This window comes from Pelophylax lessonae, assembly GCF_965119305.1.
Source record: "Pelophylax lessonae genome assembly, chromosome: 4".
In the NCBI taxonomy this organism is placed as follows: Eukaryota; Metazoa; Chordata; class Amphibia; order Anura; family Ranidae; genus Pelophylax; species Pelophylax lessonae.
Window position 1 is genome coordinate 507782495 of NC_138771.1, and position 115704 is coordinate 507898198.

Consider the following 115704-nt stretch of genomic DNA (forward strand, 5'->3'; position numbering starts at 1 on the left):
ACCATGAGAGACTAAACAGATGCTAAAGACTCAGCTTTGGTATACTGGGGGATGTGTATTGACAGTTCTAATAAGGTGTGTTGAAATTGGAGACGGGCTGTCTGAGAGCCTATGTCTCCTGCTTTCATCTGTTTAGAGGTTAAGTGTGTTCACACTTCTAGGAATGTGTATTCGGCTATGTTTTGGGTTTGTGGTTTGTTGAATTAATTATGGTAATGTTGCAGTCTCATTCACCTGTGTCTGTCCAGATGGCCAGGTATGTTAATTATGTTCTGTATCAAATACATTTGCATGATGTAATCAAGTTCCTAAAACTGGATATATATTGCAATTTGAGTTGGCGAATAAAGTGTCATTTGTTTTAAACCTTCATCAAGCTGGAGGCTGATGTTTGGGGGGAATTGAGGGGCCAGGACTGCATCACTGGAGATTCTGGGGACCTAAGACAGAAATACTTGGTCCAAGTATTGGGGATCTGTTACACCGCTGATTCGTGGCTCCATTTTTAGGGTATGGCCCTCCTGGAATCCTCCCTAAAAATTTATATTAGATGTACCTCCTTGGTGCAGGAACCCAAGGTGTTGTTTTCACCTAATCAACCTTTATGGTGTAATCCCAGTCTTCCTCACTTTTGTGATTCCCAGGATGCTACTGCATGGGCAGGTAGGGGTCTTAAATATGCCCACCAGTTGTTCTCAGATGGAGTCTTCAAAACATTCTGGCAGTTTCAGCTGGACTTTCAGGCGCCTGGCTCTTGGCACGTCCGATAGTTGCAATTACGACACGCGGCTGCGGCCCAGTTTGGTGCAGCCCCGGTGTCTCTTGCTAATTCCTTGCTGGAAAAAGAATTGTTGTGTGATGTCCACACTAAACACTAAACTGATCAGCTCGTATTATAGAATTCTGATCCGTGGTGTGCCCTCACGACTGGAGGCCATTAGAGCCGGGTGGGTGAAAGATATTCCGGATTTATCGGAGGATGATTGGGAAGAACTGCTTAATACGTATTTCACAATGGTTATTTCCGCTAGAGACAGATTGATACAGTTACAGATCTTTCATTGAACATATTATACCCCCCATAGACTGTTCCTCATGAAGCACAGGTCCACTCCAGACTGTCATAAGTGGGGCACAGTGACGGGCGATTTTCTTCATATGTTGTGGGGCTGTGATACAATCAGGCCCTTCTGGTCTCAGGTTACTCATTTTGTATCCACACACTTTGATCTCCCTAATGTGTGCAACCCCAAATGGTGCCTCCTTGGTTTCTTGGAAGATATAGGCCTGCGTTCTAGTCAGAAACAATTTTTGAGGTTTTTACTGTTTTATGCCAGGAAAGCAATTGGGATGCAGTGGATCGGCACTACCAGCATATCTTTGAATTTCTGGAAAAATATGATAATCAGGTTCTTCCATTGTATAAATTGACGTATGAAGCCAGGGGTTGCCCGGATACGTTTCAAAAAATTTGGGGTAACTGGGTTGATATGGTTGACACTTGTGCTACTGAGGAGCCTTAGCTCTCCCATATTGTATAAACGAAGGGGCGTGTGAGCATGCAGGACCTATCCCTGGCGCCGTATACCACATCCGAGACCTCCTTGATATGATGGCTGCTTTCTCAATGATTACTCATGGGTAATGTTTACAATTTGACAATGTCTCTGTGTTTTTTTTTGGGCCAATTATCTGACTCCTTTTTGGTTTACTTCCCCCTGTTGTTTGCTCCTTTTCCTATGATGTCATTATGCATTGAGATGTGCTCATTTAACACTCATTTTCCTTGCTTCTGATTATTGAGTTTCACTAGTATTATATCTCTAGACTGTGTCTGTGAAGCTATCTAATACGAGTGTTCTGTTTTGCTTTTGTATGACCTGTTCATTAAATAAAGTTGAAGTTTAAAAAAAAAATGTATACTGCTACATTTCTTTGGTTAAAAAAAAAATAAACAAATCAGTGTATATTATTTATTCTGTATGAAAGAGTTCACGAACTATGGTGTGTATACTGTATATCTGAAAATGGATTAATCCTAATGTATGGACCCAGGAGCGTAACTACAGGGGTTGCAATTGCAACTGGGCCCCATGCTCCAGGGGGCCTGTGCGGCTCCCCTGTACACCTGGATAGGAGGGGTGGCGGGGGCAGCATGTAGAGAAATCACTGTCCTCCTTTTTCCTCCTTTAGCTGCAGGAGGAAAATGGAGGAGATCGGTTCCTCTGTATGCTGCTCCCGCCACTCAGCCTATCCTGTTCACTTGTGTTCTTCTGTCTCTGGGCCCCTGTGTGCTCCCCTGGTCCCCCCCTACTATGCTGTCGCCGTCGCCGCCCCCCCCCACTGTGCTCCCTTCACAATAGAGGACCAGGAAGGGGTCAGTAAACATGTACAGTGGGTACGGAAAGTATTCAGACCCCCTTAAATTTTTCACTCTTTGTTATATTGCAGCCATTTGCTAAAATCCATTTGAAAGACTGCTGCGCAAATATGGTGTGATAAAAAATATTGCAACGATCTCCATTTTATTCTCTAGGGTCTCTGCTAAAAAAAATTATATAATGTTGGGGGGTTCTAAGTAGTTTTCTAGCAAAAAAAATGATTTTAACTTGTAAACACCAAGTGTCAAAAATAGGCCCAGTCTTAAAGTGGATAAATGGACAACTTTGTGTAAAGTGCTACTTGGATGTTAGGCCTCTGTATGTGTAAAAGTGTTACACATGTGGTATCGCCATACTCAGGAGGAATAGCAGAATGTATTTCGGGGTGCAATTTTTGCTATGTACATGCTATGTGTTAGAAATATTGCATAAATGGACAGCTTTGTGTAAAAAAAAAATGCGTTTTCATTTTCTTTTCACATTTTCCAAAAACCTGTGGAAAAAAAAGACATATTCAAAAGACTCATTATGCCTCAAAAATTATACGTTGGGCTGTTTGCTTTCCAAAATGGGGTTATTTTATGGGGGTTTCCATTGTCCTGGTGCTCCAGGGCCTTCAAAAGTGCGATAGGTTGTCAGGAAATTATATGTGAAATGTATGCTCCTGGAATGCCGGACGGTGCTACTTGGATGTTAGGCCTCTGTATGTGGCTAGGCTGTGAAAAAGTCTCACACTTGTGGTATCGCTATACTCAGGAGGAGTAGTAGAATGTGTTTTGGGGTGTAGTTGCAAGTATATATATGCTGTGTGAAAGAAATAACCTGTTAATACGTCAATTTGTAAAAAAAAAAAAAAAAAATCTTCATTTTGCAAAGAATTGTGGGAAAAAATTACAACTTCAAAAAACTCACCATGCCCCTTATTAAATACCTTGGAATGTCTACTTTCCAAAAATGGGTCATTTGGGGGGTATTTGTACTTTCCTGACTTTTTAGTGTCTCAACAAGTGAGATAGGCCTTCAGTACATCAGGTGTGGTCAAGTGTGATCAATTTTCAATGATTAGCACCATAACTTGTGGACTCTATAACTTTCACAAAGACCAAATAATATACACTTATTTGGGTTATTTTTACCAAAGATAAGTAGCAATATAAATTTTGGCCAAAATTTGTGAAGAAAAATTACTAATTTGCAAAATTTTATGACAGAAACAAAGAAAAATGTGTTTTTTCACAATATTTTCAGTCTTTTTTTATTTATAGCACAAAAAATAAAAGACCCAGTAGTGATTAAATACCATCAAAAGAAAGTTCTATTTGTGTGAAGAAAAGAACACAAATTTTTTATGGGTACAGTGTTGCATGACTGAGTAATTGTCATTCAAAGTGTGAGAGCGCTGAAAGCTGAAAATCGGTCTGGGCAGGAAGGGGGTGAAAGTGCACTGTAGGCAAGTGGTTAAAAAACCTGAAAAAGAATTGGATCATTTATATTTTTTATGTTTTTAATGAAAATAAACTTACCTTCCTTCCTCTTCCTCCTTGTGCGGCCACAGCCCCCGACGTCACTTCCTCCTTTGCATTGCGTCCTGGGAGATGAGCGTCATCAATCCCAGGATGCAATGGGAACGGCCGGCCGCTACTCTGATTGCCGATCGCAATCTACCGCGCATGCGGGAGATTGCGATCGGCATTCTGGGTAGCCAAGAACCAGGAAGAGGGACGCAGCGGGGGACACCACAGCTTCAGATGCCCACACCAGAGATGGCCGCGCTCTGCAATCAATTTTAAAGGTAAGAATTTATCTTTATTCTATAACTGTAATGTACTGTAATGTGGGGTTAGTGTTAGGGTAATTGGGGATATGTTAGGATTAGAGGGGTATTGTTTGCTTAAAAGTGTATTTTTGCCCGGGAACTCCCCTTTAAAATCCTTTTTTTATTGATCTTATGCAATATTCTTATTTTTTTTGAGATGCTAAATTTTGGGTTTTCACTAGCTATAAGCCGTATTCATCAAAATTAAAAGAAAGAAATGCTTGAAAGATATCACTCTGTGTTCAACGCATCTATATAAAATATTTGAGTTTCACTTTTTGAATTGAATTACTGAAATAAATGAACTTTTTGATGATATTCTAATCTTATGAGATGCACCTGAATATGATAAGGGTATATTGAGAATTTTTCTTGAAGAGAAACTTTCATCTTGTAGCATTGAGTTCAAAAGTCGAGACCTTAGCAAAGTGTACTTCCTATGTTAATTAATACTATATAATCCTTGAGTTATCTCATACTCTGCTGACTTTGCATATACGTGACTGCCTTGAAGGGCAGTATGTGATAAGATCTTATTTAGAATTGTTCTAGAAGAAAAGCCTTAAGGTCACATGATTCAGGAATTGCCATGTAATGATGACACTGCTGTCTCCAAGTTTACATTAACCACTTAACGCATATCCACATATCCCTACGTCGGCTGCATTTAAGTGGTTGTACCGGGGTGATGCTTCTAGCTAGAGGCATCATCCTGGTACTGTTTTTTAGAGTTGGTGGTCGGCTTTCCGGCGGTAACAACCGATGCGGCTCGGGAGCCGCTCGATTGTTACCCCAGCGCGAGTGGGAGGGGAAGCCCCCCCACCTCCTTCCGCGGCTCTGCCCGGGTCTCCCGGTGTGAGAAACCAGCCGGCACGTCCGCCGGCTGGATGGAGTCCCGTTGAAAGCTGGATGAGGCTTCAATTGGGTCTCCGATGACGTAACCGGGTTACTTGGCTGCTAAAGGTGCCGAATTTGAAAAATGAGTGTATTCAAAAATGCAGTTTTCGGCGTTTTGACTACATGGAAGTGCAGTGGATGGGTCTACGGTCTTTTAGACCCCCGATCCCTCCATAAAGAGTACCTGTCACTGCCTATTGCTGGGTATTTTTTCTTTTTGGGACCATTCTCTGTAAACCCTTGAGATGGTTGTGCATGAAAATCCCAAAAGATCAGCAGTTTTTGAAATACTCAACAATCATGCCATGTTCAAAGTCACTTAAATCCCCTTTCTTCTCCATTCTGATATTCGGTTTCAACATCAGCAAGTTGTCTTCGCCATGTCTAGAAGCCTACATGCATTGAGTTGCTGCCATGTGATTGGCTGATTAGCAATTTGTGTTACCAAGCAATTAAATTGTTGAAGAAATAGTTGGGGCAGTTGGAATGTATAGCACAGTTCTCCTGTGCTGCCAAGCAATGGTGCCCATTTGCTAGCCCCCCCCCCCCCACACACACACCTACATTAGGCTGTTCAGCCAAACATTTCTAGCACACTTCTACCATAAAAGTCAAAGGGCAGGCCCATGCACTAGGCAAATTTCAATGGATTCATCAGGCCGAGCCAAATTTTTCTCAGTTCATGGCCACTGGCCAGTTTAGTCTGGACAGAATACACACAAAAGGCAAAGGACCGCAACCTGGCATGAAGAAATAAATGGGTTTATTCACAGCTTAAAGTTCCACAAATGACTTCAGACATCACGTACAGAGACCAAAATGGTTGATGCGTTTCACAAAATTATATTAGCTTAATATTAACCATGATTGTTTGGGTTATGAAAGTTATGGAACTTTAAGCTGTGAATAAACCCATTTATTTCTTCATGCCGGAGTGCGGTCCTTTGCCTTTTATGTGTAACATGTTGCTGAGATTACAGATCTGACACGCACCCGACCCTGATTGGGATTACCTCCACCTGAGCAGTTAACCTTCTCTGTATTTTAGTCTGGACAGACCGTTGAGGGCCTTGAACATGTCAGGTTCAGTGGGCCCCTCATAAACAGGAATTACATAGTTACATAGTTTGTGAGGTTGAAAAAAGACATCAGACCATCCAGTTCAACCTATGATGTGTGTGAGTTTGCTGTTAAACTTACATTGTATACCCCTTTATGTTCTGGTCTTTAAGGTGCCCATCTTTTTTGAAACTATTGATGCTCCCTGCTGATACCACTGCTTGTGGAAGAGAATTCCACATCCTTACTGCTCTGACAGTGAAGAACCCCCTACGTATTTTAAGGTTAAATCGTTTTTTCCTCTAGTTTTAGTGAATGGCCACGTGTCTTATTGTATTCCCTTTCTCTGAAAAGTTTGTTCCTTATGCTATACTGCGGCAGGTCGGCTCCGTCCCGTGAAACAACGTAACTGTATGTCGCTTTGCGGGACCGCACGCGCTCATTCGCCACAGGGGAAGCTGATCTGCGGGGACGGCAGCTGCGATTGCCGCCAGGCACCCGCGATGGCTCTCCATTTAGACAGAACAGCGGTCTGCTGTTGTCACAGGGCTCCTGTGTTTCTCCTATTTAGGAAGACAGGTCCCTGTGTTCATTCCATAGGTCCATCCCCCACACAGTTAGAAACCATCTCCTAGGGACACATTTAACTCTTTGATCGCCCCTTGTGTTAACCCCTTCCCTGCCAGTGTCATTAGTACAGCAACAGTGCATATTTTTAGCACTGATTACTGTAGTAATGTCACTGGTCCTCCCAAAAGTGTTAAAAATGTCAGTTGGGTGTCCGATCTGTCCGCCGCAATGTCGCAGCCCCACTAAAAAATCGCTGATCGCTGCCATTACTAGTAAAAATATAAAATAAATAAAAATTACATAAATCTTTCCCCTAGAGTGTAGACGTGATAACTTTTGCGCAAACCAATCAATATACACTTACTGTGATTTTGTTAACCAAAAATGTGTAGCAGAATACAAATTGGCCTAAAATTATGAAAACCTTTGATTTTTTACATTTTTTTATTGGGAATGTTATATAGCAGAAAGTGAAAAATATTGTGTTTTTATTCCAGAATTGTCGCTCTTTTTTTGTTTATAGCGCAAAAAATTAAAATCACAGAGGTGATCAAACACCACCAAAAGAAAGCTCTATTTGCTGGAAAAAAGGGCATCAATTTTATTTGGGTACAGTGTTGCACGACCGTGCAATTGTCAGTTAAAGTAACGCAGTGCCGAATCGCAAAAAATGGCCTGGTCATTAAGGAGGAAAACCTTCCGGTCCAGAAGTGCTTAAACAATAGCAAAGCCAATAGTTTTCATCCTTCATGAGGAGCTAAAAGGTACTCCAAAGCTTTTAGGACTTGTCAACAAGGTGAAGAACTGTCCAGAACCTTTCAAAGGCCTTAGAATAGGCTCGCATATTTTAAAAAAAATATTATAGGATTATGTTTAACTGGATAATGAACATATAATAATCTTTATTATTGGGATTTTTATTATTTAGAGCCCTGCTCCAGTTTTAGTAAACTCGGCTTTTTACACCATTCTGGCTCAGGTGAAGACAGCGCTTGGATCCTTAGATTGGTAAGTGTCTCTTTATAAAAAGTCAGCATCTACAGCATTAAAGACTGAAGTTCCTTTTTAAGCTTGTGTGAAACTGTAATGGGTAAAGCTGACCATAGACAGATCAAAAATCGGCCAGTAGTTGTCCTGAAACCTAAACTGCAAGTGTAAATAAAAAGTATCACGCACACACTACATCTTTGTGTTTTTAAAAGTGTGCTAACACCAGTGCTGGATTTATAAGGGGACAAAAGGGTCATTTGCCCCGGGCCCCCTGCCAGAAGGAGCCCCCTCTATCTAAAATACAAAAATGAAACATTTGTTTGTTTTATTAATATTTATATGAGTAAGCAATATTTTGGCTACAATAATCTGTAACAGTATTTACAGTATATAGCAGCATAGCCATCGTCATCTATAATGTCATTGTATTCTACCTTATTTTAAAATCTATTTGGAGTTTTGCTGACATGTATATAGATGTATTTATGTATTTACTTCCGATATATAACTCATGTAACCTTTCTTTGTATGTATAACTTGCCAATTCCAATCACATGCAATAAACAGCCTGTAACGCTCCTGCGTTTTTTATAGTTAGCTGGATTTGCAGCTGCAGAATCTCCACTCAGTAGTCATGTAGAGATGTGTTGGAATACCAGATCCAACTCTCCAGACTCATCACTGTGGGCCTGTCTGCTTCAGCATACAGATATACACACACTCAATAAGATGTTCCTGGAGTGATAGGATGTATATGATAGTATGGAGGTGATGTGCTGAAGGGACAGGTGTGAGCAGTGACAGTAATGGTAAGCACTTGATAGTAATGTTCAGGAGAGTAGCAGATGGTAATAGGTAGAATGCAGATAGGTTAGTAATCATGTATGGTAACAGGTGGTAAGGACAGCAGATGACATATACAGGATAGACTAACCCAGTGCAAGGATAGATGGTAGTAGACTCAAGAGCTAGCAATCTATGTAACAGTGCAGATGATAGAATTGGTATGCATAGATAGTAACAGTCCTTAATGTGCAGAGGTAGATAGTGTAAGTTAGTTATGGAGGATTCCCCTGTGGGGTACTTATCACTTAGTAAGGTTAGTAAGTAGAGGGGTCCAGTAGTGAGGGAGTGATCCGGTAGCGAGATACGGGATCAGTAGCGAGGTTCCGGTCTGTTCCAGGTAAAGGCAAATAGCTGGAGGCTCCGGCAGCAAGACAAGGCTTGTGAGCATGTAGGCACATTGAACGAACAACGTGAGAGAGAAAGCCGGCGATTGAAATAGCCGCTCAGCGGCGCTCAGCGATGACGTCATCCGACTTAAAGGTATATGCGTTCCACCTAACTAAAAAGGTGGGACGCAATATTAAAAGGAAAATGGCAAATAAGGGTACCAAAGGTACCAGAATATTACAGTGCCCCCCCTTAAGGCCGGCTCCGGAAGGCCTATAGCACTGGTTTCTCCGGGTATTTCGAGTGAAACCTTCGTATAAGCCTAGGTGCGTGAACATCAGAAGTATCCAACCAGGTGTCGTCTTGGGGTCCATAGTTCTTCCATCTTATGAGATATTGGAGTCTTCCTCTGTGGATACGAGAATCCAAAATCTCCTTAATCTCATATTCTTCTCCGCCTTCAACTTGTACTGGAGGTGGAGGCAAGATGGTAGGCCTTATTCCTTGGTTAGGAACATGTGGTTTCAGTAGCGACACATGAAAGATGGGATGTATTTTGAGATCTGCCGGTAAGGTGAGTTGCACTGCAGCTTTTCCAATGAGTTTCTTAATTGGGAAGGGTCCCAGAAATAAAGGTCCAAGTTTTTTGCTAGGGATCTTTAACCTTAAATTTTTTGTCGATAGCCAAACGAGGTCCCCAATAGCATATTGCGGAGAAGGTCTTCTACGAAGGTCGTAGTACCTTTTTTGTTGACTATGAGCGTGTGAGATAGTGGTATTAAGTAAACCCAGAGAGTCTTTTATTTGGGTAAGATAATCCGAGGCTACTGGGTTACTTGATGGTAGGATGCGTGGTGGAAGAAGTGTGGGATGAAACCCATAGTTCAAGTAGAACGGACTTTGCTTAGTAGTACTGTGGGTTGCGTTGTTATAAGCAAATTCCGCCAGAGGGAGGAGGTCCACCCAATCATCCTGTAGGTATGATGTGTAGCAACGCAGATATTGTTCTATACACTGGTTGACTCTTTCAGTCTGTCCGTTGGTCTGAGGGTGGTAAGGAGAAGTGAGCTTTCACTCAATCCGTAGTATTTGACATAGAGCTTGCCAAAACTTGGAGATGAATTGTGAACCACGGTCGGATAAAAGAGTCTTTGGAATTCCATGTAATTTGAACACATGTTTCATTAGTAGTTCCGCTGTTTGTTTAGATGAAGGTAGTCTGCGAATAGCAATGAAATGTGCCATCTTTGTCAAATGATCCACTGACACTAGAATGGTATTAAATCCTTTGGAAGGTGGTAGTTCTACTATAAAGTCTAAGGACACAACTTCCCATGGAACCTGGGGTATTGGTAGACTGCAGAGTAGACCAGATGGTTTTGTAGTGTCAATTTTGGACCTTGCACAGATGTCAAATGAAGAAACAAATTTTTGTACAGACGTCTTCATATCAGGCCACCAAAACTGCCTGGTAAGCAAATTAAGGGTTTTCGTCATACCCATATGTCCTGCCATAGGCACATCATGTGATAATTCCAAGATCTTGGTGCGCATAGTAGGGGGTATGTAGAGTTTGTCGTTGTAATAGAGGAAGCCTTCTGCATCAGTACTTAGTTGTGGTGGAGGTGAATCCAATCCTATACTGTGCAAAATCTCTTCCTTCAGGGAACGAACAACACCAATAATACGTTCATAGGGTATTATAGGAATAGAAGGGATTTCGGCGCAGTTATCTTCGGTTTATCGTGATAGCGCATCCGCTTTTTTATTTTTGTCTGCAGGCGTGTAGGTCACTAGGAAGTTGAATCTTAGGAAGAATAATGACCATCGTACCTGCCGGTGGGAAAGAGTTTTGTTAGTCTGGAGGTATTGAAGGTTTTTATGATCTGTATATATGAGTATTGGTAATCGGGTACCTTCAAGTAGATGTCGCCAATTCTCCAGTGCCAGTTTTATGGCAAGCAACTCCTTTTCACCCACTGGGTTATTCACCTCTGGGCTGCTTAGTGATTTAGAGAAGAAAGCAACTGGGTGGAGTGGTGAAGTATTTGTTGGTCGTTGGGAGAGAACTGCTCCTACTGCCATGTTTGACGCATCTACCTCCAGAATATATTGGAGGGATGGGTCTGGATGGCGTAGTATGGGAGCAGAAGTAAAGCTTGATTTTAACAAGCGGAAAGCTTCATTTGCTTCTTCTGACCATTTGAATGGCTTCTTTATACTTGTCAGTTGTGTGAGAGGTCTCACAATAGCAGAGAAGTTCTTGATGAACTTCCTATAGAAGTTTGAAAATCCAAGGAATCGCTATAATGCCTTACGAGTTGTTGGTATAGGCCAATCCAGAATACAGGATATCTTGCTCATATCCATCTTGATTCCGGTTTTGGATATGATGTATCCTAGGAATAATATTTCTTCTTTATGAAATAGGCATTTTTTTAATTTCACGTATAGATTATGTGTGAGTAATCTGGATAACACAAGTCTTACATGTTTTATATGTTCAGACAAAGATCGAGAATAGATAAGTATATCGTCCAGATATACCACAACACAGACATCAAGTAAGTCTCTAAAGATGTCGTTTATGAACCGTTGAAAAGCTGCGGGAGCATTACACAACCCGAATGGCATCACAAGATATTCGAATAATCCGTATCTGGTTCTGAATGCTGTCTTCCACTCATCTCCGTCACGGATTCAGATTAGGTTGTATGCCCCTTTTAGGTCCAGTTTAGAGAAGTAGGTAGCCCCACGCATTTGTTCAATGAGTTCAGGGATGAGCAGTAAAGGATAGCGATCCTTTATCGTAATGGTATTTAATTGCCTATAATCGATAATAGGCCTAAGACTTGAATCCTTATTGCGGACAAAGAAAAGTCCTGCAGCTGTGGAAGAAGTAGAGGGTCTGATGAACCCTTTTGTCAAATTCTCATCCAAGTATTCCTTGAGATGAGAAAGTTCATCCTGTGAAAGAGGATAAACATGACCGAAAGGCAATTTGCTGTTAGGGAGTAGATCGATAGTGCAATCATAATCACTATGGGGAGGCAACACTTGAGCATTTTTCTCAAGGAAGACTTCGGACAGATCCTGATAGCATAGTGGTGCAATCTCATCTGACACTACAGACAGGATTTTTCCATAAGATGGGAGGTTACACGTAATCTCGCAATAGTGAGAAGGGAAAGTTAGAGTCCGTCTTTTCCAATCTATGATTGGTTGGTGTGTGTGTAACCAGGGAAGTCCTAAAATAATGGAAAAATGGGGTGAAGATAGTATATCAAAAGTGGTGGTCTCCATATGAGACTCGTTAGCAGTGACAAGGAGTGCTTGTGTCTGATTGGTGATTGGACCAGAAGATAACGGAATACCGTTAATGAAACTAACAGAGACAGGTTTAGGTTTTGAAATAATAGGTATTTTATTTAAAGTAACCAAACGTGTATCGATATAGTTCCCACAAGATCCTGTGTCGATCATAGCCTTGGTGGTAATCCTAGTCTGGTCCCACTGTAATGTTAAATGAATAAAGAGATAGGGATTAGAAAAGGAAGTCGTTAATCCCCCTAGCAAGACATGTGAACACTCACCCTCTTTTTTGCGGACAAGGGGACAGACGCTTATCAAATGATCCGGGGATGCGCAGTACATGCAGAGGTTTCTGGATCTTCTCCTGGCTCGTTCAGTAGTTGATAAAAGGTGGGCGTATGGTTCCTACTTCCATAGGAGTAGGGTCAACGGCCGAAATCCGAGAAGGACTAGACAATGGCATTCCCATTTTCTCAGCCTTTCTTTCTCGCAGTCGCCTGTCAATGTTGATACTGAGTTGTATTAAGGCATCCAAAGTGCCAGGTAAATCCGCTCGGGCGAGCTCGTCTTTAACGGCTTCTGACAACCCGAGTCTGAACCGAGTTCGCAGAGATGTATCATTCCACCCTGAATCAAGGGTCCATCTTTTGAACTCTGCTACAAAGTCTTCTACAGGTCTCCTTCCTTGTTTTAAAGCCCTCAATTGGATATCAGCAGTACTCTGCCTATTGGGATCTTCATATAAACTAGCGAGTTCCGCTAGGAATAAAGGATAGGAGTTGAGAAGCTGATCATTTTTCTCAAAGAGAGAGTCTGCCCAGGCCCGTGGATCACCCGTTAGGTATGATATAACGGTACAGACTTTAATTTGATCAGTAGGGTAAGTACGAGGTTTTAGCAAAAAAAAGCAATTGACATGCGTTTTTGAATTCACGAAATTTTTTCCGATCACCTGTAAACACTAGAGGAGGGTTTATTTTAGGTTCAGGGGGCTGAGCAGCAGTAAGCTGTGAAAGACGGGTTACCTGCTGTCTCAGAGTCTGATTTTCTTCTTTTACTTCAGTAAGAGCAAGTATTAATGCATTTACTTGTTGTGTTAATTGTGTCACTTGAGTGGGTAATTCTGCTGAATCCATTTTTTAGGTTCGTTCAATCTGTAACGCTCCTGCGTTTTTTATAGTTAGCTGGATTTGCAGCTGCAGAATCTCCACTCAGTAGTCATGTAGAGATGTGTTGGAATACCAGATCCAACTCTCCAGACTCATCACTGTGGGCCTGTCTGCTTCAGCATACAGATATACACACACTCAATAAGATGTTCCTGGAGTGATAGGATGTATATGATAGTATGGAGGTGATGTGCTGAAGGGACAGGTGTGAGCAGTGACAGTAATGGTAAGCACTTGATAGTAATGTTCAGGAGAGTAGCAGATGGTAATAGGTAGAATGCAGATAGGTTAGTAATCATGTATGGTAACAGGTGGTAAGGACAGCAGATGACATATACAGGATAAACTAACACAGTGCAAGGATAGATGGTAGTAGACTCAAGAGCTAGCAATCTATGTAACAGTGCAGATGATAGAATTGGTATGCATAGATAGTAACAGTCCTTAATGTGCAGAGGTAGATAGTGTAAGTTAGTTATGGAGGATTCCCCTGTGGGGTACTTATCACTTAGTAAGGTTAGTAAGTAGAGGGGTCCAGTAGTGAGGGAGTGATCCGGTAGCGAGATATGGGATCAGTAGCGAGGTTCCGGTCTGTTCCAGGTAAAGGCAAATAGCTGGAGGCTCCGGCAGCAAGACAAGGCTTGTGAGCATGTAGGCACATTGAACGAACAACGTGAGAGAGAAAGCCGGCGATTGAAATAGCCGCTCAGCGGCGCTCAGCGATGACGTCATCCGACTTAAAGGTATATGCGTTCCACCTAACTAAAAAGGTGGGACGCAATATTAAAAGGAAAATGGCAAACAAGGGTACCAAAGGTACCAGAATCTTACACAGCCATGGATGTGTATATGTGATGATTTGGTATTTCTGGGCACCAGTCCTAAGGAAGGATGTGCTAAAACTGGAGAGAGTACAGAGAAGGGCAACAAAAATAATTAGAGGAATGGAGGACATCAACTATGAGGAAAGACTACAAGCATTGAATTTATTCTCTCTGGAGAAGAGACGATTGAGAGGGGATATGATATCAATGTACAAATACTGTACATGTGATGACCCTAGCATAAGGAACATACTTTTCAGAGAAAGGGAATACAATAAGACACGTGGCCACTCACTAAAACTAGAGGAAAAACGGTTTAATCTTAAAAAAACGTAAGGGGTTCTTTACTGTCAGAGCAGTAAGGATGTGGAACCCTCTTCCACAAGCAGTGCTATCAGCAGGGAGCATTGATAGTTTCAAAAAACTATTAGATGGGCACCTTAAAGACCACAATATAAAGGGGTATACAATGTACGGTTAACAGCAAACACACACACACATCATAGGCAGGGCCGTCTTTAATATTGATTGGACCATGGGCAAACATTTTCTTGGTTCCTCCTGAATCCACTTATCAACTATTTGTGGGCAGTGTGGGCTCAAGGGGCAGCTTCTTTGGGCCCCACACCAATGACTTGGCCCTGGGCAGCTTCCCCTTTTGCCCTGTGTTAAAGACAGCCCTGATCATAGGTTGAACTGGATGGACTGATGTCTTTTTTCAACCTCACAAACTATGTAACTATGTAATTCCTGTTTATGAGGGGCCCACTGAACCTGACATGTTCCAGGCCCTCAAAGGTCTGTCCAGACTAAAATACAGAGAAGGTTAGCTGCTCAGGTGGAGGTAATCCCAATCAGGGTCGGGTGCGTGTCAGATCCGTAATCTCAGCAACATGTTACACACAAAAGGCAAAGGACCGCACTTCGGCATGAAGAAATAAATGGGTTTATTCACAGCCTAAAGTTCCATAACTTTCATAACCCTAACAATCATGGTTAATATTAAGCGAATATAATTTTGTGAAACTCGTCAACCATTTTGGTCTCTGTCCGTGATGTCTCAAGTCTTTTTTTATGGAACTTTAAGCTATGAATAAACCCATTTATTTCTTCATGCCAGGGTGCGGTCCTTTTCCTTTTATGTGTACTCTGTCTAGACTAAAGCTGGCCAGTGGCCATATACTGAGAATATTTGGGCTGGGCCTGATGATTCCATTGAAATTCGCTCACTGCATGGGCCTGCCCTTTGACTTTTGTGGTAGAAGCGTGCTGGAAATGTTTGGCTGAACAGCCTAATGTAGGTGGGGGGCTAGCAAATGGGCACCATTGCTTGGCAGCACGGGGGAACTGTGCTATATATGCCAACTGTCCCACTATATTAAGGAGTATATAAGTTAACACCCACAGATAACCATTTGTTCAACAATTTAATTGCTTGGTAACACAAATTGCTAATCAGCCAATCACATGGCAGCAACTCAATGCATTTAGGCTTCTAGACATGGCAAAGACAACTTGCTGAAGTTCAAACCGAATATCAGAATGGAGAAGAAAGGGGATTTAAGTGACTTTGAACATGGCATGATTGTTGAGTTTTTCAAAAACTGCTGATCTATTGGGATTTGCACACACAACCATCTCTGGGGTTTACAGAGATTGGTCCTAAAAAGAGAAAATATCCAGTGAGTAGATATGTGGATGAAAATTCCTTGTTGATGTCAGAGGAAAATGGTCAGACTGGTTTGAGATGATAGAAAGGGAACTGGAACTCAAATAAACCACTCATTACAACCAAGGTATGCAGAATACCATCTCTGAATGCACAACATATTGAACCTTGAAGCAGATGGGCTACAGAAGCAGAAGACCACACTGGGTGTCACTCCTGTCATCTAAGAACAGGAAACTGAGGCTACAATTCGCACAGGCTCACCAAAATTGGACAATAGAAGATTGGACAAATGTTGCCTAGTCTGATGAGTCAGATTTTAGCTGTGACATTCAGATGGTAGGGTCAGAATTTGGCGTAAACAACATTAAAGCATGGATCCATCCTGCCTTGTATCAAAGGTTCAGTGCTGGTGGTGTAATGGTGTAAGGCATGGGTGTCCAACCTTTTGGCTTCTCTGGGCCACATTGAGTGTAGAGAAATTTTCTCGGGCCGCATATAAAATATATACTATAGTTAAGGCATATAAGTAATAAAACGCCGCCGCACCGCCCCCTCGCACTAATTTAACACAACTAGAGGATAATCAAATGAAATGAAATCAGTATACAGAGGTTTACTTCTTCTGAGAAATATTAAAGGAACACTCACATGCAGCCTCACCAGTGCCTATCAATGTAGCCGCACCAGTGCCCATCAATGTAGCCTCACCAGTGCCCATCAATGTAGCCTCACCAGTGCCCATCAATGTAGCCGCACCAGTGCCTATCAATGCAGCCGCACCAGTGCCCATCACTGTGGGTCCTGCTGGCCTGTAGGTTCTGCTGGGTGCTGGCCATGGCCTTTGGGTCCTGCTGGCTGCTGGCCTGTAGGTTCTGCTGGGAGTTGGCCATAACCTGTGGGCCACAGGCCATGACCAGCTCCTAGCAGGACCCCACAGGCCGTGGCCAGCAGGACCCCACAGGCCGTGGCCAGCAGGACCCACAGTGTTGAGGGCTATTTTGAGGTTGCTGGGTGCTGGCCTGTAGGTTCTGCTGGGAGGTGGCCATGGCTTGTGGGTCCTGCTGGCCGCTGGTCTGTAGGTTCTGCTGGGTGCTGGCCATGGCCTTTGGGTCCTGCTGGCTGCTGGCCTGTAGGTTCTGCTGGGAGTTGGCCATAACCTGTGGGCCACAGGCCATGACCAGCTCCTTGCAGGACCCACAGGCCGTAGCCAGCAGGACCCCACAGGTCGTGGCCAGCAGGACCCCACAGGCCGTGGCCAGCAGGACCCCACAGGCCGTGGCCAGCAGGACCCCACAGGCCATGACCAGCTCCTAGCAGGACCCACAGGCCATGGTCAGCAGGACCCGCAGGCCGTGGCCAGCAGGACCCCACAGTCCATGGCCAGCAGGACCCCACAGGCTGTGGCCAGCAGGACCCCGCAGGCCGTGGCCAGCAGAATCCACAGGCCGTGGCCAGCAGAATCCACAGTGTTGAGGGCTATTTTGAGGTTGCTGGGTGGGCTGTGGGCTATTTTGAGGTTGCTGGGTGGGCACTGGGGCAGGATAAACAGGGGTTATATAGATCGGATGTGGGGGTCATATGGGGGTGTCAGGGTCTCACCTCAGAAATGGCAGCTGCCAACTCAGCAAGTCCCTGCATGGCCTCCTCCAGTCCTGGGGGTGGTGGATGCTCCTGTCCTGGGGTTAAGTAAAATTGCCAGTGCTCCGCCCCACAGCCTCAATCAATTCAAATGTGTCCTCCGTAGCACGCCCTGCCTCTGCCTGCCTCAAAGATCTGGGAGTTGTAGTTTCCTGTCTGGCTGCGCTGCTCTCAAGTCTCCACCCACCGGGAGATTGAGCACGGCCGTGGACTACAACTCCCAGAAAGCATCCGCCTTGTCAGCTAGTTAGCGGCCGGACGCCGCGGCCGGCTGCTGCAGAAGCCCCAAGAAGAAAAAAAAATCGTGAAGGCAGGAGACTGTCCGCGGCCAGTGGGCCTTATTGCCTGAGACTCCGGGCCGCAGGTTGGACATGCCTGGTGTAAGGGATATTTTCTTGACACACATTGGGCCCATTAGTATCAATTGAGCATTGTTTAAAATTGTTTAAATATCATCTCAAACAGTTTTTTTGAACATGACAATGAGGTCACTGTACTCCAATGGCCTCCACAGTCCTCAGATCTGATCCAATAGAGCACCGTTGGGATGTGGTGGAACGGGAGATTCTCACCTTGGATGTGCAGCTGACAAATCTTAATGCATTCTATGCACTAAGGTGAAAAACCTTCTATGCTGCAGCAGCCCCCCAAGACCCCCCCCCTTTTCTTACCTGAGCCCATCCACTCCAGCGATGTGCATGAGCGCAGCGGTTCCAGACACCGTCGCTCTCCTTATTGGACAGTTGACTCCCACTGCGTCTCAATCAAAAGCTGTGACATGGGAGTGGGAGTTGGGGCCAAGTCCTGCTGTCTGTGTCAATGGACACAGCAGAGGGACTCGAGAGTGAGCCCGCATGGGTGCTCCCATGGAAAACGGCTTTCCATGGTGGCACACGATGATGAGGAGGGGCCTGGAGCACCAGGGGGGGGGGGGGGGCAGAAGAAGAGGATCGGGGCTGCTGTGTGCAAAACCATTGCACAGAGCAGGTAAGTATAACATGTTTGTTATTTGAATAAAAAAAAAACAAAACAAAAAAAAAAAACAAAGTTTACATTAAGGCTCCTTTCACACTACCGCGACTTGTCAGGTGACTTGTCAGCCTGTCGCGGTCCATTGAATAGTACAGGACCCTTTCTAATAGGAGCAACACAAGTCGCTCCGACTTAGAAAAAGGGTGTACTGTACTACTTCGGGGCGACCTCGGAGCGACTTGCATAGACATTCATTATATGAAGTCCGTGCAAGTCGCGCTGAAGTCGCGGTGCACAGCGGTGCACGCGACTTCACAGGTCGCCCCCCGAAGTCGTGCCGCTTCAGTGTGAACCGGCACTTACTTTACCACCGACCAACAAATTTCTGCATCAAATCAGATGTGGCAGCTGTTTGGGTATTCTGAATGCAGGCTAAATGAAATAAATCTAACAGTGTATGGCCAGCTTAATACATTTTGATAATATATGAAATGGCCCCTGCTGCTGTCTTTAAGCCAATGAGGAGGAAAGAGCCTGGAGAGCATCTGAATGGAAATTGGGCTCAGGTAAGTATTGGGGTGGCTGGAGGGGGGAGCTGAAAACTGGTAAAAAAAGCATCCATTCCTTTGATTGAGATTTGTATGTTAATGTTTTACCTGAATGTAGTATATTAGAACCAGCTGGATTCAATATTTCTGTTATTTGTTTGTAAATTTCAATAAAAATTCTTTAATAATAATAATAATAATAATAATAATAATAAAAAAGGATGATAAAACTGGTAAAAAAAAACCTTCAGCCTTTAGAACTACTTTAAGGTTCTTTCCCTCTGTTTGCTCTACAGTCTTGGACAGGGTTCAACTTGTTAGTTGTAACCACGCCTTTGTGTTATCTAATAATGTATGAAGCGATGGCTATATAGGAAGGCGAAGAGACGCAACCTTTCACACTCCCTGGCAAAGCAACATGACTCTCACCAAGGACACCCGTCTTCCCCTTAATGATGGCAACGCCATACCGATCCTAGGACTGGGCACTTATGCCTCTCCTGATGTAAGTAGTAAAATATATTGTTAACTTTTATTATTATAATACTTAGATTATTTGTGCAAGTGAAAACCTTTGTAAAATATATTGTTAACTTTTATTATTATAATACTTAGATTATTTGTGCAAGTGAAAACCTTTGTAAAGTGCATAAGACACCTGACTTCTAATATATGACATAATTCTCAACTGTGTCTTTTAGAGGGACAATCCCTCTTTTTGGAGCCAAAGCACCCTTTAGATTTGTATAAACAAATGTACTTCCCATTGACTAGAAGTGCTTATATTGCTTTTCACCCTGTAAGCCCTTTGTGCCCATCTGTGACCCACGGGTCTTTTGCACTTAATATGCTGACCTAATGGGCCCCTGTAGCCAGTAGTCTGTGTTTTTCTCACCTAGATGCTTACTAAGTAAAAGAAAATGATACTTTAGTCTGGATTTTAGTAGGTAACTGACTTGGTTTATTTAATTTTTTCCCCATTAACTTATTTTCTTACTGTGCTTGCCGTTTTTTTTTAATGTTTTTCGGACTTTTAAATATGGACCTGGCTGGCATAAACATGGATAGTATTTCCAAATGTCTGAAACAAATCCGGCGATGCTGCAGCCCATCATCTTGTAGCTTTCTGCAAATTTACAAGGTTGTGGTCTGGGGAGAGGAGACTGAGAAAATGCTTCCTCCTGCCTGCAGGGGATGGATCAGTGGTGTATTTAGGTTTTGTGTTGCCCTAGGCTGGACTAAACTGGTGCACCCCCTAATTTAAATATGACACACCTCTTCCTGTAAAGGCCACACCTCTTCCTGTTTATGACCCGCCCTGTCATCTGTAAACCACAGACCACAACCATAGTCTATCAGTGCCCATCAGTGTAGTCTCATCAGTTCCCATAAGGTCAGCCTCAGCAGTGCCCATCATCATACCATCATATCATACCAGGAGGTAGCAGCATGACCGCTTTATGGGGTTGTCAGACTGATTTGACCCTGCCCTCCAGTCCAATTCGCACTATAAGACTGGCACTATACTAAAAGTGTGTAGCGCAAGCCAGTAGGGACCCTTTTTAGTGGGCGAGCCGGGAGGAGGCTGTTTTTTTTCTCGTGCGTGGTGCAGCTTTTTTGCTGCCCCCCTGCAAAGTGCTGCCCTAGGCCTAAGCCTTGTTGGCCTAGGCCAAGATACAGCACTGGGATGGATGACATAATTTCATCAGATCAATCAAGTAAAAAAACTGCAAAAGATACAATTTAAAGCAAAACCAAAAATGTAAAATATAGCAGCTAAGCAATTATCAGATGTGGTGTCTGCATACGTTTTCTTTTTTAGGAGTTTCTAACCTGGTGATCTGGCCAGTAAGACACCTCATGTATTAGAATGTCCCCACTCTGGATGAAGGACAACAGCAGCATTGACAGTCTGGGGGAGGGGAGTGTTAGATGTACTAGCAGATTTAGATACATTTACAAATTGAAGCCATACTCCAGCTAACACTTTATAAGCAGTTACAGCAACAATTTTGTTCCTTTTGGGAAAAGGTTTTGCATTTATAATAAAAACAGATCATTGCAAGCACCCCTGTCAGTGTGAAATGGTTTGTCTCATCCTTGTAACTGCAAGGGAGCTTAGTCTTTAAAGAAAAAACTAGACTTAAGATGGCCATACATTATACAATTTCCTTGTTCAATTTCCTTTAGATTTACCTTCAACTATGTAGTATAAGGGCCTGCCTTATTGCATACAAATTGAAAGTGTTTAGGTCTGACCTCATGTTATATGGTTTTGGTAAATCTATGGGAAAATTGTATAATGTATGGCCAGCTTTACTGGCCAGATCAACAGATGAAAATACGTGGTAGAAGAAAGAAAATAAATGAAGTTATCACATCTAAGAAATTGTAAGATGAAATATAATAAATGCTCTCTTTTGGGGTTATTACTTCTTTAAAAAAAAACAGTTTTTGTATATACCATATTACCAAAAGTATTGGGACTCCTGCCTTTTCACGCACATTAACTTTAATGGCATCCCGGTCTTAGTCTGTAGGGTTCAATATTGAGTTGGCCCACCCTTTGCTGCTATAACATCTTTAACTCTTCTGGGAAGGCTGTTCACAACATTTAGGAGTGTGTCTATGGGAATGTTTGACCATTCCTCCAGAAGCACATCTGAGGTCAGGCGCTGTTGTTGGAGAGAAGGCCTGGCTCACAGTCTCCACTCTAATTCATCCCAAAGGTGTTCTGTCGGGTTGAGGTCAGGACTCTGAACAATGTTAGTCTACTACCAGACTCAGGGATTCCTCCTCTCAGTCTCCAGGCATGTGCTCTTGTTTAGTTTAGGTCCTCAGACAGGAAAAGGAATTACTGTGATGTCTCTCTTTTAATCCTGCTGAGACAGTCCCTCTTTTCCTTCCTTACAAGTAGTGGGGGTGCTCTCTAGTGCAGTCTGATGTCATCAGGTATCCAAATCACATGTAACACCCTCCCTGAGAGAATGTTCCTGGTCTCTCAGGCAAGGTCTTTCTCACGATTGTAGTCAGCAATGGCAGGGCTCCATTCAGCCAGCAGCCCAGTCTTTTTTTTCTGACCCCCGGCTAGCTTTAAGCCTGTCCTCTCTTTTCTCTCTCAGCCTGCAGACACCCTTCCCCTTGCTTTGTCACATCAGAATATCACCTCCAGGATTGAATCAGGCCCAGCCAAGATGGCTGCCCCATGCACTGAAGACATTCTATAGATGAGTGTTGCAAAGTGGTTTCTTTAAAGATGGCTACTGCAATTCTGCATTAATGAATATTCAGTTTAACCTTTTTCATGCTGCAGAAAGATAATACAGCAGCAATAAAGAAAGAAGTTCTACAGTAGTTGTCAGCTACAGTCCAGGTTACACTGACAAGGAGTTCTAGGCTTCCCCTATTCTACAATAAAAAAATGTTTTTATATTGCTGCCTGTGTCCTTGTAACATCATATTTAGATGCCCTGCAAAACTGTAATAACAGTGTAGATATAACTATGAAGACCAAAGCTGTTAGTACAAAGTCTAACTGACTGTATATCTATTTTTCTGACTTCAACTGGGCTCTAACAATGCCTTTCAAGATAAGGTAGACCGTATGCAGCAGGTCAAATGAAGGATGAATACATGAGACACGTGCATGTTCTTTCCCACGAGTAAAGCAAGAAAAAGACACCTTGTTTGCGACAAATAGCTTAATCACAATTGTAAAACCTTAAAAGCATTGTTCTATTAAATATTGTACATACAAAACAGATGCATCAGGTAATATAATCTGTTTTCAAACAGCTGCAGTGACCACTGGCCTTTTACCGTTCAAGCATTTACTTTAGATACAATGGGGTTGAGCTACTAAAACTGGAGAGTGCAATATTTAGAGCATCTGTGCATGGTGGCCAATCAGCTTTCTAATTAAGCGTTGACAAAAAAACCTAGAAGCTGATTGGTGTCTATTAGGGATCGACTGATTATCGTCAAAGCCGATATATATCGAGGGCCGATCTGCACTTTCCCCGATATATCGGAATCGGCCCCTGAGGTTACCGATATTGCCGATATTTTGTGAAAGTGCTGTACCGGAGTGATGCCTGCAGCTAGAGGCATCACCCTGGTACCGGCGTCCATAGCCGACAGTCGGCTGTCTTGTAATGACAACCGGTGCAGCTGAGAAGCCGCTCGGGTGTCATTACAAGGAGCGGTAGGGGACGTCCCCCCCTCCGGCCACCTTCCATGGAGACCTGGGCATCCTACCTGCACGGCCGCCGAAGAGAAGACCCGATCAAAGCTACATTCGGCTCTGATCGGGTCTCCATGTAAAAACCCGGAAGTGATGTCATGACATCACTTCTGGGTACTCGGCGCCAAATTAAAAAAAATGAAAGCATTCAAAACACCCAAACTTGGCGTTTTGAATGCTTTTAAGTGCAGAGGAAGGGTTTGGCGGTCTTTTAGACCCCCAGATCCCTCTACAACAGTACCTGTAAAAAAAAAAAAACAATATGCGATGACCAAAATATCGATATCGGCATTAAAAAAACTATATTGGTCGATCACTAGTTTCTATGCAGAGCTGTGCCTGCTTTTGCTCCCCCCAGTTTAAGTAAATCAACCCCACTGTTGTGTAAGGCACCCCTGTGGTGCTCCTGCCAGCAGCCAGTGCAGGCACTTATCCTCTCTGGCTTATTAAGAATTTTCTTGCTTTTGCCTTTTAGGTGCCTAAGAGCGTTGGCGAGGAAGCCACAAAAGTTGCCATTGAACTTGGCTACCGACACATCGACTGTGCCTACATCTATGGCAACGAGGTCCAGATTGGAAGCGCCATTCGTGCAAAGATTGCTGATGGTACAGTCAAGAGGGAGGACATCTTCTACACAGGAAAGGTTTGCATTCTTATGAAAATGATGTTGCATTTTTTCTTCAGCCACGTGGCTTTGGGGTTTATTTACTGATAGGCAAATAGGCTGTTCACTTTGCAAGGGAATTTTTCCTGAGCTTAGTGAATGTGGTAAATATTCACTTTGCAAGAAATACCCAGTCACGTGAAAGAAAAAGAAAATAAACAGTATTTTTGCGTGCATGTGATTGGATGATGGATGTCAGCACAGCTTCCCCACATTCACTAAGCTAAGACAAAGTGCCCTTGCAAAAGTGCAATTTCCTTAGAAAATTAAACAGACTATTTACCTTTAGTAAATCATACCCTACTGTATGTGTGCACAGGAATATACTAATTAAAGATTAGTAAAATTTTGGTACAAAACAAGGACAATTAGCTAAAGGTTTGCCACTGGCGCTCTTTGCTCTTCTGCTTCTACAAGTGCCCCCTAAGACGGTACTCATGCGGGAGCACTTCTGAGCTGGGCTGTGTGTGCCCATAGACACACACAGTGCAGCTTGACTACACCCCCCACTCCCTACTCACAGAATTTGACTGACAGCAGTCGGAGCTTATGGCTCCCCCTGCTCTCAGTGAGTCCTGTGAGAATAGAAATAGACGGCAGCACTGCTGCAGACAGGATAGTACTGGATCAAGAAAGAACTCAGGTAAATGTTTAGGGATGGGACATTTTTTCCCTTAATGCAGGGAATGCATGACATTGGAACCACTTTTAGTTTTTTTTTAAAGGAGCAAGTACAGTAGGTTTTTAATGACTCATGTAACCTTTCCTGTTGTTTTTTTTTTGTTATGTTTTGTTCTAAACACTATTAAACCTAGAACTAACCATAATTACCATGGGGTTGCCATGTCAAAACAATTATATGACTTTATTTTATCACAAATACAAAAAGGGTAATGGTCTGGTTTCTGCCAGAGCACTCCTCCATCCCAAAATATGTATACAAAACAAGAGAAATGGCCCGTGGGACTTTATATGAGGTGCGTGCTCAGTGGCTGAAAATAATGACATGCACAATATATGAATAAAACCACATAACATTTTATTACATTGTAAACAAACATGGCAATGTATATGCTCAAAAACACATAAAATAGCTCAAAGGCTCAAATATGAATGGCATATGACATGAATGATATGTAAACAAATTTTGATATGCATCTTGGTGTATCCTCTTGATGATAAATACCATAATTGATACTATGAGATAGTATAATGTACATTGTGGGCTGACGCGTTTCGGGAGCAACATCTCCCTTCCTCAGAGACCAATGCGTTCAAGGTATCTCTATAGAAAATAATCATATATTAGAGTCTGCAGTAGGGATAGAATTTGAATGAAAGAATTCAACCAAAACATGGGAGCTCAAGGGAGTACTGTATACTCACAAGTCAACGGAGCTCAAATAGTAAAAATGCACTCTTGCATGGCAGCGGTGCGTCTCGTCTAACCCGGGAGCTGAATGATTCTTTCATTCAAATTCTATCCCTACTGCAGGCTCTAATATATGATTATTTTCTATAGAGATACCTTGAACGCATTGGTCTCTGAGGAAGGGAGATGTTGCTCCCGAAACGCGTCAGCCCACAATGTACATTATACTATCTCATAGTATCAATTATGGTATTTATCATCAAGAGGATACACCAAGATGCATATCAAAATTTGTTTACATATCATTCATGTCATATGCCATTCATATTTGAGCCTTTGAGCTATTTTATGTGTTTTTGAGCATATACATTGCCATGTTTGTTTACAATGTAATAAAATGTTATGTGGTTTTATTCATATATTGTGCATGTCATTATTTTCAGCCACTGAGCACGCACCTCATATAAAGTCCCACGGGCCATTTCTCTTGTTTTGTATACTTATTTTATCACAAAAGCCACATCAAAATTACCTCCCTGCTAATTGGATAGTGGTGATGATGTTGATTTGAGGTAGCACAGGGAGCTGATTCTTCTTTAATACTTGACCAACCATCAAACATCTCTTTGCTTAAGTCATAAATGAACCTCCAACCTTCAATTTGTCTTAGATAATTAACTATGTAATTTTTCCTTCCAAGCTCTGGCCCATATTCTTTTCCCCCAAACTTGTACGTAAAGGTCTGGAGAAGTCACTGAGTGATGTTGGATTGGAATATCTGGATCTCTTCATTATGCACTGGCCTTTCTCCCTCAAGGTAGGTGGAATTTACAGATGCTCATATTTTTCCACATACATGTTTTCACATTGCTTTGTCCTGTGTAGGTCAGATTTCCCTTTGTACAACTAGATTTGGATAGAGTATGAAAGGACTAAAACACTTGCCAGGTTATTTTTTGTTGTCTGTGTTTAGTTTCTTCACTTTATGTCCCAGAGATGCAACAGTGTGTAGGAGAAAATCTCTACAAAGTAATTCCCATTTTCTGTCGCCAAAACAGGTGTCCCTGCTGAAGGATTGCCCTTTATATCTTCTGGTGACAACTCTAAATTTTAGGGTCTAAAACCATGGATTTACCATCATTTTCTATTTCAGTGACAATGGTCACCGGGACAAATAGAGAGGGTGGACCTCCCCAGCAGGCACACATGCAGCAATAAACACAGTTGCATAGCTTTTACAATATTAAATTAATGTCAGTGACTTGGAGTTAAAAAGAAACTTTAATGAGAAGAGTTGGCATTTCCCAACAACCAACAAATAAACTAAAATGTTATATTCGAACTGACATTTGGCATCTGAAGGTTTGAACCAATCTAAAACCTGTGAACCATACACTTTTTAGAACAGAACTTTTGACACAAATATGAATTTGCAGTATGGAGTCAGCGAGTGACGTTTTTACTTCTTTTGTAGCCTGCAGGAGCAGAGCAACCCGCCAACTCCGACAAACCATTTGCCTATGATGATGTGGACTTTTGCTCTACGTGGGAGGTAAGTGACACATTTCTGAAAAGTACTGACATATTCATTGAGAGGCAAGCTACACAAACCATAAGGAGTTTAGCCAATTGCACTGCTTGCTGTGAACTTAAGGCAGGAGACCTTTTTTCCGATAAGACACAATCATATTTATAGCGTGAGAGGCAATGGGATTAGAAAGACAAGATTACCCGTAAGAAATTTCTGCATATTAAAATAGAACAGCATGCCCCATGATCCTTCAGTTATCCCAGGTAAGCTGTTAGAAATGTTCCTCTTCCAGGCTAAATACAGATGCTGCTTGACAATAAATTTTTTTTACTTCCTTCTACCCCATAGTTAGTATGCTGTAACTTGGAATAAACTTGTTCTGCCTTCTCCCAATTTTTTTTTAATCTGCTCTCACAGGTTGCAGTGCATAAATTGTCAGGCAGAGTTGCAATCACCCACTTGCCTGTTCTCTGCTCTGTTATTTCAACTTTCTAACGAGTACTTCTATTACTGTTTTTGCCCAAAAAGTAGAAAGTCATGTTAATTTACTTATATAATGAAGCAGCGCAAAGAGCGGTGGTGTAGGGGCGGGGGTTAATCTGCTCTTTCTTTGATCAGAGAAAACTCAGAAGGCTGGAATGTGGTAAGATTTTTGGACCATCAGAGTATCCATACATTGAAAACTGTAGATTATTGTGGGATAGGGACATCTCCTATGTCTGAAATAGGGTATATCCCAAAATTCAGATGGTTTTAGATCATATTTCATTAATCTAAAAGTCCTAAGCCAAATTAGAATTTTTGAGTTTTTTTTATAGCGGTTCCAATTCCCAAAAGGCTTCTGAGACTAAGAAACCAACGGCTCTTTTAACCTTATATCTCCACCTTCTTAGCATCCTTAGCAAAATTACTAGTGCCACCAGGTCCCACCCTACTATCTTAGAATACCTGGCAGAAAATATAAAGGAAGTATGTTTTTTTTAGTCCCATTAACTCCTCAGCCAGAACTACCAGGAGCTTCCCAAACCATTCTACACCATAGTGCATCATACACACTCTGCGACCAGTTTATGATACTGTTGAAGGATTTTGTCTCTGAATGGGGTAATTAAGTGGCAGGTCCCCCATATATGTATCATAGTACCCCGGGCTCTCATGCACCTCCAGTACACATTTGGTATAGAGACATCAATGTTATGAAGGACCAAAGGGCATCGATACCATCTGCATAACGTTTTATAATTATGCTCCTGAGCTCTGGTAGATATGGAGGCTTTGAGAGTAAACACTGGTATCTTATCCCAGTCTATGGCATCTTCCGTAAGAGCAAGGTTCTCTTGCCACTTAGAGAAAAAGCGTGGGTTCGACAGATGTGTTTTTTTCAGGAGGAAGTGAAGCTTTTAAAAAGGAGTGTGCTAATACCTAACAATAACTAATAAACTAAAAAAAATAAATAAATAATGGTTAGGTTTCACCTGTTTCAATAGTCAGTTGGAAGCAGCCAAAATTCACAGCTGTACAGATTAGGTAAATTATCAATAATACATTCTATCATTATTAATATCATTACTTATTTTTAATGCAGTCTTTTTTATGTTATTATGTTAAAATTGTTTTTGTACATGCAGTACCAGGGCCATTGAGTAGTCTGGGAAAAATGCCAGGCTCATGATGTTAAAAAACAAAAAAAAAAAAAACAAAGCTATTACTATTTGCTACGAAGTCACATTTCCTCCAGCAGGATATGAGAAATACAGCATAACTGAGAGAACAAAGGTTATTTGTTCCAACAAAGTCAGTGGATGTGATCCATTTTTTAAATAGAATTATTGGGTGAGAGAAGAGCCATAGATACTAAGATATATGAATGTAAAAGAAAGAGATAAAGTCAATGTATGAATAAAAATGCCTAAAAAAAGAGGCTTGTGTTCCCCATAGTGACTATTTCTTTCTGCCATTCTGTCTTTATTATGCACCAAATGGAGGGATTTGACTAGTTACTGCAAGTAACAATAGTCCTTCTTTCTGGTGCTTTGATACTTGAGACTTACTTGAGGGTATTCTTTATGAAAGACTAATGAAGAATGACAGAATAGCTTCAATTCATGCTAAGCAGCTGTTTTATGAAAGTGACTCTGAGCATAATGGTCATAGGCGTGCGCACGGGGTGTGCCGGGTGTGCCTGGGCACACCCTAATCACCCTGTGTCTGTTAGTGTTGGGCTGGCTTCTCCATCTCTGCCACTGAGGGTAGTGAGATACTTGGTGGAGAGGCGGCTGTGCTGTTGGCTCCAGCAGATAGTGAGGCTTGTCAGAGCCGCTCAGTGTGTGTGTGACACTGTTAGGTAATGTTAATGCTTGCAGGGAGAAAGACGAGCTGTCAAAACTCAGGGGTGATGTCGGGGGTGGGCGGGACCGAACAGCTATCAAACACCAGCCAATAGGATGGGGTCTGGGCGGCCGCTTCGTTTATGTGGCTCCGCCCCTTTCTTAAGCAGCCCAATCATTGGCTGGTGTTTGACAGCTGCTTGATCCCGCCCACCCCCGACATCACCGCTTTTTTTTACAGCTGGGCTTTCTCCCTGAAAGCAGCTACATTACATGACAGTGTCATACACACAGTGGGGTACCAATGTGGGGTGTCAGCCGGCGTTCTCTGAGATCCCACATCGCAGGGTGAAGGCAGCTGCAGTGGCAGCTCCTTCAGTCCGTGCTGCTAGCGGGGGGCGGAGCCGGGATGGGAAGAAGGGGGCGGAGCCTCGCGGGGAGGGGCGGAGCCTCGGCGGGAAGAAGGGGGCGGAGCCTCGGCGGGAAGAAGGTGAGTGCGTTCCCATTGCTCAAGTGTGTGTGCTGGATAGGAGGGGGGTGGGGAAGCTGCATATAGAGGGATTCATCTTTCCCTATTCTTTCTGCAGCTGCTGAATAACTGATTCTCCTCCTCTCCCTCCTGCAGGAAGAATAGGGAAAGATCAATTCATCTATATGCAGCTGCCCCATCCCCCTCCTATACAACTTCTTTTGCTAGCCCCCCGGTGCTCGTAATCCCCCCCTCTGCTCTTAGCCCCCCCCAAAGGCACTAGACCCCCCTGTTCTTTAGCACCCCCCATGCTCTTCAGCCCCCCACAGTGCTTTTCATCTCCCTCCCCCCAAGTGCTCCCTGTCCCCCCCAGTGCTCTCCACCCCCTGGTTTTCCCTGCCCGCCCCCCAAGTGCTCGCTGTCCCTCCCAGTGCTCTCCACCCTCCTGGTTTTCCGTGCTCGCCCCCCCCCCCCGCGCCTTCCAACCCCCCTACAATGCTTTCCAAATCCCCTCTTTATTCTCTCCAGCCCCCCCCCCCCCCCGTGCCCTTCAGCTCCTCCAGTGCTCTCTGCTTGCCCTGTGCTCTCCGGCCCCCCTAGTGCTCTTCTATCTTCTATCATGTCCTCAGTCTCCGAGCATCTCTTGTATCATGTCCTCAGTCTCTGACCATCTCCTGTATCATGTCTGCAGTCTCTGACCATCTCCTGTACCATGTCTACAGTCTCTGACCATCTCCTGTATCACATCTGCAGTCTCTGACCATCTCCTGTACCATGTCTACAGTCTCTGACCATCTCCTGTATCACGTCTGCAGTCTCTGACCATCTCTTCTACCATGTCTACAGTCTCTGACCATCTCCTGTATCACATCTGCAGTCTCTGACCATCTCCTGTATCATGTCTACAGTCTCTGACCATCTCATGTATCATGTCTGCAGTCTCTGACCATCTCCTGTACCATGTCTACAGTCTCTGACCATCTCATGTATCATGTTTGCAGTCTCTGACCATCTCCTGTATCACGTCTGCAGTCTCTGACCATCTCCTTTATCATGTCTGTAGTCTCTGACCATCTCCTGTATCACGTCTGCAGTCTCTGACCATCTACTGTATCATGTCTGCAGTCTCTGACCATCTACTGTATCCTGTCTGCAGTCTCTGACCATCTCCTTTATCATGTCTGTAGTCTCTGACCATCTCCTGTATCACGTTTGCAGTCTCTGACCATCTCCTTTATCATGTCTGTAGTCTCTGACCATCTCCTGTAAACACATTGCTAATAATATTAGCTATCTATTTATGCTGAAGGTAGGACTGTGCAGGGGAGGCAGAGAGTGCAAAAGGGGGAACTGTGATTAGAGAGACAGGGGGCAGACTGCAAGGGGCACTGTGATTGGGGGGGGGGGGGCTGTGAATTTTGTGCAATAAATATTCCTGAAAACATTACAAATTTTTGTGGGTGCTTACATTTTAAAGTTGGGGGGGGGGGTGCCAGATATAGGATCCGCCCCGGGTGCCAAATTCTCTAGGTACGCCACTGCACACACACTGAGCAGCTCTTGCAAGTCTCACTGTCTGCTGAATGTGAAACTCCCCCTCTCCCCTGTTAGTGTCCATAAGTGGTGTCCAGTAGTGCCACCTATCAGTGCCCAGTAGTGCCACCTATCAGTGCCCACCAGTGCCACCTATCAGTGCCCACCAGTGCCACTTCATCAGTGCCCATCAGTGTCACCTAATAGTGCCTATCAGTGCCCAGCAGTGCCGCCTCATCAGTGCCACCTATCAGTGCCCACCAGTGCCGCCTCATCAGTGCCCATCAGACACATCTAACAGTGCCTATCAGTGCTTCCTATCAGTGCCACCAATCAGTGCCCACCAATGCCGCCTATCAGTGATGCCTATTAGTGCCCATCAGTGCTGCCAATAAGTGCTGCCTATCAGTGCCACCTATCAGTACCCATCAGTGCAGCCTCATCAGTGCCAGTCAGTGCTGAGAACAAGCGCCTATTAGTGCTGCCTATCAGTCCATATCAGTGCCTCACATGTAATTTCACCTGTAATACACATCAAAAGGAAAATAAGGCATACATCTTTTTCAAAACTTAGCAGTGATGGTGGAACCCCTCTACAGATATTTGCCATACAATTTAACTTAAGTGCAAAAACCTTTTAGTGTCCCAATACTTTTGACAAGTGTTTATGTGTGTGTGTGTGTGTGTATATATATATATATATATATATATATATATATATATATATATATATATATATATATATATATATATAGTGTGTGTATGTGTGTGTATATATATATATATATATATATATATATATATATACACATGCATGTGTGTTTGAGCTTTGGGGTGCACACCCTAATGCAATAGGCTGCGCACGCCTATGATAATGGTGTGCTTGGAGCTGTCCTCTTTTCGCACAAGGAAGTTCGAAGTTTTGAATTCTATGGAAAACAGGCCCTTTAAGACACTATCCATTCTGCGTCCACTGTGACCTTTGTTCCTAGAGCATACATCTAGCTATATGTTGATAAATTTGGTCTGACACTGTGTTTTTCTCATTTTTAGGCTCTAGAGGCATGCAAAGATGCTGGTTTGGTGAAATCCATTGGAGTATCAAACTTTAACCGCAGGCAGCTGGAGCGTCTCCTGAACAAACCAGGACTGAAGTATAAGCCAGTCTGCAACCAGGTACTAAGCAGAAGCAGATTTAGAAAGATATACCCAATAAAATTCATGTGAGTGAACACTGTAGGGCCTCCCTGTTTGCCACTAGACTCCCACTGTTATGTTAAGTAGTCCTTAAAGTGAATTATTGACCAGGCTATGAAGATTCAAGTATATAGATATATTTACAGTATATCAAGCAGTAAATATGAATTTAAACAGGCCTTCGCTGACCTCTGTAGATGTGGACCTCTTAGACACAGCAGTTAAGCCTCCCCTGCTCTATCCTTCCAGCAGTGACTCAGAAGCTGAGATATCCCTGCTTTCCCTCCAACAAGTGTCTCAACAGTTCATATTTCCCTTTTTCTGCCTCCCAGCAGGGACTCAGTAGCTCTCCTTGCTCCCTCCTCCAAGCAGTCACTCAACAGTCCAGCTCCCTTTCTTACCTCTTCCCAACAATGCCTTAGCAGCTCAGCTCTCCCAGCCCCCTCTCTCCCAGCAGTGCCTAAGCAGCTCAGCTCACCATGTTCCCCCCTTCCTTCAATTACTTGGTTGCTCAGCTCACCTTGCTCCCCTCTCCCAAATCTCATGCTCTGTGGTTACATTAGAGATTAGAAGGCTGCTATGTTCTTAGATGTTGTTCTTCACTATTAGTAACCACAATAATTACAATTATTATTACTATACAAACCAGTTTGTAACGTACATAAAGTGTATGGTCTGGCTTTTTAGCAATAATATTATTCAGCACATAATCATGTAACCTGCCACACAGGTATTGATTTATTTATCAACATTACGCAATAGGTACCATAACAATATAAGCATTTACAGTATATACAGCTACAGTATGCCACATACCTGTCATTTACTGCTGTTTGCACTTATGTTGGGGTTAATGAAATAAACTAGCTCTGTATCTAGAGTCCGGTTTAATAATTAACACCTCAATATATATATAATGTGTTTGGAATGAAATACTTTGGTGCTAAGAGAAAATCCCTTAGTCATCTTAAAGCGACCTGCCAACTAATAAGAGTTGTTGGCCAAAAATGTTAAGTGTATGTCTGTGCAAAATAAAATAAAAAAAAAAGATGCAATAAATGTACATTTCCCCATTTTTTTTTTTTTTATAAAGTTTTATTAAATTTTTTCAACATAGTAAATATAGAATAATTTTCCAATTTTTTACCAAAAGGAAAATAAAAATTACCTTTTGATCCTTCCAGAAATATAGTTTGGTCCAAATGTCTTGATCGGCTGATACGCAGTGCCTCTGTTGCACTGAAATCCCAACCAGCCTTGTCAGCCCTGCTGGCTGGAGTTCAGCCTATCCCCACCCTCCCCACATTACTCCAGGGGGAATTAACAAAGACTGGCACATGTGTAAAAGTCCATCAATTTCTGAAATTAATATAAGAAAAGGACTTCAGATTAATAAACCTATTATAGGTAGCGTGTCAATTTGTAATAATAAATAAATAACTATCTTGCACCCAAATATGTTTTTGTGAGTCAAACAGTGGTGTTAAAATAACATTTTGTCATGAAAGATGACATCCAACAAATATGGGATATATAGCGGGCACTACTTAATGTTGTAGATATTTGTCATATGTGTCACAGGTTTACAATATTGATCCCATGAAGGTTAAAAATATAAATGCTCCCAAAATATATGAGCATTTTTGAGTGAAAGATGGTAAGTGTGAGGAAAAACCTGGATCATTACCCTACAACTCAAATCGGCTGTTATGTGGCAAAAATGTATATACAACCCTAATTCCAAAAACGTTGGGATGCTGTGTACAATCTACATAAAAGCAAAATCTCATAAACCCATATTTTATTCACAATAGAAAATATAAAACATATACTTCTTAACTGAGAAAATGTACCATTTTAACAAAAAAAATAAGGTAATTTTCTAAATTGATAGAAGCAACACGTTGGGACAGGGCCATATTTACCACAGTGTAGCATCCCCTCTTCTTTTAATAACTCTCTGTAAATGACTGAGAACTGAAGAGACCTGGAGTTTTGGGAAAAGAATATTGTCCCATTCTTGCCTGATTTAGGATTCTAACTGCTCAACAGTCCTGGGTCTTCTTTGGCCTGTTTTTCATTGCAATATGCGCCGAATATTTTTAATTTGTGAAAGGTCTGTGCTGCAGGCAGGCCAGTTAAGCCCCTTGGCTCTTCTGCAATAAAGCCATGCTGTTGTCATGGCTGCAGTGTGCAGTTCAGCATTGTCCTGCTGAAATATGCAAATATATAATTTTTCTTTTGAACAGTCAGTTTTTTCAAAATGAAAATCCCAAACATCTGTCAATATACAGTAAAACTCTTAGACAAAACAGTATACCTTTACAAGTATTGCATGCTTATATCATGTTTATATCAGATGACACTGGTTCTCATCTGGCATACTATTTATAAACCCTTTCTAGTATAGAAATGATGTGAAGTGAATTAATTTTGCTAACTTGTGCAAAAAACACAACACTTTAAGAAATTGGGGCACTAGTAAAACTACTTAATCTGGTGTACTAGGTACGCCAATTCACTCAATTAGGCTTATTGGCTTAGTAAAGATAATTTAGGGCTCCACTTTGATTCAAGTGTTACATTTTCCTATACCATGCAGGTAGAGTGTCACATATATTTGGGCCAAAGCAAACTTCAAGCCTACTGCAAATCCAAGGACATCATTTTGGTGGCATACAGCGTCCTGGGTTCACATAGAGACAAGGACTGGTAAGTAAGATTTAGGTCATGTGACCTTCACAAGTATCCAGTAAATTTAATTATTTTCAACTTTTGTAAGTTGGCTATTCTCTGTGTCGTCAATGCAATGGAGCTCGGTTTCAGCCATTACTGCTCAGACCTACAATACTTGAACTACTGTTGCAGCAAAACATTTAGAATTGATTGCTGAAGGGGTAATGATAATAGAGTAAGGCCTCTTGCACACTGCAGCTTGAAAAAGCTCAGTGCAGCTAAAATGTAGCCAATTATTTACATAGTGCCCGTGCAAACAGGCACGTAAACAAGCATAGAGCATAAATATGAATAAATGTTTCCCTAGGAAGGTATTGTGGGTGAATTTGTGAAAAATAAACACCTAAAATTACGTCCAAAAAAGGAGAAGCTCCAGCATCAATACCGTGTGGAAAAGGACCTAAGGAAAAGTTTAAATTTGTGTGTGTTAATGCAGAGATTTTCCCTTAATTTCTGTCCTTCTGATTCCCATGCAATTAATGGAGAGAACAGTTGTCACAAGAATGCAGAGATAGTGATAAAAACATTCCCACTGTAAAAATGTTTTCTCACTCAACTAAACATGTGTTTTTGTATTTTTCTTAGACAGACACCACTGGAAATATTTCCTATCACTTCCTGCCCTGACAAGAAGTGAGGGGACATTTCCCCAATGGGTAGACAGAAATAAAAATCCAACAACTCTAACCCTCCCTATCTGTATCTAAATCAATAATAATAAAAAATAAAAATAGGAAGTGACATAGATACATAGAAAAGTGACAGCAGAAAAACACAAAGTGGTTCATCAAATTTTTTTTTGTTTGTTGTACTTTTTTGTCTGAGTATAGATTTATGTTTTTCCCAAACATGTTTGAAGCCACTTATTGTTGAATGACTCACTACCTCTGCTGGAAGTCTATTACAAATACAAACATCAACTACCATTTCAGTAAAATATTACTTTTTTCGTGTTTTCTAAGATTATTTTGATCTTTGCTTCAGTTAGTTTGCGGTCATGTCCCCATATCTTGATCTTGGTTTTATATTGAAAATCCGGCCCTCTTTAACCTTATTTACCCCCTTGATGTATTGATGTATGGGACCAAGAGATAGATTGACTACAAATATATACAGACCAGAAATAAAAAGACATGCTTCTCTCACAGAACTACTGGAAAAAGAATGGCATGGATTGTATTTTTATTTTCTGGTTTCCAGGCTCTGTAAAGGAGTCCACAGCTAGGCCTTAGTACCCTTTTCAGCTCTATGTTCAGTGAAATATGTTCATGCAATTCGTATAATTCCAACATGATATAATATGCACGTCATATTGATGTCTCCTCTAGGGTGGACCTCAGCTTGCCAGTCCTGCTTGAAGATCCAGTCTTGAGTGAAGTTGCTGCTAAGTACAATCGCACCCCTGCAGAGGTTGCAATGCGCTTTGTTTTACAGAAGGAAATTGTGGTCTTGGCAAAAAGCTTCAGCGCTGCACGTCTTAAGCAAAACCTTGGGGTGAATATAACTTCTTATTATATCTTCTTAAATTTATGACATACTGTATATTCTGATGCAAAAATGTATGAAAAATCAGAGAGGAAGGTAAAGCTAAAACTCACACTCCACATGTGATCCAAGGATCTTGTGCTGCTAGTTTCTATTCACTTTACCTGTTTCCTGGGCACTGTTCTGCAGCAGCTTGTTGTCAGGAAGTCAGGAAATCTCCACAAACTTTTATGGCTTTGACTAATCCAATATGTATGTCGCACTCAGGGAATAGAAGAGATAAGTGTAACTAACAGCTCTACACTTAAGCCGGTTACACACAATGAGATTATCGGACAAACCTATCATTTTATGGATGCAACTTTGTCCACAGAATGCTCTCCTTCATACTCTCAACACACACAGGTGCTGCATCGACAAACACCCTTTTCTTCAGTTATGCCATGAAAACAAATTAAAGTGTTTTTTAAGCCAAAAGGTTTTTTGTAATCCTAATGCAATATGCAATCTATGCATTAAGATAAAAAAAAAACCTTCTGTGTGCAGCAGCCCCCTCAGCCCCCTTATATTTATCTGAGCCCATCTTGATCCAGCAATGTTGCACAAGAGGCTCGGTTGTATGGGACTCTCCTTGCTTATTGGCTGGGACAGCAGTGGGAGCCAATGAAAATCAAAGTCAATGAGCCAATGAGGAGAGATAGGGGCGGAGTCGGGCAGTGGCTCCATGTCTGAATGGACACACAGAGCAGCAGCTTGGTTCCAGTGACCCCCATAGCAAGCTGCTTGCTGTGGGGAATTCGGCAGGGGGGAGGAGCCAGAAGCGCCGGTAAGGGACTCGAGAAGAGGAGGATCCAGGCTGCTCTGTGCAAAACCACTGCACAGAGCCGGTAATTATAACATGTTTGTTATTTGAAAAAAAAAAAAAACAAGACTTTAGTATCACTTCAAATAAAGTCTTCTGGAACCTGTATAGGGACATGGGAATAAGTTGTCAGGAATGTAAGCTTGGCTTTTCAGTCCATATCCTTATAAACAATTCTAATATTTGTTTGCAGGTCTTTGACTTTGAACTAAAACCTGACGACGTGAAAACACTTGAGAGCTTAGACAAAAATCTGCATTACGGTCCTTTCAAAGAGTAAGTCATAGTTTCTATATTCTGTATGACTAGTATATAGGAAAGGGATGGCAGTACTTTTCTTGTACACAATACATTATTAAACGATTATCTTGCACCTTTTATATACAAGATTGCATTCAAGCAGCAGAGCAATAAAATACTTTTCCAAAAACATCCACAATCAATCCATGTGATATTAAAAGATTTAAATCAGTATACACACGCTTTATATTGTCTCTCATATATATAATTTCAGAAAAATTATAATCAGTGAAGAATGTCATATGTAGCTAAAGTTAACCCATATACATCAATGCCATGGATCATCATGCATTATCAAATACAGTAATAATGCATAAATTAGCAATGAAGACTCACCATGCAAGCAACAAGCTTAGATAATGCTACTGTACAAAAAGGTCTTCTTTATTCCTCTTAGCATGGTCTGTAATTCATTCTGACTTTGCGTTTCATGTTACTTATCTATCTCTCTATATATCATTCCATACCTTAATATTGAACTCTAACATTGTATTATCTATTTAATGTACCTTAGCATGATATATGCTTGTTGCTTGAATGACATGTCTTCATTGGTAATATGCTAAAAAAAACAGTTTGCCTATCGTTTGACGATGCTATGTCCTGTATGCTAGATGGTTTAAATGTAAATAATTATATTTGAGTGCATAGAGAAGGCTTGTCTGGACAGGAGAGGAAATTAGAAGGCACCTTTAGCTTAAAGAGCACCTGTCACCATCTTTAAACATGCAGATAAAAGTTCATATTTAAAATGCTTAATTGCAGTGTGTTCCTTTCTGTAAGCTATTTTTTATTCACTTACTAGAAAACTTGCTAAACTTTACTATTTAAGGAAGAGTAAATTCTCTAGCACAGCCCCTCCCTCTTAGCCCTCTCCTTTTCTGAAAGTATCTATTTGCTGATTGTGCTGGCCCAGCTCCTCCACCCCTTACCTCCCTACCTAACCTTTTTTGTAGCCTCTGGGCAAGAAGCAAAGGGGAATACTATAGAATGTCCATTGATTAACAGCTCTAAATTAGCTGGGGCTGCTGACATTGCATTCAAAATGGTGGCAGCCAGCAGCAGTCACTGGCCTTTTTGGTGTCTACATAAGCAATGCTTTTACAGGTAAATACCATGCATAAAAAAATTAAATGTACATATAATCTTATGGGAAGGTTTTTGTTAAAATGACTGATCTAGCAACAGGGTTTCTTTAATTTAACCAAAACTTCCTTTAATGATAGAATTCTCCTGAAGGACTACAGGTTCATTTTTACATTTTAATGTCATTGCCTTCTCTAGGATGAAAGAGCACCCAGAATACCCCTTCCACGATGAGTACTGAAGATGGGTCTAGCACTAAACCAGTCTCCAAGAAGATTGTATTTGTTGCATTCTGTTACTGCAAAGAAAATATTTTGTACACTGTCAGTATTTAAAAAGCATTATTGATTGAATGGGAAAATTATGTTGTGTGCAATCTCGCCTGAAGCATATCAGCCAATAAATGTAATGCTGAGTATCAATAAATGGTCATGGAAGTTTGTAAATATGTCAGTTTCTGGACTTAAAGTGGTTTTTGTAACATTTAGGTTGACGTTTAAGTTCACTTTTAATGATTATAAAGATGAGAACTGTGTCTAGGATGCATTGGGTCAGTCTGCTGCACGTAGAAGGAAGCCTTTCCCCAGTCTGCTTCCTCTCAGTGATCATATTGCAATTATGGGACCTTTGTAGCAACTCGTGAGGCAAAAGGCTGCTGCAAGGCTGATCTGTGTGAGCTGAATTGTTGTGTCACCTGCTGTGTACAAGTGTGGTGGACTATGATCTATAAGCACGTGCCTCTTTGTAAAACGGCATTAGGGGATGTGCTAGGCCTTGCTACCCTTTAACGAATGGGGAAGTCCGGCTGACAACAGAGGGTGCACCAGCCTAGTGCATTATCCCAAGGATACTTTATTTATAAATAAATAAAATAAAACATACTTACAAACAATAAAGGTATACAACATGTCAAGCCAACCCTCGTGACACAGTGGTTAGTAGGACCCAGAATAGTCCAACACCAAGGAGATGCTGCCTAGGATCCAAAACTGGCTTACACAATTTGAGGGTAAACCCTCTTCTTCAGATCTCTGTTGTTTGTTTTTGCAGCTTATCTGTGTCAGTGTTGCCAACCTACCAGATTGAAATTTTCTGACACAACACCAAAAATGTACTCGCACAGTCACGTTTTTACTGACATTTCCAAAAAGTTACAGTTCTAAGCAGGGTTCAAGTCCTGGGAAAAAAAGTGTGGGAACTCACCCAGGATCCCCCCTCGACATTGCAAAAAAAGTACCTAAAATGCCAGAATTCTGTGGTAAACCGTGCAAATATCAATATTTTAAATTATAAACTTTACAAGAAGGCCAGATTAATATACCCAGCCAGAAAAGAACATCAGAATCTGCAAGATCCCCCCTTGTAATGCAAGGGAACTCTGACATAAAGGGGAATTCTGCAGATCGTGCTCTAAAAGGGAACTGTGATATAAGGGGGGGGGGGGGGCTCTGGTGACCAGAGACCACCTTATATCAGAATCCACTGTGTTCCCCTTTACATCAGAGTTCCCACTTACATCAGGGTCTGCAGCATTGCCCTTTACATCAGAGCTCCCCTTCACATCAGCATCCACAGAGTTCCCCCTTGCACTGTAAGGGGGAATCCTGCAGACTGATGTAAAGGGGAATACCGGGAACTCTGATGTAGGGGGGACTCTGGTGAACAGTGACCACCTTCCGCAGAGTGAATGCACTAAGGAAGGGGGTGGGTCCTGATATAAGGAGGAACCTTTGTAGGTGGTACAGGTTTTTAAGGATTAAATTAGATGGTGAGGAGGCATCATAATGCTTCCTTGCCACCTAGCAAACACCCTCTGAAAAGTGATCCATTGTGGTTCACTCTTCAGAGAGCAACTCTAGTGTACCCTAATTTACAGCAATGCCCCTCAGATGTGTCACTCCAAATGTGCTTGGTATTAGTCCCAGTTCACATATATGCGATGCGGGAACCCTGCAAATCTACTGTGGGATCCCGCATCGCATTCAACTCGCAGGCAGTTCACACTGCCATATACAAATTGCTGGGGCTGTCAATACCAAGTTATCCACACCCCCAGATCAGTTCGTATATCGTAGTGCGAACTGTCAGTTCCAACATGAATCATATTGCATGGGTGTGAACACCCATGCGATCCAATCCTGGTGCGGACCCAAAAAAGGGTCCCATGCGAGTTGTGTCCCAATGCGATGCGAATTCAGCCATACAATCTGTATGGCTGAATTCGTATCGCACACACATCACATGTGATTTGCAAAGCAGTGTGCTGCACGGCGGGCAGGGGCGGGCAGGGAAAACCAGGGGGATGGAGAGCATTGGGGGAGGGGGCCAACTGGAGAGCACTGGAGGAGGGGGCGACTGGAAATCACTGAGGGGGGAGCTAGGGAGCACAGGGGGGTGGAGAGTACAGGGGGAGCCAGAGAGTGTGGGGGGGAGATGAAAAGCACTGTGGGGAGCTGAAGAGCACTAGGGGGGCTAGAGAGCACTGGGGGGCTAAGACACTGGGGGGGATTAAGTGCACTGGGGGTTTAAGAGCACGGGGGGTTAGGAGCATTGGGGGGCTAAGACACTGGGGGGGGTTAAGAGCACTGGGGGTTAAGAGCACGGGGGGGTTAGGAGCATTGGGGGGTTAAGAGCACTGAGGGGGGCTAAGAATCTGGGGGGGTTAAAAGCACGGGGGGGGCTAAAGAGCATTGGGAGGAGGGGCTGGAGAGCCCTGGGGGGCCAGCAAAATAAGTTGTATAGGAGGGGGATGGGGCAGCTGCATAAAGAGGAATTGATCTTTCCATATTCCTCCTGCAGCCACCGAATGCCTGCAAAAGGGATAAGAGGAGAATCAGGCATTCGGCGCGGCTGCAGGAGGAATATGGAAAGATCAATTCCTCTTTATTCAGCTGCCCCATCCCCCTCCTATCCAGCACACACATGAGGCTGCACAGCATGACATCAGGCACTTACCTTCTTTCTGCCGCCGCACCCCCCGCGAGCAGTGTGTACTGAAGGAGCTGTCACAATGCCACTGCAGCTTCCTTCACACAGAGAGGCAGCCCGGCAGCACCATGCAGGACACCGGCCTGACACCCCCCGGTGGTACGCCCGTGCCCTGGACTGCCCACAGCGCCGGCCGGGGACCCCTGTGTTCCATGGGAGCGGGAACAGTCAGTGGACTATTTTATCAGTTTCGGGTAGGCAGATTAATCCGCCACAGTGTTCCCAGCCTGTCACCATCTATTCACATTGAAGAGGCAGGTGACCAGGCTGGAGTTGAATAGCACGCTGCGGCGGATTAATCCGCATACCCGAAACTGATAAAATAGTCCACTGACTGTTCCCACTCCCATGGAATGCAGGCGGCCCAGAGACATTTTTTTTTTACACAGCTGCACCGCGGGGGATTGTGGTTCCCCCTTGACAGCGGCCCTGCCTGCCGAACGCGGCTGGCAATGGGAACAGCTTTCCTGCTGAAAAAAGTACGGGGACGCCATTCCCATGCGTTCCTGCAGGACTCGAGCCCTGGTTCTAAGTGCAACTTTCAGTATTTAGGTTACAAGCAAGTACAATATGCAATTAGCAATGTGATTTAGTTCTGGTTCACACTGGGGCAATGCGGGAACCCTGCAAATCCACTGCGGGTTCCCGCATCGCACCCAACTCGCAGGCAGTTCACACTGCCACATGCAAACTGCTGGGAGTGTCAATACAAAGTTAATGACACCCCCAGATGAGTTTGCATATCGCAGTGCAATCTGTCCATACAGATTGTATGGTTGAATTTGCATCGCATTCAGACCAAACTCGTGTAGGACCCTTTTTTTTTGGTCCGCACCAGAATTCACACCTATGCGTTCTGATTCTGGTGCGAACGAAAAAAAAAAAAAAGGTCCTGCATGAGATTGGTCTGAATGCGATGCAAATTCAGCCATACAATCTGTATGGCTGAATTTGCATTGCACAGACATCACATGTGATTTGCACAGCAGTGCGGTACGAATCACATGCAATGTCTGACATCGCTATAGTGTGAAACGCCACCTAAGGCAGATATTAAGGTAAAAAACATTTCTTATTTTATTTTCGATATAGTAAGTAAGTAGCCCAGGGCCAGGACTCTCTTTATTAGAATGGGCAGCGCACACACACAGATGAAATGGATGCTCACAGTGACAGCAGTACAGAGGATGGTGACACGTCCCCTCCTGAGTCACAGTGACTGTATCTCCCCATGCCAGGTGACTCTTCAGTCTACTCTGGCCCAAGTAGCACTGACAGTCCCCTTACCGGCTTGCCTTTCTCCCATCCCACAGACGAGGCTCCGTCTGCCCTGCTCAGCTTCCTTGCACTATAACATCACACAACACGCTCAGGCGCCTCCTATGTCAGACAACACAACACACTGTAGCAGGCCTCCTCCAGCTCCAGACCGAAACTGCGCATGCTGAGCATCACAGCCATATTTTTTCACTGGCAACCTTTTTCTGTCACTGGCATTTATTGGCAGGAGAAAAGTGCCTGTTTTTTACTGGCTGCCAGTAAAATTACTGACGGTTGGCAACACTGATCCATGTGAGCCATTTGCAAACACAGTCAAGAGCTGCACGCATACCAGGATTTAAATAATCTCAGTCTAGGTAGTGGATGGTGACCACCATAGATTACTCTGTCCTTCTGAATTCAAACTAAAGCATTTACAAGGGAAGTACTATAATAAATATCTGTAAGAGGTACACATATTACTTAGCATGCATGTATTTAACGTGCATTTAAACCCCAAAACAAAAATGTGATATATTTAACTTTGTACTAGTCCATAGATGTAGGTAGCAGCATTAGTGTTCTTTTTAGGTATTTTCCCTTTTGTTTTCACCTGGTTTTCTTGTAAATAACACACTTCCTTTCTTAGAGTGGTTGTACTCAGTAATCCATGTCTATGAAGGGAATCATGGCCGCCATCACATTGGCTTAAAATTCAATATGTCATCTTCCTTTCATCTATATTACGCAGGGGGCATGGGCAATAGTAGATTACAGAAGAAAGATAACATTGTTTAAGAATTCAGTTCAGCTCCCAGGAAGTGGCAAGAACAAGAAACAGTTGTTTTCTCTATATTGATAAAAATGTTCTTAGTCTGACAACTGAAAACGAATGCAGGCACCACATCTATTAAATTGATAAATTGCAATTTATTACATTTTTGTAAAGGGTTTAAGACATTCTTTACCATGTAAACATTTATTGAAAGATAGTTCCACTTAAAGAAAATGTGAGTAGGCAGCTTTTAATTGCAGAAGAGATACGATATGTCTCTTCAGCAATAGAACAATTACCTGCGTGTTCGCAATCTGATAATGAATATAAACTGAGCTGTGTATGTGCAGTTCAGCATACATTCTAGGCACTCTGCCTGTTTGCCAAGATGAATGACTCCTGTGCGCAGGTTCGGGAACTGCATCATCCCCTTTGGCCAATCAAGAGGGTGGAGTTCAGTGGCAGCTGGTGCATATGGGGTGCAGGGGCACCGCCCCCCCTATCCATGCGTTCGTCCCCCTAATGTACATGTGGGGCGCCAGACGCATGGACTTCAGTGGGGCTTTTCTTTTTTTAGCCATGTGATTAGAGCCAGAGCTTCTAATAGGCTAAAAAAAAGGGTGGGCTTGGGGCGCAGAGCACTGCGCCCCAAGCCCACCCAGTTGTGTGACAATAGCAAATGAAAATTCGCTGTTGTCAGACGGATCCTCCTCCTGGCCAATCAGGAAGCAGGTTCTAAGACCTTTTTCCCGATTGGCCGAAAGGAGAAGCCATGCCAATGGGCATGGAGGAGGAGGGAGGAGGAGACACAGAAGACGGGGAAGAAGCTGCTTTTCGCTGCCGTCCGCCTGTGCAGATGAGTGAGTGACCAGGGGGAGGGGGGTGGGGTGCTGTACTGTACTGTACTGTCATGCTATGCTGTGGGTCCTGTACTGTAATGCTGTGTGTACTGTGTGCGGCCTTGTGTGATCCGGGGGGGGGGGTGTATGGTGCAGTCCGTCTGTCGCCCCCCCGACCCCCCCCCGACCCATGGAGCACTGGCTGCCACTGGCGGAGTTGTTTGATACTGTACAATATGTCTTTTAAACAGACAAAAGTTTAGGGGTAAAATAAAATGACAGTCAGTTTTTGAAGACAATTATTAATATTTTATTTTTCATAATAAGTAGCAGGATTGACTATATTCACATTATCCTCTGTCTAATAGAAAAACTTTGCTATTCAAATAGAAACACAATGTCTGAGTTCTTTGGTCAATGCAAGGGTCTTGATGCTTCAATATTCATCACGGAAGGGATACTCTGGATGGTTGATCCACCTGAAAGAAAAGACAGTTTAGCACAAAAATATTGAAGCTGAGCTCCAGCTTTCCTTTCATTCCTGTACAGTTGTACAGGGGTAATGTAATATAGGTTTTCAATAGTTATCGATTTACAAGAAGCTTAGTAATACTTGAAATGTTATTATTTATAGTAGTTTATAGGTAATCACTTCTGTGTATATAGTATCTATATATCTATAGCTGTGACTCTCTGACCTTACCACATGCGTTATTCCATTCCTTTTAGAAATCACCTTTGTTTGGTGAAAACTTATTTTATTTAGTTTTCAAGTAAAGGACCCTGCAATAAGATAGGTATATATATTGGCAGAAAACAACGATTAGTTGAGTTCCCCCCAGGTTGAGAACAGAGCACCTGGGAAAAGAGGACTGTCACTCACAAGAATTTCAAAATAAATGATGGGTTCCCCTGGACTTAAGTGATGCTGTATTTATGGATTTTATCATCTGTAATACATCTTTAAACCAAGCTAAGTACATTTTTTATTAGTGCTATCTAACACTGAGTATTGGTAATGGGAATGCAGAACTTTATTTGCCTACAAGATGGCACTGTATTGTTTGGCCATAGCTCTAATACAGATGCCCGAAGTATTCTGGGTAATGTAGTCTCGAAGGAGGCCCCTACACACAGCTAAGCTAGGGATGCAACTACAAGACCCAAAACTATCAGCAAAGGGGAGGGAAGTGAGGGAGAGTAAATGAAATTCCCGGAAAGGAGTAGGGCAGTTGGAGAGAGGCGTGCCAACTGGAGAGGTGATAAGAGAGCTGTGCTGTACTCTGTGGGACTAGGCCATTTTGGAGTTAAAGGATGGAATGTCAAGCTGAATGCCAAGCCACTGAGAGGATCCAAAGTCAAGCAGTTGTTTCCCGGAACTGCCACCACTGCTGTGTCACCAACTAAGGGGGCTCCCACCATGAAGACAGTGCTCCAGCACTTAGAGACTGCCATATAAAGATCTAGTGAGAGGTTATTGGACCCATCTAACAACTTTTATTAACAAGTGACTCCCCTTGCAATTAAGACTCAGTTGGTATGATCTCCTTCCACTCAATTAACTCCCCCCCCCCCCCTAAGAGAGAGAGCAAAGCATTCTATTAGTGCCATTCCCCATTGAAAGCAGCAAGCATCAAGGCCAAAGACAGTTACCATAGCTGCTATTACCCCAGACTGTTAAATTTGTCTAAATACTTTTTGACACTGAAATTTGATGCACAATACCCTACAGTTAAAGTGATACTTAGGCTCCGTTCACATCTAGGCGTTTTGGGGCGTTTTTGGGGCGTTTTTCTGCTCTAGGATCAGCTCTCAAAACGCCCAACAAGACAAATCCTATTCATTTCAATGGCCCCTGTTCACATCTGAGCGTTTTGACGCTGTATACAAAACGCCCAACGCTCAAAAAAGTACATGAGCTTCTTTTTGGGCAGATTACAGGCGTTTTCCATTGATCTCTATTCAATCTAAAAACGCCTGCACAAAAATCGCGGTAAAAATCGCAGTAAAATCGCGGTAAAAAACGCCGCAAAAATCGCGGTAAAATCGCGGTAAAAAACGCGCGAAAAACGCTACGCTCAGGTGTGAATGTAGCCTAAAGGCTTAATTCAAAACAAAAATAAAAAACAAATAAACATGTTATACTTACCTGCTTTGCACAAGGGTTTTACACAGAGCAGCCCCAATTCTCTTCTTCTCGTGTCCCCCTCTGGCATTTTGGACTCCTCCCCCCTGCCCAGTGCCTCCATAAAAAGCCGCGTATTATGGGGGCACTCATGTGTGCTCACTTCCAAGCACTGCCCTGTCCTTAAGACACACAGAACTGGGTATGACCCCAACCTCCACTTCCTCCTCACTGGCTGTGATTGACACCAGCAGGAATCAATGACTCCGGCTGCTGTCTCTGAGCCAACGAGGAGACAGAGAGCTGGGATCCGCCTCCGGTAAGTATTAAGGGGGCTGCGGGGGTAACTGCATACTGAAGGTTTTTAACCTTCATGCATATAATTACAACCACTTAAATTCCTCGAAATCTTCTGTTCCCAGTGCTCTCCCATCTCCTTGCAGGTGCTTGCCCTGCCCTGCCACTCTTAAAGGGACACACCTACTGAGGATTATGTGTTATTTATTTGTTTCCTTGAACATCACAGTTTATGCATGCCATTGTTAAAGGGCCCCACCTGAGCCAGAAGACGCTAACTTGCAAAAATGCCCCAAGTTCGTGGCCTACCTGGGGGCATAGTTGGGTTGTGGGCAAGTGTGTCAAACTCTCAGGCCTAAGCCTAGCCCCTCTTGTCTGAATGGGGTGTTTTTCTAAGTGAGTTATCATTTACACTTTGGTACTGTAGTACTCACAGAGTTGCCTCTTAGAGGTATTTGGCTAATTTGCATTGAAACAGTTATTTTGCTGCTTTCATATGTATTAATGTTAAATTACTGATATAGTGTGTTATCTTGTTACTTTGGTTTGAAAATACAAATTATTTGCCTCTTGATAACCAGGGTGTACCATTCTTGTGTGACCACTGAGGGTTCCCAGTTGAGGTATTCTGGTGGCGCCAGTAAGGGTGAGGTTCTGGCTAGGGCAAAAGAGGGCAAAAGAGAACAAACAAAGAACCCAATAATACCAGCAGCTCCTTCAGGGGTAGCGATACAACTATACTACCTTTGGGTGGTTAAAATTATTGCACCACATATTTGAAAGGTTAAACAGGAACATGTTAACAAACAAATAATGTTAATAAAGTGTAGCAAGGTTTCCAGGCCTATGGCCTGATGTGGATCTGCCATTAGTACTGGAATCCTCTCCAGCCCATGTGAGCTGAGTCCCCAGGTGTGACAACTGAAGCAGCGACAACTCCGGCATCTTTGTTTGTGTTTTTTTATTGGAATTAGGGGATGGGAGAAGGGAATGTGTGGGATACTCCTTGAGGCTTAACTATTTACAATTGGGACTTTACTTCTGAAATGCCTGTTGGCGCTTCCTTGACGCCAGCCAGCGCCAGCCAACGCTCACTGACTCTGAGAATACTCTGTAGAACAAAAGAAGTGCTGAATCCTCGACTTATAGTCTAGAAGATCCTGAGACTGAGAACTGTAGAACTCCTGACACTGTTGTACTGTGAGAGTCACTGAATACTTTCCCCCCGCCTGACACAGCTTGAGGTAGTATGTTGTAGAACTCTGTACAGCTGTCACTTTAACTGGCACGCTCTATACCATTCAGGGCCCAAACTGCAGGTGCCCCTTTTGTCCTTGAACTCTTCAGGGTCCACTAACTATGTACCCCCTCTGTAGCTTCAGGGTCCTCAACCTAGGTACCCCCTTTACAGCTAGCTGACACTGAATCCCATAACCTCTTCCGGAGTGGTCTCCTCTAACTTCAGGCAGACCCCCAGGGGCAATCCCCAGTACTCACAACCTGTGTAGGCTTTCCTGGGACTGGACCCCTCTCTCTCTCCGCAGACTCTCGGCACACCGGATCCCCTCAGCTCAACTCAGCACGCTCTGTATTCTCAGGAGACACCCTGAGACATCCACCTTCCTCAGACAGGAGGAGAGACAGCCGCACTCTCCTTCCTAGGACTCTGCTCCTGCCAAAGACGCAGAGTCATGCACTCCCCTCAGACTTATACCCACTCCCAGAATCCTTTTCGGCAGAATCTGCCTTCTAGGGTAGTTACAAGCCTGAATGTGTCCCTGATTGGGTTTCCTTCACTGCCCAATGAGACGCCTCTCACAGGGCCGGCGAGGAGACTCCCCTCACAGCAGACACACTTGGTAGCCATGACAACCTACCTCACAAAAGAAGACATGGCTCTGCTGTTAGGCAGACAAAGCCCACTATATTTTACCTAGCATCTACCTGTAGGGTGCTACAAAAGTTTAACCCTTTATTTCAACAGGCTCCTCTCCTCTATTGAAATTGCTTACTCTAATTTTATTGCACACTCTAAGCGTCTCACAATGTGCATTAGAAACTGCAGCAACTCAGAGACAGCACACCTCATTTTCTAAATAAAAACCAACAAATCCGCGCTTAGGATAAAAACTATAAAACCAAACATTGGCTGCAGCCCACTTAAAAGATACAACCCAAAAAAGATGTATCGAATAAATGTGCAAAAGAAAATAAGTGATTGGCGCTGTCAAACGTAGGGTCTTTAACAAATAAAATGGGTTAACTAGTGGTGATTGATCAATAACTGTTATAGTGCATGAGGTAGATTGTGATGGTGTAGTACAAAATAAAACAAATGTATATTACTAAAAATTATATAAAAGTGGGGGACTCTATGGTGTATTACAGCAGTGCAAAAATAACTAAATATATAAATGTTTCTGAAAAAAATTGTGCAATGTGTCAAAAGAAATGAGGAGGTGTGCTCCCTCAAAATATAAGACCACAAAGTGCTATATCTAACAGGTGTAGTAACAAAAGTGCAAATCCAAGAATATGCTTTTAAATCCTTTATTTCATATATAAAAAGACAAGTACTCACATTAGCAATTGCCGAATAGTGTATCTGTATGGCATAGGAGCCGCAACTTCCTCTCTAGCGGTGCGCGCCTGGAATCAGCGTGCGTACCACCCGCCGGATGTGTGTCCCAAGCCTCTGGATCAGTAGACGGAAGTGATGTGGTCACGCTCTCAAGCGTGACCACAATGTGAGTACTTGTCTTTTTATATATGAAATAAAGGATTTAAAAGCAATCCTTCACTATTGGAAGCATTTTTCTCTTATACATGCCCCGGGATTATTCTGGTTATTTCCAACTGATTGGGATATCAAAGTTATAAACCACTTTTTCACTGAGCTGGAGTGCGATTGAGGAGACCAGGCGGAACCAGGGACCAGATCACCGTTGTGAGGGAGCGATCCCCAATATCGACCCCTGTAGGGGTACCTGAGTCTGGTAAGCGTGGGACCTAAGGAGAGGGGGAGCACCTTATCTTTTTTGCCCACTCACTGCACTCCGGGCCACTGCAACAAGAGCACTTTTTTATTATTTTCTATAGACTTTGCACTCTTATAGGAATATTGGAGAAATTTTTCCAAACTTGTGTTTATACTTTTTTGTGGACTTTTATATATATTCATTGCAGGTTGTATTGCTATCATGATTTTTATCAGGGAAGCATATGCCCTTTTTTAATCTTCAATATAACACGTATTTATTAATTCTCCAATATAACACGTATTTATTAATTCTCCAATATAACACATATTTATTAATATATGGTATTGTATAGGACATCTATTGTCAAATCACTGGCTCTGCACCTTGGTAACTACATTTGTCAGATATAGCGCTTTCTGACCCTATACGTTGAGGGAACACACCTCCTCATTTTTTGACACATTGCATTTTTTTTAGGAACATTTATATATTTAGACATTTTGCATATTCTTGGATTTGCACTTTTGTTACTACACCTGTTAAATATAGCACTTTGTGGTCTTATATGTTGAGGGAGCACACCTCCTCATTTCTTTTAACACATTGCACAATTTTTTTCAGAAACATTTATATATTTAGTTATATTTGCACTGCTGTAATACACCATAGAGTCCCCCACTTTTATATAATTTTTAGTAATATACATTTGTTTTATTTTGTACTACACCATCACAATCTACCTCATGCACTATAACAGTTATTGATCAATCACCACTAGTTAACCCATTTTATTTGTTAAAGACGCTACGTTTGACAGCGCCAATCACTTATTTTCTTTTGCACACCTCATTTTCTGGCTGGAGGAGGTCCAGCATCACCTAGCTCATTCTCCCTCAGGATAAAGCTAGATTATGCTTTCAATCATGGAGGTTCAGCATCCTATGTGGATGTTATCTAGGGCAGTCTGCATGAAAATTTAGTTAGTCTTCCAACGCCCACTCTTCCAGGTTGACATCCAACTATTAATGCTTTTTGATATTTGCATTACTCCTTCCAAGAGTAAACCCCCTGCTTGCATCAGGGCTGAGGGCTCTTGAGAGAAGTACTGCTGGGATGTTTTCAGGAAGTTATGTACAGCATCCTGCTAGCCCCTCCCACCAGCCATAATCTTCCTGTCTTGGATAGAGAAACATAGAATCCCAGTATTGCCATCAATTGGTCTAAATGAAGGTGTTATTTAAAAACATCATGAGCATGTTGCTGACAGGAGTAAGGCAAAATATAAGCAGATTAAAGTTCACCTTTAAGGTAAAACATCAACCTTGCAACACTTAGGGCTCTTTCACACGGTCCGCCTCCGTAGGCGGATCCGTGTTGCTCAGCGGGGATCGATCCGCGATCCCCGCTGAGCCGGGCGGATGACAGCTCCGTCTCCGCTTGCAGTGCGGAGAGGGAGGTGTCTCAGCCCCCGCTGCCCTCTATGGGGGATCGGAGGAGAGCGGACCGCTTGTCCGCTCTCATCAGATCCGCTCCGCTCCGATTACTGAACGGATGGAAAAATAGGGTTTCCATCCGTCCAGATTTCAGCACAGGATCGGATGCGGATGGCAGTGGGTGTCAGCGGAGGTGTCTCCGCTGACACCCGCTGCCCCATAGAGCTGCATGGAGGATCCGATCAGATCCGCTTAAAAAACTGACAGGCGGATCTGATCGGACCGCCCGTGTGAAAGAGCCCTTGGTCAGACTATAAAGAATTCATAATAAAGTAAGTAATAAAAATTGCTGCGCTAACTGAAATTCAAAGCTTCAAACATACAAACTTCAGAAGTTGGTAATAAAATCCAAATAGAAAAGCTGCTACACAGAATCTGGAATAAAAAACAGATCTAAAAGCAATATAAGAACAATGTAGCGCTAATCATCAGTAAAAAGTTCTCAGAAAGATTAAAAAGTCCATGTAAAGTCCCAATATGATCAGATGAAAAATGTAGCGAATCCGTGATACCACCACCAGACACCCAGTTCACACTGACCCTTACCACATAACGATGATCCCCATGACAGAGATCCCAAATGCCAAAAATAGACTCAGTAGGACTCGATATGTATCCTGGATAATATGCGTCCTTCTCTGGAAGTCTCAGGTCAGTAGTCACAGGTATGTAGGGAATGAAGCACAAAGCAGTATCATAGCGCAGACCATTTATTAACCGTCTTCAAGGGGCGCGGTCCGGCTCAGCTCAGCTGTGACGACTGCCGGACCGCGCCCCTTGAAGACGTTCAGTGTAACGAAACGTACGTCGGGCGGTCACAGTGGACACGCTCGCCCACAGTGAGGAGACGTGGCGGCCATCATTTTGGTGGAATGCCGTGGCGGAACATGCATGGAAACAATTTGGACTGCTTTACATGCTCGTTATGATTGGATCCTTGTAAGTGTTTTTAATCTATTATTTTGATCTGGTTAATAAATGGTCTGCGCTATGATACTGCTTTGTGCTTCATTCCCTACATACCTGTGACTACTGACCTGAGACTTCCAGAGAAGGACGCATATTATCCAGGATACATATCGAGTCCTACTGAGTCTATTTTTGGCATTTGGGATCTCTGTCATGGGGATCATCGTTATGTGGTAAGGGTCAGTGTGAACTGGGTGTCTGGTGGTGGTATCACGGATTCGCTACATTTTTCATCTGATCATATTGGAACTCTACATGGACTTTTTAATCTTTCTGAGAACTTTTTACTGATAATTAGCGCTACATTGTTCTTATATTGCCTATAAAGAATTCATATTAAGGCCTGATTCACATCTATGCAGTTTCCAGCAGCTGTGTTTGTTCGGGCGCAGCAGCCTGTCCAAAAGAAACCCCCCCCCCCCCCCTGAAAACACAGGGAAAAGGCCCTTGCACCTTTTCCAAAAACGCAGCCGCAGTGAAACGGCATAGTGCAGTGCAGTTCCCATTACGGGAAATCAAACTGTGGTTTCCAAAGTGTGGGGGTGCCATTAGGATTACTGGTACCACCAAAGATTTCTTAAGCATCAGCACATTTTTCTCGCTCCCGCTCACATGTGAACCTAGCCTTAATAAATATTTGTTCATTCATGTGTAGATACAAGTCTGGTAAACATAAGCAAACAAACAGAAAATACAAAAACATACAAATCCTCCAACCCAAAATCACTCATCCATGTCTTTATGTTCCTTGCTGTGTGCGCTAGTCCAAATCATTTGGTAGAGGTGGGATTATGGTGTGGGGTTGTTTTTCAGGGGTTGGGCTTAGCTCCTTAGTTCCAGTGAAGGGATCTCTTAAGGCATCAGCATACCAAGACAATTTGGACAATTTCATGCTCCCAACTTTGTGGGAACAGTTTGGGGATGGTCCTTTCCTGTTCCAACATGAAGGCGCACCAGTGCACTAAGCAAGGTCCATAAAGACATGGATGAGCAAGTTTGGGGTAGAAGAAATTGACTGGCCTACACAGAGTCCTGACCTCAACATGATAGAACACCTTTGGGATGATTTAGAGCAGAGACTGCAAGCCAGGCCTTTTCATCCAACATCAGTGCCTGACATCACAAATGTGCTTCTGGAAGAATGGTCAAACATTCCCAGAGACACACTCCTAAATCTTGTGGACAGCCTTCCCAGGAGAGTCAAAGCTGTTATGGCTGTAAAGGATGGGCCAACTCAATATTGAACCCTACGGACTAAGACTGGGATACCATTATAGCGAATGTGCGTGTAAAGGCCGTCATCCCAATACTTTTGACAATATAATGTATATACTCACAAAACTGTATGTTTACAAACATAAATGAATCAGAGAACTGGGTCTGTTGTCACCACCAAGGCTTGGATAACCAATATAGAAGACCTTTGCAATAATATACTGCACAAAGCAAGTGTTTTTTTTTTTTTTTTTTTTAGGGAGGGCTATGATGTGAAGGGGGAATGAGGATGTTGATGTCAAAGAGTGGACAATGATTTAAAGGAGGGGTTATCTGAATGGGGGTCTGAGATGTAATGGGGGAACTGAGGGCACTGAAGTAAAGGGAAGACTGTGATGTAAAGGGGGGGGGCTGTGATGTAAAGGGGGGGCTGTGGTGTGAAGGGGGACTGAGTGCACTGATGTAATGGAGGGGACTGTGATGTAAAGGGGGGCTGTGATGTAAAGGGGGACTAAGGACACAGATGTAAAGCGGGGCTGTGATGTGAAAGGGGACTGAGGACACTGACGTAAAGTGGGGGGCTGTGATGTGAAGGGGAACTGAGAACACTGATGTAAAGGGGGGGCTGTTATTTGAAGAGGGACTGAGGATACTGATGTAAAAGGGGGGCTGTGATGTGAAAGGAGGGGGGGGGACTGTGATGTGAATGGGAATTGAGGACACTGATGTAAGGGGGGGGGGACTGTGATGTGAATGGGAATTGAGGACACTGATGTAAAGGGGGGGGGGACTGTGATGTGAAGGGGAATTGAGGACACTGATGTAAAGGGGGGGGGACTGTGATGTGAAGGGGAATTGAGGACACTGATGTAAAGGGGGGGGGGCTGTTTTGTGAAGGGGGACTGAGGACACTGATGTAAAGGGGGGGGACTGTGATGTGAAGGGGAATTGAGGACACTGATGTAAAGGGGGGGGGGAGACTGTGATGTGAAGGGGGACTGAGGACACTGATGTAAAGGGGGGGGACTTTGATGTGAAGGGGGACTGAGGACACTGATGTAAAGGGGGGACTGTGATGTGAAGGGGGACTGAGAACACTGATGTAAAGGGGGGGGGGAACTGTGATGTGAAAAGGGGGGTAGACTTGAGGACATGATGTAAAGGGGGACGTGATGTAAAGGGGGTGTGTGAGGTGAAGAGGGACTAAGAATGTGGATGCAAAGGAGCGGACAGAGGACAGTGATGTAAAGGGGGGGGCTGTGATGTGAAGGGGGACTGAGAACACTGATGTAAAGGGGGGGGAATGTGATGTGAAGGGGGACTGAGGACACTGATGTAAAGGGGGGGAATGTTATGTGAAGGGGGACTGAGGACACTGACGTAAAGGGGGGGGGGGGCTGTGGTGTAAAGAGGGAGTCTGTGATGTGACGGGAAAGGGGCAAGTGTTCTAACAAGGAATATACCCTCTTAATGAGAAGCACACTTTCTGTCTTAGGATGACAATGCTCACTTTCCTGTATCAGGACAGCATTAACAATATCTTGACTAAAGAACCCCACTCCTCTCCTGTAACAGGCAATGTCTGAACAAGGAATATTCAGTTATACTCACTGTCTAGCTTCCACATAGCGGTAATTTCTGTTGAGAGCTTCAAGTTCCTTCATGTCTTCTGAAGGCAAATTGAAGTCAAACACCTGTAAAAATTACACATTATTATAATTTGCTAATAAAAACTAGTAAGAAGATACGTGACATAAGCACATGTCATTCCTGCATAGATGAGAATTGAAGAAATGGAATGGGGTATGTGTCAAAAAAAAAAAAAAAAACTGTTCCTCGTAAAGGGGTGGGGAGGAAAAATAGTGGCACTTTCACTTTTGAGCGAAGGCCCGCTTTAAGGTTTTTTTTAGATGGACAGCAAACTGGGTACCTACCAGTGTAGCATTCCACTAGCCGCCTATACCAGGGCACCCCAACTTTTACTGACCATTAATACAAGAGGCATGCCTTCTCCCCCTCACCGCTAATGCTGAAGCATTCTTCCCACTAACAATTTAAGGAACATTCTACTCTCAGTGACACCAATGTAAGTGGCATTCTTTATCCCACTTATCAGCAAAGCAAGGTGTATTCTTTATTCACTGACAGCAATTTAAGAGCATATTCTTCTTACCACTGACCACCAATGTAAGGGGCATTCTTCCTGCCAATGACCACTTATGTAAGGGCATTCAAACTGACACCAATGTAAAGACAGACATTCTTTGTCCCACTAACCACCAATATAATGGGACATTCTTCTTCCCACTAATCACTAATGTAGGGGGCATTATTCCTCCAACTGACCAACAATATAACAGGGATTCTTCCCTCAATGACACCAATGTAAGATGACATCCTTCCTTCTACTGACCACCATTATAAGGGACATTCTTCCTGCCACTGACCAGTAACCACTAGTGTAAGGAACATTCCTAAAACTGACAACATGGTAAGAGGCATTCTTCCTCCCACTGACCACCAATGTAATGGCAAATTCATCCTTCCACTGACCACCAATGTATTGGGCCTTTTCCTCCCACCAATGCAAGAGCCATTCTTGTTCCCACTGACCACCAATATAAGGGAAATTCTTTCCTTATTGACACCATATAAAGGGCATCTTCATCTCAGTGGCTACCAATATAAAGGGCATTCCCCCAACTGACACATTGTAAAGGGCATTATTCCTCCCACTGACCACCAATGTAAAGGATATTTATCCTGCCAATGACCATCCATTTTTAAGGGCATTCGTCATCCTACAGACCACGAATGTAAGGGACATTCTTCCATTGACACCAATGTAAGGAGCATTCTTTCTCCCACTGACCACCAATGCAGCGGGCATTCTACTTCCCACTGACCAGCATTATAAGGGGACATTTTGACCCCCACTGACACAAATCTAAGGGGCATTCTTCCTCTTTTCTCCTACTTATTACCAAATTAGGAATGGTAAATTAAAACCTTCATGCTGAGCCTTTTACACTAAATACACTTGCTTTATTCCTCAACTAACCTGAAAGTTTTCTTTGATTCTTGTGGGATTAAAGCTTTTTGCCAGGACAACAACTCCAAGCTGAAGAAGGAACCTTAGGGCCACCTGAGCTGGTGACTTGTTGTGTTTCTTGGCTATGGTTGCTAAAACCGGATCCGCCAGGACAACCGGAGCATTCTGATCAATCCTAAAGAAAAGATATATTTATATTAACATGAGTCTCATTTCTTCATCCCTGATAGCAGGTCATATACAACTGCAAATGGATTAACAGCTCAGTCAGTACAAAGAAGACATCCTATAAGGGGTTAGCCTGCCTAAATTAAATATTTGGGTACTTAACCACTTGACCTCCAGAAGGTTTTTTTTGCTATTCAGAACTGTGCTACTTTAACTGGCAATTGTTCAATCATGCAACACTGTCCCCAAATGAAATAATTAAATATATATAAATATTTTCACACAAATAGAGCTTTCTTTTTGTAGTATTTAATCACCACTGGGTTTTTCATTTTTTGCTACATAAACTGAAAAAAAAAAAAAAAAAATGTGAAAAAAACCTCTATGTTTTTCTTAGTTTCTGTTATAAGATTTTGCAAACCTATAATCTTGCTTCGTAAATTTAGGACAAAATGTAGTCTGCTACATTAATTTGGTAAAAATACCCCAAATCCATTTAATATTTTTTAGTCTAAGTGAAAGTTAGTGTCTAAAAACTATGGTATATACAGTGTATTTGAAAATTGATTAATCCTGATGTACTGTCTGTCTATCTCAATTTTTGAGGCAATAAAATGCCAGGGCAGTGCAACTACCCCCCAAATGACCCTTTTTTGGAAAGTAGACAGCCCAAAGTATTTAAAAGAGGCATGGCAATTTTTTTGAAGTTGTATTGTTTTCTCACTATTTTTTTGAAAAGTTAAGAAAACGGAAAATTCCTATCATACTTACCGTAATTTTCCTTTCCTGATAGTCTCCATGGCAGCCTACGTGTGGGTTAACCCCGCCTCCACTCCAAGGGTATAGGACCCCCCTCCCATAAATTTCAGCTCTCAGGTACAGCAGGTGTTCCATATCTTAGCCGAATCCAAGACGAGAGGGTGGGTACTCCGGCTGCCATGGAGACTATCAGGAAAGGAAAATTACGGTAAGTATGATAGGAATTTTCCGTTTTCCTGTCTGTCTCCATGGCAGCCTACGTGTGGGAAATAACTAGCTCACTCCACACGGGTGGGAATGCTTTAGCAAAGAAAATTTTAATTCATGCTATTTGCAGACAAAACAGTCAAACCAAAATTAACTGAGGACAGAGAAGCAGGCTCTACACAATAGTGGGTCATAAAAGTATTGACTGATGACCACGAAGCCGCTCTGCAAATCACATCTGGAGCCACGTGCCGCGAAGCCGCCCAGGAAGTAGAGATACTCCTTGTAGAGTGCGCCGTCACCGCCTCCGGAGGAGCCAGCCCCTCAGCTCTATAGGCCTGTTGGATAGCTGCCACTATCCATGAAGCGATAGTCCTAGATGAAGCAGGTTTACCTCTGTTCTTTCCCCAGAACAGGACAAAGAGGTTGTCAGACTGCCTGAATGGTGCAGTTGCTTGAAGATAGGCTTTTAGGGATTCTCCTACATCCAACGGATGAGGATTGGACTCATTAGATGAACGGAAAGTAGGCAGGACAATCTCCTGATTCTGGTGAAACACTGAGGTGACTTTCGGATTTGAATTCAGCCTGGGTATCAGTACTACCCGATCCGGAAAAAAAGTCAAGAATGGTTCTTTACATCCGAGAGAACTTAATTCAGAGACCCTTTTAGCCGAAGTAATGGCTACCAGGAAGACAGTTCGGATGGTCAGGTCCTTGATAGAAGAAGAGGAATCTATGCCCGATTTGGAGAGGGCATTTAGGACAAGAGGTAGATCCCATTTCGGGAACCTAGGTCTTCTCTGAGGATTGAGCCTGATTGCTCCTTTGAAAAATTGTTGGATTAGTGGGTGTTGGGCCCACATGACCCCGGAGAAGGCCGATAGGGCCGAAACTTGAACTCTAAAAGTTGCCACTGAAAGGGGCATATCCAGACCAGCCTGAAGAAAACTTAGTATTTCTTGAATCCCAGGGACTGAGGAAGACATAACTTCAGGATATGCAGACTCCATGAATCTTGCCCAGATTCTACAGTATACTTTATTAGTACTTGGTCGTCTAGCATTCATCAAGGTGGAAATGGCTGTAGATGGGCAGCCGAGCGATTCCAACCTTTCCCTCTCAAGAACCAGACCGTCAACCGGAGAATTGCAGGACAGGGGTGCACTGATGTTCCCTGAAGAAGCAAGTCTGGTCTGAGGGGAAGAGGGACCGGGTCCCGGTAACTCAGTTGTAGGAGTAGCGGAAACCATGGCCTGTTCGGCCAGAAAGGCGCCACCATCACTATCTCCACATCTTCCACTTGAAGTCTTTGCAGGAATTTGAGAATGATGGGTACTGGAGGAAAGGCGTAAGCCCCGCTGAACTCCCACCTGTCGGTTAGTGCATCTGTCCCGTAAGCTTGAGGACACTTGCCTCTCGTGACATACTTCTCTAACTTGTGGTTGCAAGGGGAGGCGAACAGATCGACTTCGGGAGATACTCCCAACGACAGAATCCATTTGAACGACTCCACATGGAGCGACCATTCGTTGTGGTTCAACTGGACCCTGGACAGAAAATCCGCTTGAACATTCTGTGAACCTGGGATGTAAACTGCCGAGATGTTTACTAGGTGAGTCTGGGCCCAGGACATGATCGGGTCTAATTCTCGTAGCAGAGAGAGACTCCGTGTCCCACCTTGTCTCTTCACATAAGACACTGCCGTGGTGTTGTCCATCCGAATCACAACAGATTTCCCCTCTAGCAGGTGTTGGAAAGATCGAAGACCCTGGTAGGCTGCTCGGAGTTCCAGTATATTGGAGACTGGAGTGTGTCTCTGAAAAGACCATCTCCCCTGTGTCAACTCTGTCAGACAATGAGCCCCCCAACCTGAGTTGCTGGCGTCTGTTGTGATTATAGTCCATGAGACTGGAACCAGAGAATGACAGTTGAGCAGATTCCTGCGTTGCAGCCACCAAAGAAGACTGTATCTCATGCTGGAGGAGATATGGATGTACTGATCTTTCTCTTCTGTGTTCCATTGTTGTAGGAACCCTTTTTGGAAGGGCCTCATCTGCCAGAGAGCCCATTTGACCATTGGAGCCGTGGACACCATGGTGCCAATGATTTTGAGGCACTGAGAGGCTTTCAGCCGAGGAGAGGAAAGAGCCGGAAGGATTCTCTCCCTCACTACCGGTATCTTCTCTAATGGGAGAGAGATTGAATTCTCGACGGTGTCGAATTGCGCCCCAAGATAGACTAGGCGCTGAGTAGGCTCCAGCTGACTCTTTTGTAGGTTTAGCAGCCAGCCAAACTCTTTGAGGGTCGATATGACCTGATCTCTGTGTGCCAATAACTGATCCTTTTCTTGAGACAGAAGCAGAAGATCGTCTAAGTAATGATGTAGACGTATACCTTTCAATCTTATGAAGGCTACCACTGCTAGAAGAACTTTGGTGAATACTCTGGGTGAGGTAGACAGGCCGAAGGGTAGGCAAATGAATTGCAGATGCTGATTCCGAACACAGAAGCGAAGATATTTGTGGAAGTCGGTTGCCACAGGTACATGAAAATACGCATCCTTTAAATCTATTGAGGCGAGCCAATCTCCCGGCAGTACTGCCCTTTGAATAGTTGAGAGTGTTTCCATCTTGAATTTTTCGTTCTTTATGAACTTGTTCAGGTATGTGAGATCTATAACAGGTCTCCAGGCCCCGTTCTTCTTCTGGACTAAGAAGAGGGGTGAGTAAACCCCTTGAAATTTTTCTTGTTCCGGAACCGGAGCTACCGCTCCTTGAGCCACCAAAGCGTCTACATAGGCGAGCAAGACTTCTCTTCTCTCTTCTAGACAGGGTAAATGAGTTGAGATGAATCTTGGAACTGGATCTGCCAGAAATGACCATCTGTGGCCTGTAGAGACCGTCCTGACGGTCCAAAAGTCCGTGATTGAGGCCGCCCAGACATGCTGAAAATGGAGAAGACGTGCCCCCACCTGACATGCCTGGACGGGCCCAATCTCAAAAAGATTTAGTGGAATCTTGTCCAGCAGGCGCTGGATTTTTTGATGACCTCCGAGTAGAGGATTGACCACCTCTCCAGTTTCTTCGGAAATCTCTATTAGGCTTAAGAGCGTGCATCTCTTGATCTCTCCGTGTATTGCCTCCTAGGTTGAGGCTTCTTCTGACCAAATAGTCGTCTGTCTTGCGGGAGGAAACCTGACTTTCCGCCAGTAGCCTTGGCAATGGCGCTGTCTAGTTTGTTTCCAAAAAGGGAAGTACCCTCAAAAGGGATCTTACACCATGCCTGTTTAGAAGCTGGATCTGCAATCCACGGGCGAAGCCACAAGGCCCTCTTTGCTGTTACTGAGGATAGCATCGATCTGGACAGAAGACGCAGAACATCAATAGATGCTTCTCCTAAAAACACTGAAGCCAGCTTGAGTTCGTGAATAGGGGAACTTTCTACGGCTTCTTCCGAGAGACTTCCAAGTTTGGATTCTATATCGGAAACCCAGACTTCCATGGCTTTAGACATTGTTGCTAATGCCATCACAGGTTTGCAGGCCGCGCCGGCCGTCACAAAGATCCTCTTTAGGTCCAGATCTATCTTCCTATCCAAAGGGTCTTTGAAAGAGACCGCGTCATCTAGTGGCAAAGTGACATGCTTTGCTAATCTTGTAACTGCCGCAAGAGGAGCAGATTCCAGACGGGCGACATCTTCAGGTTTAAAGGGATATAATTTCCCAAGTTTGGAGGATAAGGAAGACTTACTATCCCCTTTACTCCATTCTTCAGTAATCACCTCTTGTAATTCAGAGAGGGAAGGGAAGTTGATACGCTCCTTACCAAGGTGCTTGAAGAACTTCCGCTGCTTTTTCTGAGGAGACACAGGATCCTCCCATCTGAGAGCTTCTTTAATGGCTCTGATCAGGGGTGAAACTAGGGTGAACTCAAAGCCGCCTACAGCCCCTTCTTCTTCCGAATCACTGTCAGAAGTAATACTCGGTTGAGCGGGGCCTTGATCTTCCTGCACTTCCCCTGGAGAACTGGATGTGGTGGGACCAAGTGGTGGGACTGTACCCCATTCTTTCAGGGACTGTTGTACTATTCTCTTCACTAGAGATTCCAATCTTTGATCCTTTTGCCCCCTCTCACAGGCTGCATGAGCAAAACATGGCTCACATAGGGACTTGTCCTCCGGGACATGCGCCCCACAACCCCAACAGGCTCTCTGGTGTGTGCGGTGACTCTGGTATCGTGTATGGTGTCTGGGGGAGGAAATGGAGCGTCTCCCTTGCTGCCTACTCCCTGATGGAGATTCACGGCGTTTAGATCTGGAGGATGAACTCCCACGAGGTCTGACAGGGTCTCTTTCTTGTGGTAAATCAGGCCTGGGAGAGCTGATGGAAAAAAGAGAAAATCGGGGAGACACTGGATTTAGCCATGACCTAGGGACCAGTAAGCCCTCCCCGCCCTCCCCTCTGAAAAATGCCAGCACCCACCTGTTGTGAGAGGGCTGGCCACAGGAGGGCGGTGACGCAGGATCCATACTTCAGGCCAAACAACCAGACTGATAAAGAAAGGTAATACATATCAGACACCATGTCAGTGATACATTGTGAGGTGACAACCCTCCGCCCCCCCCCCCCCCCCTCTGCAGTCAAGTCTCCATTGCACATACCTGTAGCAAGGAATCCAGAGACACTGGGAAGCTGCCGCAACGCCCACAGTACATTCCCAAAGTACAGGGGAATCGTCAGCTGTTTAAATCTCCCGCCGGTATGACGTCAGCGGTGATGCGGCCGCGATCGCTAATGCGCATGTGCGAACCAAGCCTCGACTTCGCTCGCGGCGCACTGCGCATGCGCGGGACCACGAAGCGTCTACCGATTGGACGCTAGAAGCAGAGGAGGAAGAGGAAGGGTTTGTTGGAACGCAGGAAGGGTTTGCTGGAACGCAGGAAGCGTTCCAGCGCCATTGGGCCAAACAAACAAATTGTACAGTGATAGAAAAGAGACAAACAAAGTGTACATAAATAACAAATACCGCTGCCATGAAGGGAAGCAATGCGAATCTTCAGACCCATGTCAGAGAATGCCAATCAAGCTTCAGTCAACCGCAGAGAGCAGGGGATTTTAAATGTCACTCACCCGCCCGTGGCTGGGCTCTGGACATGCAGACACCATCCAAAGTATCCTAAGGTAAGCTGGACGTAGTAAGACATCAGAAGTGTAGGTCCTTGGAGGAGGACAAAAAATGAACACCTGCTGTACCTGAGAGCTGAAATTTATGGGAGGGGGGTCCTATACCCTTGGAGTGGAGGCGGGGTTAACCCACACGTAGGCTGCCATGGAGACAGACAGGAAATTAATTTTTTTTTTCAATTTTTGTTTTACATACTTTTACTATATATTTATAGTGTATATAATTGTGACACAAATCATATTGTAATTGAATATTATTAAAAATTACCTTTCTTTTTCAATCTGCAGCCGCTGTACTTTTCTGTAGACTGTGTACAGAAAGCACCCCAGATATGTCATTTCCTGCTTGTGTGATTGGTTTACTGATTTTCCCAGAAGTCTGCACTAAGATACAAGCCAGAATTCAGGCATCCCCTGCCACAAAAATGTAATTTTTGGTGAGATACTCCCAAAAGGAAATTATGTCTAAAGGGATGCAGGTTCTGCAACTTTCCTAATTAGATCCCTGCATGTGCAGCAGCTAGTTGGACACTATGAAACAACTCCCATTAGACTCACTTCTGCACATGGGCACAGAGAAACACAAAGGGATTTCTTCATGATAACAAAACGTAGGAATCTGCAACAAAGTTTATTAAAATCCTTTTACTGCACATCGATCACGCAGAGGGAATGTTTTTTTTTTTTTCTCAACAAATGTGGAGTTCCTCTTTAATGGGGGGGGGGGGGAATCCAAAGGCTGACATTTAAAGGGATACAATAAAATACAAAGCGGCGCAAGCTAATAGCACTAAACTAAAAGGTAGTCCATGGGGTAGCCATATAGGCTATCATAAAAGTATTTTATATTGAAACAGGAAACAGTCCATGTGCTCAGGGCCAGCCTAATGGGGAGCGGAAGCAATCTCCAAACATGAAAAGAAACAAAGAGAGAAAACAGGCGCCTCTGAGTAAAGACTGTAGTATTTAATTGGCAAGATACATTAAAAACTTACATCAGGGGGGTAAGTAAATGTAGGTAAAGTGGGTCCTTCCGGCATCCATTTACGGCATGGGGTCACCACTGGGGGTCTGTGTTCCTCGCAGCCCTTCCTGTTCCTGTCCGGCAGGAAGTGGTGTCACTGGCATGGAACTGAGGCTTCACAGACCACCAGTGGTGACCCCATGCCGTAAATGGATGCCGGAAGGACCCACCTTACCTACATTTACTTACCCTGATGTAAGTTTTTAATGTATCTTGCCAATTAAATACTACAGTCTTTACTCAGAGGCGCCTGTTTTCTCTCTTTGACATTTAAAGGGAACAGGGATCACCATTTGTTAAACATATGACACTGTTGACACACCGAAGAAAAAGCTGTTTGACTTCCCTCTAATAGTCAATATCATCTAGTAAGTGCGACGTGTATTTTTAGTTTAAAGGCATGGAGAAAAGTATCGCACTGAAATTGGGCCCAACGCATGTTTTTTTTTACTTGGATTGATGGTTTGTTCACCTGAGCACTTATTTTAATGTTAATGTAAATACAATACAGTTTTTACTGAAGTCACATTAAAATTACTGCACTTTATGCAATTCCTTCCCTATTTTACCTTAATGGTTACATTGCGTGGTGACGCAGAGGGGTTGATTTATGAAAGGGAAATAAACTGTGCACTCTGTAAAGTGCAGTTGCACTCTGGAAGTGCAATTGCTCCAGAGTTTAGTAAATGAGGAGGAGCTCTGCTGACCTCCATCATCCAATCACATGCAAAAATGCTGTTTTTTTTTTCTTGCATGTGATTGGCTATTCTTTGCAAAGTGAAGACTTACCTCATTTACTGAGATCTGGAGCAACTGCACTTGCAGAGTACAACTGCAGTGTGCAAAGTGCACAGTCAATTTGCCTTTAGTAAATCATCCCCTGAGTATCCTTAACCGCTTGCCGACCGCCCACCGCAGTTGTACAGCGGCAGGTCGGTGCTCCAAGGCAAAGTGCCGTACATGTTCTTGTCAGTGCGTGTGCGTGTGACCGGCGGCTCTGATGGTCGCCGGCCACTCACAATCTCCCGCCGCAGTGAGAGAAGGACAGACGGCTGATGTAAACACTGTCTGTCATTCTCACTAAAGTAATCATAGAGGCTATGTGATCCTGCTATGTAGGATTGCATGTCTCCATGATTACATCACAAGCTACTCCCCTTCACAGTTAGAATCATGTCCCTAGGGACACACTTAACCCCTTGATCACCAGTAAAGTTAACCCCTTCCCTGCCAGTGTCATTTTTACAGTAACAGTGCATATTTATAGCACTGATTACTGTAGTAATGTCACTGGTACTCCCAAAAGTGTCAAAAATGTCAGTCAGGGGTCCGATCTGTCCACCGCAATGTCACAGTCCCACAAAAAAAATTGCAGATCGCCGCCATTACTAGTTAAAAAAAAAAAAAAACAATAAAAATGACATAAATCTTTCCCGTAGTTAGTAAATGCAATAACTTTTGCACAAACGAATCAAAATATGCTTATTGCGATTTTTTTTACCAAAAATATGTAGCAAAAAACAAATTGTCCTAAAATGTTAAAAAATTTTGATTTTTACATTTTTCTTTGAGAATTTCATATAAAAAAAAATGAAAAATATTGTTATTTTTTCAAAATTGTCACTATTTTTTTGTTTATAGCGCAAAAAATAAAAATTGCACAGGTGATCAAATACCACCAAAAGAAAGCTCTGTTTGTGGGTAAAAAAGTACATTTTATTTAGTTTGGGCACAGCGTCGCATGACTGCGCAATTGTCTGTTAAAGTCACACAGTGCCGAATCGCAAAATAGGGCCTGGTCTTTGAGCAGCCAAATCTTCCAGGGCTAAAGTGGTTAAAGTAATGGAGTTATTGTAAAGACCTTAAAAGAGAGGAACTCAGTGGCTGATGCCTAAAGGGACTGCATGACACATTGACACATTGATGAAAAACCACTAGTTGACGTATTTTAACTTAGAAGTCAACCACATTTGGTGAGTGCAATGCGTTTTATTTTAAAGACACGAAGGAAAAAAAACTTTGATTAGCCACAATGCATGTTTCATTACTGAGACTGATGGTTGAGCACTTTGAATAATATGTGGATTTGTGCTGATATGGAAGCGCTGTCTTCACCTTAAAGGAACTTTATTCATACCATCCACCCAAATATATAACAATATTGCTACAGCATGAGATAACACTTTATTAGTGGACAGCCATGTTTATGAGCCTCACCATTTCTCATCTCTGCTGGACCCAAGGACGCTGTACCCAACCAGAACAATGTCATGAGATTTGCAGAATTCCAGAAGCTTTCTCTGGTTCAGGTAGATGTGACATTCCACCTGTAGAGGGCACCAGTAACCAAAAAGAAAATAAAAAACATTTTTCTAATTGTACACAGAAAAAATATTTTCTACTCATTTCGCAGCGACAAGCAGGATTATTTAAATTAGACAGGCCACTGTGCCTTACATTTCAGCTTTACTAAATTGTCACAAGGGATTATTTTTTTTTTCCCCTGAAGTCCTGGGCAATGATATTTAAAGAGAACCTGTCACCAGAGCATTGATTTCAAGCACAATCTTCCCATCATTTGTTTGTACTTTTAATGTATTTTAGTCATGTTAGTAACTTGGAAAATCCTTCCCTGTGTAGACATCCGAAAGCCTTGAGAAGGGTCGGAGATAAGGGGGTAGCACCAGTCTTCCTGTATGGAGCCCAGGCCAGCAGGGGGGCCCAGGCAGTAGAGTGAATCGGATGTGGGCAGGGAGGGTGATCGGTGTGACAGGAGGGCAATTACTGGAACCAATACCCCATATGGCTCTCCCTGTAGCAGCTGAAAGTTGGCTTCTTTCCTCTCCCACACATTGGCCTTCTGCTGCTGCAAAGAGAGCCATACAAAAGACTGGTTCCAGTAATTTCCCCCCCATCCCCCATAACCTCCCTGTGCACCATACGTTTCCCCCTGTTGCCCTCTTACCCATCCCCCCCCCCTCAGTGCTGCTGGCTTCCCTCCTCTTCTTCCCACCAGCAGCTAAAAGCACACAATAGGATCCTTCAAGATTGAGAGTGGGAGGGAGAATTAGGAAAATATGTCATATTTCCCAGCCCCTTCCTTTCCTGAATAAACACAATGAGTGATCGGTACTGTAGCATTGGCTTTATGGGCCCCATGTCAGGTTGTCTGTATGGGGCACCACGTCAGGTTGTCTGTATGCGGCCCCATGTCAGGTTATCTGTATGGGGCCCCATGTCAGGGGGGGTTGGAGCGAGGTGAAGCCAGCAGCTGCAGGCATCACCCTGGTACAACCGCTTGAGGCAGAAGGCCACATATTTAACTTACGTCAGTGTGAAGGCAGGGCTGGTGCAAGGATTTTTGACACCCTAGGCGAAACTTCATTTTGCCCCCCCCCCCCCGGCTTAATGGCAGCGGCGGTGGTGGGACGGGATCAGTGGCAGCTGTGGTGGGTGGATGGGATGAGTGGAAGCTGTAGTGGGGGGATGGTATTAATGGTAGAAGTGGTGGGGGAGGGGGGAATTGGATCAGTGGCAGCGGTGGTGGGGGGATGGTATTAATGGCAGAAGTGGTGGGGGAGGGGGGAATTGGATCAGTGGTGGGCGTTGGGATTTGATGAGTGGCAGCAATGGTGGGATGGGTGGCAGCGGTGGTGGGGGAAGGGATGGGTGGCAGCGGTGATGGGATGAATGGCAGAGGTGGGGGGGAGGGGATGGGATGAGTGGTAGCGGTGGTGGGATGGGATGGGTAGCAGTGGGGGTGGAGGATAGGAGGCAGTAGTGGTGGGGGATGGGATGGGTGGCAGCAGTGGTGGGGGATGGGATGAGTGGCAGCGGAGGTGGGGGATGAGATGAGTGGCAGCAGAGGTGGGGGATAAGATGGGTGGCAGCGGTGGTGGGGGATGAGTGGCAGCGGTGCTGGGATGGATGAGTGGCAGCGGAGGTGGGGGATGAGATGGCTGGCAGTGGTGGTGGGATGGGAGGGGATGAGTGGCAAAGGTGGTGGGGGATGGGATGAGTGGCAGCGGTGGTGGGATGGGTGGCAGCAGTGGTGGGATGGGATGGGATGGGTGGCAGCGGTGATGGGGGATGGGATGAGTGGCAGAGGTGGTGGGGAATGGGATGAGTGGCAGTGGTGGTGGGGAATGGGATGAGTGGCAGCGGTGGTGGGATGGGGTGGGATGAGTGGCAGAAGGGATGGGATGAGTGGCAGCAGGGATGGGATGAGTAGCAGCGATGGTGGGATGATTGGCAGCAGGGATGGGATTAGTGGCAACAGGGATGGGATGGGATGAGTGACATCGGTGATGGGATGGGATGAGTGGCAGCAGGGATGGGATGGAATGAGTGGCAGCAGGGATGGGATAGGATGCGTGGCAGAGGGGATGGGATGAGTGGCAGCGGGGATGGGATGGGTGGCAGCAGGGATGGGATGGGATAAGTGGTAGAGGTGGTGGGATGGAATGAGCAGCAAGGATAGTGGGATGAGTGGCATCAATGATGGGATGGCGTGGGATGAGTGGCAGCCATGATGAGATGGGATGAGTGGCACCAGAGATGGGATGGGTGGCAGCAGGGATGGGATGGGATCAGTGGCAGCAGAGATGGGATGAGTGGCAGCAGGGATGGGATGGGATGAGTGGCAGCAGGGATGGGATGGGGTGAGATGAGCGGCAGCAGGGATGGGATGGGATGGGTGGCAGCGAAGATGGGATGGGATGAGTGGCAGCGAAGATGGGATGGGTGGCAGCAGGGATGGGATGGGATGAGTGGTAGCAGGGATTGGATGGGATGAGCAGCAGCAGGGATGGGATGAGCGGCAGCAGGCATGGGATGGGATGGGTGGCAGCAGGGATGGGATGAGCGACAGCAGGGATGGGATGGGTGGCAGCAGGCATGGGATGGGCGGCAGCAAGGATGGGATGGGATGAGTGGCAGCAGGGATAGGATGAGATGGGTGGAAGCAGGGATGGGATGAGTGGCAGCAGGGATGGGATGGGATGAGTGGCAGCAGGGATGGGATGGGATGGGATGAGATGAGTGGCAACAGGGATGGGATGGGATGAGGTGGGATTAGTGGCAGCAGGGATGGGATGGGATGAGTGGCAGCAGGGATGAGATGTGGTGGGATGAGCAGCAGCAGGGATGGGATGGGTGGCAGCAGGGATGGGATGGGATGAGTGGCAGCAGGGATGGGATGGGATGAATGGCAGCAGGGATGGGATAGGATGAGTGGCAGCAGGGATGGGATGAGCGGCAGCAGGGATGGGATGGGATGAGTGGAAGCAGGCATGGAGGGGGGGGATGAGCAGCAGCAGGGATGGGATGGGTGGCAGCAGGGATGGGATGGGATGAGTGGCAGCAGGGATGGGATGGAATCGGATGAATGGCAGCAGGGATGGGATAGGATGAGTGGCAGCAGGGATGGGATGGGATGGGTGGCAGCAGGGATGGGATGGGATAAGTGGTAGAGGTGGTGGGATGTAATGAGCAGCAAGGATGGTGGGATGAGTGGCATCAATGATGGGATGGCATGGGATGAGTGGCAGCCATGATGAGATGGGATGAGTGGCACCAGGGATGGGATGGGTTGCAGCAGGGATGGGATCAGTGGCAGCAGAGATGGGATGAGTGGCAGCAGGGATGGGATGGGATGAGTGGCAGCAGGGACTGGATGGGGTGAGATGAGCGGCAGCAGGGATGGGATGGGATGGGTGGCAGCGGGGATGGGATGGGATCAGTGGCAGCAGAGATGGGATGAGTGGCAGCAGGGATGGGATGGGATGAGTGGCAGCAGGGATGGGATGGGGTGAGATGAGCGGCAGCAGGGATGGGATGGGATGGGTGGCAGCGAAGATGGGATGGGATGAGTGGCAGCGAAGATGGGATGGGTGGCAGCAGGGATGGGATGGGATGAGTGGTAGCAGGGATTGGATGGGATGAGCAGCAGCAGGGATGGGATGAGCGGCAGCAGGCATGGGATGGGATGGGTGGCAGCAGGGATGGGATGAGCGACAGCAGGGATGGGATGGGTGGCAGCAGATGGGATGGGATGAGTGGCAGCGAAGATGGGATGGGTGGCAGCAGGGATGGGATGAGTGGTAGCAGGGATAGGATGGGATGAGCGGCAGCAGGGATGGGATGAGCGGCAGCAGGCATGGGATGGGATGGGTGGCAGCAGGGATGGGATGAGCGACAGCAGGGATGGGATGGGTGGCAGCAGGCATGGGATGGGCGGCAGCAAGGATGGGATGGGATGAGTGGCAGCAGGGATGGGATGAGTGGCAGCAGTGATGGGATGAGTGGCAGCAGGGATGGGATGGGATGAGTGGCAGCAGGGATGGGATGGGATGAGATGAGTGGCAACAGGGATGGGATGGGATGAGTGGCAGCAGGGATGGGATGGGTGGGATTAGTGGCAGCAGGGATGGGATGGGATGAGTGGCAGCAGGGATGAGATGTGGTGGGATGAGCAGGAGCAGGGATGGGATGGGTGGCAGCAGGGATGGGATGGGATGAGTGGCAGCAGGGAAGGGATGGAATGGGATGAATGGCAGCAGGGATGGGATAGGATGAGTGGCAGCAGGGATGGGATGGGATGAGCGGCAGCAGGGATGGGATGGGATGAGTGGAAGCAGGCATGGAGGGGGGGATAGGAATGAGATCAGTGGCAGTGCCATCCCCCACCACAGGTCTCATCCCTATCCCCCCCCCCATCACCTCTATGGCAGGGGGGATAGGGATGAGACATGTGGTGGAGGGCCTGGTGATTACTCACTATGTCAGCTGATGGATTCCTCATCCATCTCTTCCTGTGCCTCCAATACTGGCTCTGATAACATGGGACTCCATGCAGAGCTCCTCCCCCTTACCGCTATTAGTTGTCAGCTAGTCAGCTGACTTTGTCCTTCAGTTTCCTCCTCCGTACAGGCTACACGACTTCTCTTTGGAGAGAATGGACAGTGACAGTGCTCCGCCTCCCCAGCAGCGAGTAAGCAGGCGGCGAGCCCTATCCCACAGTGGCAGAACGGACAGCAGGCGGCTCCCCCCCCCCCACATTTGCAGAATGGGCGAGCGACTGCCTGCCCTCTAGTTTCAGCCCTGGCAGCGCCCCTGACTGGTGTGCACTCTAGGCTGGCGCCTACCTCGCCTATAGGTGGCGCCGGCCCTATGTGAAGGGTTTAATAAAGCTATGTAATATGAGGAAATACCTAAACTTTCCAATCAATCTGAATCCAACCAGACAGGCTATTGCACAACGTACTTGGTAGATCTAAATTAGATTGAACAATCAGATTATAATGTGTTTGCTGAGCTTTAGATGTGCAATCAGGGGGGCTCTGCTAGGAATAAACACTTTCAGGAGTGGTATTTCCCTAGCAAATTTAGAGGCAAATTGTAAGTAAATAACAATTGTTTAGGGGAAGGAAAACACTCCAAGTAAGGATTTCACATACTCCATTTTTCTATGGTTTTACCTGCAATTTTTGTTAAACTGGTGACAGGACAATAGCAGTCAGATGACTAGATTGCAGGCACGCCTTGCTGTTCTATGGCGTCCTGCCATTACTATTCAAGAAGGTTGTGTGTGTGTGTCTGTCAACACTACCACGCATTCTAAACCCATGTTTAGCATTGACAGTAAATAACAAGACGCAGGGCAGCCTAAAGAGGATGTAAACCTCCAAAAAAAAATTTAAAAATAAAAATGTGAAAGACAAAGGCATAATGAGCTAGTAGCATCACATACTAGCTCATTATGAAATACTTACCTTAGAACGCAGCCCCCCACAGCGGCGCCTGCTCAACGCTGAGATGGCCGACATGTTCCCCCGTCTTCCTTCCGGATTCGCGTCCTCCGGCCATCCGATTGGCCAGTGCCACGATGACTCTTGCGTGCGGGAGTCACCGTTCATGGCACAGGGCTCAGAAGGAATGGCCTGGGCTGCCGTTCCTTCAGAGCGAATGCGCCAGTGATGTCACAGGCTGGCTTAACTGCAAATATCTTGTAAACAGTGCAAGTTTAGGAGATATTTACAGTACCTATAGGTAAGCCTTATCATAGGCTGCTGCTTACCTATAGGTACAGGTTACAGAGGAAACTTTACTTCCTCTTTAAAGGAGGCTGGTCAAGATCACCAGACATTCAGTGCCCTGCACAAAATGTATAAAATAATGAATTATAAAGGTTAGCACATACTTTGGAACTGACTTAAAGCGTTTGTTACCCCAAAACTTCATATTCCTGTTATGGAATTCCTGTTATGAGCCTGCTGTAACATGTACTTGTATAAGAAAGTATCCTGTTCTCTTTATATTGCTTCTTTATGGGAAATCTCTGATGTTCCTACCAGTCCCTCTGCTTTCCTCTTATAAAGTAACCACACTAAGCAGGAGAACACACCGTGATCAGTTCTCTAGCTATGCTGAGAACTCAGTGTGCTCTCCTCTAATCAGCAGACTTGTCCTGACACACCCACACTGCACAGCCATTCACTGGCAAGCACAGTATGCTGCTGCTTCTCCTCCCCCAGCTCTTATGCAGCTGAGAACAGAGGGAATGTGATCACTAATGAAAAAAGGGAAAAGGGTATTTATAATGTATTTTTATATCTATACAAAAATGTTTCCATTTCTTTTCTATTTTAAACAGAATGGGTTGTTTTGCAAGGTGATGGTTTATAATTACTAAAGTTGTATTTTCGGTTTACATACTCTTAAAAGTAAGTCAATGGTTCCAGCTTTGCTGATTGGAGAGCTCTAGCTCTGACTCAGCAGGGGCATCTCAGACTTTTGCAGAAAGGCCACTTCAAAGAGAGCAAGGGTCCTTCTCTGCAACATGCTGGCAGGGGATAGGGCTTTTCTACTCAGGCTGTGGCTACTTTATAAAGAAAATGAACTGTATAACTTTGCATACCTTTTTGTTTTGATGCACTTTGAATATATTTAGCTAATTTAAAAGAAATATTCAGTTGGAATTTAAGACAGATAGATATCTATGATACCTGGTTACACACTGGCTTGTACTTGAGTCCTGCTTTGTTAAGAATCAGTTCAAGCTGTCTTCGGTTAAAATTGGAGACTCCGATAGACTTCACTAGACCTGCATCCACACATTTCTCCATAGCCTAGAAAATATAAAATGAAAGGAGTGGTGGCATAGCAGAAAGGAAGGACAGGAACAGAGCAGAGGAAAGGAAAAAGTTTAGGGGAGGGAAGGTAAGGAGAGAACTGGAGGGGAGAGCAGAGGAAAAGAAAAGTAAAGAAAGGAAAGGATCTAGGAAAGGAAAGGAGACAAGGGGAAATGACAGGACAGAAAAGGAGAGAAATGGGGTGGGTAGATGAATGGATAATGTAGGCAGGTTTCCTACAATGTACTGCACTAGTAAGGTTGTTGGCTCACCCAGGCTGGGGAAAGGTTACCTTTCAGTACCTCAGTAACTCAGGCTTTTTGTCTTGGGCTGGCCTTCTACTCTGTGTGATACATAAATAGGGGGTAGGTCCGGTTAAGTGGGCCTTTGGGGAGGCTGCAGGAGCTTGAGAATGGGGGGAACACACCAGTACATGGAACCTGGGAGCCCAAGAATAAGCACAAGATGCGAGTGTTCTGGTGGAAACTACCTGTCATTGAAGATCACCAGTTAGGGACTAGCACCTACAAAAGGTATGCCTGGGGAGTCACCACCAGTTTAGTGTCTTGACTACGTTATGCCTGTTGTCTGTTCTGCCAATAAAAGTTGCAGTAAAGTTTTCATACAGTTTTAGGCCTGGTCTGAAATCAGTGTCCTCCACCCCTCTCTGCCAATCCCTTCACTGGCATCCCATTGCCCAGTGAATAAAATTTAAAACAATAACGTACAAAGCCCTTTACAACTCTGCCCCGAGCTACATTACCAATTTTGTCTCCAAATATCACCCAAACCGTCCTCCCCGCTCCTCCCTAGACCTGGTCTCTAGCTCCCTTGTCGCCTCCTTCCATGCTTCTCTACAGGACTTCTCCAGAGCCTCTCTCATCCTCTGGAACTCACTACCTCAATCTGTCTGGTTATCTCTTACTCTGTCCACTTTTAGGCGATCCCTGAGTGACCCATCTCTTCAGAAAAGGCATATCCTGCCTTCAGCTAACAACTGAATCTTTTACTTCCCTTATCAATTCATCCCTCACAGTTACTACCTTTTGTTACCCAGCCCCTCCCTATTAGATTGTAAACTTGCAGGAGCAGGGCCCTCCTAATCCTCTTGCATTACAGTGTATTGTTGCTGTATTGTCTCCCTTTATATTGTAATGCGCTTTGCAAACTGTTGGAGCTTTAGAAATAGTTTACGTTAAAAATAATAATAAAGATGGCACAGGTGCATTTTTCTGTGTAACTCTTGCCAAAAAATTTTGTTTTACATTTTTTGAATAGCACAGGAAAGATTTCACCTCTTTCTGGCACTGTGACAACTGGATTTTGAAAATTTGTGATGATCAAATACCACCAAAAGAAAGCTCTATTATCCTTCCGGTCTTAAAGTGGTTAAACATTCCCATAGATACACTGCTAAACCTTGTGGACAGCCTTCCCAAAAGAGTTGAAACTGTTTTAGCTGCAAAGGGTGGCCAACTCAATATTGAGCCCTATGGATTAAGACTGGATGCCATTAAAGTTCATGTGCATGTAAAGCAGTGTTAATTTAGTCGAATAAAATGTTTTTGTTGACTAAATTAACACAATTTTAGTCGACTAAAATACGACTAAAACTAAAACAATTCAGATGACTAAAATACGACTAAAACTAAAATGGCATTTTAGTCATAAGACTAGATTCGACTAAAACTAAAATGGCATTTTAGTCATAAGACTAAAACTAAAACTAAATTAAAAATTTACATCATCAAAATTAACCCTACTCTGCTGGCGATTTCTAAATCGGCAACGCAATTCCATCCAGAGCCTGTAATAATAGCACATTAAAGTTTAAACATGTATTGCACAACCGCATAAGTATAAGTAAGGGGCATCTACTAAGCTGCTGAAAACTAAAAAAATTAAGAAAAAGGCTTTTCTTATATTTTTCGCTAATATTTAATGTTGGTAATATATTAAAAAAAAAAAAAAGGATAGTGTAACCACGCTAATGTGTATCAATAAATAAATAGCTGCAACTTCAAGTGTGACAACACCCCAAAAACAAATAACAAATACAAATCGCGCTAAGTGATGAAGCAAGATATAAATATGAATATAACCAAAGTCCACAAAAATAAGTTCATAAATCCTTAAGTGCAAAGTAAATAAATCAAGTGATTAGGTGCAGGAATCCACATCTGATGAATGTTCTGCTTACCAGAAATAGATGAATAAATGGCATAAATATTAATCTCCACCGCATATGATGAATAAATGAAGAATCAGGATGTCGCAGAGAAATCCAATATATACAATGTGATGATGGCGTCAAAATCACTCAGATGGAAGTGTTTCAATCATATTGGATGATGAACATGGAATGATAAAAAAGACGCCATAACATAAAACCCCAAAAAATTATGGGAAGCTAGTAAACTCCAAAATGGTGTGGGATAAGAAAATATATAATGAGACCTCCCCACCAAGTGAAAAATGAAAAAAAACGTAAAAAACAATAAATAAAAAATAAAAAATATGCATTCAGTCTAGGGAAAGGAACAACTTTTTCTTCCCAACAAAAGTTCATTGGTCCGTATGTGCCATATCTGTTAGGAGTGACTCCCTGTGACCGCTGGGTTCCTTTGATTCACCTATCAACTGGTTATTGATTTGGAGTTCATGCGATTTCCTTACTAGTATCTGGTAAGGGGTTAATTTATCGGGTGTGGCTAAAAGTGGGGGTGAGTGTCCCTTCTTTCTCTTTTCTCACCGGATGAGGTTTCTTACTTTTTGTCCTTCACCTTCCTTACCTGCTGGAGGCTGCTTTATGCACACTCCTTCCTATATCTGGTAAGGAGTATTTATTTAGATCTACACACAACACCGTGCTGATCATTTTTTATTTTTTCATTTTTCTTTATTATTTTTTACTTTTTTTCATTTTTCACTTGGTGGGGAGGTCTCATTACATATTTTCTTATCCCACACCATTTTGGAGTGTACTAGCTTCCCATAAATTTTTGGGGTTTTATGTTATGGCGTCTTATTTATCATTCCATGTTCATTATCCAATATGATTGAAACACTTCCATCTGAGTGATTTTGACGCCATCATCACATTGTATATATTGGATTTCTCTGCGACATCCTGATTCTTCATTTATTCATCATATGCAGTGGAGATTAATACTTATGCCATTTATTCATCTATTTCTGGTAAGCAGAACATTCATCAGATGTGGATTCCTGCACCTAATCACTTGATTGATTTACTTTGCACTTAAAGCGGAGTTCCAGCCATTTGACTCACCTGTCCAACGGTCCAGCGATGCGGCCGCCCGAAGCCTCGATCCTCTCTCTCGGCGCCGGCATCACTGCTGTGGGCACCCGGCTGTGACAGTTTGCGGCTTCACAGCCGGGTACCCACTGCGCATGCGCGAGTCGCGCTGCGCGCCGTGATTGGCCGGCAATCTTCTGGGACCTCTGACATGTCCCAGAAGATTGCAGGGAGGGAGGGGGAGAGGAGAACTTCCGCTCAGGGCGCCGCGGCGCTCCGAGCGGAAGTGGGAGCGGGTACCTGTCAAAACTAGGTACCCGCTCCCCCCCCAAAAAAATGACATGCCAAATGTGGCATGTCAGGGGGGTAGGACCACCTAAAGCGGAAGTTCCACTTTTGGGTGGAACTCCGCTTTAAGGATTTATGAACTTATTTTTGTGGACTTTAATTTCATTATTGGTTATATTCACATTTATATCTTGCTTTATCACTTAGTGCGACTTGTATTTGTTATTTGGTAATATATTCAGGTAAAATGTGCAATGACATTACAGCCAATGGAGTTTACAGTTTTTTTTTTTATTTTAAAGTTGCACTTCGGTTTGTCAAAAAGCAATATTTCTGTTTGTTTATGAAACGTATGGTTTCATAAGTTGGCTATATGGTTATGTATCACAATGGCTAAATCTGTGTCTGTAGTACATGTCCAAACCTTTTAATAACAAATTATTTGATTTTTATTCCAGGACTCAGTATACAATTCGTTTGGAAATGCTAGAGAAATGTTTAAATAATGCATTACAATTTACCTAAACCTATTTGATTTGTAGTTGACTAAAATGTATGAGATTTTAGTCGACTAAAATGTACTGGAGATTTTAGTCGACTAAAATATGACTAAAACTAAAACAATTCAGATGACTAAAATACGACTAAAACTAAAATCGCATTTCAGTCAAAAGACTAAAATAAGACTACAACTAAAATGGCATTTTAGTCAAAAGACTATAACTAAAACGAAATCGAAATTTGCTGCCAAAATTAACACTGGTGTAAAGGCAGGTGTCCCAATACTTTTGACAATATAGTGTATGTAACTCGGCTAGTGGACTGCCTGTAAAACAAAATACAAAAAAAGGGTAGAGGAAGAGAGGAATATAGAGAAGAAGAGAGGGAAGAAGAGCGGGCAGATCGGAACGGGAGAAGAAAATGAGGGGAGGAAAAGAAAGAAAGGAGAAGTGGAAAAGAAGGGAAGCATTCTAGGCATTGTGTCTATCACAGTATTACATACATATACATTGTCATCTAAAATGTACCTCCCATGTATCTCGTAAATCAGTATTGTGGAAAATGATTTGTCCATTTTCATCTACAGGAAAAGGATCATCACCTGGCTACAAAGGACATACTGAGCAGAAAACACAGACAAATACAGTAAATGAAGAACTACTTTAGGCAGAAAGACAAAAACCCAGAGCACCAATGGCATTAGAGCCAGAGCTGAATATATTTAATCATTTTCCTTTTCCTAGAAAAATGCAAACAGATGTAGTTGTATAAAAATTATATTTTTATTACCATTGAAACCTAAAATCACATTAAACATTTAGAGATTAAGCGTTGGTTCACACTACGGCGATCCGACTTAGGGGGCGACCTGTGAAGTCGCGTGCCCTGCGACTTCGGCACGACTTGCGCGGACTTCATAAAATTAATGTCTATGCAAGTCGCTCCAGGTTGCCCCGAAGTAGTACAGGACCCTTTTTCTAAGTCGGAGCGACTTGTGTCGCTCCTATTAGAACCGGTCCTGTACTACACAATGGGAGCGTGACGGACCGCGACTTGTCAGGCTGACAAGTCGCGGTCCAAGTCGGATCAGTGTGAATGCGGTCTTACAGTAACTTTGACAGCTTGAGGTAATTGTTACATTTATCAAAACATACCTTTTATATGAAAATAGTGATAATCTTTGAAAACAATTGCAGATAGAACAAAATTCTATGCAAAAACAGTTTTGAACATGCTTTTTTCAAACATTGCAAACATAAACCATGCATTCTTTAACATGTTAGTTAGGCCTCTTGCACACGATACTCCTGTTTGAGCATCTCCTTTTTCAGCCATAATTTTTGTCTTATTGAAAAGCGCGCATTTGCGAGTATTTTTGCGCATTTTCGCGCATATGCGTTCGCGCAAATTTGCGTAAATTCATGCCTCTGAAAATGCAAATTTTTTTTTCAGATCAACAGTATTATATCGTGTGCGTTCATTTGATCGCATTTGCGCGTATTTGTGCATATTTGCGTGCAAATGCGTGCATTAGGCTTAAATTACTGTCCAAAAATGCAGATTTTTCTATTTTGTTCTTACTGAAGAATACGCGGCGCTCATTTATGCGCCTGTGTGCATAGGCACATTAGAATGAATGGGCTCTATTTTAGCTCATAAAAAAAAAAAAAAGCTGTACTGAGCATTTTTAAGCTGCAGTGTGCAAGGGGCCTTAATCTTTTTTTTTTTTTCATGAAATTAGCTCACATTGGATGTTAAATGCATTTAGTGTATCCAATCGGTGAATGGTACCCTAACACATGAAGTTTATGAGCACTTACCTTCATCTCCAGAGGCATGTGGATAATAAACAGGTCCATGTAATCTAGTTGCAGTTGCTTTAGTGACCTCTCTAGAGCAGGCTGGACAAGTTCTGGGGTATGAAATGTACTCCAGAGCTGTTAGGATAGAAATCATAATTGTCTTTAAGATGTGTACAAAATAGCATGATTAAATTGGTACTTCAGACAAAACCTTTTTCCTATGATTTTTTTCTTTGGGGTAGAGTTAGGAAGGGCTAGAACTTAAAATTTTATAATGGACCCCCTTTTTAGAGTGCGTTCCCACTGATTCGTAGGCGGGAGGACATTTTGAGAATGTATCTTGAATTCAGCATCTTTATTAACCTACTGTGCCCGTCCACCCCTTGCAAAGCTTTGTAGGTAAGTTACAGAGCAGGGAGACTTTTTAAAGATGCAGACCCAGTGCTTAATAATGTGAAATGAGGCCACATGACCAATCATGTGCATGTGGGAGCACCATTGCTCTTGGCATGCTGTGGGGCACTGCTGATCATTAAATAATGAGTCCAAAGTACTGAGACTTTTTTTATCAAATTATCAAATTCCTCTGACCCCAGGCTGTCATTTTCTTTCACCAGCCTGTGACTGGATGGTGAAAGAAAGGCAGCACACTGATAAAATCATCCCTCAATACGTCTGTGAAAACGCCCACTGGGAGGGGTGAAACGCGTCAACGCAATTTTCGGCTGATGGCATTACCAACAAAGTCACTTCCAGGTACCGGGTGGAACGCAAACAGGGAAGTGTGAACCCCAAGCTGCCACACGTGTTCTGGATGCCTCTGCATTTCAGTTATACTACTAGCGATCTTGCAGCTACAAATTTGTAAGTGTTGTTCTGCATTTATAATAAAATTTCAAAATGGTATCACGCTATGGAGATCTCTTTCTTCCATTGCCTTTGAATACATGTCCACTGGGAATACCCATATTCATCCTAAAAATCCATCTACCGCCGGGGTACCAACCAGGATGCAAAGCATTCACCAGGATACTAAGTGCCTAACCTTACCGGTCCCAAACTTGAGTGACCCACATGCAATACTGCTAAGGGGTCCACATAGTCTGGTAAGTGCATTATACATTGGGAGTGCACCTTCAACTATTGCACGTTATTCCACGGATTGGCATTATTTTGTATTAAGAAGACAGCACAGAGCGTGCTGCACATTTCCTCACTGGACACTTGCTGACCTGGACTTTTTTTGGATTGGGGCATTTTATTACTTATTTGTTGTATTTGGAAATCATTTTTATTAGCACGTGTTGCACTATAGCAGTTCACTGATTATATGTTCAATAGTGTTGAGCGAACACGGACTGTATTATTCGTGTTCGTACCGAATAATTGGATTTTTTTTACCCGAACACGGACACGGACACTTTACTGTATGTTCGGGTAAAAATCCGTGTTCGGTCGTTTTATTTCCGGGTTTTGCATGCTTTGGCGCTCTTTTCATGGCGGGCTTTCAACAGCCAATCAACAATCGTTTAACTGGTGTGCCTTAAGCCATCCCAGCCATGCCTGCAAATGTCTTAGTAGCTGTGATTGGCCGTCTGAAGCATGTGACCAAGTCTTTATAAGTTCGAGGCAGCCGCCGCAGCAGCGTCATTCTGCTGCTTAGCTAAGGGACAGAGCACACATCAATGTGCTGGCTGCTGATTAGGGAAAGATAGGCAGGAAAAAACCATTTGTGTCCGGATAGAATTGAGGGACAGGTCGGAGTGTTTAGGCAGGGCGAGTTGTAGGCATTTTAGGGATAGAGTCTGCTGAATTATAGGGTCAGTGTCTTCTACAAACTACAATCGATATTGCTGTGTGGGGGGTGGGGTGAATCTGCACTCAATCCTGATCTACGATCTCTTCTCAATCCTGTTAGGGACAGAGTCTGCTGAATTTTAGGGAAACTGTGTTCTACAAACTACAATCGATATTGCTGTGTGGTGTGGGATTGGAGATAGGCAGGTGTCAGTGATCCACATCCATTTTTCTGTGTGTGAGCTGCAGTGAACACAATCTTTTTGGGCTGCAGTGAACACAATCTTTTTGGGCTGCAGTGAACACAATCTTTTTGGGGTGCAGTGAACAAAATCTTTTTGGGGTGCAGTGAACACAATCCTTTTTGGTGTGCAGTGAACACAATCTTTGTGGGGTGCAGTGAACAAAATCCTTTGTGGGGTGCAGTGAACACAATCTTTTTGGGGTGCAGTGAACAAAATCCTTTTTGGGGTGCAGTGAACAACATCCTTTTTGGGGTGCAGTGAACACAATCTTTTTGGGGTGCAGTGAACAAAATCCTTTGTGGGGTGCAGTGAACACAATCTTTTTGGGGTGCAGTGAACACAATCTTTTTGGGGTGGAGTGAACAACATCCTTTTTGGGGTGCAGTGAACAAAATCCTTTTTGGGGTGCAGTGAACAAAATCATTTTTGGGGTGCAGTGAACACAATCTTTTTGGGGTGCAGTGAACACAATCTTTGTGGGGTGCAGTGAACACAATCTTTTTGGGGTGGAGTGAACAACATCCTTTTTGGGGTGCAGTGAACAACATCCTTTTTGGGGTGCAGTGAACACAATCTTTTTGGGGTGCAGTGAACACAATCTTTGTGGGGTACAGTGAACAGAATCTTTGTGGGGTGCAGTGAACACAATCTTTGGGGGGTACAGTGAACACAATCTTTTTGGGGTGCAGTGAACACAATCTTTGTGGGGTGCAGTGAACACAATCTTTTTGGGGTGGAGTGAACAAAATCATTTTTGGGGTGCAGTGAACAACATCCTTTTTGGGGTGCAGTGATCAAAATCCTTTTTGGGGTGCAGTGAACACAATCTTTTTGGGGTGCAGTGAACAAAATCCTTTGTGGGGTGCAGTGAACAGAATCTTTGTGGGGTGCAGTGAACACAATCTTTGGGGGGGTACAGTGAACACAATCTTTTTGGGGTGCAGTGAACACAATCTTTGTGGGGTACAGTGAACAGAATCTTTGTGGGGTGCAGTGAACACAATCTTTGGGGGGTACAGTGAACACAATCTTTTTGGGGTGCAGTGAACACAATCTTTGGGGGGTACAGTGAACACAATCTTTTTGGGGTGCAGTGAACACAATCTTTGTGGGGTGCAGTGAACACAATCTTTGGGGGGGTACAGTGAACACAATCTTTTTGGGGTGCAGTGAACAACATCCTTTTAGGGTGCAGTGAACACAATCTTTGTGGGGTGCAGTGAACAACATCCTTTTAGGGTGCAGTGAACACAATCTTTGTGGGGTACAGTGAACAGAATCTTTGTGGGGTGCAGTGAACACAATCTTTGGGGGGTACAGTGAACACAATCTTTGTGAGGTGCAGTGAACACAATCTTTGTGGGGTGCAGTGAACACAATCATTGTGGGGTGCAGTGAACTCAATCTTTGTGGGGTACAGTGAACACAATCTCATACTTCTGAAGATTTGAGGGTGCTGCCTGTTCCATACTCCCCCTACTCCTCATCTAGCCTTTTAGGGGTACAAACAATAGTAATTGGGGCCTAGTGTGGTTGTGTACGTGTGATATACATACACTTTTTTTGGATCATATTTTCTATTCCGCTATTTAATCAAAAACCTTTGGGGATCAGTTAAATTGGGGGATAGTCTGTGTTGGTACGTGTGAGAGAGATCCACCTTTCCAAGTTGTTGGGGTTCATCTCATACTTCTGAAGGTTTGAGGGTGCTGCCTGTTCCATACTCCCCCTACTCCTAGCCTTTTAGGGGTACAAACAATAGTAATTGGGGCCTAGTGTGGTTGTGTACGTGTGATATACATACACTTTTTTTGGATCATATTTTCTATTCCGCTATTTAATCAAAAACCTTTGGGGATCAGTTAAATTGGGGGATAGTCTGTGTTGGTACGTGTGAGAGAGATCCACCTTTCCAAGTTGTTGGGGTTCATCTCATACTTCTGAAGGTTTGAGGGTGCTGCCTGTTCCATACCCCCCCTACTCCTCATCTAGCCTTTTAGGGGTACAAACAATAGTAATTGGGGCCTAGTGTGGTTGTGTACGTGTGATATACATACACTTTTTTTGGATCATATTTTCTATTCCGCTATTTAATCAAAAACCTTTGGGGATCAGTTAAATTGGGGGATAGTCTGTGTTGGTACGTGTGAGAGAGATCCACCTTTCCAAGTTGTTGGGGTTCATCTCATACTTCTGAAGGTTTGAGGGTGCTGCCTGTTCCATACTCCCCCTACTCCTAGCCTTTTAGGGGTACAAACAATAGTAATTGGGGCCTAGTGTGGTTGTGTACGTGTGATATACATACACTTTTTTTGGATCATATTTTCTATTCCGCTATTTAATCAAAAACCTTTGGGGATCAGTTAAATTGGGGGATAGTCTGTGTTGGTACGTGTGAGAGAGATCCACCTTTCCAAGTTGTTGGGGTTCATCTCATACTTCTGAAGGTTTGAGGGTGCTGCCTGTTCCATACTCCCCCTACTCCTCATCTAGCCTTTTAGGGGTACAAACAATAGTAATTGGGGCCCAGTGTGGTTGTGTACGTGTGATATACATACACTTTTTTTGGATCATATTTTCTATTCCGCTATTTAATCAAAAACCTTTGGGGATCAGTTAAATTGGGGGATAGTCTGTGTTGGTACGTGTGAGAGAGATCCACCTTTCCAAGTTGTTGGGGTTCATCTCATACTTCTGAAGGTTTGAGGGTGCTGCCTGTTCCATACCCCCCCTACTCCTCATCTAGCCTTTTAGGGGTACAAACAATAGTAATTGGGGCCTAGTGTGGTTGTGTACGTGTGATATACATACACTTTTTTTGGATCATATTTTCTATTCCGCTATTTAATCAAAAACCTTTGGGGATCAGTTAAATTGGGGGATAGTCTGTGTTGGTACGTGTGAGAGAGATCCACCTTTCCAAGTTGTTGGGGTTCATCTCATACTTCTGAAGGTTTGAGGGTGCTGCCTGTTCCATACTCCCCCTACTCCTCATCTAGCCTTTTAGGGGTACAAACAATAGTAATTGGGGCCTAGTGTGGTTGTGTACGTGTGATATACATACACTTTTTTTGGATCATATTTTCTATTCCGCTATTTAATCAAAAACCTTTGGGGATCAGTTAAATTGGGGGATAGTCTGTGTTGGTACGTGTGAGAGAGATCCACCTTTCCAAGTTGTTGGGGTTCATCTCATACTTCTGAAGGTTTGAGGGTGCTGCCTGTTCCATACTCCCCCTACTCCTAGCCTTTTAGGGGTACAAACAATAGTAATTGGGGCCTAGTGTGGTTGTGTACGTGTGATATACATACACTTTTTTTGGATCATATTTTCTATTCCGCTATTTAATCAAAAACCTTTGGGGATCAGTTAAATTGGGGGATAGTCTGTGTTGGTACGTGTGAGAGAGATCCACCTTTCCAAGTTGTTGGGGTTCATCTCATACTTCTGAAGGTTTGAGGGTGCTGCCTGTTCCATACCCCCCCTACTCCTCATCTAGCCTTTTAGGGGTACAAACAATAGTAATTGGGGCCTAGTGTGGTTGTGTACGTGTGATATACATACACTTTTTTTGGATCATATTTTCTATTCCGCTATTTAATCAAAAACCTTTGGGGATCAGTTAAATTGGGGGATAGTCTGTGTTGGTACGTGTGAGAGAGATCCACCTTTCCAAGTTGTTGGGGTTCATCTCATACTTCTGAAGGTTTGAGGGTGCTGCCTGTTCCATACTCCCCCTACTCCTAGCCTTTTAGGGGTACAAACAATAGTAATTGGGGCCTAGTGTGGTTGTGTACGTGTGATATACATACACTTTTTTTGGATCATATTTTCTATTCCGCTATTTAATCAAAAACCTTTGGGGATCAGTTAAATTGGGGGATAGTCTGTGTTGGTACGTGTGAGAGAGATCCACCTTTCCAAGTTGTTGGGGTTCATCTCATACTTCTGAAGGTTTGAGGGTGCTGCCTGTTCCATACTCCCCCTACTCCTCATCTAGCCTTTTAGGGGTACAAACAATAGTAATTGGGGCCTAGTGTGGTTGTGTACGTGTGATATACATACACTTTTTTTGGATCATATTTTCTATTCCGCTATTTAATCAAAAACCTTTGGGGATCAGTTAAATTGGGGGATAGTCTGTGTTGGTACGTGTGAGAGAGATCCACCTTTCCAAGTTGTTGGGGTTCATCTCATACTTCTGAAGGTTTGAGGGTGCTGCCTGTTCCATACCCCCCCTACTCCTCATCTAGCCTTTTAGGGGTACAAACAATAGTAATTGGGGCCTAGTGTGGTTGTGTACGTGTGATATACATACACTTTTTTTGGATCATATTTTCTATTCCGCTATTTAATCAAAAACCTTTGGGGATCAGTTAAATTGGGGGATAGTCTGTGTTGGTACGTGTGAGAGAGATCCACCTTTCCAAGTTGTTGGGGTTCATCTCATACTTCTGAAGGTTTGAGGGTGCTGCCTGTTCCATACTCCCCCTACTCCTCATCTAGCCTTTTAGGGGTACAAACAATAGTAATTGGGGCCCAGTGTGGTTGTGTACGTGTGATATACATACACTTTTTTTGGATCATATTTTCTATTCCGCTATTTAATCAAAAACCTTTGGGGATCAGTTAAATTGGGGGATAGTCTGTGTTGGTACGTGTGAGAGAGATCCACCTTTCCAAGTTGTTGGGGTTCATCTCATACTTCTGAAGGTTTGAGGGTGCTGCCTGTTCCATACCCCCCCTACTCCTCATCTAGCCTTTTAGGGGTACAAACAATAGTAATTGGGGCCTAGTGTGGTTGTGTACGTGTGATATACATACACTTTTTTTGGATCATATTTTCTATTCCGCTATTTAATCAAAAACCTTTGGGGATCAGTTAAATTGGGGGATAGTCTGTGTTGGTACGTGTGAGAGAGATCCACCTTTCCAAGTTGTTGGGGTTCATCTCATACTTCTGAAGGTTTGAGGGTGCTGCCTGTTCCATACCCCCCCTACTCCTCATCTAGCCTTTTAGGGGTACAAACAATAGTAATTGGGGCCTAGTGTGGTTGTGTACGTGTGATATACATACACTTTTTTTGGATCATATTTTCTATTCCGCTATTTAATCAAAAACCTTTGGGGATCAGTTAAATTGGGGGATAGTCTGTGTTGGTACGTGTGAGAGAGATCCACCTTTCCAAGTTTTTGGGGTTCATCTCATACTTCTGAAGATTTGAGGGTGCTGCATGTTCCATACTCCTCTTCCTCATCCTCCCTTTAGGGTAGGAAAAAATTTAATCGGGCCTAGTCTGTGTTTGTACGTGTGAGATACACAGTTTTTTATCCTATTCCGCTATTCAATACACACCCTTTTGGTGTAAAAAACATTAAATTGCGGCATAGTTTGCATATTTGACATTTGCATATATTGTGCCTTGTTGCGCTGTTTTGGGTACTCCACCAACATGGCCAGTGGCAATGACGCCATTCTCAGCTTAACTATCCCACTTCTATGCCTCCTTGAAAAAACAATTTGGGCGATGATGGAAGAGGATGTGGCACAGGATGAGGAGGAGGAGGAGGAGGATGAAGAGGTAACATTTCAAAGGCTTTCAGGGCAGTCATTCGCAAGGGGCTCCGAGGGTGGGTTCCTGCACACACAAACGCCAGGGACACAATTGTCCAGCAGGGGCACAGTTCTGGAGGATGAGGAGGATGAGGAGGAGGAGGAGCTGGAGGAGGAGATGGAACCATGTTCACAGCAGGGTGGCACCCAGGCCAGCTCATGGCCATCACTGGTGCGTGGCTGGGGGGATACAGAGGACACGGACGATACACCTCCCACAGAGGACAGCCTTTCGTCGCCTCTGGGCAGCCTGGCACACATGAGCGATTACATGCTGCAGTGTCTCCACAACGACCGCCGAGTTGCCCACATTCTAACTTGTGCTGATTACTGGGTGGCCACGCTGCTGGATCCCCGTTACAAGGACAACGTACCGTCCTTAATTCACTCACTGGAGCGCGATCGCAAGATGCGCGAGTACAAGCGCACGCTGGTAGACGCCATGCTGCTGGCATTCCCATCTGACAGCGGGGCCACAGTGGAAGCACAAGGCAGAGGAGGAGGAGGAGGAGGTCGCCAACGCAACCAGGGCACCGCCAGCACCTCAGAAGGCAGGGTTAGCATGGCCGAAATGTGGAAAAGCTTTGTCAGCACGCCACAACAAACAGCAGCACCAGCAGCTCAGATGGAACGTCTTAGCAGGAGGCAGCATTTTACCAACATGGTGGAGCAGTATGTGTGCACACGCCTACATGTAGTGAATGACGGGTCTGCCCCCTTCAACTTCTGGGTCTCCAAATTGGGCACATGGCCTGAGCTTGCCCTTTACGCCTTGGAGGTGCTGGCGTGCCCTGCAGCCAGTGTATTATCTGAACGGGTATTTAGCACGGCTGGGGGCGTTATAACAGACAAGCGCAGCCGCCTGTCCAGAGACAATGTGGACAAGCTCACGTTCATTAAAATGAACCAGGCATGGATCCCACGGGACTTTTCCGTACCTTATGCAGAATAGCAATGGATACCGACCTTACCCACCCATTGTTCCATTTTTGCTCTTTCTCACTCTTTTGGGGTGTACCCTCATTTAAAATTTTTGAAAAGAAGCAGTGTTGGCTACCTCGTCCTCCTCCTCAGGGCCAGATTAATGTAGGGGCTATTGGAGCTGCAGCTCCAGGCCCCTACCTTTTATATAGGCCCCGGGTTGGCCATATTCACTGTTACCGCTCTTCTGTCACTTGTAAACACAGAAGTCTGGCTTCTATGCTCGCTTCCCCAGGCAGCACCCTCAGAACCTCCCCACACAGCGTGAAGGCCGGACAAGGAGGGACAGTTGGCGATGCATGGATGTGTTTATGGGCTTCAGAGACAGCATCCCATGTTGAATTAGGCATGCATGGCTGCACCCTTCCTCCTCTGGGTGCATGGCAAGGCACGGCCCTTAAGGCCCTTCAAAATCCTCAGCACCAAGCCCATGATGCTGTTAATCCGGCCCTGGTCCTCCTCCACCGCCGCTTCCACCTACACCGCCCATAGGTGTGCGCAGCCTATTGCATTAAGGTGTGCACCCCAAAGTTGAAATACACATGCATGTGTTTGCCAGCAGGGAGAGTAATGTATCGGGGCCATGTACCTGTAGGCAAGGAGAAATAGAGCAGAGCAGGTCCCAGGGAGATCTTTCCCATCTCCTCACTGGCAATGCTATGTGCCCTAGGTGATTAGGGTGTGCCCAGGCACACCCAGCACACCCTGTGCGCACGCCTATGTCACCGCCACATCCACCACCACCTCAACCTCCCTCCTACTCCATATGGGCCTCGTCCTTCAGAGATGAAGAAGAACATTGTTTTATTTTTCTGTTTTTTTTTGTTGTTTTAAGTTATTTCCCTATCCACATTTGTTTGCAGAGCACTTGCCATGCTCTTAATTACGTTTTGCTGCCATTTGCAGCACTCTAGCCCTTTCCTTTGGTGTTTTAGAGCCATTTTAGTGCCTTAAAGTTCGGGTCCCCATTGACTTCAATGGGGTTCGGTGTCCGGGAAAAGTTCGGTAAAAGTCCGGGGACACGGACCCGGACTTTTTTTTAAAGTTCGGCCGAACCCGTCGAACACGGACATCTAGGTGTCCGCTCAACCCTAATGTTCAACATATAGCATTTTTTGGTGCAAGTTTTTTTTTTGATTTTTGACATTTCGTTGACACTAATTTGAATACGTTTTTTGCATTCACATTTATGTAGAGTTATAAGAATCTGTATTACCTTTTTTGCGCTGTGTTTTAAGCTGTTTTGTTAGTGATCACATGGTGAGGAGCAGCTGCAATTAAGGGTTTTTTAGGCTCCGTAGCGCAGGGAAAAGCAGCTTAGGACAGTAGAAATACCCCCCAAATGACCAGAGGTATTTAGTAAGAGGCATGGTGGGATTTTGTAATTTTTGTGTCACATTTTTTTGGAAAATAAGGAATTGAATAAAAAAAAAAAAAAAGATTTTTCACATTTTTTTTTACATTTTCTTTACTATTGTTTTGTATATCCTGTCATCAGAGTAGTTCAGTGTCACCATAGTGACACTGTACTTTTCTGGGAGAGTTATCAGGGATTTCTTTATCCACTGTTATTTCCTATGCAGTGATGATCACTGTGTGTATAAGCAATAGTTTTAACAGTCGTGAATTGGTTAACACTCATGAAAACTTGCTTAAGGTTTTGATCTCTGATTGGCTACGGCTAATTACATGGTACAGGTAGCCAGGTTTCATGTTATTGTTGTGGGCCAATCACAGATCACAACTGTAGACAAGCTATTCATGAATGGAAATCAATTTATGACAGTTTGTTTACATTGCTATCATGGGATGACTATGACCAATCATACCAATCACATGATACCTGGTAACCGTTTATCAGTAATTGTAATCAGCGGTGTCCACTGGACAAAATAGTCATAGGACCGGCACGCAGGGAGCCCTAAACCCAGAACAGGCTGGATGACCTACAGGTAAATGTACTGCAGGTGGTCTGGAAGCCCTTAAATCATTATAAAAATCACTGCTACCCACCAAAGACTATTTTCAAACTTTTTTTTGCTGTGGTACATATCCCGCAGGGCACTGCCCAACCAGTATAACCTTTGTTTGACAATCCATTTCCCAGAAACAGACCAATACTGATTTTAACATTCCCCTTACATTGACTGCAAGGGGGTTTGGCATTGGCATTCAAACTTTAGTATAGTTTGCCAAACCTGTCTCAGACCAAAGCCAGGCACATTCAACTCATCCCTACTGTTGATCATTCTCAGAGAAAGAGAATACACAATCATCCCATCACACAATGGCATTAACACTGTTCCCATTGCATCACAGTAATACTCAAGCATGAACAGCACTCACCACATAAACATATCCTATGTATGTTTTCTGCTCACCTTCCCAGTATAGAACACGTCTTCTCTCCTTATGGTCCCATCTGCAATCTTTTCCCAGATTGCCTGACCAACTAACACTTCATTTCCATAAATATAGGCGCCATCGATATGGCGATACCCAAACTCAATGGCAACCTTGGTGGCTTCCTTTGCCTGGTTCTTAGGAAACTGAACAAAAAGGCATAACATTTTTCTATTGTGAGCAATAAGCAATAAGTTGCCATCTTATCTCAATAAAAAAAAATTATAATTTAAAGGGTAACTCTGCTATGCACAATTTATATCTAAATTGACCTGTATTGATGACATTCGTTTAACATTCATTTGAGATATTTCTGAGATCATTCAGTATTCCTTGACAGGTGCATTTTACCTGAAGTAGAACTCATTCTAAATTGCATTTGACCACCTTCAAGTAGGTTTTACACTTTCATACACTCATATGGGAATTCAATACCTGTCTGACATGAACAAAAGCCCATCTATACTGGCCCTAAGCAGTGTGATTTCAGAAAAACCAAGTTCCTTCCAACTCTAGCAGTGTAAAACAACAGTTTGTGGAGCCCCCATGTCTCTAGTCATATATGTGTAACAGACCAATAGGACTCAGAATTGGCATCATTAACCTTGTTATTTTGCTTCTGGAAAGTTGGATCTTGATGAGGTGCCAGTTAAAAATATAAACCCCAACTGAATGACATATAGCTTGATAAAACAATGGTTTATTTTTAATAAAATATCTGTTTCACCTTTTTTCATCTTTTTTTGTATCTGAGAGCTTTTGATCTTTCTAAAGCTGTGAATTCACCTTCTTGCAGAACCCTTATTATGACTGCTGATCAAGAATTGTCTCCAAGTTATTCTGATCAAATAAAGCAAAGTAATCATAATTTACTTACCTTTTGTGGGGCATAGGTGCCAAATCCAATCACTGGCATGTTATGTCCATTGTTAAGGATTACGACAGATTCTGAGCAAAGGTCCATGTCTTCTCTGTTTGACTGTCTGGCTGTCTCTGTCTGTCTGTCTATCTCTGTCTGTCTCTGTCTGACTGTTCAGAAGAGTAGCAGGTGGAGTGGTGTCTCTCTTATATCTGAATAGGAAATATCCCTCCCTCCTCATTGAAAACCTGAGTTCTAATATTATACCATGCCGATTCAGACAATCAAAAGACAAAAAAATAATCAGAAAAAAATTACTTTCTTTTCAATGCCATCTGTGTTATATTTTGATCTCATGAACCTTGAAGAAAACTTTTTCTCAAAAAAGATAAGAAAAACATTGAACGATACAATATAAGAAAGGAAAGTATCAAATATTATTCACAAGTGTTATTTGATATAGTCTAGGTGAACTATAATGTCTTTTGAAGTATACACACTTTTAATTGGCATAGAAAAAGTTACTTGTATGTAATTTATTTGCTGTTCCTTGTTTTGAATATGGCTTTTTTTTTTTTTTTTAAACAGTTGTCTCTGAGAGCCCATTCACACTGATCGTACTTGGAACGCGACTTGTCAGCCTGACAAGTCGCGGTCCGTCGCCCTCCCATTGTTCAGTACAGGAACGGTTCTAATAGAAACATAGAATGTGTCGGCAGATAAGAACCATTTGGCCCATCTAGTCTGCCCAATATATCTGAATCCTAAATCCTAATAGGAGCGACACAAATCACTCCGACTTAGAAAAAGGGTCCTGTACTACTTCGGGGCGACCTGGAGCGACTTGCATAGACATTCATTATATGAAGTCCGTGCAAGTCGCGCCGAAGTCGCGGTGCACGCGACTTCACAGGTCGCCCCCGAAGCCGTGCCGCTGCAGTGTGAACTGGCACTAAAGATCACTTGTGTATTAGCATCCTTATCTTATTGCCAAAACCTAATTAGCAGAAACTGTCAGTTTGTACACATTTTTCTGCTTAGATAAAAAGTGCTTGAAAAAAATCTACTTTTTTGTAGTGTTATTAACTAAGAGTTTGTTGTTGTGTTTTTTACTTGTGCGTAATTGATTGTTATTTGTGTACTGTCAATACTTTTCTTTGCTTTCTTTTGCTGTCTATTTTGTATTTCTTTTTTTAAAAAGAAACAATTAGGCTACTAAGGGGCCATGTTTTTGGCACAAGAACAGGCCCAAGATTTGAAAGGAGTTTCTATAAGGGATAGACCAATTTTTTCAGGGCCGATACTGATACTGATATTTTGTTCACAACGTATCGGCCGATATGGGCTGATATTTTATACATTTAAAGTTTTGAAAAACAAAGACAATTTTTGACACAAATCTGGTACTGAACATGTTTATTTTTGTTTAATGCTTAATGGCTGGCTTGCTGGCACCCTGTGGTGGGTGGCTCGCTGGCTGGCTGGCATCCTGTGGTGGGTGGCTGGCTGGCACCCTGTGGTGGGTGGCTGGCTTGCTGGCTCTTGCGGTGAGTTGGTGGCTGGCTGGCACCCTGTGGTGGGTAGCTGGCTGGCACCCTGTGGTAGGTAGGTGGCTGGCACAGGGGCTGTGGGTGGCTGGCTGTTACAGGGCCTGTGGGCAGCTGGCTGGTACAGTGCCTGTGGCTGGCTGGTACAGGGCCTGTGGGTGGCTGGCTGGCTGGTACAGGGCCTGTGGGTGGCTGGCTGGCTCGCTGGTACAGTGCCTGTAGCTGGCTGGCTGGTACAGGGCCTGTGGATGTGGGTGGCTGGCTGGCACCGGGCTGCTGTGGGTGGGTTTATGGCTGTGATACACTCCCGCGAGACTAGACCCGACTCCAGACGAGGCTGTCCAAGGCGAGGGAGGCCGCCTAAGAAGGCAGAATGACGTCACAAAAATATCTGCAATATTGGCCAGTTCCGGGGCCGATATCGATATATAGGGAAAAGTGCATATCGGCCCTCGATATATCGGCCTTGCCGATAACCGGTTTATCCCTAGTTTCTATAACCCTCATCAGCCATTTAAAGGTTTGTGAACCCTTAGACCTTATGCCTCTAAACACCTTTTCTCCAGGCATGAGAAAAGCAGCTTAAAAACATGTCTAAAGCTGCAAAAGCGTTTAGACAAGAATGTACACTTATTAGAAATGATTGAACGCTCAAACACTAAATGCTGTGTTTATACTGGGTTTACAGGTGTTTAAGTGCATCAAGCTATTTTTCTGCTCACACACTCCACACCTGAACAAGCAAATTATGTTTTTTTTTGTTCAGCCCCAAAATGCTCCCTTTCTAATATGCCTGCAAATTCCTACATGTCCATGGCCACATGGGCTAACGTACAGGGGCATTTAGAGGCTGAACAAAAAAAGTCAAATGCCCTTAAAGAGGTTGTAAGTTCATAAAAAAAAAAAACCCTGTAAGACAAAGGCGTAAAGAGCCAGTATGCCTCGCATACTAGCTCAATATGCAATATTTACCTTAGAACGAAGCTGTTCCAGCGGCGCCCGCACACCGCTGTCACCGCTCATATTTTCTCTGGAGTTTCTTCTGGGTTCTCGGGCTCCAGTCCTTTAGTTAGCCGAAGCCGCGATGGCGTCACTCCCGCGCATGCGTGCGGGAGCCGCCTTTAATAGCACGAGGCTCGGAAGAAATGGCATCCGTGGCGGTACCTTTAGTGATATCACTGGCTGCATGTCATGTAAATATCTCCTAAACTGTACACGTTTAGGAGATATTTACACTATCTACTGTATAGGTAAGCCTTATTATAGACTTACCTATAGGTAAATGTTTGCAGAGGAAGTTTACTTCTTTTTAAAACAGCGTTTTTTTTTTTTTTTGCCCAGTGTGCACAAGTCCTTAATGCGGCTTATGTTTCTTCCAATGCATTTCACCAAAATGGCTAAATTTCCCCCAAAATCCCCAGATTTTCGGAACATTCTGGAAAAACGAAAACTGTCAAGTTTGCTCCTGTTTAGAACTCGGGCTGGTTTCAGTACGCTAGGTTTTCTTTCTTTTTTTTTGACAGCATGTTTGCACATATAAACAGCACTGCCCTGTGTAAGAATAGTACACTTTTGGCTAAATCTGGAGTTGTTTTAATAAGACAAACAGCCATGTGTAAATACCCTGTAAGTGCCCTGTGGTAACCTAGCAAAACTCATTTTTTGCAGATGACTACAGTGAATTTAAAGTGAATCTGAAATCAAAAAGTTAAGATTTGCTAAGTTATAGGGAACATTTAAAAGAAGAAAAAAAGAAGAATCCAGGGCATGGATTTTTTTGCAGTTACATTGGTCCAGGTTGGACATAGCATGCTTGTGGGATCCCTCTAGAAGCTGGAAATCAATATAGTAGACACCACTACTCCAGTGATCTCCACTTGCTTTCAGGTCCCTTGCTGAGCAGTTGTCCTTTTGCATTCTGAATGCAGGAGGCCAGCCGCATTCAGAAAATGCTTTGCTTCACTGCCCCACCACTCCACCTTGTCCAGTGAGAGAACATTTTGTATTTATTGAGAAAATGCAAAGCATTCCCTGAATGGCACCCATGCCAAGCAATAGACCAAGGCATGATCAGTGATGGAGAAAAGATCAGCTGCAGAGAGACCACAGGCAATATTGTTGACTAGGCCTTTACCCCTGACTGACATTTGAAAACAGCTTACAGAGTTCAGTTCCACTTTAAAGTGTTTTTAAAGCCAAAACTAGTTTTTCATTATAAACCACTTAAGCCCCGGAAGATTTTACCCCCTTCCTGACCAGGCCCTATTTTGCGATTGGGCACTGCGTGATTTTAACGGACAATTGGTCGGTCGCGCGACACTGTACCCAAATGAAATTGACATCCTTTTTTTCCCACAAACAGAGCTTTCTTTTGGTGGTATTTGATCACCTGTGCGATTTTTACTTTTTGCGCTATAAACAAAAAAAGAGCGTAAATTTTGAAAAAATAACACTATTTTTCACATTTTTTATATGAAATTCCCCCAAAAAAATGTAAAAATCAAATTTTTTAAACATTTTTGGACAATTTGTTTTCTGCTACATATGTTTGGTAAAAAAAATAAGCGTATTTTGATTGGTTTGCGCAAAAGGGAAAGATTTCTGTAATTTTTGGTGTTTTTTTTTAACGAGTTATGGCGGCGATCTGCGATTTTTTTTTGCGGGACTGCGACATTGCGGCGGACATATCGGACCCTTGGCTGACATTTTTGACACTTTTGGAGTTACCAGTGACATTACTACAGTAATCAGTGCTATACATATGCACTGTTACTGTAATAATGACCCTGGCAGGGAAGGTGTTAACTTTATTTGTGATCAAGGGGTTAAGTGTGTCCCTAGGGGCGTGCTTCTAACTGTAAATGGGTGTGGCTAGTGGTGTAACAACAGAGACATACGATCCTACATAGCAGGACTGTATGATCTCTGTTCTTACACAGGGGAGAATGACAGGCGGCTTTGTTTACATTAGACGCCTGCCTTTCTCCCTCTCCACGGGGAGATCGCGAGTGACTGACGGACGGACATCGGGTCCGCCGGCCACTCGCGCGGACTGCTTAGGGAACGAGCGGGGGCGGAGCGTGCCTCCGGCGGCGGGCGCTCGCCCCTAGAGCCTCACAGGTGAGCGACGTAGTACTATGTCACTTTGCCTGTGAGGGGCTGACCGCCGCCGTAAATAGTCGTGCGGCGGTCGGCAAGCGGTTAAGATTAGACAACAAATTAGCTAGTAGTAGTAATTTAAAAGCCCTCTTGTTTGTTTTCTATTATTTTGACACCTGTGTCGGACTGGGGGGGATTTCCCTTCACTTACTGTAGACAGGACAGGAAGTGAGAGGTAACCAGAACAGGTTTCTCCATGGAGCGTCATCAGAGGCTCCCACCGATGGCTTCATCACTCCTCCCACAGGGCATCATCAGAGGCTGGGCCAGCCTCTGATGATGCCCTGTGGGAGGGGTGAAACACGTGAGGTGGAGACCATTGCTGACGTCACATCCAGCCAGTGGAGAGCATGCTGCGGTGGTACTTCTGGTTTGGCACACATACCGTACTTTTAAATATCTGTCTTTTTAAGTGAGTGTAAACTAATTCTGCTAAAGTTTTTAATAAATAGAGTCACGCTAAGTCTGCCCTTCTTGCTATTTGTTATATACAGGTCCTTCTCAAAAAATTAGCATATTGTGATAAAGTTATTATTTTCTGTAATGTACTGATAAACATTAGACTTTCATATATTTTAGATTCATTACACACAACTGAAGTAGTGCAAGCCTTTTATTGTTTTAATATTGATGATTTTGGCATACAGCTCATGAAAAAACAAAATTCCTATCTCAAAAAATTAGCATATCGTGAAAAGGTTCTCTAAACGAGCTATTAACCTAATCATCTGAATCAACTAATTAACTCTAAACACCTGCAAAAGATTCCTGAGGCTTTTAAAAACTCCCAGCCTGGTTCATTACTCAAAACCGCAATCATGGGTAAGACTGCCGACCTGACTGCTGTCCAGAAGGCCATCATTGACACCCTCAAGCAAGAGGGTAAGACACAGAAAGAAATTTCTGAACGAATAGGCTGTTCCCAGAGTGCTGTATCAAGGCACCTCAGTGGGAAGTCTGTGGGAAGGAAAAAGTGTGGCAGAAAACGCTACACAACGAGAAGAGGTGACCGGACCCTGAGGAAGATTGTGGAGAAGGACCGATTCCAGACCTTGGGGGACATGCGGAAGCAGTGGACTGAGTCTGGAGTAGAAACATCTAGAGCCACCGTGTACAGGCATGTGCAGGAAATGGGCTACAGGTGCCGCATTCCCCAGGTCAAGCCACTTTTGAACCAGAAACAGCGGCAGAAGCGCCTGACCTGGTCTACAGAGAAGCAGCACTGGACTGTTGCTCAGTGGTCCAAAGTACTTTTTTCGGATGAAAGCAAATTTTGCATGTCATTCGGAAATCAAGGTGCCAGAGTCTGGAGGAAGACTGTGGAGAGGGAAATGCCAAAATGCCTGAAGTCCAGTGTCAAGTACCCACAGTCAGCTTCAGTCAGCTGCTGGTGTTGGTCCACTGTGTTTTATCAAGGGCAGGGTCAATGCAGCTAGCTATCAGGAGATTTTGGAGCACTTCATGCTTCCATCTGCTGAAAAGCTTTATGGAGATGAAGATTTCATTTTTCAGCACGACCTGGCACCTGCTCACAGTGCCAAAACCACTGGTAAATGGTTTACTGACCATAGTATTACTGTGCTCAATTGGCCTGCCAACTCTCCTGACCTGAACCTCATAGAGAATCTGTGGGATGTTGTGAAGAGAAAGTTGAGAGACGCAAGACCCAACACTCTGGATGAGCTCAAGGCCGCTATCGAAGCATCCTGGGCCTCCATAACACCTCAGCAGTGCCACAGGCTGATTGCCTCCATGCCACGCCGCATTGAAGCAGTCATTTCTGCAAAAGGATTCCCAACCAAGTATTGAGTGCATAACTGAACATAATTTTTTGAAGGTTGACTTTTTTTTGTATTAAAAACACTTTTCTTTTATTGGTCGGATGAAATATGCTAATTTTTTGAGATAGCAATTTTGGGTTTTCATGAGCTGTATGCCAAAATCATCAATATTAAAACAATAAAAGGCTTGCACTACTTCAGTTGTGTGTAATGAATCTAAAATATATGAAAGTCTAATGTTTATCAGTACATTACAGAAAATAATGAACTTTATCACAATATGCTAATTTTTTGAGAAGGACCTGTATGTGAGCAAAAACTATGAGGAGATGTGACCAGGTGGTGGAGAACTACAAAGCCCAGCAGTTCCAATTTGTTTTACAGTGGAGGACACAAGCACCAGTGTTTTCTTAAATCCTATATGTCTGGAGGAGTAAGCTGGGGAAATATCATAGAAAGGAGGATTATGAGTCCCAGTGTTAGGAACGCTTCCTGAGCACACTGATGGGCTGTCATGAGTCTGCAATCTATAGGGGTAACCTAGTGCAGACTAATTGCAGTAATTGGCAAACAGGCTGCCTTATTTAAACACCTCAGCAGCACTGTGTTTTTGCTGTCTTGTCTGCAGCTCCTCCGGTGTTCTTGAAACCTGTGTCCTGTTTGATACCCATTTCGACCTTTGACTTGTTCCTGACCTCGTTGATCTGCTATCCGTCCTGACCCCGGCTTGTTTGACCATTCTCTCGGATCTCCCTTGTCTGCTTATCTGCCTTCGGCTCTTGACCGGTTTCTCCCTTGGTGGGGCGACCCTGAGGACCGCGACCTGGTATTCACATGAAGCGAAGTCCATCCTCACCACTAGAGGCTCTGGCGAAAACTGGTGGATACTTAGATTCCGCACCTCAGGTTAGCCTGTGTCACTTACCTTGGGGGTTCCTGTCTAAGCTCCGCCCTCCAGCACACGTGGGGCCTTCCTCTGCATCAGGTTACAATTTGTATCCCTAACACTCAGCAAGCCCAGGATGTCTGCAATCTAAAGTGCAACTGACTTCTAACATTTATTTGTTGTGGTCAACAACACTTGGTGAGTGTGGGACCATATGACGGAGCTCATTTATCCTTCTACAAAGTCTGAAGAGTGAAGGAACAGTAAGTTCTGGTAATAATTGTTCATCATCAGTTTCAGTTAAATGCAATTTTCTATAGAACTAGCAATATCTCCCTGGTTGTTGCCTGTAGATGGTCCTCATATTTGCCTTTGGGTTCACGCTTCATGCAATTGGTCTCCGCCTCCAACTATCCATATTTCTACCCTTGTATACTGTACCTTGAAAGTCAAATAGAATAACTGTATTTAAAGATACTATACATGTATGATATGTGTTTCCTACATCTAAAAGCTGTGTATTGATCTTCTGCTTTCATCTATTTTGACATTTGGTAAAGTTTCTGAAGAAATATTTCGAGCTGGATCTAATCACCCCAGGTTGCAAACTTCTGGGGGCATAATGTTATATAGTAGAATTTGCCACATAGACTTTTGGGGATAATCTACTTTCAACTTTACTTTCATATATACAATATTGAATAAAGGTGGATAATATTAAATAGTTCATAGTTTTGGTGCTTTCAAAGTCCATTTTCTTTCTGTAATATATACGGTACTTTTATCAATTACAGGATGTGGCACAGTCTATCATATTGGTGTCCACAGTAGCACCCTGTGGTGACGTATCTATTTTTCTAATTAGGCTTGCAGGGAGAGTTAGGGCCCTTTCACACGGGCGCTCCATATGTCCGCAAATCATCCTATTTTTTTGCGGATGATTTGCGGACATAATGTAAGTCTATGGCATTGCGGATGTCAGCGGAATACCATCCGCTGACATCCGATTTTCCTCCTGTCAGTTCTGTTCCGTTTTTTGGAACAGAAAAAATCCTATTTTTGTTCCGTTCAAAAAACGTAAAGGAAGGAAAATCGGATGTCAGCGGTGTCATCCGCTGACATCCGCAATCCCCCATAGACTTACATTAGGTCCGCATATCATCCGCAAACGGATGGGATGATATGCGGACCTACGGAGCGGATGACAGAAATGTCATCCGCTCCGTGAAAAAAAAAAAAAAAAAGTCCCGCAGCGGACCTTTCACACGGAAAGCCCGTGTGAAAGAGCCCTTAGGGTATAAAGGTGAGTAGAGAGGGGGGGTTGGGGTACAGAGGAGAGCAGAGAGGGGGTTTTGGGGTACAAAGGTGAGCTATGAAAGGGATTTTTTGTTACAGTGATGAGCAGAGAAAGGGGTTTGGGTACAAAGGTGAGTGGGGGGGGGGGGGGGGGTTGATGTAAAAAAAGGTGAGCAGAGAGGGGGTTAGAGGTTAAAAGGTGATCAGAAGAATTTTAGAATGGCTGCTGAGATTACCAGGGGGATTGGGGTCTAAAGGTGAGCATAGTGGGACTGGGGTGCAGAGAGGGGAATATGTGGTGTGGTTTTTCAGCCTCTTCATTTCAATGGGCTACAAAGTTCACTGGAACACAGTAAAAGTAGTGCATGCACTACTTTTAAAAGACGTGCTGCACTATGCAATCTGGTGCCTTCAAATGCACTGCATTTGTGATCTATGTTTGGGGTGCCAATAGCAATGAATTGCCACCTGCATACAGATCCCAAGGGAAGTGCGATCACCTGCGGTGCAAGAAAGGCGTGCGGAGCGCGCCTTACCCACCTGCATTCTGGTGTGAACTGGCCCTAAACAAAATTGCACTGTATCAAAAATGCACTGTGTTTGCTAATGCGTGGGGGTACCATTAAGAATTAATCATAAGATGAAAAAATCTGAGCGAAGATCTTAAACGAATATCTCAAGAATTATCGCCTTATAATAAACGAAAATTGGACGGAAACCCAATTCAAACTTATACACAAAGCTTTTGTTCCATTCCTTTTTAATAAACAAGACCCTTCAGCTGCTACTTGCTCGCGGTGCAAGTCCTTCCGTCCTCTCCTACATCGCTTCTGGAAATGCCCAGAAATATCAACATTCTGGGACCGAATCCTCAATGATATCTTTGGCATCACTTCAACACAAATAGCTAAACATCCGATGTTATGTCTTTTTGGTCACAATGACATTCCTGAATACGCTAACCCCAGTCACAAACCCAAAATTTCGACTTGGACATGGCTATGTCTGCTGACAGCACGTAAAGCCATCCTAAAATCCTGGAAGGTCCCCACCCCACCATCACTAAAATGCTTCTATATGGAAAAATTGTACAAAAAAAAAAAAAAACACTATTTCAACGCAACAAACCCCTTTTTTAAAAGATGGCAAAAATGAATGGAAAGATCTCTGAATAACACAGAAATAACACAAATTATGACAACATTTAAATACCCTGCGTGGTATAATAAAGCCTTGCTTTCTGATTCACTGGGCAGGTGGGAGCTGAGATAAATTATTTACGACATGCCCTTAGCCCTCTGCAAATCCCTTTGGAAATTATTCCATCGCTCCACATTGCTTCTGAGCTGAAATGTTTTTTTCTTACACATATGTATGTAGCGCTGCCCCCGTAGGAGCTGCTTAAAGTGGATTCCCCTGGGTTACCCATAGCAACGACTTGTGAATTTGTAGTACCTTAAGTCTTGGCTCTGTCAGTAAACAGTCCAGGGGATTTGTTTTTTTTTTTGTATTTTATTAGAACTTGTGTGGGAGAAGGGATGAGTGGGATACTCCAACTTAGCAAACTATACACAATCTTAAGTACTTCTGTCTGTATTGAATGCGGCAAGGCCGCTGCTTCACCCTGCCACTGAAGTGAAGTATTGAAAGGTCAACTACTTGGTAGATTACTCTTCAGGGTACTACTTGGCACCCCCTTTGCTCACTAACTGTGTGCGCTGACCTTCTGTCCACTGACCTCACTGGAGTGGTCCCCTTCCTTGGCAGACCCCTGGCAAGCCCCCTGGTACTCACGGACACTGTTTTTCCCAAGTAGCTCTGCTTTCAGCTCCACTGTCAGTTTCTCCAGGACCTCTATGGCTCAGCTCCACACATAGGTGTGCGCAGCCTATTGCATTAGGGTGTGCACCCCAAAGTTTAAATACACATGCATGTGTTTGCCTACATGTATATGGCCCCGGTACATTACTCTCCCTGCTGGCAAAGTGAAATAGAAGTGTGTGGCACTTCTCTTATAGCAGAGCAGGTCCGAGGGAGACCATCTCCTTACTGGCAAACAGAGCGATAATGCTATGTGCCCTAGGTGATTAGGGTGTGCCCAGGCACACCCGGCACACCCTGTGCGCACGCCTATGGCTCCACACCTGGCTCACTAGGCCGACTGCCTGTGATCACATTCCTTTCTGACAGGAGGAGAGACAGCCATTAACGTCCTCCTGGGACTCTGCTTCCTGCCAAAGACACCCTGCCTCATGTGCTCTCTGCTTTTATTTCCAATCCCCTCATGCACCTCTCCAGGTGCCAACCCACTGGGATGGTTACAAAAGCTTGTGCATCATTGGCCAGGTTTCCTCCACTGTCCAAAAGGCATCCCTATTGGATGCAGTGGAGACACTCCCTCAGACCAGATGAATACACACAGAGAGCAGGCCTAACTAAAGATCAGGCTCCCCTGATAAGCAGATAAAGCAACAAATGCTTTTACCTAGCACCTGTCTAGGAGGGTGCTACATGTACAACAGTTTCAGTCATTACTTTTCCTTCCCTCTTTATTTTTATATTTTTTTATTTTATTTTATTCACATTTTCATATTATTTTATTATAATCTAAATTACTTATTAGAATGGGTTTTTGACAAGGAATATATAATTGTTAAAATGTTAAACTGTATGATGCTACTTATTGTGTATCTTCATGCTACTTACGATGGATTTACTGTCTAGCTACCCTCTCTATTGCCCTCACTCTTCCTCCCACCCTATGTGTTCCCTCCCCTCCTGGTGTGTGTTCCCTTCCCCTCCCTTCCCCTTTGGTATAGTAGCTGGAACTAAATCCCCTGGAACTAACTGAATAATTTTTATTTACGATTTCCTTTTGTATTATAGAGGGACCCCCCTGGGCACAGTTTGATCCCTTTGGAGTGCCCGGGGAGTGGTGGTCGCTCGGTTCTGCATTCGATTCTATGTTTATCAGGGCAGGTGCTAGACTATTTTACGCCCTAGGCAAGACCAGCTACTCGCGCCCCCCCCCCCCCAAAAAAAAAAAAATAAAACAAAAAGGGAGGGGTTTAAAAACTCCTCTATGTCATATTCAGTGACCCTGATCTGATGGTTCCTCCATGTAATTCTTTCATACACAGTGACCCCCATATTCCTCCATGTCACACCCGGGGAACCTGATGTCCCCCTATGTCACACCCAGGGACCCTAATGTTTTCCCATGTCACATTCTGGGACCCCAATATTCCTCCATGTTGTGCTGTCATACCCACTGACCCCGATGTTCCTCCATGTCACACCCAGGGACCCCTGTGTTCCTCCATGTCGTGCTATCATACCCAGTGATCCCAATGTCCCTCTATGTCACACCAGGGGCCCCTGATGCTCCTCCATGTCATACCCGGAGGCCCTGATGTTTTTCCATGTCACACCTGGGGACCTCATTCCCCCATGGCATAGCAAGGGGTCACAATTCCTCATTGCACACCTGGTGACCCTGAACCCCTGTTACACTCCTGACCCCTATCCCCCATGTCATACCTTTATGACTCTGATTCCCCATGGCACACCTGGTGACCCCAATTCTCTTTCACACCAGGGATCCTCCATGTCACACCCAGGGAACGTGATCCCCTGTTCTTGGGACACTCACTGGGCAGTATGAAGAGAGAGTGGCCCGCACTCTGCCCTCCTTCACTGTGATCCTGCTAAATTTCTTCTCCTAGGACGCTCCTCTCCTGGACCACAGTGCTCACCACAGCTCCAACTGGCTCCTGGTGGAGGGAGAAGCAGCAGTCAGACAGCGCCGCACATCCTTCATCACCAACCTCCTCAGACCATTCCGGTACCTCGTCGCTTCTGCTCCAGTAAAGGTGCCACCCTCCAGTGCCGAGCTCTGGCTCAGGTTCCGCTCTCCTCCACTCCCTGCTTAATACTGACCAAGGGAAATGAACAGCTGCCCACCAGCTCAGTGTAGAGAGTCACGTCCTGCCCAGGGTTTAGGCCGCTCAGCTCCAGATGAAGAGGATCATTATGCAGGCAGCACTAAGGTGGGCTCCCTTCCTGCCTCTTGGGGCCCCCCCAACAATGGTGGAAATCCAGGGCCTGGTAGTTCCGCCATTGCCCCAGACACCTGGCATCTTCCTCTGTCCCTTCTTCCTCCCCCACTGCCGCACCTCCCCTCAGCTCCCAAGGATCATTCATGATGGAGAGAGAATGCTGACTTCTGGCTGCGCCCCTAGGTGGCAATGCGCCCTAGGCGGCTGCCTAGTTTGCCTAGTGGAAGCACCGGCCCTGATGTTTATACTGGTGACTTGAGTCATTGTCGGTCAGTTCCTATGTTCATTGCACATTGTGAATGTATGCCTTTATATGACTACGCAACTGTTCCTTGCGGCTTACCGCGTGTTATTATTACTGAATTAATAATAAAAATTATTGAAACTAAAATGTTAAACTGTAAAATGGTCCAACTGTTCATCAATGCTTAATAATAACTATTAACTAAGTACAACTTATTATTATACGATGAACTGCACATACTGTATTTACTATTCTTCCAATATAAGTGCTGTTTGACACATCCTGTATGATAACTTTTTGCTTGTACGAATTATCCAGAAAAAAATAAAAATTATGGAAAAAAAATAAAATTAATGACACCCCTGTGCGTCTGCTAAAGAGCAGCGCATGTGTCTGTGTGTCAGGAGTACATACGATTTTGCGCATATTCTCTGACATGCAGTAATGTAGATCAGACCTTAATAGGGCTGCCTCAAGACTTCATGGGCGCCCTGACTGGAAAAAGGTTGAGAAACATTGCTCTATTGTGCTAAATTTAGCATGTCTCTGTGATTGACTGCATCTTTGCATTGTCTTTATGAGTTATGAATTGTGTTACAAATTAAGAAAATATCTAATCTGTGGAACGTTTTTACCGTCTCAGTGTATCGAATTCAAGGACTCTGGTTTTGCTGTGACAGATGGTTTGATAAAAACAATACAAAGTGATACAGTGTTGCAGTATACATTAATAAAAATAACCGCGCTAGACACAGAAGAAAAGAAAATGAAAATCTGCAGCTACAGTGGGAAACATAGCAAAAATCAAAAATAAAGCTGTGCTAATGGTGATGTATGTTATTGCAACATATATTGTAATACAAGTAGCAATATACAATTGAGCACCAAAGGATCACAACCTTAGACCAGGTATTGTGAGCCCCCGTACATAATAATTAGTGCAATGAGATTGCAAAACCTTCTAAATAGTGCCATAAATTATATAAATATGAAGGAAAAGGAAAGTCCAAGGCAGTGAGTATTGGATGTGTAGGGAAATTGAAGTCCTCCACCACAACTAAATAATTCTTTAATTGGGCTGCGCAACTCGCCTCTACCGGTGCCCATCTTGCTCTTGCCCACTTCTTGCAATGCAGCTGCCCTTGTGCTGAGCAGGCAAGGTGTCCATATGGGACGTCAATGAGCCCCAGGCTATGTGGGTGTCATTGAGGATGAAATCTTTTTTGGCATATTGAAAAGATAACAGATCCGTCACTGGGGAGTTTGCTGCCTGTGCTGCTTCTGAATGCTGTGGTATCTATCATCCTGCTCTGCATAACATGGAGACTCGTGAGGGATCCATTGGAGCTGATTGGTTTCTGAACCCCCATGAAATACTCTGAAAGACTTTATTATATACTCCATCTGGAAAGCGCAATAGCTTGTCTTTTGGCACCTAAACACCGTGGAGGAAGAATTATTTAGTTGTGGTGGAGGACTTCAATTTCCCTATACATCCAATACTCACTGCCTTGGACATTCCTTTTCCTTCATATTTATATAATTTATGGCACTATTTAGAAGGTTTTGCAATCTCATTGCACTAATTATTATGTACGGGGGCTCACAATACCTGTTATCTTGGTATATTGCTACTTGTATTACAATATATGTTGCAATAACATACATCACCATTAGCGCAGCTTTATTTTTGATTGTTGCAGTATGCATGATAAACAGTTATTTTTATAACTCCTGCGCTTTTATTTTTCATCACTCAACTTTCCACCACGTTTTTATTTAGCCAAGGCAATATCTGTGCGTAACTTTTTAAGGCATACTCTACCTTTTGCAAAAATGCAACAAATGCACCAATGTTAAAAAATCGTTCATTTTTGCATTGAAGTCTGCAGAGCATTGTGTCTGTTATTGATGCATTAAGGGTGGCATGCACAGGCTTCCACATTGTTTACCCCCAGCACGTGGTTTGTATGGAGTTATGGATCTTCTATTATGGGCTAATGGAAACAATAAACTCCAAGTGTAGGGAAGTTACAATTTAAACAAAAAGAAAATTCTGCTTGTAGAAGCACCCCCTAATTCAGGTAAGTGGGGGCAGTTAGAAGGAGGACTGGGAAATGCCATTATGTTTCATGTTACCATCCTAAATCTGGTAAAACATGAAAAGAAAATTTGGATTTTAAAAGGCCACAAAAAGGAGGGATGATCACAATTATATAAAATAATTAATTTTATTGCATCCAAAAAATGTTACAAATCATTTACACAAAACAAGATAATTAAAGTTTAAAATATTGGAACTCATATTATTGAATACAAAAGATCCCAGTATATCTAAATATGGGCGTGACATGAAACAAGGTGCCTTTAAAGTGTCCAAGCTTAAAAACAAAAGTACTGTTTTGCAGCTTACTAGCTTTTTAATGTTGTGGCTGCATTTGTTTTCTTTTTCATTTTTTCCTTTATTTTCACCAGTAACAGACTTCCAATCCTTGCTCACTCGTTGTACTGTGCCTATGGAGGAGAAGTATTGCCACCCTAGGTTGCTCTCCTTATTTGCACTACAAATATCTCCTTCTCACCTTTCCATTACATAGGGAGGAAGTATTCTATATTTTCCACAACATACAGTGGGGATCGAAAGTTTGGGCACCCCAGGTAAAAATTTGTATTAATGTGCATAAAGAAGCCAAGGAAAGATGGAAAAATCTCCAAAAGGCATCAAATTACAGATTGGATATTCTTATAATATGTCAACAAAAGTTCGATTTTATTTCCATGATTGACAGTTTCTAAATAACAGAAAACAAAAACATGGCGTCTGCAAAAGTTTGGGCACCCTGCAGAATTTATAGCATGCACTGCCCCCTTTGCAAGGCTGAGACCTGCCAGTGTCATGGATTGTTCTCAATCATCGTCTGGGAAGACCAGGTGATGTCAATCTCAAAGGTTTTAAATGCCCAGACTCATCTGACCTTGCCCCAACAATCAGCACCATAGGATCTTCTAAGCAGTTGTCTAGAAAACTGAAACTGAAAATAGTTGACGCTCACAAAGCTGGAGAAGGCTATAAGAAGATAGCAAAGCGTTTTCAGATGTCAATATCCTCTGTTCGGAATGTAATTAAGAAATGGCAGTCATCAGGAACAGTGGAAGTTAAAGCAAGATCTGGAAGACCAAGAAAAATATCAGACAGAACAGCTCGCAGGATTGTGAGAAAAACAATTCAAAACCCACGTTAGACTGCATGATCCCTCCAGAAAGATCTGGCAGACACTGGAGTTGTGGTACACTATTTCACTAGAAAGAGATACTTGTACAAATATGGTCTTCATGGAAGAGTCATCAGAAGAAAACCTCTTCTACGTCTTCACCACAAAAATCAGCATTTGAACTTTGCAAATGAACATATAGACATGCCTGATGCATTTTGGAAACAAGTTCTGTGGACCGATGAGGTTAAAATTGAACTTTTTGGCCGGAATGAGCAAAGGTACGTTTGGAGAAGAAGGGGCACAGAATTTAATGAAAAGAACCTCTGTCCAAGTGTTAAGCATGGGGGTGGATCAATCATGCTTTGGGGTTGTATTGCAGCCAGTGGCACAGGGAACATCTCACGAGTAAAAGGAAAAATGGATTCAATAAGATTTCAACAAATTATGGATAGTAACTTGATGCCATCTGTAAAAAAGCTGAAGTTAAAGAGAGGATGGCTTCTACAAATGGATAATGATCCTAAACACACCTCAAAATCCACGGGGGATTACATCAAGAGGTGTAAACTGAAGGTTTTACCATGGCCTTCACAATCTCCTGACCTCAACATAATTGAAAATCTATGGATAGACCTTAAAAGAGCAGTGCGTGACAGACAGCCCAGGAATCTCAAAGAAATGGAAGACTTTTGTAAGGAAGAATGGGCAAAGATACCTCAAACAAGAATTGAAAGACTCTTGGCTGGCTACAAAAAGCGTTTACAAGCTGTGATACTTGCCAAAGGGGGCAGTACAAGATATTAACTCTGCAGGATGCCCAAACTTTTGCAGACGCCATTTTTTTGTTTTCTGTTATTTTGAAAGTGTAAATGATGGAAATAAAATCCAACTTTTGTTGACATATTATAAGAATGTCTAATCTGTAATTTGATGCCTTTTGGAGATTTTTCCATCTTTCCTTGGCTTCTTTATGCACATTAATACAAATTTTTAGCTGGGTGCCCAAACTTTCGATCCCCACTGTAGCTTGGAAAGAGGATTACATGTTTTCAGATTACAGTTCAGTATACTATTGCAGCCCCAGATCTAAGGACTTTTAGGCCTTATGCACACAAGGCATTTTTACAGCTGCTTTTAGGAGCGTCCTGCGTTTTTTTTTTTTGCAGCTTAAAAACGTCCCTCCATGTTATTCTATGGCCTCATGCACACACAGGCTTTTAAGAGCTGTAAGTGGCATAGGCGTTTTCAAGCTGTAAAAAAACTCAGGGCCAGTGCGTTCTGGAGCAGCAGCGTTAAGTTGTAAAAATGCCTGACGCTGCTAAAGGCTGCATACAGTTTTAGGTCACGTCAGACGTTTTTAAGCTGTAGCAGTTGGATTTGAGGTTGGAAAATAGAATAGGGCGGAGAAAGGCTGCTAAACACGAACGCTGCTAAACGTGGCTAAAACGTGCATTAACGCCAATGCAAAACGCTTCTAAAAGCACGTTTTTACAGCTGCTTTTTCCTGCCGTCAGAACTGGCTTCGCAGCTCGTTTTTTCAAATGCCCTGTGTGCATGATGCCTAGAGCTGAAATACATTACATTTTTGTGTAAGCATATACAGTATGTACTTTATTACTAAAAGCCAAATTCCATCCAAATCTTTATTTTTATTCTGGATAGAATGGGGAAAGGTTGGGGCTCCTCATAGTTGTGTTGCTTCCTGTGTCCCTGGTGGTATTTTATCCCTCATTTTCTGGCAGGACAGGAAGTGATGTGAAAACTCTCAAATGGGGAAACAGACAAAAACCACAAAAAAACACAAAGCTTCCTCTGATTGGCTGCAGTGTCTAGGCGGGCAGATTATGTCACAATCTCTTACTTAGCCAATCAAAGGAACCTTTGTATTCATTCACAGAATGCAAAGCTCCCTGTGAATGGCTAAGCAGTGATCAGTGCAACTCGATTTTGTTTCAGGAGCAGGACAGGAAGTTTCCATCCTGCTGTCAGAACACAGAGCTGTAAACTGTATGTAGCTGATGTTCTATACATTTCATAAAGCACTGAAAAACCACTGCATGTGTTAACTAAATAGTTCATTTGGACCAGCTTGGACCAAACAAGCAAACAAACTATTCAAGCTTCATTAAAACTTTGAGAATAACTTTAAGGTCATAGTGTTCTGGTGAGTGATTTGTTATACATGAAGGGTGAAGGTTACAGTGTGGATGGGCACTGTGGTGGGGATAATCTGCTCGTCTCAGAGAAGGCAGAGTCTGAACACACTTTAAGGAGGTAGATCGATTTCTGTACAACCTCCCTGCCCATACATGGACTGAAATTTGGCCAGTTCCTGCTGAACCGCCAAATTTTGATCCATGTGTGACCAGCTTTAGACTAGCAGATTTAGATGAACTTGACTAACAAATGAAAGCAGAACTCCAGCAAACACTTTATAAGCAGTTACAGCAAGTTTTTTCTTTATGGCTTAAAGATTTTACATAAATAAATAAAAGTTGAGCACTCCTGTCATTGATTCATCTCAACCCTCTAACTTGCACTTTGTTGGACAGCTTGGTCTGTTAAGGAAAGATGAAAAATAACAGACTAAAGCCTCGTACTCACGCACCGATTGTTGGCCGTGAATTTTCGGCCAACGTCCGATCGGCCGATTGTCGGCTTGTTAGTATGATGCTTCAGACAACCGACTGCGACTTTTCGGCCGAACAAAATCTGGTGTGCATGCTATAAAATTTTTGTTGGCCGTCAACAGAACGGCCGATTGTTCGTCAGTCAGTACAGATTTCGGCAGACAAAAATCAGATGAGCAAGACTGGGCATGCTCAGAGAAGAAAAAATACATGGAAAGTAAACCAGCACATGACATCACTTCTGAAGTTGGTTGAAGTTGGTTGTTGTTGGCCGAAAAAATTTGTGTGCAGTCTAGAGCACATTTCAACCAACACAACAACACTGGACAAAAGACGGCCGATCGGTCGGCCAACAATCGGTGCGTGTGTAGGAGGCTTTAGGCTCCATTTACACTTGAGCAACAAAAATTTTGCGATTTCCATTGCAACTTTACTGTGCGACTTGATGGGACTTTGATGCAACTTTGATGTGACTTTGGATGAGTGTGAATTGTGGAGAACTGAAAAATCTGTTAGGTTTATTTTATTTCTAACGCATTTCAAATTTTCAGAATGATTGCAATTAGAATCAGTCGAAAATTGATCATCCAATTCAAATTCTGTATGAAGAATAGCTGGTTGTTAAGGAGCGGATTGGGAAGCCGGCCGCTGCATCCTTAGCAACCGATGACTCATCAGTGGGTTTCCCCATTGACAGCTGAATGCAAAAAAAAAAAAAAAAGAAGAATGCTGGCAATAAAATAATAAAAAATGAAAAAAGCGACATGGGGTTTCCCCCCCATGCATACCAGGCCCTTAGGGCCTGTTCACACTTTCCTTGAACAGATATATGCATTTGATGTGCATTTAACATGCAGTTGGTGCAAATTTAAATGCAGTTGAAGTGCATTTTTCTATCTGCATTTGTTCTGTGTGGTCACTTCCTTTTTCCTTCTTTCTCTGCATTTCTTTGTGCACTGATGCATTGCAGTGCATTTGCATGCGTTTTTGCATGTTTCAGGTGTGGAAAAATGCAGCATGCTGTACTTTTTTTGACTGCGCTGCACTGCATTAATGGTAATCATAGGCCATAGGATTACCTTGATTTTGGACTGTATAAACTGCATTCCACTGTGTTAGGTGTGAATGGGCCCTTAATCAACCCCTTTGTATTAAAGCTGTGCCTTAACTTTTTTCATTTTTGAGCGAGCGGCCCCACCCCCCCTGGATCATACCAGGCCACATGCCCTCAACATGGGGGGGTGTTGGTGCTTTGGGGCAGGGGGAGCTCTGCACCCCCCACCCCAAAGCACCTTGCCCCCATGTTGATGAGAACGGCCTCATCCCCACAACCCTGGCCGGTGGTTTTGGGGGTCTGCAGGCAGGGGGCTCATCGGAATCTGGAAGCCCCTTTTAAGAAGGGGGCCCCCCAGTTCCCGGACCCCCTCCCTATGTGAATGGGTATGGGGTACACTGTACCCCTACCCATTCATCCCATAAAAGGCAGTGTATGAAAATAACGACAGGAGACGTTTTGGAAAGTTTATTAAAAATCTTTATCCGGTCATCTCCGCTCTGGTCTTCTCCTCTCCGCTCTCCTGGTCTTCTGCTCTTTTGCTGTCTGCTCTTCTGCTGTCTAATCTTCTGCTGTCCAATCTTCTGCTCTTTTGCTGTCCGCTCTTCTGTTCTTTTGCCCTCGGCTCTTCTTCCTCCGGTCCTCCTCAGACGATGTCTCCGGTCTCTGCAGCTTGTTATATAGCCATTAGGGGCGTGGCCTCCCGATGATCCGACTTGCGGTGCGACTTCCATTCAAATCAATAGGCTCCCATAGGGAACCATTGATTTTGAATGGAGGCAGAAAAAACGCTGCTAAAAGCAAGTGGCCAAACGTGCAATAACGCCAATGGAAAAAGCTACTGAAAGCACGTTTAACATCTGCTTTTTCCTGGCGTCAGAACTAGCTTTGCAGCACGTTTTTTCTAACATCCCATGTACATGGAGCCTAAATGCAGCTGTCCACACCATTCCTCTTACCCAGCTTCTTTCTGCTGCCCCCAGTGTGCTTTTTAGGCCTCTGTGCTTTCTCCTGCCCCCTCCCCCGTCCCCCACAGCCCTGCCAAGTTGCCCCCTCCCGCCAGCTGCTGCAGGGGATCTGTGAGGATGGAGAGCGGGGAATGAGTTGGTAAAGATCACATACTCTGTCCATTCATAACTGAGACAAAGTAAACTGTGTATGCTTCATGTTATGAATAGACAGGTAGATCTGTAAAGAGATATTCTTGCCCATTCGTTCAGTGCAGCTGAAGCTGCAGAGATGGAGATTGAGGGCTGTGTCCTCAGTCTCTTTTCTCTGTCTCAAAGGTGAAACACCAGTCATCTGTTTAGACCCTTGATATCTCACCAAAGCCACCAATGGGGCTCCTAAAAAAAATTGTAAAAAGTAATAAAAAAAATAAAACAAGAATAAACTACTGACACCTTTGACGAAACTAACATGGTCACAAAGGTTGCACTTCTGACCAGGCCTGGTGTTCCGTTTCTCCCCCTTCCATCAGGCACTGCACGCGGCACTGGAGACAAGCAGAGACACCAAAACCTCCATCCCAACAACCTCAGGTGCCAAAACCTCACACCCTGAGAGCCTCAATGGGACATGCATTCCCTGAAACCACCCAGTGAGAAAGCCGATCCACCCAGCAGCACCACAACTGAATGAGACAGCTGTATGATTCCCAAACAAACCAAACAAAACAGAAGCAACAAATCACCCACAATTGCCCACCCCATGGGACTGACAGGACAAGCACATGCAATCTATAGCTTTCATTCCACTCTGCCACTTCACACTATGAAAAAAACCAATACACTGCACAAAACATCGGCGCATCACATCAGAATACATGACCAATGTAGAATAGATGTCACCCCCAAACTCTTAGGCTGCTTAAAGCCAAAGGCTCCACCCCCATGCCATAAACCTTTCCCTTTACCTAAATAATTGAGACCACACCGTGCTTGGAGTTAATTGGCCACAGCAGCCATTTTATTAACCCTTTTACCTTAAAATTAACATAAGGAGAAAAAACATTCCTTACAAACATAAAACAATCAGTCATTAGGCCTGTTGGTCTTTGAGGCTCCTCCAAATAATTCCAAATCCTGCACTGCGGGACCTGTGCCCTGATAGGCCTCCAGCCGCGTCACCGGCTCGGAGACAAACCACTCCCCGCAGTGCCACCATTTTGAATTCCATTTAAACTGACATTAAATGGAATGCACCATAGGGACCCATACCAACGATGAGTCCCAACCATACCCTTATCCTAAACTGTTCACCTCCCCCGCCAGCAAAGACCAACAAAACGCCCAGCTGCCATGACAATATAAAATTCCCCCAGAAAGGACAGAAAGCACAAAAGACATGAATCAAAATCAACCATAACAGTCCCAGAAATTAGGGAGGGTGGGTGGGAAGCTTCTTCTTCCTTCGTCCGTTGAACTTCCACTGACCTCCAATCTGAGGGGCCACCCCTCCTAACTGTACCTCAACCCCTCCCAAACCTGATACACCAATCCCTGAAAACCCCCCAACTCAAAACAATTTAATTTAACTCACACCTGCCCTGTCTCCCCTCTTCACATGGTCATGTCTGCCCTGCGCTATTTTTTTTTTTTTTTTTTCTTCGCTTCGGGCCTTGCTTGACCAATGTAGAATAGATGTCACCCCCAAACTCTTAGGCTGCTTAAAGCCAAAGGCTCCACCCCCATGCCATAAACCTTTCCCTTTACCTAAATAATTGAGACCACACCGTGCTTGGAGTTAATTGGCCACAGCAGCCATTTTATTAACCCTTTTACCTTAAAATTAACATAAGGAGAAAAAACATTCCTTACAAACATAAAACAATCAGTCATTAGGCCTGTTGGTCTTTGAGGCTCCTCCAAATAATTCCAAATCCTGCACTGCGGGACCTGTGCCCTGATAGGCCTCCAGCCGCGTCACCGGCTCGGAGACAAACCACTCCCCGCAGTGCCACCATTTTGAATTCCATTTAAACTGACATTAAATGGAATGCACCATAGGGACCCATACCAACGATGAGTCCCAACCATACCCTTATCCTAAACTGTTCACCTCCCCCGCCAGCAAAGACCAACAAAACGCCACCAGCACCCAAGGGTGACACCTTACCCTTGCGTGCCCCTCCAAACCCTCAAGGCTCGCTGGATCCCATCCTGTAATCCCAGGGCCCATAAATCTATACCCACCGCATTGAGGTGGACTCCATCATCCCGCAGATACCGCCATGTGTCCACTTCCAACTCCAGGTGGCGAACCACCAACCCCCCATTCCGACACACAAAGCGCCCCACTTCCTTGTTCAACTTAATCCGAGCCTTATTAAGGCGCGCGACCGACCTGGCCATGCGCCAGGACGTGCGGGCCACCATATCCGACCAAACTACAAGCAGCGCCGGAAAAGCCGTGCGCAGCCGAAGGAAATCCAACTTTATGTCCCTGATCAAGGCCCGCGCGGACCTGGCCCCCAAATCGTTGCCCCCGGCATGCAGCACCAAAACATCTGGCTGCCTGTCCAACCGGGCGAAACGATGCACTTCGGGAAGGACCCTGCCCCAAGTAAGCCCCGGCACCCCCAGCCACCTGACACAAGCCTCGTGCCGAGAAAAACCAAGTTGTCTACCATTAGGACGCACATCAGCTCTCCGGGCCCCCCAGAAAACATACGAGTGTCCCACGATCCAAACAAGGCAGGGTTCCAAACCTACAAGAAAAGGGGACAAAAGGAAAAGAAAACCAACCAATAATCAGATAACCAGCCGGGCCCACACCCCCCCAGCGACAAAACCACCCCCCGTACACACCCTACACCAACAGCTGTGGACGAACGTACAACAAGAACCTCCTAGACTCCCAGCGCCCAATGCGTTTGACCGCATCGTCGTTCAATCCCCAGCGTGCAGCCTCAGTGGCCGCCCCGATCCGAAAGGAATGAGATGCAAACCTACTGGCATCCAAACCCAAAGAGCCCACACACCTTCTGAACACCGATACAAATTGAAAACGAGATAACGACGACCCGTCCGCATGCATTAAAAATGAACCGGGCCGCGAAGGGCGGATTGCCCAGTAATCCCGAACCGCCCCTACCGGGCACAGCGGTGAAGACGGCACCGCGAACAACCGGACACGGACCCCCTTGCCACTCTGGTCCGTTTTGGACCGTCGAAGGAGGATAGTAACCCCCTCCCGACCGACAGAGACATCCTGACCCAATAGGCCCCCCGGCACCGTCCGGGAGGAGCTGACCAATTCCCCAATCCGGAAAGCCCCGAAAAAAGCGAGAGAAAAGGCCGCCTTAAACAACACCACCTCGTAACTCGAGGCGCAGTGCTCCCCCAATTGCCGGCAGACGTCCTGCAAAAGAGCGAAGGACACCGGGCGCCTAGTGTCCCTCCTCCGATAAGCCCTGGAATAGCCCCGTAACGCTTGTCTCACCACGAAGTCCTTCGTGTAATCCTGACAACCCAGAAATTTAAACAGAAAGGCCAAGCCGGACAACTTGCGCGCCACAGCGGAAGCCGACGCGCCCCTCTCAAAATGATCAGAGACAAAAGAAAGTAACACCCACCTGACCTCCGGACCCAGAGGATCCACCGATGCCACCCGCAACACCTCCAGCCACTCCAACCATACCTTGCAATAAGCCGACCACGTGGACTCGCTCACCGACTTCCTGATCCATCCAGCGAGGACCCCAAGGCAATCCCCCATAGCCACTCCGGACACGTGACTCCGCGTTGCTCCGCTGCCGGTGCCAACTCCCGGAACCTGTCCCACTGAAA

General features: G+C 44.1%; 2 protein-coding genes across 3 annotated transcripts; one reads left to right on the forward strand and one right to left on the reverse strand.

The window, feature by feature from the left end:
* Positions 1-19401: 19401 nt before the first annotated feature.
* Positions 19402-39189, forward strand: LOC309553537 (rho crystallin-like). Its single transcript, XM_082254784.1, has 9 exons — positions 19402-19526; positions 23740-23907; positions 26001-26117; positions 26775-26852; positions 32214-32336; positions 34960-35069; positions 36422-36587; positions 37634-37716; positions 39025-39189. Exons 1-9 carry the CDS (start codon positions 19440-19442, stop codon positions 39065-39067), a joined length of 975 nt encoding a protein of 324 aa, XP_082110910.1. The 5' UTR covers positions 19402-19439; the 3' UTR covers positions 39068-39189.
* Positions 39190-45024: 5835 nt separating this feature from the next.
* On the reverse strand, positions 45025-91156 carry LOC309553538 (prostaglandin-E(2) 9-reductase-like). 2 transcript variants are annotated; one of them, XM_082254785.1, is made up of 9 exons: positions 91063-91156; positions 90164-90331; positions 79163-79279; positions 77870-77947; positions 73169-73291; positions 66381-66490; positions 56830-56995; positions 55380-55462; positions 45025-45167 (listed from the first exon to the last, which is right to left on the reverse strand). In XM_082254785.1, the coding sequence occupies exons 1-9, from the start codon at positions 91147-91149 to the stop codon at positions 45125-45127; spliced, it is 975 nt and encodes a 324-aa protein (XP_082110911.1). In that variant the 5' UTR covers positions 91150-91156; the 3' UTR covers positions 45025-45124. The 2 variants fall into 2 exon arrangements, with proteins under 2 accessions (XP_082110911.1, XP_082110912.1); XM_082254786.1 differs by lacking the exon at positions 55380-55462.
* Between the last annotated feature and the right edge of the window lie 24548 nt (positions 91157-115704).

What these genes read in the sequence shown, in the direction of transcription:
- LOC309553537 (XM_082254784.1), top strand. Translation starts at nt 19,440, where the DNA reads ATGACTCTCACCAAGGACACCCGTCTTCCCCTTAATGATGGCAACGCC. An exon ending in ACTGGCCTTTCTCCCTCAAG is followed by an intron (nt 26,118 to 26,774) that starts GTAGGTGGAATT and finishes CTTCTTTTGTAG; the next exon opens with CCTGCAGGAGCAGAGCAACC. An exon ending in GTCTTAAGCAAAACCTTGGG is followed by an intron (nt 36,588 to 37,633) that starts GTGAATATAACT and finishes ATTTGTTTGCAG; the next exon opens with GTCTTTGACTTTGAACTAAA.
- LOC309553538 (XM_082254785.1), bottom strand. Translation starts at nt 91,149, where the DNA reads ATGGACCTTTGCTCAGAATCTGTCGTAATCCTTAACAATGGACATAAC. An exon ending in ACGTGTTCTATACTGGGAAG is followed by an intron (nt 79,280 to 90,163) that starts GTGAGCAGAAAA and finishes CTATCCTAACAG; the next exon opens with CTCTGGAGTACATTTCATAC. An exon ending in ATTTACGAGATACATGGGAG is followed by an intron (nt 73,292 to 77,869) that starts GTACATTTTAGA and finishes TATATTTTCTAG; the next exon opens with GCTATGGAGAAATGTGTGGA.